Here is a 144,179-nt window from a genome sequence, read left to right as displayed (position 1 = left end):
GGCTGGTCTAAACCCGAGCACGGACTGGCTGCGTCAGGTGGGACTCTGGGAGAGGTCTCCTCTGTCCTGCTGTGGCTGGGTGAGTTCACCAGGATGGTTTTTCCAGACGAGAACACAGTGATCCACACAGAGTTTAAATATGGCTTTATCTGTTTGCCACTGAGGGCACAGAGATCGATTTCTTGGTGAATTTTCCTCGGAAACATTCGTCTTCAGAAAGTGTTTGTTATATCATTGAATTCAAAGATGTAGAAAGCGAGGATTTATAAGACAGATATCAGTGTTTTGGACTTCTGTGGTTCTTTTAGGCCAATGAAACTCAGGACATTTTTTCAGTATTTTTGAAATATCCATGTACACATAAAATGACAGAAATAGTCTGTGAATTCACATGTCTCATGTAAAATAACATTAAAAACCAGAATGAACACAATATTTCCATTTTATTTGGAAAAACTGAAATGTTTTGATGTAAAAAAAAAGACTGATAAATGATAGACTAATAGATGAAACTGTTAAATCCAAGTTTGATCATGTAAACAGTGACAGTTAGCAGAAAAATAAGTGTTGGTTCTGTAGTTTTACATACATTTGTTTGCTAAATGAGAGAATGCTTGGATAATGTATAAATGTTGAATGTGTGGACTCATCAGTGTGTAATATTTATATGCATCAGTAATCTGTCCAATAGTTTTATCACTATATATGTATAATTTACTATTTTATCCATCTATATAATATGTTTTTTCTATATTATTGGTAATTTCCCAGTTTTTACAGATGTACATACCTTTCATTAAACTAAAAATATTTTTTTGCTTTCGTTTTTCGGACCCTCAGCTCCCAAAGTATTACAGTTTTTTGTTTTTTAATTAAAAAAAATTCCTTTTTTTTTAACAGTGTAGTATTGTGGCCATGACTGTAAGAACAATATATGACATGTCTATATATATTGCATAATTTAAAGATGCAAACATTGAGGTTTTATAAGAAGAGTACCAGTGATTTTACACTTACACACGTGGACAAAATTGTTGGTACCCCTCAGTTAAAGAAGGAAAAACCCACAATTCTCACTGAAATCACTTGAAACTCACAAAAGTAACAATAAATAAAAATTTATTGAAAATTAAATAATCAAAATCAGCCATCACTTTTGAATTGTTGATTAACATAATTATTTAAAAAAACAAACTAATGAAATAGGGCTGGACAAAAATGATGGTACCCATAACTTAATATTTTGTTGCACAACCTTTTGAGGCAATCACTGCAATTAAACGATTTCTGTATTTGTCAATGAGCGTTCTGCAGCTGTCTACAGGTATTTTGGCCCACTCCTCATGAGCAAACAGCTCCAGTTGTCTCAGGTTTGATGGGTGTCTTCTCCAAATGGCATGTTTCAGCTCCTTCCACATATGTTCAATGGGATTCAGATCTGGGCTCATAGAAGGCCACTTTAGAATAGTCCAACGCTTTTCTCTCAGCCATTCTTGGGTGTTTTTGGCTGTGTGTTTTGGATCGTTGTCCTGTTGGAAGACCCATGACCTGCGACTGAGACCAAGCTTTCTGACACTAGGCAGCACATTTCTCTCCAGAATGCCTTGATAGTCTTCAGATTTCATCGTACCTTGCACACTTTCAAGACACCCTGTGCCAGATGCAGCAAAGCAGCCCCAAAACATTACTGAGCCTCCTCCATGTTTCACCGTAGGGACAGTGTTCTTTTCTTCGTATGCTTGGTTTTTGAGTCTATGAACATAGAGTTGATGTGCCTTACCAAAAAGCTCCAGTTTGGTCTCATCTGTCCAAAGGACATTCTCCCAGAAGCTTTGTGGCTTGTCAACATGCATTTTTGCAAATTCCAGTCTGGCTTTTTTATGAGTTTTTTTCAGCAGTGGTGTCCTCCTTGGTCGTCTCCCATGAAGTCCACTTTGGCTCAAACAACGACGAATGGTGCGATCTGACACTGATGTACCTTGGCCTTGGAGTTCACCTTTAATTTCTTTGGAGGTTGCTCTGGGCTCTTTGGATACAATTCCAACGATCCGTCTCTTCAATTTGTCATCAATTTTCCTCTTGCGGCCACGTCCAGGGAGGTTGGCTACTGTCCCGTGGGTCTTGAACTTCTGAATAATATGAGCCACTGTTGTCACAGGAACTTCAAGCTGTTTAGAGATGGTCTTATAGCCTTTACCTTTAAGATGTTTGTCTATAATTTTTTTTCGGATGTCCTGGGACAATTCTCTCCTTCGCTTTCTGTTGTCCATGTTCAGTGTGGTACACACCTTTTCACCAAACAGCAGGGTGACTACTTGTCTCCCTTTAAATAGGCAGACTGACTGATTATGAGTTTGGAAACACCTGTGATGTCAATTAAATGACACACCTGAGTTAATCATGTCACTCTGGTCAAATAGTTTTCAATCTTTTACAGAGGTACCATCATTTTTGTCCAGGCCTGTTTCATTAGTTTGTTTTTTTTAAATAATTATGTTAATCAACAATTCAAAAGTAATGGCTGTTTTTGATTATTTAATTTTCAATACATTTTTATTTATTGTTACTTTTGTGAGTTTCAAGTGATTTCAGTGAGAATTGTGGGTTTTTCCTTCTTTAACTGAGGGGTACCAACAATTTTGTCCACGTGTGTATGTGACCATTAAAAGCCAGTAAAAATGAAGAAATATATAAATACATGGACAATTTTAAGAACTGACAAAGTAGGAGAAGAGAATAATCCTTTAGATCAATTTGAAATGAATCATCAAAGAAGCTGAGTTTTCTTTTACTGAATGTTCAAACCTGATCAAAATGGTCTAGCATTAGTGCAGGCTTGTTTGAAACTAATAACTCCTAGAGTCATGTAGGTCTCATCGTTCAGAAATGTGTTGCAGGATCACCTTTCATTTTCAGAGGAAGACCTTCAAGTGGTTCCTGGGAATCCCTAGATTGCATAATATTTACCTTCCTGGATGCTCGCCCAGCATGAACAGTTATAGAGCACAGATTCCACAGGAAGTTTTACTTTACACTGTGTGGTTATCAGTGCTTTGCTGGAAACTTAGACACTTGAAGAGTTCATTTGCAAAAACAGATAACTCCGTTTTGATAAATTTTCAGAAAACTTTTTTTTTTATTGTTTACTTGAGATAATATCAATCAAAGTGAAGTTGAGTGGATTTGACTCAGTAGAAAAGTACATGACAAAATAGAGAAAAATTAAATTATTAGTGTTATTATTATTATTATCTCAAGTAAACAATAAAAAATGAGTTTTCTGAAAACGGAGTTACCTGTTTTTGCAAATGAACTCTTCACTTAGACTCTAGAACACAGACCGGAGAGTCCAAGGTGATTCAATATGAGATCCAACCAGCTACTTTTTAGAGAATCACAGATGGTGGAAACTTCAGGAACATTTAAAACCAACGAACAAGAACCGGTTGGGTTATTGTGCTTTTTTGTCACTTGTGCTTCAGTGAAACCTAAACTCGGTTGGTGTGTACATCTGTTTACTTCTCTCCTGCTCTCTGTGCTCACATGTTCCATATTTTAAAACAGCTGAATTCCCAGTAAAGTTGTTCTGGTTTTCATATTTTCTGCTGTGAATCATTTTTACTGTATTTCTAGCTTAAAAAATAATTGAAAGACATATTCTGGGGACGTGAAACTTTCATTAATTTACTGAAAAAGGCACAATGCAGGACATTTAATGATGAATTATATAAGTGTGAATGACAAAGCATTTCCTCATACAGTTTCTCATCAAAGCAAGCGCTTGTTTTGAGCATGGTTTGTTTTACTGGTAGATGAGGGGTAGATGTTTTTGCAAATTTTCAGAAATTTGGGAATTTTTTGCTGAATTTTTGGATTTTTTTTCAGACAAGGAAACAATATTTTGTGGTGCCTGTAAATGAAGACAACAGGAGGATTACAGAGGCTTCTTCATTTCTAACTGACTGATGGGAAGTTCGACATATTTATTTTCATTCCCAAATCTCACGTCTAATGGCCCATTAACCCGAGTTTCGTGTCCGGAGGTGTGGATGGTTGTTAAACTACCAGTTGATGGACAATTCAGGTTGTTAATGGTGGTCAGGCTGTCTAGGGAAGGTCCTCTAGACTGCATTATAAGTACGTGGTAAATGGTGTCATTCACATATTAACACAGACATACTGACTGAGTCTCTTTTGTTTTGTCCAGGTGATGAGTTGGAATATCTTCGTCCCAACGTTTATCGGAACGTCGCCCGACAGCTGAACATCACAGTAGCTTCAGAGAGCATTGTGTCTGATGCCTTCCTGGCTGTTGCTGCAGACATTTTCTCCACAGGTTGGTCAAAGTCTTTTTCTGTTAACCCTGCTGTTGTCTTCATTTACCAGCACCAGAAAATATTGTTATTTTCTCTGGAAAAAATCCAAGTATTCAGCAAAAAAATAAAACAAAACCCAAATTTATTTTTTTTTAAAAATTGCAAAATCTTCACGAAGAAAATTCTTTAAAAGTTTCATTTAAAGGTTTTATTTTAAAAAAAACAAATTTGGCAAGAAATAAAAATTTAAAAAAAATTGTAAATATTTTTATAAAATGAATAAAAATCTTCCAAAAAAAATCCTAAAATTATCTGAAGTGATTCCATATATATCAGAAGAAGTTCTAATATTTTATTTAAGAACATTTGGGGAAAGAAATTGAAAATTTTGAATATTTTCTGGATGTTCTTAAACATTTTTTGCAGCATTTCTTTTTTTACACCAAAAATGTTCAAAAATTTCCCAAAAATGTTGAAAATGTGGAAGCTTTCTCTGTGAAAACATTGTTTTCCCCCCCACATTTTCACACTTTAAAACAGGTCAATTTGACCTGTGGGAAACACGAGGGTTAAATCAAGCCATGCGTGCAGGTCTGCATCGTGGGAACTAGCTTTCTTATCAGGTCAGACCTGCACAAACTTGAAAACCCACATTCATACAAATTCAAAAATAAAGGAAGATGTTTGTCTCTTTTAAGGAAGTACATTTTTTTTTATCACAGGGAAGGAGGAACTTGAGCTGAGCTTGAGGCAAATACAATAAAGATATTGAAAGTTTGGAGAAGTTGCGCTCCTTCTGTTATTGATTCTTGTTGCTGAATAACTAAAGGGATTCATAACGGTCACTCCCTGAAGCAAACTAACTGAAGCCTACTTTTTCATGTAAAGACCTCCTACGTAGTCTGACCACAGGATTCTCCATTAGTGAGACATTTTGATGCTGCCATTTTCCCCCCCGACAGGAGAGGAACTGCAGGGAAAACATTCGGTCCATATTAGGTGAACATGTTGCCTGAGCGAGTGATTGTTACGGACAGTTTGGTCCCCACCCAAAGAGTTAGTAATGAGTCTCAGCTGGCTCACTCCTCTGGGAACAGAACAAAGCAATCTGCTGCAAAGGTAACCAAAGGTCAGCTGCAAATTACAGGATACAGACCAGTCAGGTCCTCAGTAATGAGCAGAGTTACCGTGAAACATTCCAAAGTAATTCAAACCGAGTGATGTTAAAGTTTCAGAAAAGCTCTTATGGTTATTATAATTAATTCTGGTAATAACATTTAATGGCAGAAGTGGAAACATTTTGTTCGGCCTCAGTCAACTAGTTGAAAATAAAACCATCAGTGACAACAGAGTAAATATGGACAAACACTAAAGCTGACAGTCTGGACGAGTCACTGTGTGAAGAGGAAGTCCTGAGCAAATGCAGATTACAACCTCAAACCTTTCTAATGTGCACGAGCTCAGTCACAAACGTCATGCTGCTTTCCACACTGCAGAGATAAACTACAGCTACGCTATCTTCTGGCTTCCTACATGCAACTCTGACTTTCAGTAATAAGCTCGTCTCATCCAGCGCTCCACACTGTGCTGTACACATGAAATAGTAAGCCATGAAACACAACAGACAAATAAAGCACAATAAAATAAAAAAGGACGACAAGTTAAAGCATAATAAAATATGAAGTTACAATGTCCAACTCTACCTAAATCAAATGCCGACTTAAGAGGTTGGTCTTTAACGGGACTTAAAAGTTTCTGAATTCTGAGCAGTTCTTGCATGAAAAAGTTAACTGTCCCAGAGACTAGATGGAGCCACTGCAAAGGCTTGATTGCATGTATTTTTGTGCTGCCATCTCAGAACATCAATGAGAATTGCAGGAAGTGCAATTTGAAGTGAGACATCTTAACGCAACATGTTACAACTGTTTTAGCTGCTGGATACTTAAAGAAAACTCATTTTCCACGACTTATCTGCAAGAGAAATCTGTCTGACAGAACATCAGTTACTCTGATTTAAGGGTTCTTGGATAAACTGATTTTTTTTTTTACTTTATTTTCAACATACAGACTGAGTTGACTTGTAGATTCCACATGAGAATGAAAAGGGAACAGTCGAGAAACGCTGAAAAAAATGCAGCATCAGTTATAAAACTGAACAATTAAAGAAGTTTAAGTTGTAAATTGTGTCTATTGAAAAACCAATGTTCAGTCACTGAGATGTTTTGAGGACGTTTTTATTGATATTTTGCTTCCTGGAATCCCTGGAATCGTGATTGTCATTTTGGCCATCATGAGGCAGGTCTTGTCAGTTCTATGGAAATATTTTGGCTACAGAAATGATGAAGTTGACCAGAAACAGGCTCTCTGTTATCAGTGTCATGTAACTGTTGGCACCACATGAGGCAAGAATGTGTTTCACCATTTCAATCAGCACCATGAAGCTCTGTATGACCAGTGCAAAGTCAGATCTTAATGTCATCCAAAGCAAAACACTGTGTGTGTGTGTGTGTGTGTGTGTGTGTGTGTGTGTGTGTGTGTGTGTGTGTGTGTGTGTGTGTGTGTATACCGGGCTTTGCAAAAGTTCTGTTACACGGTTTCATGATCTTTAGAGACGTTTACATGTCGGAGTGAAAAATTCCATTAAATAAACTGAAAGTTCTACCTTATAGGCAGGTGTCCTTAATTCAAGTTTTTCTCCGGTGAAGTTGTATCAAGATGGAAGTCAAAAGAGTTGAGATATCTGCTCTCCTTCATGCTGGCCACAACAAGTCTGACAGAGCCAAGCAGCTGAACATCAGCCGGATGACCATCCACAGAGTCACGGAGAGGCTCAAGAATGGTGAAGATCTTTCAGTGATCTTTCAAGAATGGTGAAGACCTGAAAGATCTTCACCATTCTTTAGCCTCTCCGCAACTCTGTGGACGGTCATCCGGCTGATGTTCAGCACAAAGGAGAGCAGATATCTCAACTCTTTTGACTTCCATCTTGATACAACTTCACCGGAGAAAAAACTTGTATTAAGGACACCTGCCTATAAGGTAGAACTTTCAGTTTATTTCATGGAATTTTTCACTCCGACATGTAAACGTCTCTAAAGATCATGAAACCGAGTGTAACAGAACTTTTGCAAAGCCCGGTATATATACATTTTTTCTAATAATATTATGCGGCCCCAGTTTTTTTAGGTCTTAGTGCAGCCCACTTTCCCTGTCAGCAACTTTAAAGATGGATGAACACATTATAAACCTCAGCAGCAGCCAGGCATTTGGCCGCTCGTCTGTCTGTCCCACAGAGAAAAACAACCCAAATGCAGGGCTCGGGACAGCAGGCAGGCAGTCCGCTGCATGAGATTAGTGAGCAGATCATTTTTCCAACTTGGCGTGCGTGTTGAGTGGAGCTTTCTGCTGCCGCACCATTTACAGTCAAAGCTTCAGACTATTTCTGTGCTGTTTATACATCCAACTCATACAAACTGAGCCTCAGCTCCATCCATCTTCTGTAACTGTTGTATGATTGCTTCCTAGAATCTCATAAATGGAGGTCAGGTTTCTCTTTATGGTGGATCTGGAATATGTGGGATACTGCTGCTGCTATATTTAGGGAATTACCAAGATATTATGTACAAATTTACTTTTTAAAAACAGAGTTATACATTTAAATGTCCAAAAAAAAAACAGGGAAAACTTGGCACATCTCTGCCTATTTCTGTCTGTACTGTAGCATGTAATTGTTATCAGCAAGGTGGAGCAAGACGGAGCAAAAAGCAAAGCAACATCTCTCTGCTGGAGCAAAAAGAGATTCAGATTTTTTGAGTGCATATATGGAGATGTGATCACAGTTGGACATATTTTACATGATGGGATGTAAAAATACCATCGGTCAGTCGTTCTCTGTAGGAAACTCACTAAAATACGTGACAATGAAAACAGTGAGAGTGTTTAGTCTTTCTGTAGTATATGCTGTTGCATGAAAAAAATACAGGAAGTTTCAGTAGATGACTTGAATAACTCTATGTTGAAAGAATGAGTCATTCTAGAATGATTGGAGTGATTACAAAGTACTAAATCATTTTAAAAATACAATGGGAAAAAAGCCATTTGGAACCTTTCTCCTATTGTGTAACACTGGCAAAGACATCCAAGCTAGTTCTTTAGCATTTGATGCAGAAACAATAAATCTTTCAGCCCCTTTCTGACTACACAAAATCAGCATTGTTACTCCAGTTTGCTTTGTTGTTTCCACAGAAATCATCAAATAATGATTTAAATGTTAAACCATTTGCATGAATAATAGTGGAGCTTTAAATCCTTGCGTGTCTCTCTGCAGGTGTGACATGGGGAAGGTGGTTTCCTTGTATGCTGTGGCAGGAGCTCTGGCGGTGGACTGCGTTCGCCACGGTCATCCTGCTATGGTCCACACCATTGTGGACTGCATGGGGGAGTTTGTCCGCAAGAGTCTGACCTCCTGGTTAAAGAAGAGAGGAGGCTGGGTAAGAGAAACTTCTTTAGATATAATCACTTGTCTGTGTGGCCGCTCCAGTGAGAGTGTGAGACGCTGATGATGCAACCGTAGGAAACAGAAGTGAAAGTAACAACCAGCATCTATGGGTTTAAGCGGGGGCCAATAAAAGCTAGTGAAATGATACTGAGGAATGTTTACATGCTTTGTAAACGTGTGACATAACATTAAGTACCTCTCCGAGCCTGCCAGTGTTATTGAAAGGCATGTTATTTTTAAAAAGTTACCAAAATGACACAATTTTACAGACAAAATCTGTAAAAAAGTGAAAGAATGCCACATTTATTACTTGATCTTGAACTAATCAAGTGTGATGTGAGGTTCCATCAAGGAAATGAAACAAATCATAGCCTAAAATTGTGATATTTCATCAACATCAAGGCTCAGGCTGGGATTTGAACCGGGGATCTTCTTGCTGCAAGGCAAAAGTGCTAACCACTACTCTGCTGTGCAGCTCAAATATAAAATCTAAATAGTTAAATATGTGTGGTGTGTAAAGGCAACATTTTTCCAGTATTGCTATCATTTTTTGACATTTTGAAAATTGTTGCTTCCAAGCTATTTCCCTTTTTGTAAAATAAAAATTCAAAAAAATGAAACTTTCTTTTTAAATAATTATAGAGTTATAATTTTACCATACTGTTCTCTGTTTTTCTTTCTTTGGTTGCGCTCTTTCCACAGAGGTGTAAGACTTTATATTGTATGAAAACAAATGAGCCCACAGTGAGTAAAAATGTGAGCAAAAAACCCAGAATCTGCTTGTAGATCAGAGCGCTGAGCTGGTAAAAGTGTAGACAAGATCTGTGGTGAAAAAATGTGTGAAGCTCAGAGCTCAAAGTTCCCACACTAGTGTTGGACATGTTTAAAACCACTTTGCTTTAGGCTGTAAAAGCAGGATCAAAATTCAAACATGTGCTTACATGTTCCTTCAGCGTCACTTCTACTTTATGTCTGTACATGAAGGTGTTTGTCTTTTCACTCAGTCGCTGTTAAAACTTGATAGAATTTGTACACATATTGTATTGAGAAACTCCAAAGATTCTTTTATCACCTACAAATCTTTTCTCCACATTTATGTTCATTCCTCACATGTTTACAATAAGCTAAAAACTATGACAGGTTGGGAGAATATCGCTGAAAATTTAACAAGCTCAAAACCTTAAACTCTGATCCCATAAACGGCATATTTGTGCTGGCAGTGCACACCCTGCTGTCCTGGGTGTGGTGGTAATGAAACCCAACCTGTAGTTCATTGCTTTATTTAACAAAAAGTGGAAATAAAAGGCCTTTATCTGAAAGACAGATAAGGACACGTGCTGATCAAAACATTTGTTGGTTGGGTTTGAAATGATCAATAGTTATGCTGGTAATGATATTAAAGTCTCCAGGGAAAGTCACATTTTTTAAGCTTGCTAAGATGTCCATGGTGTTTTTATATGCTGAATATGCAGCCAGGGCCACTGCTGATCATTTCCATCATGTGTGCAGTGTGATGATGACCGTCTCTAAAGCACAGGTTCAGACTTCAAAGAGTTTGTACGTGACAAACCTGAGGAACCAATCGACCAATCACAGCTCCTCCCTAACCCTAACCTGTGACCTTTCGACAATATACCCAGCTGTACAGGAGGAAAACGAGCATGTATTCAGTGATGCAAACTGGACTGGGACGTGACAGCTCTTCAGGGAGATATGTCAGGAAACACTGCAGGCCTCCCTAGCATTGCAGGGCGACTAAAGATGACGACCTCCAGCAGCTCTTTGACCTGACAGGGAGGATGATGGAGAATGACCCAGCTAAACACCTCAGTCTGGAACAGGCCCTCACACATTTATTTTTCTCCTGCTATTATAAGAGGAACAGCAGTAAAAACAGCAGCGGTAGCAAAGAAGACTGAACTCCTGAACCTGTAAACCTCTGACCTGCACCTTCGGTCAGGGCCTGGCTGTCACCATGACATTTATCACAGTACTCAGTACCAGCTGCTACTTCCTGGCTCTCCAGTAGAGGCGAACCTTAGCTGACTCTATCAGTCCACTGCCCCGCTTTGCTGTGTGTTTGTAATGTATTTTTTCTGCTAATCTAGTGAACACAGTGGCCTTTTTCATCCAAACGAACATGCTTGACTTTTTCTCTGAGTTTACTTATCTTGTCTTTGCCAATTTTGCAGTTTCTTTTATTCAACCTGGTCTAAGACTATTTACAGCAGATCTATAAAGCCACTTGTAGTGCCTCTAACAGAGTAGCCATAGGTGAAGTTCATCACATTAATGATAGACGTTTTACACTTAGATTGACAAATAGTTGCGTTTAATGTTATTTTCTGAGGATGAAATGCCAGTTTATCCAACATATTTTAAAATATGAGTCCCATACGTCTGTTGACAGTTTAGCCATCAAAATACGCGTTGGGGTCGCTGTATTGGTTTAAAAGAACAGAAATCACTGGTGCATGCATACACTGCAAAGATGAGACTCCAGCTGGGAACTGAAGAAAAAAATTATCGAAATTGTGATTTATTGTATGATGGTACCCTTATAATATTGTGCAAGTTTAAAAAAATACATTATGTAGCTGATCCCAATTGTGAATCCTACATGAATAAGGGCACCAAAAGATGCTAAGACGTCTTAGCGGACAAAGTTTTTTTATTTAACCCTCTTGTTGTCTTCATTTTCGGGCACCAAAAAATATTGTTTCCTTGTCTGAAAAATATCCAAAAATTCAGCAATAAAATTCCCCAAATTTTGGAAAATTTACAAAACCTCCAGGAAAAAAAAGTCCCCCATATTTGGCAAGAAAATTCTTGTAAATGTTTTCAAAAAAATGAGTAAAAATCTTCCCAAAAATTATTAAAATTGTCTAAAATGATTACATATGTATCAGTAAAATTTCTAATATTTTCCTTAAGAACATTCACAAAAAATTAACCAAAATCCAACAAATTTCGCTGGATTTTGGTTGATCTTTTGTGAATGTTCTTAAGAAACATTTGTTTGTGGACATCAGAAGTTTCACTGTGAAAAGACACCCCCCCCCCCCCCCCCCCCCCCCCCCCCACACACACACACACACACACACAGACAACATTTTCAAACTTTAAAATGGGTCAATTTTGACCCGCAGGACAACATGAGGGTTAAGCTAATCAGGTGTTTCTCCTTAAATTTCTGTTCAGCTGGAGATAAATATCAGCTTTTGCGTTGTCAATGGATCTAAAGTTTTATCTAACTGTACAACAGTTCATGACGTCACTAGCAAAAATGTCTAGGTTGAACAAACAGCCTTAGAATTTAAAGTGTGAGGATGTGATGTTAGTGTGCAGTTTGGTACTTCATGCTGTGTGTCACACAGATTCCTAATCAATGTGAGCAGAAGAACAGATCCAGAACCACAGACTGGTTCCACTTCAAGTAGCAATAAACTGGAGCTTCAGACAAACAGCAGATGATCTTCTGCAGAATCCTTCTATTGAGAAATGCCTGTCTAATGAAGCCCTGCAGAAACCGAGAAGCAAACCTCGGGCAGCAGACAAACGAGGCCTGACAACGTGCTTCTGTCTGCTCTGCAGCACAACAAGTGAATGTACTGGGAAACATGGCACCAAAGCCTGGTTTGTTTTGAAGCTAAGTGGAGTGTGACAAAACGAAGAGCAATGCATTGTGTAATTGACCTCATAAGCACGGATGAGGAGGCTGTTTTTCACTGCTGCAGTCCAAACCCAGATATTTCTACAATGAGGGATGATGTCAACATGTTGGGAACCTAAAGGACACTTTATGATTGGAGGAATGAGGAGGAGGGAGACGTGTTCAGTGTCAGGACTGACACTAAACTGTGCTGTCTGTGGTATTTCAATGTCTATGAAACTTATATACAGTTAAGCCCTGAATTTCCAGCCACAAGAAACTTTCCGCACAAATATAAATTCACTTTGAATCCGCATTTGGTGTGAGTCTGGATCAAGTAGACTGGTGATCATTGTGAGCTTTGCTGGGAATTCAGTCAAGGTTTTGGCTTTGAAATAACATTCCTGTGGGTGAATTTCAGTGCAGATTCTCACAACAGTGAGAATCAAGAACACATGTTGGATTTAGAAGACATTCTTACTGCTGTGAAAAACACACCTGCAGTAGATTTGCTCCAAATGTAGCTTGTTTTATTTCAGAATTTAAACCCATGTGTATTTCATATGTGTCCCCTCACAGGCAGATATGACCAAATGTGTGGTGAACACTGATCCCAGTTTCCGTTCTCACTGGCTGGTGTCTGCTGTCTGTGCCTTTGGACACTACCTGAAGGCCGTCGTGTTGTACCTCCTCAGGGAGAAGTGACAGTCGCACACTGGACCCAGCAGACGGACCTGCACTGCACACCCCCACCACTGAAGCATCCACTGCTTTGGATTATGTTTACACTCATTTGCACTGAGCCTTCTTCCTTGATGAACACCTGTTCATTTCACAGACAACAAACTCTCCTCGCTTCTTTTTCTTCTATTTATTGTTTGATGTGACCATATAAAATCACATTTTAAACATTCATTTACTGCAGAACTGCCCATTTGCTGCCTGGCTGACAGTGATTTGGCTTCCTCTAGTGGTAACTCATGTACTGTACATTTAAAGGTCCCATATTAAAAATCTATTTTTTGTGTGTTTTTTGTGTGTCTTTAAAACCTGGAGGTGTTTAAAAAAGTGAGTTTATGAAAATGCTTCCTGCTGCTGTTCCTCTCACCCCTCCTGCCTCAGTTTGATGACCTCCCAGTTTTACAGTCCGGTTAGAAGGTTACTGAGGTAATTGTAGAAACCAAAAGTCATTGAGCTAAAAATCTGCATAATCCTTCAATTCCTGGCTGCTGCTTCCAGGTGAACCATTCATAATGACCTGCCTCAGTCCACCACAGTGATTTACTTCCTAGAGCTGCTTCTCCTGTCACGAGCAAAACACACCAAATGTTCTGTTTCTGGCTGTACGAGTGAACACAAGAGTCTTCATGCACTCCCAGCATTTTACTAACAGAAGCCCCAGTGGATTACTTTAATTTTTGATAGCAATGTACCCACAACAATAGGAAAATCATGAGTGTTAGCATGTTGTGGTGCTAACGTAGCTAAAGTAGCCATTAGCTTTGATTGTATGTCCACAGATCAGAGCTTTGTGGAAACTTTGAGAGCAATTTGAAACCAATAACAAGGACTGAGATGCTTTCATGGTGCCTGCTGTGGTCCAGTGTATATGTGCTCACATATACTGTATTCTGAAACAGCAGAATTGTTCTCAGTTTTATGTTCAATGAATGAAATGCAGATTATTAAAACCATACGTTAGCCAGCGGTCACTTCAGAGTCAATTACAATCTGCATCACTAAAATACTGACTTCATAACCGTAACGTCATCTGACAAAATCGTCATACATGAGTTCAAAACTGCTGCTGTTCTGTTAATATTCCTTTGTAAATGATCAGACAGAGAGAAAGTTTGAAATGATATAAAGTCCAGTTCTTACACATTCTTTCATGTTGGTGTCGACTTTCATTTGGTCAAATGTTTTGCTCACTTTTGATCAAAAACGCAGAGAGATTCTTCTTCCTGAAGGGGGCATGGACAGCAGCAGTTAAGTCATATTTGAAGCAAGAGACACAGAAACAGTCCATCTGGAACAAGGCTAATACCAGGAGTTATACTGTCATGGTGAAAGAACATTCTTTGCACATTCTGGGAACATGCAAGACTTTTATTAATTTGCTGAAAAGTGGCACAATATGGGACCTTTAAAAGTCAGCTTTGTTCTTCCAAATGAGGATGTGAGGAAGTAAACACCTGTCGCTGTAAGCTCCTCCAGAAGCCTCCTGACTTCTTGTCTCCTTTAGGTCCGTTAAGTTGATTAGAAACTCCTCGTGACTCCAGAGGAGGAGCAATGTTCAGAGGATAGAAGTGGACGCAAGGGAGCACAAATTACCATGATGAGCACCTTTTTTTCCCCCTGGGTGTTATATGGAGCCCAAAAGAGTAAAACATGCAAATTTTCCTCTGACTGTACAAAAACAATTATTTGGTGAGGTTCAAAAGGAGGGAAGGTTTCTGAATCCTTTGTCTGAATATTTCAGGACAACAGTTATAAATACACCCTGTGCCAAATTATTAGGCAAGTAGGTTTTTTGTCCAAAACATGGTCTTAGAAATAAGTCTGGGCCTTCCCACTTTTAAATAGTCTTCTCCTACGCTAACTTTGTATTTGTCAGACATCATTTCAAATTATATTACATTTAAAGCAAGAAAATCACCACATATGTCAAAAGTGCATGTGTCAAATTATTAGGCAAGTTTTAGCTTTCATCAAAATGGGACAAAAAAAAAAGGACTTAACGGCTACAGAAAAGAGCCAAATAGTTCAGTTGCTGTCAGGAAAATTTACTCCCAATAAAACTGCCAAGAAATTGAGAAGAGATACTAGGACCATCAAAAAGTATATCAAAAACAGTCAAGATGGCATAAAAAAGGGAGTTGTAAAGAAAAGCAGAACGTTATCATCAAAGGATCTGAGAAGAATTAAGCGAGAAGCAGCCAGACGACCGCTGGCATCAAGTTCTACCATCTTTAAAAGCTGTGACTTACCTGAAGTTCCTAGAAGTACCAGATGCCGCATCCTAAGAGAGTACGGAACAGTCAAGAAATCACCCAAACAGCCTCCACTCAACAAAAACCACAAAGAAAAACGGTTGGAATGGGCAAAACAACATCTAAAGACCAACTTCTGGGATGGTGCGTTGTCCTGCATCAGAATGACAGCCTTTTTGAAAGAAGCAGGCTTCTTGTTGAACCATTGTTTGAACAAGGTGTTGCTTAGTAGCTCGCAATATGTCTCAGAGTTGGTTTTTACCCCTTCTGGAACTCGAAAGGGACCCACAACTTCATCTTTAATAAGTCCTGCCCAAACCATGACACCACCGCCACCTTGCTGCCGCTGTAAACATTGTGGGGTTTCCAGTCCATTGGCCACCCATCCTCTTGCCCAGCCATCAGGACCATCCAAGGTGACTCATCTCGTCTGTCCATAAAACATGCGTGAAGTTGGTCTTTAGATGTTGTTTTGACCATTCCAACCGTTTTTCTTTGTGGTTTTTGTTGAGTGGAGGCTGTTTGGGTGATTTCTTGACTGTTCCGTACTCTCTTAGGATGCGGCATCTGGTACTTCTAGGAACTTCAGGTAAGTCACAGCTTTTAAAGATGGTAGAACTTGATGCCAGCGGTCGTCTGGCTGCTTCTCACTTAATTCTTCTCAGATCCTTTGATGATAACGTTCTTTTTTTCTTTTCAACTCCCTTTTTTATGCCATCTTGACTGTTTTTGATATACTTTTTGATGGTCCTAGTATCTCTTCCCAATTTCTTGGCAATTTTATTGGGAGTAAGTTTTTCTGACAGCAACTGAACTATTTGGCTCTTTTCTGTAGCCGTTAAGTCCTTTTTTTTGTCCCATTTTGATGAAAGCTAAAACTTGCCTAATAATTTGACACATGCACTTTTGACATATGTGGTGATTTTCTTGTTTTAAATGTAATATAATTTGAAATGATGTCTGACAAATACAAAGTTAGCGTGGGAGAAGACTATTTAAAAGTGGGAAGGCCTGGACTTATTTCTAAGACTATGTTTGGACAAAAAACCTACTTGCCTAATAATTTGGCACAGGGTGTACATGTTTGCAACTTGCCCTACTAATTGGTGAAGTAAAATTATTTTTACTGAAGTTCTGTTAATTGGGATACGAGATCTAATTTATTTATGCTGTTCGTCTTTTAGTTATTATTAGTAGAGAGAGTTGCACTCACTGCTTTATTTTGTGTTGGAAATTAATGGAGAACATTTCAGTGTTCAAGTTCATTGGAAGAAGTTTTGTCAAAAGATTAGGAATAAGCTCCCTTCACTAAACTAATACTTTCTATAGCATCCCTAATGTGTCATTTATCACTCATGTTGTCCTGCAGGTCAAAACTGACCCATTCTAAAGTTTGAAAATGTGGGATTTTTTTTTGTGAATGTTCTTAAAGAAAACACAAGAATTTTTTCTGATATATGTGTAATCATTTTAGATTTTTTGGGGGATTTTTTTGGAAGATTTTACTCATTTTTTGAAAACATTTACAAGACTTTTCTTGCCAAATTTGGGGGATTTTTAAAAATAAAACTTTTAAAGGAAATTTTTAAGGAATTTTTGGAATTTTCTTCCTGAACGTTTTGCAAATTTTCAGGAATTTGAGGAATTTTTTGGTGAATTTTTGGATTTTTTTCAGACAAGGAAACAGTATTTTTTGGTGCCCGTAAATGAGGACAACAGGAGGGTTAATGCAGCTTTTCTCTGCCTTTATTGTTCACTGTGAGACTGTTAAAATGCTGCTCTTTGCAGTGACGCAAGTTGCAGCGTGTTTTCTCTGAGCACTTTAATTACATTTCAGTTTATGGGTAGAATTTATTCCACAAATAATTTCACTTTTATACGGCATGTGGCACTACAAACAAAATGAGTAAATGTTTGTGAGTCATCTGCAATGTAAATATTAATAAATGGTTGTTAAGACAACTTGTCAAGTGTGTGTTTGTTAAAATGAACCAACACAAAACAGGTTTTGGTCTCCAGCTGCTGTCCAGAAGGCAAGATTAGAAAGCAGTGTCCTGTGGCCCATTTGCTGCAAATTAAAACCTGGATTTATATTTGTTTTCAGTGGTTTTATGTGACGTTACTTGTGTTTCATTATGATTTGTACACTGGTGTTCAATTAACAGGCATTTGTTATTAATCTCATATTTCTAAGCCATTTTTCGAGATACCTATAGAGCGTTTCTGGAGTTGTCAGTCAGATCAACCACACACTGGTCACTTAAGGCCTTAAAACAGAGGTCCACAAACCAATGGCAGACGTCACGGTTAATATGTGCATCCTTTATATACATTCTTTATTTACAGTCTGTGGGAGCAGCTGTCATGTTGGTCATCTTTACAAACAGTCTGTAAACACAGCACACACTTTATGATGCCCGTAAAAGTCACATGTATATGAAATCCCCCAGTGAAGCTTTGTAAAACTTTAAATTAATATAAGAAAAGAGCAGCTGAGTACCTAAATGATCACCTTCTCACTATCTGATTCTTCTCGTCACTCTGTTACACCTGAAATGTGGCTACAGAACCTCCCATGTGTGAACTCTGTGTTCCTGACAGATTAAACTAACACTGATGCTCTGTGTTTAATGTGTGAGGAGACCTGAGGGCTTGTGGGTAATTCATGGTCGTCACTGTGTTCATTTAGTTTATTAATTTTCACACAAAAGCTTCCTCCTCAACATATTTCTTCTGCCTCCCTGAGACTTTACTGCAGCACTTCACATTAGCGCAGTTCTGAGGTAGACTCGGTTTACTAACGTGATAAAACACTGATTTATTAAAGCAGAAGCTGTGGTAAGACTTGACTGTGAAGGTATTAGATGAGCTCCATCTTTATCAGCTGCAGCATTAAAGTGATGAACACACGTCAGTCTATGTAATAAATTCTATAATTTAGCTTCTGTTACAAATAAAACCAGCCTCGTTAAAAATTCCTTCCCGAAAAACTCATGAGAAGCTACAAACATTTTAACAAATAGTGTCCCGAAATAATCATATGACGAGTTAGACGGTAAAACTTCCTGTTCTGATGGTGCTGAATCAGGTTTGACTACAGGATAAATTCTGGACCCCTGCTTTCTTTAAACCCTCATAGTTATTGCATAAACGGCAGTGTATTTTGTTTTGTTTCTTGTGTTTTAATTCTGTTTTTCACATATTTCACTATTAATTTTAACTGTATTTTTTACAGTTTTAAGGACATATTAGGAATGTTCTTCACATATTTTAATCTTAGTTTTTTTTTTTGGATACACTGTATTGCCAAAAGTATTTGCTCACCCATCCAAATAATCAGAATCAGCTGTTCCAATCACTTCCATGGCCACAAGTGTATCAAATCAAGCACCTAATCATGCAGACTGCTTTTACAAACATTTGTGAAAGAATGGGTTGCTCTCAGGAGCTCAGTGAATTTCAGCGTGGAACTGTGATAGGATGCCACCTGTTCAACAAATCCAGTCGTGACATTTCCTCGCTCCTAAATATTCCACAGTCAACTGTCAGCTGTATTATAAGAAAGTGGAAGTGTGTGGGAACGACAGCAACTCAGCCACCAAGTAGTCGGCCACGTAAACTGACGGAGCGGGGTCAGCGGATGCTGAGGCGCATAGTGCCAAGAGGTGGCCAACTTTCTGCAGAGTCAATGGCTACAGACCTTCAAACTTCATGTGGTCTTCAGATTAGCTCAAGAACAGTGCACAGAGGGCTTCATGGAATGGGTTTCCATGGCCGAGCAGCTGCATCCAAGCCATACATCACCAAGTGCAATGCAAAGCATGGGATGCAGTGGTGTAAAGCACACTGCCACTGGACTCTAGAGCAGTGGAGACGCCTTCTCTGGAGTGACCAATCACTTCTCCATCTGGCAATCTGATGGACCAGTCTGGGTTTGGCAGCTGCCAGGAGAATGATACTTGTCGTACTGCGTTGTACCAAGTGTAAAGTTTGGTGGAGGGGGGATTATGGTGTGGGGTTGTTTTTCAGGAGCTGGGCTTGGCCCCTTAGTTCCAGTGAAAGGAACTCTGAATGCTTCAGCATACCAAGACATTTTGGACAATTCCATGCTCCCAACTTTGTGGGAACAGTTTGGAGCTGGCCCCTTCCTCTTCCAACATGACTGTGCACCAGTGCACAAAGCAAGGTCCATAAAGACATAGATGACAGAGTCTGGTGTGGATGAACTTAACTGGCCTGCACAGAGTACTGACCTCAACCTGATAGAACACCTTTGGGATGAATCAGAGCAGAGACTGAGAGCCAGGCCTTCTCATCCAACATCAGTGTGTGACCTCACAAATGCGCTTCTGGAAGAATGATCAAAACTTCCCATAAACACACTCCTAAACCTTGTGGACAGCCTTCCCAGAAGAGTTGAAGCTGTTGTAGCTGCAAAGGGTGGACCGACGTCATACTGAACCCTATGGATTAGGAATGGGACGTCACTTACGTTCATATGCGAGTCAAGGCAGGTGAGTAAATACTTTTGGCAATATAGTGTATATTACTAATGTGATGAAACAGTATAACTGTGACATCTGCTGGAGAACCGCTGCTCCTACATCTGTGTGAAAGGATTTAGGTCCTCACAGCTGAATTCCTACTGTTAATTAGTTCAATCACAATTTATATTTGACTGAAAACATGGTAAACACACTCAACAGCTTCTTTGGTATATTATGAGGACATCCAGATGTGAAATGCATGTTTGAGGGTTTAAATTTTAGACTTTTCAAGATTTACATTTAAAAAAATATATAAATTCATTTTGTAATCCTAAAACTTTTCAGCAATTTTACTAATATTTCTCTGAGTTATCATTTAGTTAAAGATACACTGTTTTTAAAAAATATGTTGCTGTTATTATGGTGATGATCATTATTAGCCATATAATGTTCTTTGGTAGTTGGTGTAGTTTTGTTCAGATATTTTGCCAATAGTCCTCACATATTACGTTATTTTCCATTTTCGTTATTCCTATTTTTCAAGTATTGTTAAATATTACCTGGATATATAATGTCTGCTTACAGCAACTTTACAGTGACTTATAAAGCCTTCATTATATGTCTATGCTCTGATTACGACTATTAATACATAAAAATAGCCAGTTTTGAATCCCGTATGAATAATAAATGATAGGACAACTTTATCTGACTGAAAGATTAAAGATTTATGCGGTCAATAAAAAGTGAACACAAAGACAATAAAAAGGGCATTTAATTTAGAAAATTAGAGTTTAATATTCTTGTGTACAAATATGAACCTCACTGTGCTGCTAGAGCAAAAGCCACAGAGCCTCCACAATTATTAGGAATCATAGATTTATAGAAAAAGTTTCTGTTTAGCTTAAACACGCCAGAAATGAAACTCAATACCGCGAGGGTTTCCCAACAACTCGTATATCTGCAGGTTGGAGGGTCAGAGTCTGAGATCAATACTGATCAATCACACATTGATCTGACTGTGTGAACTGGAGTGTGCAGGTTGTCCGGCTGATCTGCAGACAGTTTACAGTAGTTTAAAGCACGGAGTTGGAGCAGAAAAAGCTCAAAGCCAAAAAATACAACAGAGGAAATTTTTAGAAAAAGACTGAAATAATAATAATAATGAAAAGATAGGGAATGTTTGGCCTCATAAGGATCCACGGAAAAGTCAACTCTACCATCCAACACCACATTAAAAAAAACCAACAAAAAAACAGTATTATCCTGCTCTGGTTTCTTGAGCAGCTCTGAGCTTTGGCATTTATTTTCAACGAATACTCGGTCCATTTTTTCAACCTCCAGCAGTCCTTGGTCAGTGCTTTCTCCCCAAAATCGATAATCAGTATCAGCCACTTGAGTCTGATCCATCAGAGGGTGAAGAACAGGACTCATCTGAACAGAAACACAGATAAAAACGATCGGAATAAACTGAAGATTTAAAGTTCCAGCAGCTACAACAAAGTTCAGACGACTGACAGCAGCTCAGATAAAACAACATTCCAGGTTTTACCTCAAACACCACAGACTTGTGGCTATAATGCTGCTATATTACTTTAGACTCTATTAATAATTTCCACATATTTCATTATTTAGTTTTTTGTTTTTTACAGGTTTTAAAAAAATAAACTTTATTAGTATTTGTCACATTCTTTACAGATATTTTATGGATTTTCTTAAAATTTATTCTACAGCTTTTTCACTTATTTTACAAGTTTTTTATATATATGTAACTCATTTAAAAAAATTATTTTACCTATATTTCTCCTTTTTTCCATTTTTAAATTAATTTATTTTGTTGATATTTGTCCCGTATTTCAATCTTTTTTTTAAAAAAAATGTCTGTAACCAACATTTCTCACAAATATTACTAATACTTCTAATAATTTTGCTAATACATATTTTTATTTCACTTTTACCAGTAGACTTCAGATATTTGACTTGTTTTTTCATATACAAAAAAGTTCACTTATTTTTGCTGATAGTCTGTTACGATATTTTAATGTAATTTAAAAAATATTTTATCACATACTTTAGATTAAAATTTTTGCATTATTTCATTACGGGTTTTTTTCATATTATATTGCTCTTCTAAAGATAGATTGTGTCTACTTCACATGTTTCACTTCTATTTTTTTAGGGTTTTAATCATACGTGTTTGTCTGTTTTGCCTGTGACAAAACAAAAAAACAGACTAAATCACTGCAATAGGTGGAAGAGGGGAAAACAAACCTAAAATGTTACATTTGAAAAGCTGAAACTGTAAAATGTCAGTCTATTTGTTTATCCTGTTTATCCTGGCAAGACAGCTGAATCTATAAAATGCATCATATCTTATCAGCTCTTCATATATTTTGTATGTAAAAACCTCAGTTTGTAAAGTAACTACAGCTTTAAACAAAAGTGACACGGCAGGAATTCCAACTTTTCCCTCTGAATTGCAGCAGTGTGGAAGCATAAAGTAGCAGCAAATTTTAAGGTCTCAAAGCTGTAATTCAGTAAATATACTTAGATACATTCCTCCTTGGTAGAATAAAGATGCTAGAAAGCATTTATAGTAAACAACAGTAATAATAAAATTTGACAGCCTAATTAATAATGACCTATATCTGAGCGTAATACTGACAGTTTCCAGCATTTTTTTCTGTGTAAAATTATGTAAAAACAAGATTTTACTTTTTATTTCCCAAAACTGCTTTTGCGTGTTTGTGTAGAAAAACAGGAGATCGTTTGATTTATTGTTGTCTCCCTGCTGTTAAAGTTCAGATCAATCCAGTGTGCCTCTGATTCAGAGCTGTTGTTGACCTCTGACCTGCGGAGGCTGCGAGCTTCGTACAGCGTGTCGTCCTCGTCATTCTCCACCCCCTCCATCTCCACGGAGTCGTCGTAGTTCGACAGCAGGCCGTACTTCTTCCTCTGAGCAGGTTTCTTCAGCCTGACAACAGCATCACGTAACAGGCGGAATCATCACTTACAGGATGTGGCACAGAGCCGAGGCACAGCTGTGACTCTTATTCGTACGAAATACAAAAGACTAAATGTTCAATTATGACATTTATGAATGACGTTTATCCGGACATCCATCCATCTGTTTCAAAGTAAACTGTTGAAACTGTAGTTAATGTGATTGCACAACTCAGAGTCCAACTACTATCTGATGACGGCACATTTTAGACTGACGTACTGACTTATTGACAAACTAAAGGTTGTATTGATAGAAGAGGCTGGTGGAGGTGAATAGGTGACCCATTTCAAAGGATGTCTGGCAAACTAAATCACTATTAAAGTTTATATAAATCAGTTTACACAAGTGGAAATATTAAATTCCTCAATTTACAGATCAAGTTTGGTGTGATGTGAATCAATCTATTGTTACTTTTGAATGAATCTAATCATTTATTAAGTAAACCAACAAAATAATAATCAAAATAAATATTATTACTTTAAGTGTACAGTTTTGAGCACCCCGAGTTCAAGTATTGCCACATTAACTTTTTACCAGCTTATATCTTTCCAGCCCCAGTATGAAGTCACACTTTTAACCAATCTCCATTCGCAGATCCAGTGTTTTTAAGTTGCTCTGCTTCTCAGCACGTTGTAAAAAGTGAGTTGTGTTTATCTTGACACTGGAGGAGTCGCTCTTCACTTCAGCTTCCCTCTGATCTCAGAATATCCAGAATTACTTCCCTTGAGCTGCATGCTGAATTAGAGCCAATAGAATTTAACAAATGGACAAAAACTTGGAAAAAAAAGTATATCTGAACGCGTTACATTTCTAGATTTATGGATGACATTTGGTGTGATGATGAACTGATCTATGACTAGGTTGGGATTAATCTCACTATTGGTCAATTCCACTGATCCACTTCTAGTTTGGTAGCCACCTTTCTGGCATGTAGCTGTGGCAAAAACAACAACAAAAACATTAACTTTATAACAGCTTATACAATGCCAAGCCCCTCCATGTGGTCGCACGGGGTTATAAAGTTTCTCTGCTTCTAAAGAGCTCTAAAAATAGTTGTAAAATTTGAGTTGTTTGTATTTTTGAAGCAGCAGCCTGATCTGTAACTATCTGTAATTATTTTCCTATTTAAGATGTATGAGATACATGCAATAAAACGTAACAAATGGCAAAAGTTTAAATATATATATACAAATATATATGTAAAGCGGCCTATACTAGCCGAAATATTCCATTTCTATATTCACGGATGGAGTTTGCTGTGAGGTCAATAAACCAACAAGCTGTGCCAAACAGCCGACATTGATTTATTATCCTTATATCTGCCAAATTCCTATGTGTGGACACACATTAAATTAAACTCCATTAACAATCCAGCGTTTTAATAGTTCTCAGAAGTTTCAACAATCAGAGCCACTTCTCAGTTCAGTATATAGATCATCTATGAATATTCGTCATTATTTTCCCATTTGGATATGTTAAACGTATGCTGAGTTGGACAGTGGCCACTAAAAGATAACAAAAAGGCTTGTTTGTACTGGCAGGGCGATTAAAATTCCAGATTTGTCTATGAAGTTTGATGTGATGAATTAAATTGTAGTTACTTTCAGATCAATCTGGTATTTTAAACATTATACTAATATACTTTTTCAGTTTTGTATACAACTAATTCAAATGTTTGCTAAAAAAAGTTTATACTAACTGTATGAGCTCCTATCCAGCCCCGCCCCCTGCATGTGAACACATTAAACCAAACCTCACTTACAAATCCAATGTTGTAAAGCTTTCTCTGCTTCTCAGCTTTAGTACAGACGTTGTAAAATGGATTATGTGTATTTTTTTTAAGTTGGGAAAGCAAATCTACCGTCTGATCTGACAACATCTGTAATTATTGTGACATTTTGGACATAAATCGTGGTGTCTTTAAAGTCGTGAGAAGCTCTCACCTCACGGCTCGGATGAGGAAGTAGAGGACTCCGATCATGCTGATGCCGATGAGGACGTACAGAGCCCTCTGGATCATGGAGCTGTCCACGTCGAACGGCGATTTGCGGTCCACCGGCGGCGTGGAGTTCTGCCCGGTGGAGTTGGTCACGGCGGGTTTGTGTCCCGCCGTGGTGCCCACAGCTACGGACACATCATTATTCACCGCGGACACGAACACCCAGCATACCGGGACGAGAACTGCCGAGAAAACTCTGTAAAAAGTCATCTTACTTCTGAACACAGTCGGCTGGAAAGAAAGAAACGCGGAAAGAGGCGAGTTTTGGACCGGTACCGGAGTGGAACTGGGGCTTTCCAGATATACGTAGCGTTAGCTGAAGTCTGCCGCCGCTTTGTTGACAAAAGTAGAATCGAACCAGGAAGTACACAGACACCCACAGCTGACATCAGATAGGAAGTGGGACAGATGCGCCCTCTGATAGGTCGCAGGTAGAGAGCGTCAGCCAATCACAGCGAGCCCCAGCACCTGCAAGACCAGACAGAGGGTTGAGACAACAAAATTAATCTAAAGGTCAGAAAATGCAGGTATGACTAAATGTACAAGCTACTGGTAACACACGATCATTTGTAATATTAGTGATTTTAATGGGTTTATCATTTAATAATTATCATTCATTTATTTTCATTCTGTCTATCTATATATCTATCTATCTATCACTAATATTTTTGTTGGCAAATCAACAACAAAACAACACATTACTACAATATGACCAATAAAAATGAGATAAAAGCACAACCAGCAGATGCAATTTAACCTTAGAGCACTGACAGAAAGAACCAACATCAAAGAGGCATAAAATGCCCCAAATGACTGCAAAGAGACCTAAAAATCTCTCACACACGACTACAGATAGGCACAGAGACACAAAATAACTCAAAATGACTATAATAATCCACAAAACAACCACGGAGATGCAAATAAATACAAACCCCCTTAAAGATGGATGAGGAGACTTGCACAGAGAAGGAAAACACATTTACATCTGGGAGAGCTGTTTCAGGTTTGTGCTAAGATGTGTGTTGTCGTATGATCTGTCCATGCTAATATTAGCACCTAGAAAATCAGTGCTGTCATGTCCTGGAAAAATCAACCTTTAACTGATCAAACGCAAACTAGCATCTAGAGAACTGATATCACACATTCATAATGAATCTAATGTCACGTTCTGTCTGTTAGTTATTTATTCATATAAATATGACATATGTGACAACGTGTGAAAACAAATGCGACTAAAGGAAAGAATAAAAGGATAAAGGACAGAAATACATATTAGAGTGTTCATAGGCATTAAGTGTGAGAGGTTATGCATTGTTTCCTCCAATATTCTACAAAAAATCTCCAACTTGACAGATTGTACTGTGTATTTTAACAACAACAACAATAAAAATAATAATACATTTTATTTAAAGCGCCTTTCAAAGAACTCAAGGACACTTTACAAAGGAATAAAAATCAAAAAATTTTATTGATTTGTTTGGATAGTTTATTAGAGTAATTTACTTTTTTAAAAATCTATTTCACATGTTCCTTTCCAAATTTTATTAGTTATCTAGACTATTTCAGAAAAAATGTAAAAATATTTCACAATTGTTTACTGGAATGTTTAGCATGTATTTTTTCATCTTCTTCTTTTTTGCTGATTTGGTTCTGCATATTTTATTGACTAGTTTGCCAGAAAATTTTACAAATACTTTTCATGTAATTTACATGATATTTAATTGATTTTTGTGTGGAAAGCTTGGTGCAATATTTAAACATATCTTTCACTTATTTCACTGTTTTTTCTCCATATTTTATAGATTTTTTTTGGATAGTTTACTAGAAAATTGAACAAATATTTTTCACGTATCTTACAGATTTGTGACTTATATTGACTTTTTCAGATAATTTATTCAAATATTTTATAAACATTTGAATACATGTTTTGAATGCTTTATTAGAAAACTTAGAAAAAATATGCTTTAATGGTTTTTTCATAGTATTTTTAAGAGTAATTCTTAAGGGCTTTTGTGATTTATTTAATCTAGAACTCACATTTTAGGAAATTCATTATTTGGTTTTTAATGCTTTTCTTATATCAACCATGTCAGATATTATCATTACAAAATGCTTCATAGAAAAGAGCAACTATGAAACATTACAGAAGACAATAACATATTCAGTTAGATAGAATAAAATGTAAGCACAGTAATAATCCTGCAACCATGTGCAAAATTTGCAAATGATATTTAATGGAAAACTTCCTTATTAAAGGTTCCACGAATCATCTGATGTGTTTCTGCTGTTTGATCATGAAGGATGAATCAGGAATTAGTCACATTTATGGGTTATATCTGCTGTAAATTCTGCTGTGATTCTGTGGAGCCAGGCACGTGAGACAGTGTGCAAGTTGCGGGTTTGATTCCCGCAGGATCAAAGCCTCCAGATGTCACGCTAATGTACATTTATGTATTTAGGTTATTTCTGTATTTAGGCTGCTGACAGAGGCTGCGGTGACTGACAGGACGACGGTTTAATAGAGGCACGGCTCCCCTCCTGTGCGGGGCTGTGATTGGGCAGGGAGGTGACAGGGGGCGGGGCTGTGAGATTACAGCAGCATCTCTCTCTCCGCAGATCCAGCGGACATCTGGAGCAGCCCTGCCCGGGAATCAAACCCCCGAGCATCGAGCTCCGACATCCCGCACTGAGCCAGCCCTCCTGCCTCTGTGTGTGCGTGTTTCCCGGTGAAAACGCTCCCTGCGCTCCGGTGTTGTTGTCGTAGCTCCGGATCTCCACCGGGAGGCTGATGCTGCTGAGCTCCGGAGGGACGGACAGTCCGTTTTTGCCGGTAAAAACACGGAAATACTGAGCCTAAAACCCGGGAGGGGGTATGGACTGAAGTGATCGCTCATCTGGGAGGGTTTAGGCCCGATGGAAGCTGCGACACATCTGGAGCTGGTGCGTCTGGATCTCGGTTCCTGCCTCAGTCTGGACTGAAGCGCCTGATTGAAGTGTCTCCGGGGGCTCGGTGTGTTTTCTCTCTGTAGTTTTCTTCTCTCGGTGTTTTGCTCGCAGATAAACGGTCCTGATCGAGAGTTTGAGGGAGCAGGCGGATCCCCCTCCTCCTCCTCCCGCTGGTCTGGATTAGAGCCCATCAGGATCATGAATCATCCCCCCTCTGCGACTCTAATCTGGGTTTTACCGAGCTGGATTTAAATCTGAGATCTGATCTGGATTATTCCGCTCCTGGTTCTGATCGGGTCACATCTGACCCGGTCTGAGCCGGTCCCGGTCCTGCTGTGATCTCGGTCCTCTTCTGCTGTCATCATGCCGACGTCCAGGCCCGGTTCGGAGCCGGTGGAGTTCTGGGTGGACGGGTCGAGGCGAGACGGGACGGTGGAGGACTTCTACACGCTGAGCGCCGAGCTGGGCAGGTCTGGACCGGGTAAAGGGGACCACAGGGGAGGATTCACGGACCCTTCATCGGGCCAAAGTTGTCCACATGAGGGGTCCGTGTGATGCTCAGTCCAGGATTAACTTTGGCAGCACTTTATAATCCAGCCTGAGATTTACAGAAACTGAAGCAGGGACCAAAAAAAACATAAATGATGCATTAAATAGGAGTCAAAAATAATGTCCACAACCATTTTCTCATAACTACAGACTGAATAGGGAGGTAGAGATGTTGCATTACTGAAATTAATGGAACATTTATTTGTCAGATTGATACTGTAAGTCAGTATTATCATACAGAAACATATTTGTAACAGCTGGATGTACAGCTGGAGGCTGAAGATGACACACAACAGTAAAAGAAATTCATACTAATTCTCACAAATATATACATCTATTACAAATGTTTATTATTTCTCAGTATATTTTTTTACACAAAACATTTACATATTTTCTGTATATTAGTTGGGGATATTTGAATATTTTACAGATAGAGAGTTCTGTATGTTTTACTTTTTTAAAAATAGATTTTGGAAGGCATACATCAACATTTTAAATATATTTTTTTGCTGAAATTTTGGAAGATATATTTGAATATTTTTCACATATTTTTATTGACATTCTAGAGGAGATATTTTAATATTTTTTCATATTTTGTTGGTATTTTAGGGGAGATTTTGATCATTTTCACATATTTTTACAAATATTTAATCTTGCTATTTCACACATTTTTGTTTGCTGCTTTTTTCCACAATTCACTTTATTTTCCATTTTATCATAATTGGTTTAGGGGTATTTTATGAATATTTTTCACATATTTTACTGATGCATTTTATGGGATCTTTTAACAACATTTTTATTTATAATTTATTTTTTCATATATATATATATATATATATATATATATATATTGTAAATAAGTTTTTCAACATTTGAATGATTATTTATATAGTAGGTTGCAAATTTCAGTCATTTCACAAACATTTGTAAATTTTTTTAGATATTTCTTGTATATATATATATATATATATATATATATATATATATACACAGACATAGATAGATAGAAATGTTATTATACTGAATGGAGGTTAAACTAATTATATTGGGTTGTAGAGTGGTAAAAGTAACCTTTTTTGGATAATTTGCAGAATTTTTTGACATAGATCACAGTTCTAAACTTTTAGAGATTCCACTATTCTTTGCTTATTTCACTACATCATTTTGAAAATGTTACCAAATTTTTAGATAGTTTTTGAATATTTTTCAAAAAGACTTGTATCTGCCCATTTTATAGATAGATTAAAGTATTTTGCTTCCACATTGTTGGTGGCTTCAATGGACACAGTGTTAGAACCATCAGTCCAGTTCAGCAGCACTGTGTCCTGCAGTCTCATGAAGTATGTTCTCACTGTGGTGCTTTTACCTCTTAAAGGCTCTCAGTAATTCCTCAGTCCATGCGACGTCATCTCCACTGCTCTGGTTGTTTGTTCACAAAAAGTCAATGTAAACATGAAGCAGAGCTAACAGACAGCAGGGACTACAGTGTGTGGTCACTCAGTGTGCGTTAATTCACTGTGTACACTGCAGTGTGCTGTGTGTGTCGTTTGTTGTCGTCTCAGTAAACAACAACAACAACAACACACAGCGGATCTGCAGAAACGGTAAAATGATGTAAGCGGTGAACTTAAACATGTGACCCACCAGCTCTGTTACCAGGTGTCCTGTTGCCATGGAGACCGGCCAGGACTGTGTGTGTGTGTGTGTGTGTGTGTGTGTGTGTGTGTGTGTGTGTGTGGGTGTGTGTGTGGTTACTTTGTGGATGGATCTGTTTCTTCCATCTGTCCCAGCAGAATACCAGATCCCCCGAAACACACACAGATAGTCGTGTTTCCATCACTTCAAAGGACCTTCTCTACCTTAACTTACCTGAACCCAACCTACGAATAACCCAGCCTTAAGTCACCTCAGTCTACCCCAGCCTTAGTCTGCAGCTTTGTTTTACATTTTGAAAGGCCAAAGCTGTGGACTGGCTGTTCTGCTGGTAGTTGGAGGATGATGTTCAGAGGAAATCTGAGACCGACTTGCTTTTCACACATCAGTGAACTAATCTGGTGAATGTTCAGGCTGTTTGCTGTGAAAACACAAACTCAAAAACGGTCCTGCTTTGACTCTTGTGATAAAGTTCATCTAGTGTATGGTGGAAAAACATGTTCATACTCTCAGTATTTTTGTAAATACTGCAGGGTCCAGTACAAGAGAATGAAATTCTGGTATTGTACTGAACCTGCAGTGGTTTGAAGTATTTCAGTTTTCATGTGCTATTTAAAAACTACATAAGACAAAGAAGGGGGGTGTTTATTTCCACCAAAGGTTCCTGGAACACTAGCTCTGTCATGCATCCAAAAGTGAGATATTTTTTCCCCCAGCCTTTGTTATTACTCCCAAACTAGACTTAAAACGTTGGATTTAATTTTTAAAAAAAACAAAAAACTTTTTTTTAAAGGCAGAGTACTACTGGTGTATGACAAAATTTTAACTCATGAACATCATCATGAAACTTCCCCATTAAATTAGTTATATCAGGACGTTTTTTTTTATTCTAAGGATGCAAATAAGGTTTTCTCTAATTACAAATACTCTAATTGAAAAAACTTACAGAAACGAAAACTGAACACGGGATGCAATCATGTTCAAAATTCTTGTATCATTTTGTTGACTTATTAGAGTCAAAGGTTTTTACAGATGGGCTTCTGGGAGTCTCTGTTTTATTCCATATATTATAAAATACTGTCAAGAGCCAGGAGAAAAATCTGTCATAAAACTGATGTCTAAAGTTTCCTCTGAACACACCTACAGTTTGTTTTCTTTCACTTCAGCTACATTTAATAACTAGTAGGAACCAGTTTCATCCTCATTTTATAAAGTGTTCTCTGTAAAATATCATCAGATGTCTGCTGTTGTTGACAGGTAGAGCAGTCGTTTCAGAGCCCCGTGTTGCCTGAAGTAGAGCAAATAGACCCTATATGTGTTTTGGGAAGTTTTCAGGTTTAACACTGTTCGTTTTGTGTTTTCTCTCAGAGGAGCGACGTCTGTCGTGTACCGCTGTGAGGAGAAACAGACCCAGAAACCCTATGCTGTCAAAGTCCTCAAGAAAACGGTGAGTGATGCGGCATGAGGGAGATGTCATCAATAACAACAGATAGCATGAACACAGATGAGCCACAACATTATGAGCACACACATAGAAGCAAATTATGTTGATTAGCTTCTGCCAGCTTCACAAAAGTAGACTTTGACTGTGGTTAAGAATAAACTAATAGTCAGACTTTAGGGGGATGTCTGGACAACAACAAATTAACTCGAAAACATTGTGTTCGAGCTTTTCTGCTGCTTACAGACTTCGTATGTGTTCAGAGAAATGAGTGAGGAAAGGACAGAAACAGCAAAGTGAAGATTTGGTTGCAGAAAGAAACACATTGTCAGTTGTAGGGCTGTGTAAGTAGTGGGACGTTAATCATAATCAGGATTCAGTGAACATGATCAACTGTGAGACTAACTTTTAAAAGCTCCACAGAGAAAACATCATCGAAAACCTCCCATGTAGATAGTCTCATTTAGATTTCCATGTTTTAGTCTTTTCAAAGTCATTTTTGGGTCGTTTAGGAAACATTAGTAAATTGTAGTGTCTGCTGATAAGAAGATGTTCAGAAACAGAGGTGTTTTGGATAGAATTTGTTCTGTATCTTGCCTCCAGGATTGTTTAATTCTTTTTCTGATGTATTTTTGTACATTAACAGCATAGAAGTGTAAAGAAGTGTTGTGTTTATGCAAATATGGAAGTGCAATGAAAATTGTTTGTCTATCAAATCAGTGGACAGTTGTGCGACATAATCTTTGATCTCAATTTTAATCAGAATAATTGTGATTATCATGTTGGCCATAATCGTTCAGGCCGAGTCAGTTGCATCAAACTATTTCGGATGTTGACCAGTTAAAAGACCACAGCACGGGGCAATGTGAATAATTAGTTTGACCATTTAAATCAGGGTAAATTACTCAGATGTAGCTGTTAGAAGTTCTTCCAGTCTTTGTTCTGAACAAGGCTGAGTTCTCATCAGATCCTCGTCTCATTTTACTTCTTCTGCTGCAGATCGACAAGAAAATCGTGCGCACTGAGATTGGTGTCCTGCTGCGTCTTTCCCACCCAAACATTGTGAGTATCCACGTTTCTCTCTGCGTGTTTTTGTGGAGATAAGTGGGCATCAGGTTTACATGAACTAACTATTCTTAGAGGTTGTCCAATGAGTTATTTTAGGGTAAATGCAGATTATTAGTAGTCTACTAGATTGATAACCGCATGTGGAACTGATTTACATTTGGAGTTGAACCTGAAATCTAGGTGTCAAAATTTTGAATAACACAAACTACAAGACAGAATGTCATTGAAATGCTTTTGTTTATTTATGTTTAATTAATAGAGAACTTTTCAACATTTATCCTTTAGGGTTTAGAGGCTGTTAATCACGATGTTTAACCAATCAGATAGTGTGGTGGGCGGGATATTGTTTCTGACCACAGACTGACTACAGACAGAGAAAATCAGAGCCAAAGTAACACATTTTATTCCAATAATAAATTACAATAAAAGCCCCAAACAAACATAAAAATACTCATAACCAATAAAATGCTGCATATTGGATAACGTAATCAGCCGATCACTACTGCTTATCCTTGTACGCATAATTCAATACTAGCGTCTGGCTAACGATAGCTGAGCGTTGAAGACTAGTCCAAGTTTCAACTTTTTAAAAGACTTGTGAGTCTTCAGAGTAGTGTTACCCAAGTTGGGAATAAGGAACCAGAGAAGGTCACATGATGATTCCCAGAAATCAGGAGAGCATATTTTAGCCATAGTTTGTACAAAATGTAAAAATAGTTAAATACCATAAAACCATGCAAGTAAAATTAACCCTCCTGTTGTCAAATTGACCTGCTTTAGAGTTATAAAAATGTGGAAAAAAAATATTTTCACAGTGAAAACTTCCACATTTTCAAAATTGTTTTAGGAAATTTTTTAACATTCTTTGGTGGGAAAAAAAATGTGAAAGAACATTCAGAAAAAAATCAACCAAAATCCAGTGAATTTCGCTGTCAAATTTGGGGATTTTTTTATTTTAAAAAATAAAACTTCTGAGGGAAGCTTTTCAGGAATTTTCTTCATGAAGATTTTGCAAATTTTTATAAATTTGGCGAATTTTTTTCTGAATTTTTGGACTTTTTTCAGAAAAGGCAACAACATTTTTTGGTAAGGACAACACGAGGGTTAAACCCAAAGTTGACCTGCTGTGCTCCAGGTATCGTCCCCACCCATCTAATCAGATGAGTTTATGGTTGAAATGCAAGTAATAAGTAAAAACTCCAATAATGTAAATTTGCACACAACCTGAATGACACAGGAGTCTGCAGCTCGTTGTATACTGTATGTTTACCTAGGACTGCAGTTTATACATGGAGATAAGTTTGACTCACGTATTTTGCTACTAGCCTTTATTAAAGTACAATAAATCCTCCTCCAGGGGTGGAGGCCATGAGTCTCTGCCACTCTTATTTTGAAGAGATCCAGAACCTGTTGTTTAGAGGACTAGACCGGGTCACATCTCACATCTTTAAGAGTGAAGTTTTCTTAAAGGAAATTAGTGATTCATCAAATCATTAAATATGAACGCAAGCGTGCATCGAAGCATCTGTGTCTGTTTTCTGTACGTCACTGGCCCTGGTTTGATTCTAACACGTTCAATCGCAAGGACGATGTTATGATGTAATGTTTGCTAAGGTTCTTGACGTTTCTCTGGGTCGTTTCTGTAGACGAGTCGTTCCTGTTCCTTCATTGTTCACACAGACAGTGTTAGTGAGTCACACTTGGAATAAGTCAATGCCAAAGATTAAGTGTTAGAAAATGCCAACTTGTGGATATGAAACATCCTGAGAAGTAAAATTAACTAATGACTAATGAACTGATTACATCATCTGCATATTAAATCAGTTCAGTTTTATTATATGATTCTCTGCTTGTAATGTGATGTAAGGACAGTTTGGTGTTCATCATGTCTGGCTGTATCATCGTATGCACCAGCTGCTCTCTCACAGAACAAACTGAAATTAGCTGCATGCTTTCTCTATAAAGCTCTATTTGCTTTGCATGCCTGGTTTCTAACATGCTTTTTCAACCTGAGCTACAACGTCTATGATTGGAAGCTTTCCTAGAGAGGTATTGGAATCAGTTGAGGGTCAGGTGTGTATTTATGGGTTTGGACCAGAATTCATCTCCTTAGTAAATGAGCTCTACTGTGTGTTCAGATGTCAATGTTTTTAAAGCAAAAACCAGCTCAGTTTTCACCAGATTCTGGAGGACGAATCCTTTTTATCAAAGTATGCGACTGTTCTCTGTTGTACGTTCATTTCTAGAGTCAGACGTCCTCCATGAGCTGAATCTGGGACATACGACGCCTGGGAACATTTTTATTATCACCTCTACATTTCACTGCTGTCATTTGAAAAGTTCAGACACTTCAGAGGGCTCGCTCTGCAGAGCTATGTTTTAAATATCAAGTGTAGATGCACCAGAGAAGCAGGATCAGTCAAACCACAGGGTTCTGAACTGAACAGCTTCTCTTTTAACACACCTTTGGTTGTTATAAAGCTCGAACTGGTTCAAAATCAGATCAGAACTGTTTTTTATTCTTCAGTCTGCCATAAATTGATTTGGTTGGTGGATGTACACGGTGGCTGTAACTGCTGACCTGGCTGCAAATGAGTTGTTTGGTCAATGAAATTTCATAAAATGTTGATCAGATTTTCAGTTAGCTTTCATACAGGAGGAAAGAACCCAGAAAATATTCACATTTGGTAATATGGAGACTATTAAATTTAAGCTTTATTTGCTTAAAGCAATAATCAAATTGATTAACTGTTGGAACTCCAACTTACAGCATGACAGAGAAACTGTTGGCTAATTTCCACCTATTGTCTCCCGCCTGTTATTAAACCCTGAACATCCATGCCTTTCATTTACCAAAATAGGCTAAAAACCTGGAAGCATTTTGTTCATTGGACTCCTACAGTGAAAACAGTGCGTAGCATGCAGTAATTCATTGTGTCTGTGCCCTTCTAGACAACGAAAAAGCTATAAAACTGCTATTTCACTGTTTAACACTACATTCACTGCAGAATAAGAACCTGCTGTGATGCTGGTAAATTGAAATGGTTTCCACTGCTTGAATCGTTAGGTTTTGTGTTGCCAAATGATGTAGAAGCAGAGCTGATTCCTTTAAAAATAAGCTAAAATTAGATTTAAATGACAGCTTACATATAGGTCATGATGCATAGACACAAACTAAGGCGTGAACCAATTACACACGCTCACGTTATTCAATTATCAACAGCAATCCTATGCCATAAGTTTCATGTTTATGTCTCCAATCTAAAATAACCTGAATCCATATCTGTACTAATGATGTCGTAATTCATCCTCCTCCTCGTGTTTCAGATCCAGCTGAAGGAAATCTTTGAGACGGACACTGACATCGCTCTGGTGCTGGAGCTGGTGACTGGAGGAGAGCTGTTTGACAGGTACATTTACAGCACACCTGTTTGTACTCAGGCCTCACTGACATGATGTATTCCCAGGACTCTAAACCTGGTTCTAACTGGACACCCAGACAAGCCTTTGTGCTAAAAGAATAGATGACATCACACAATCAGAGAACATCCTGCTCTCTGATTGAGGTTATTTGCACAATTTAGAATAAAAATTTAAACCATCAGTCTGGTTTATTCCAGCCTGCTGTATTCTCCATTGATGCGTCTGTTGTATCTTTATCTGTCATGCTGACAAATTGTTCTTTTTTCTTTTCTTTTTCTTTTTTTTACATGATTCGTTTTTTTGTTTTCAGTCTGACTGAGAGGAAGCACATAAACTGGTTGACTGGAATGGGCATTTAGCTAACTGCATTAGTGATCTCCATCCAGGATACTTGCTGTCTGACCTAATCACTGACAAAATTATGCACTACTTTGGTTCCATGTGTAACTTTGTGGAAGCCCAGCCACTAAATGTAATGATGGATCACCAATAAGAGGATGATCACAGGTCATTTCAGTTAGATGGTTAGTTCCTGATAATTAATCTGTCCAAAACGACTCAAAATGGGTCCAAAAATTGCCAAAAATCTGCTCAAAATAACTAAAAAGATGTCACAGGTCATTTCAGTTTGATGGTTGGTTGTTAAAAAAAATGAATCCATCCAAAATAGCTCAAAATTGATCCAAAATACTCAAATGTTGTTCAAAATTTTCAAAACATGTCAAAAATGACTCGAAACTTTAAAAAACAGACATACCGATGCAAATGAGGTTGAAGTAAACCAGATTCATCTTTGAAAATTTACTATCTTTCCCTGATAAATGACCGTACATTGGGGTTTGGTAGTTAGCTTTAAATCAGGATTGAGCTTCACGTCTTGCTGTAGCTGGAGTCATTGAGCAACACTAAACAATTTTCCTGCTACAAACATTTTAAAACTCACAGGAGGATTTGAGACACGTTTCTTCGAGCCACGGATGTGGTAGAGGATACTAAATAAATAATAAGTGCTCTGATTTTCCAGTCACCATGAGATTTACAGGCAGAGAATCCAGGAAGTCACGGCGCCCAGAGAGAAACAGATCCAGCATGTAGCAACAAAGCAGACAGATGTTCATTAGCGAGCTGCAGAGGTGAAGCAAATCAGGCTGCAAGCGCGGAATCTCAGGCGGCATGATGAAGATAAACCCACTGGTGTGAATATTCAAGTGTTGTATTTCTTCGTGTGAAAATGGTGTCATATTCTGACAGTTCCTTTGTTTCCAGGATTGTGGAGCGCGGTTACTACAGCGAGAGAGACGCCGCTCACGTCATCAAACAGATCCTGGAGGCTGTGGCGGTAAGATACTTCATTCGCTGTCTGTTTGCTTAAATAGCTTTTTATTTACACAAGCACTGTCTTCTACAGGCACAAACAGGAACTACAGAACTACGGATACCCAGCTATTGTTTCAGTGTCAACTTTGGTCTAAATTTCCAAGTTCTGATAAATCAGTAGATCCATTTATCCTCTGCTTATTAGATCACTGCTCACCACCATCTGTGATCAGCATCTGGAGCGTCACACCAAACCTCAAGCATAAACTGGGTGTTTTAGATCTGAAAGGTGTCGTGACTTCAGCAGATCGTCATCCTCTCAAAATAAGTCTGGATGTGACATTATCTCATCACTTTCAGAGGTGCTGGAAGGTGGATTGAGGTCAGCAATTTCCAGCTTTACACTTGGCTCAGATAAGCATCTCTGTACTAGATGCATGAAGATAAAACTGATATCCAACTGAAAGAGAAATATTTGACTTTTCATTCACCCAGAAAGCTTATTCACTTCTAACAGAAGTATGTTACCTTTGGTTTGGAGCCAGATTCAGTTTGTTTTCTTATGTAGGAGGGAACCCTCCTCCACCTAATGAATCACATCTTCCTGTTTCTCTGCAGATTTAATCAAAGCTAAAGTGGCACTAAATCATATTTTAAGGTCAGCATGTGACGGTTAATAAAAACTGCGAGGCATTTACTTTAATGCTTATACAACAGTGTGCTGTTCACAGAAACACAGACAGAACTGATTAAAGAAGTCAGTGATAATCATGATAACATGTAATTATTGCCAGCAGGAAATATAAAAAAAAAATAAAGATAGTCGGAAGCTTTTTGTTGCAGCTGCTGTCAGTAGTCATAATAGAAAACACTTAGAGCCTCACAGACGGGCTCAGGACATAAAACAAAGGTCTTTATAAAGAGGTTTGTTGAGATTAACCCCTTAAGCTTCAGTGTACCTCCGGCGGTACACCTACTAATTTGCATAGGAATTTCAAGAATGTCCGACGGCTGCAAACGCGCTTATACAAACACTATACGCTGATGGAAAGCTTAGATTCTCATGAATCCGCTGGTATAAACCACTTTCAGATGCGATTACCTGTCAGGATTCAGCCCTCTGGCTGCCTCTTGCCCCACTTTTCCTCCCTTTTCCTTCCTCCCCTCATTTGAATTTTGACCCTTTGTGGACTCTGTTGTTTTCTGTTTAAGATGTGTGCCTGTTTGTTCCTTCTGTGTTGGTTGCTTGTCTGTGTGCATTGTTGCTGGTGTGTCTTTGTCTCCCTCTGTCTGTGGTCCTTCTCTCCTGTCACTTCTCCTGGCTTGTCACCTGTTTTGATTACGGCATGAGCGTCAGCTGCCACCAATTAGTCAAGTCTAATCACCTGTCTCCTGTTATTTAAGCTCTGCCATTCCCCTCAGTCTTTGCTGGCGCATAGTTAGACAAACATGCATTTTCCTCTGCACTCCCCACAACCCTCCTCCGCTGGATTCTCTGTTGTTGGACTTTGTCATTTTTCATCCCTTCTCTGGATTACCCTCACTGGACTTGTTACTCATTGAGATTTTAGTTTGTTCTTGTGTTAGCTGTTCGTTCTCCTCCTGTAAGTACCTCTAAGTTTAGCCGTTGTCTTTGTCTATTTTAGTTTTTGTCTCCTCTTTTTAGTCTTGCTGTGGTCTTTGTCTAGTTTAGTTTTTTCCCTCCTGAGTTCCCTCCTGAGTTCCCTCCTGAGTTCCCTCCTGAGTTCCCTCCTGAGTTCCCTCCTGAGTTCCCTGTTCTATTAGTTTTGGTCCACCTCGTCTCGTTTTCAGTTGTTAATGGTTTTTGATTAAGTTAATAAATTCTTTAATTATGCCTAACGTTTTGTCGGTGATGTCTGCACCTGGGTTCTCCACAACCACCAATCCTAACATTACCACAGCGGGTGAGGAAAAACACATTTGTCCGACAAAAACGAATATTCATCCATCCGTTCTCTATACACGGCTTCAACGCACACAGCGCGACTCACATTTCCGGGTTCATTATTACACACAGAAAAAAAGATTCCACAAAAAACGACCATAATCCAACTTTTTACATCCAGATGACACAAGCCAGTAAACTATTTTGTCCAAAAAATGTCCTGAAGTCGGTATAAAATCCACGAATCGATCGTTTTCAAGGAAATGCACCTCGCGATGCCCGTCAAATATTCCCCGTATTTTTCGTAATTTTTTTAAATTTAAAAATAGAATATTAGCGATTTTTTTTTTTTTTTTTTTTTTTTTAAATTGAAAACGGCTGGAATTGACTGCAGCTTAAAGGGTTAAATTATATTTATAATGCTGTAGGAACTGTTTGACTAAATCCAGAGACATAATCATCATGCGTAATAAATAACAGTCATAAACATGAATAAAATCAAGTAATTACTGAATGATTATTCCTTTACCATCATGAAAAAGACAATAACAAATTACTAATTTAAATGTAGAATATATTTTATATCTTCTATATATAATGACAAATATAATCTCAATAACATCGGCCTCATATCGAAGTGTCCGGTCTTTTTAGAAGCTCCTGGAGAATGTGGTGTATATTCTCTATACTTTACAATCTAATTAACACACTAATGTAAAAAGTGAAAATAAAATTCCAATCAGGCTTCATGTAGTCAGTCATAAAACTTTTACAAACCATCTGAAGGACCAGCTGGACATCCAGAGAACTGTGTTAAAGTGGTTTGCTCCCTACTTAGCTGACACGTCATTTTCAGGAAGATGACAGCTGCTCATCCTCTTGGTAAATGGTTGTATTTATATAGCGCTTTTATCCAAAGCGCTATATAATGATACGTCACATTCACCCATTCACACTCTGATGGCGTAGGCTGCTATGCAAGGCGCTAACCATGACCCACCAGGAGCAATTAGGGGTTCAGTGTCTTGCTCAGGGAGACCTTGACATGAGCACGACGGGCCGAGGATCAAACCAGCAACCTTCCAGTTACAAGACGGCCACTCTACCCACTGAGCTATGCCGCCTCTTCTGCACCGTTTGTGGAGTACCTCAAGGTTCAATTCTCGTGCCACTTTAATTCTCATTGTACATGTTCCCCTTGGGTTCTTTTCCATAAACATAAGGCATCTTTCCAGTGCTATGCTGATGACACCTACATTGACCTCCCTCTAAGTTGTACCTAACTTGGCCTGTCTCCAGCAGAAGAGGTGGTGGAGGGCAATAACTGTCTACAGCTGAATGACTTTAAGACTATGTTTGGTCACTCTCACAAAACAACAACCAACACCAGCCATTGAGGACCGATAATGGCAAACCTTCAAGCCCTTGTTGGGAATCTTGGTGTCATCTTTGACAAATACATTCATTTCGTAGTGGGAAGATGCTACTTTCAGCCGAGGACTATTTGTAACCTGAAGTCCATCCTCGGTCAAACAGAAATGAAGACTGAAATAACTCTACTAACATCCTTAAGGCTCGATTATTATAATTCACGGTATCAGGGTAGGTCTGTCCTCATTGGCTGATCTGCAGCTGCTGTAGGACTTTTAACTGGTGCCAAAAATATGGAAAGCAATACACCTGTACCTTCATCCCCACACTGGTTCAATACGGACTTGATTTTAATGTTCTTTAATTTGCCTAGAAAGCCATGTATGGGTGGCATCTGTGCACATTTCTGATCTTCACTGGCCCTTAGATCCTGAGAACAGATGCTTTTAACTATTTGAGCCTTTGCAGTATCAGCTCCAAAGCTTTGGAACATCTCTTTCAATAAAATGTTTCTCTTCCATTAATATTTTCAAGAAAAACCTCAAAACACAAATGTTTTTGATAGCTTTCAGCTGCTTTAATAATTTATTTGACTTATATTAAAATGGAGGCTGCATAGTAGCTTGGTGGTTAGCACTGTCACATTGCAGCTAGAAGATCCCTGGTTAGCGTCCTGGTATGGGCCTGGGATCTTTCTGCGTGGATTTTGCATGGTCTCCCTGTGCATGTGTAGGTTTCCTCCCACAGTCCAAAAACATGCTGATGTTAACTGATGATGCTAAATTGCCCGTATGTGTGAATGTGAGAGTGCTTGTTTCACTCTGTTTAGCCCGGTGTACATATGAAATAATGTATTCCTATATTGAGTATATATATACTTAAGTGGCTTCTGTGGTTGGTTTAGTTGCAAGTGTTGCTGTAATCCCAGTTGTTTCTATGTTTAGTTTAGTTGTAGGTGTTGCTTTGATTGTGGGAGTTTCTGTGGTTGATTTAATTGCAGTAGCTGCAGGTGGTGCTGTGGCTGCCGTGTTTCATTGCAGGTGTTACTATAGTGTGGGAGTTGCTGTGGTTGGTTTAGTTGCAGGTGTGGCTGGAAGCAGCATTGTTGCACATGGCAGCAGTGTGCAGCGGTAGCAGGTTTCTTATGTAACAGCAGCTTCCATCCTGCTGCTGAACAGATTAAAACTAGAGAGGATTAACACAGACACGCACACACACACACTGACCACAGCTGACCTACATTTCCCACGCAGAGAAACATACGCCTGTTTATATATGCGTGTTGTGTTTATGTGTGTATTTGAGTGTGTGCGTGTGTTTTTGTGTGTTAATATTTGTGTGTATGTGTGTATTAGGATTACAGTACAGTTGTATTTGTTGTATCAGATGTGAGTGTAGCGTTAATCTGCAGCGCAGAAACATCCTGCAGCCCCTGAACACATCAACATCCGTATACAGCAGTTTCTCAACATCTGTGTCGTGATGCTTTGAACTGTTTCATACATCTGTGATTAGAAATATGTAGAATAGAAAAGTGATAAGTTCAACGTCTGTAACAACAGTGGGACAGTTGAGCTTCAGTTCGTAAAGCGTCTGTAATAACAGCAGGACATTGTATGTCATTACTTTGCACTATATTAATTCACTAACACCTCTATTCAGATGTTTAGTTTGTTGTCGTGTCAGCTGAGTGATGGATTCAGCAGCTCCTTTTGTTTTCCAGTAAGATGATGAGGGAAGAAGCTTTTTACACTCATGTCTTTCTTTGTTTGTGTTTCAGTATTTACATGAGAACGGTGTTGTGCATCGTGACCTCAAACCTGAGAACCTCCTGTACGCTGACCTGTCGCTGGACGCTCCGCTTAAGATAGGTAACAAACCTACGACTGCATCAAATATGATAGAAAACGTTTATTGATCATCAGGTTGCGATCAGATGAAAATAATAACTATGTGTATATATATATATATATATATATATATACATAATGTTCCTCATTTTCACAGAGTTGAATAAACTTTTGAAACCTGCAGCCCCTGACTACATCAGCATTTTTCCACAGCACTTTCTCAACATTAGAAGCATAAATAACTAGAAATACACTAGTGTTTTCTACCAGTGGCCATCAGCCTTTTGTTGGCTCAGTATTTGTCCATTTTTGGAGAAGCCTCTCTGCAGCCAGATGGCCGGCGAGCCCCCGGCTAACACTTACAGATGGAAGGAGCCCACATTCAGCCTCCGCTCTCTTTGAGCGAGACTTCTATCCACCAACACCTTCTTTTAGTTCAGAGACTCTCCTGCAGAGAAACACATTCTCCTCCACCTCCACTCCTCACTGCTTCACCCCCTCGTTTCTATTTAAGTAGAAACAGCAGAAACACATATCAGTGTTTAATAAAATATTTTATCTCCATTCAGTCCTAATGAGGAAATATGCTCCTCTCTTACAGCTGACTTTGGTCTCTCCAAAATCATTGACGATCAGGTGACCATGAAGACTGTATGCGGTACTCCAGGGTACTGTGGTAAGTACACAAACATTCAGGGCAAAAAATACAAGAAAACCGCAGTACTACATGATACCTGTAGCAGGATTAGGCATTGAGGCAGTAATTAGAAATGGAAGTAGGTGCATTTAACAAAATATTAGTAATATTAGAGGATGGTAAAGTTTTAAATATTGTAGTAGTATTAGTAAAAGATGTAGTAATAGTACCCCTACTTCTATAGTAGCCATGGAGAATGTGAGAAGATTATCTTCACTCAACCATTTAATCTAAGAATTAAGTGTTTTTAAACAGATCTGATCATAAAAAGTAGCAGTTGAGCAAAGTAATGGATAATAGTAGAAACAGTCAAAAGGCACACAGAAATGAAATAAAACCAAATTTGGAACCTGGAAGTATGACTAGCAGTTAATACTGTTAGCAAAAATGGTTAGATAAAATTGTAGTTAACAGTTAAAATTGTTAACTAAAAGTATGGCTACGTTTTTGAAGTTTTAAGCTAAAAATGTTAGCTATAATTATGGCTAATACTTTGGCTAATTTTTTTTTTTTGCTAAATATATGGCTAACAGCTGAAATTGTTTCCTAAAACTGAAATAATTAAATTATTTTCTCTAAAAGTTAAATTAGTTAAATAAATTGTCAGCTAAATGCTTGAATAAACTAAATTAAATTGTTAGGTAGTATAAGTATTAAATGGTGTCTTCTCAGTAGAGATGAGTAGTAATACATAGTATCACATAGTATCAGTACCAGGAGGGGCAGTAGCAGTACATGGTGTGTTAGCAGTAGGAGATGAAGCAGTAGTAAATAGCTACATTTCAGTAGTATATGATGTAGTATCAGTAGTTGATAGTGTAGTAGCAGTAGAAGATGGTGCAACAACAGTAGTAGACAGTGAAGTATCAGTTATAGATATGGCAATATCAGTTGTATATGGTGTAGTATCAGTAGCACACAGTGTAGTAACAGTAGTAGATGGTGCAGTGGTATATAGTGTAGAATTAGTAGTATATGGTGTAGTGTCAGTGGTATATGGTGTAGTGTCAGTGGTATATGGTGTAGTATCAGTAGTAGATGGTGTAGTGTCAGTAGTATATGGTGTAGTGTCAGTGGTATATGGTGTAGTGTCAGTAGTAGATGGTGTAGTATCAGTAGTATATGGTGTAGTGTCAGTGGTATATGGTGTAGTGTCAGTAGTAGATGGTGTAGTATCAGTAGTATATGGTGTAGTGTCAGTAGTAGATGGTGTAGTATCAGTAGTAGATGGTGTAGTATCAGTAGTAGATGGTGTAGTGTCAGTAGTAGATGGTGTAGTATCAGTAGTATATGGTGTAGTATCAGTAGTAGATGGTGTAGTGTCAGTAGTAGATGGTGTAGTGTCAGTAGTAGATGGTGTAGTATCAGTAGTATATGGTGTAGTATCAGTAGTAGATGGTGTAGTGTCAGTAGTAGATGGTGTAGTGTCAGTAGTATATGGTGTAGTGTCAGTAGTAGATGGTGTAGTATCAGTAGTATATGGTGTAGTATCAGTAGTAGATGGTGTAGTGTCAGTAGTAGATGGTGTAGTATCAGTAGTATATGGTGTAGTGTCAGTAGTAGATGGTGTAGTATCAGTAGTATATGGTGTAGTATCAGTAGTAGATGGTGTAGTGTCAGTAGTAGATGGTGTAGTATCAGTAGTATATGGTGTAGTATCAGTAGTAGATGGTGTAGTATCAATAGTAGATGGTGTAGTGTCAGTAGTAGATGGTGTAGTATCAGTAGTAGATGGTGTAGTATCAGTAGTAGATGGTGTAGTGTCAGGAGTAGATGTGTTTATTCACCTTTGTTGCTGTGATATTTGGATGAGGGCAGTGATGCGTTCAGGCAGCCACTGCTCTGTGGGATTTCACACAACTCTCAGTTAGAGCTTCTGTCATCCATCTGGCGGCTAACAGACTGCTCTGCCTGCAGCTCCTGAGATCCTGCGGGGAAATGCCTACGGCCCCGAAGTGGACATGTGGTCGGTGGGCGTCATCCTCTACATCCTGTGAGTCCAACACCTCACCACACACACACACACACACACACACACACACACACACACACACACACACACACACACACACACACACACACACACACACACAGGACTGATTCATTACTGACTCATTCTCTCTTTCTTGTCAGTATAGATTTCATATCTGTGTTTTATGGTCTTCCGTTTGTCTCATAAGAGTCATTAAAGGCGCTGACATAATGTGAAACACTGCATCCTGTTTATCTGTTCTTCAAAATTTAATTGGCCGTTAATGGGGCCTTCAGATGGCTTCGATGTAGCAGCAGAGTCGATAGCACACTGCTGTGGTTTCTCTTCTTGATATCATGTGGCATAATTGGCATATTTTGTAGACTCCAAGCCTTTTATCTATTTCTTGCCTTCTTCTACGGGCATTAATAATTAACACTAAGATTGAGATTTTTTTTGCATTATTGATAATCCAGTCATATTTTATATATATATTTTTAAATTACTGGTACTATATGTACATTCTGCTGAATATGTGCGCAGTTTTACGTAATGTCTCAATGCTGGGTGTTATAACACTGCACAGATTGTTTTGTAATGCTTATTTTTGTGACAAATTTCTTTGCCAAAGTGTTTGTCATGAGCTGAAAGGCAGCCATGTTACGAATTCCGGTACCTGTACGTCTAACTGTGAGATGAACTACTGCTTCCTGCTCAACAGACTCTGTGGCTTTGAGCCCTTCTTTGACCCGAGAGGAGATCAGTACATGTACAGCCGCATCCTCAACTGCGACTATGAGTTTGTGTCTCCCTGGTGGGACGAGGTCTCCCTCAATGCCAAGGATCTGGTGAGTTCTTCCAATGCACTGATATTTTGATATTTTTACATTGAACTTGAAGTAAGATGGAACTTTTCACTTGAAGTGGTTTTAGACGTGGCCTGGAATGACTTAATACTTGTGTTGTAGTTTCTTGTGATGACATCAGATTTGTCTTGAATGACTCGAGACCTGACAGCTTGACACCTACGAGGACTTGTATAAAATGACTTGAACATATTTTGGAATAAATTGAGACTCAGTTTGACTCTACTGTGAATGACTTATAGTTGCCTAGAGAACTTGAGACTCAAAGGTGCCATATTGTGCCCCTTTTCAGCAAATTATTAAAAGTCTCACCTGTCCCCAAAATGTGTCTTGGAAGTTTTCAGCTCAAACTACTGCAAAGATGGTTAATTTTACCATGACTGTATATGCGGTATGGATAACATAAGATGGAAGATGTAAAACAGACATCACATGTAGAGTAGCAACGGAAAAACAGCATTTACAAAAATGAAAACTACACTGACAAATAAGAAAATAGCAATTAGCTGTTACATTCTACCAGTTCTGATGTACAGATATTAATCTTGGAACATAAATAATAAAATGTCAAACAAAATCACGGCCGCAGAGATGTGGTTTTACAGACGCATGCTGCGTATATCTTACATGGACGGAATTACCAATGAAGACATTTTAAAAACACTGAACACAAATTATACACGACTGAACAAAATTAGGAAATGGCAAGCGACATTTTTTTGGACACATCTTAAGGAAGGAGACCCTGGAATATATCGTCACAACTGGAAAAAATTAACAGGAAGAGAGGACGAGGCAGACAGAGAATGAAAATGACAGATGGACTTATGTCATCGCTACACATGAAACGGTCAACAGTCACAATTCAGAGAGCAAAAGATCGGAGGAGCTGGAGAGAAATGATCACCTACACTGAATGGCATGGCACTTGATAGATTGATTGTATATGTGGTTTTTACTGTCAACACCTCCTTCAGGAAGAAGACTCTCTCTGCCTCTGTAACTGACAGACTAGAACTAAACAGTTGACCAGCTGACTGAGATGTGAATGAGTGTGTTAGACTAGGGTTTTCTATTACTTCTCACTTTTTCTTTAAGCGATCATTTTAAATGGAAGGTCTGCCAAACTCACAGTGCAGCTATTGTTTATTATTGTTTATAACCTGCACATAGTGAGTTTGTTGGAAAGCGTCATGGTTTAAAAATAAGTGTATTAGCAGAGCAGAGTTTGCAGCTTGGAAATGAAAAAGCTGCTGGTTTACCTGTAGTCCTAATGGGCTGCGTTTCAGTCTAATACTCATTCCATCGTCTGACAGAAACAGAAAAACAGCTTCATTGGGAATTCTGATGAATCAAAATACAGCAGCAACATGAAAACACAGTAACACACCTTGTTGTTGTTTCCAGGTTTTTAATCAGTCTTCAGATTTCCACAATCTCTGAATGTCCCTCAGCTTTACAGTTTCCACGAGCTTTGACCTCTGCACATGCAAACAAAATTACTGATACCATTATCTACGTTAGCAGCAAATTGTGCTAACACTGAGGATCTTTCCTGCTGTGATGGTGACATTTTCATCTAAAATTAAAGTAATCTGCTGGGTCTTCCATTCCTCAGATAGTGGGAGAACATAGAACAGACAACAGAACAACAGAAGCAGCTCTGCAAAGTAAATAAACCAGGAGGACTGTGAGGTAGCTGCTTATTCTGAATGACTCATGTCGGAAGCAGGAGGAGTGAGGGGGCAGGATTATGCAAAATCTTTAGCTTGACTTACTTCAGTAAGTAACTGATGCTTCAGTTTCTACCTAGAAACGGAATAAAATTCTTACGGGCCTGCAAAGTAGAGGGGCTGCAGTTGAGAGGACGCTCAGCCAATAGCAGCAGTAGTCTTCATATTGTCACAGCTTTTATTTTACATCTCCAGGTTTATAAGACACACAATAAAAATGTATTTACACCATATGGGACGTTTAATGTGGGACTTGAAGTTATCTAGAAAGGACGTGAACTTGTACAGACTTGACTTGAATGACTTGAGGAACCTGAGCTGAGTCATGTCCCTGTTGTGCCGTCTGTAGGTCAGTAAGCTGATCGTTCTCGACCCTCACAAGCGTCTCAGTGTGCGGGAGGCCCTGCAGCACCCCTGGGTGCTGGGTAAAGCTGCCCGGTTCTCCCACATGGACACCACCCAGAGAAAGCTGCAGGAGTTCAACGCTCGACGCAAACTTAAGGTTAGGCTTGATGACAGGACAAAAATATCGACAATTCAATACTTTGGTCAGTGATTTTAATTTAGTCTTTCGGGAATTCGCTGGAATTACACAGAGCTTGAACAGATTCAACACAATGATTGGCTTTGGGGATGTCAAAGGTCCCACTACACTTTTAACAAACTAGTTCGTACGACATGTTCAACTACGTCTTATGTGGTTTGTACCTGTTGTTCCACACTGGGAGGCAAGGTGAAGATTCTTCTGTTACAGGAACGAGATGTTCTGATTTGTGCAAACGGAAACAACACATCTTTTCAGACGGTCAGAATTAGTTGTGTGAAAAATGTAGAGAAAGAGCTGAAGTAAAAGAGCAACATTTAGGCTTTTCTCATCCCTAAAATGTAAAAATGACTTTGACCTGAAAACTCAGTTCCATCTGCAGAAAGGGAGTTTTGTAGGTGAAGATGTTGATCTGCTACCTGATTGTCAGAATATTACAAAAGTGTAATTTTGTGTAAAGGTATACTTGAATGTAGCTTGACAAATTCAGCTCGAGGATAAAGGTCCAAGAAAAACATTCATCAATTCAAGTAGATGAAAATAGATATCGTATTCCCTGATTCTTTATCATTTAGTCAGCATATTGGATGATATTTTAAACTTGTTGAAATTACGGGACAGTGTATAAGACAGGGACATTCAGCAGGGCAAAAACTGCAAATAAAACTGCTTTTAAATCCTAGAGAATGTTTCAGATTTTGCCTGAGAGTTATTACATATTTAAGTTTTCTTCAGTATCACAGTAATCCAGTGATAGGTGTATCTACATCAGTGGGTTCATTACAATCAACCGCTGCTGACAGCTAATTCATAGTGTAGTACTAACATTAAAAATCACTCGACCTTCCCTGCGGACATAAATTCTGTCTACATGAAGCCAAAACCCTAGCTACTAATTTGCAGTGGCAGCTAAACCATGTGTTTTCTGGGTTTGTGTCGGCAGGCTGCCATGAAGGCCGTCGTGGCCACCAGTCGGATGCATGAGGGCTCGCGGCGACGCACTGACAGCTGTGAGATTCCAGGTTCAGGGACTTCCCGGCAGAGCAGCATGCAGCAAGACCCCCCTCCGGAGTCCAAAGGCCCCGCTGCTGCTGACAATCAGGATCCGTCCTCAGACCAGCAGGTGCCGCAGGAAGTTGAATCGAAGTCTGCTGACCAAAGTGCCCTCAGTCCCTCCCCTCCACGCAGCCCAAAACCGCCAAGCTCTGATGCCACACCCACAGGCCCCGCCCCCACCAGACCACCGCTGCGTGCTGACGGGATGCGACAGGCGTCCGTCATCCCCAAAAGCATGTTAGTTCAACCGCGGCTGCCGCAGAAGAGCTGCTCTGTTATAGAGGCCACGCCTAGAGTGGAAGCCACGCCCCCAAGTCCCAACAGCCTCAGCAACGGCTTCACAACGGGGGCAGAGCCTGCCAGTAAGGCCGCCCACTGCCAGTGATGGCTGTCTTACTTCCAGACAAGCATCACACATCTGAGCTCTTTACAAACATCTAAACCATCTTATTGGGACCAAATTACACCAGAACCAAAAGCATCCATAACACCCAGCTAACATTTAATCAGTATCCTCTGTTCTGTAGTTCAGCTAACAGACTAACATGCTAACATGCTACTGACTCACTGAGGGTTTCTTGGATGTTTCTGCAGCTTCTGGTTTGGAAGCTGGAAATAAATACAAAGCGTTTGTCTCATATCAGGACTTGCATATCTGTTGATGTGGTGAGGAAAACAACACCGAGATTCCTGTGTGCACATGAAAGTAATGTCTCATTTAGATATAGAAACATAAAAATAACAAGTTTCATCAATCTTTTATCAAATATGAAATTATTTACACATTTTTCAAGACTAGTACAGACACGTTAAAGGGAATTAGCAATATGCTAGCTGAAAGCTTGACATCCAAATTTTCTGCAGAATTATGGCACAAAAAATCTCAGCGTTACATAAACAATTACAGTATGGTTAACAGTTAAAATTGTTAGCTAACAATATGGATTAACAGTTGTAACTGTTAATAATTAAAAGTGAACAAATGGCGAAGTACAGTACAGAGTGGGAGTCAGGATGTTGTTAGCTTAGCTGAGCTAACGAGTATAACTAGACTGAAACAAGGGAAACAGCTAGCATGGCTCTGTCCAAATTTTAAAGGATTTTTAGAGAATTTTGAGTGTTTAGATCGAGGTTTTGTACATGTTAATTCAACGGTGGACAGAAACATGCTTAATGTATTGCTACGGCCGCTGTCACCCATAATATCCTTAGGTTCCAATTTATGCAATGGTTTCCCCGTCATATTTCATACAGTGCTCTGGAATGAATTGTTTGCAGGCCTGTTGTGACTGATGGTTTGGCTTCTCGCTGCACCAAAGGCATCAACAAAGTGAAGCTGAAATCCAGCATTCAGCCAACAACTGCACTCAAATCAAATCAAATCAAGTTTGTTTATTTAAATAGTACATTTTACAGCACCCACAGTTGACCAGAATGTTGGTCATGCTATAAGACAGGCAACAACAAACATAATAATGATGTAATAATAATAATCAAGATTAAAAAAAAAAAACTAAAATATTAAGACTTAAACAGTGTGCTGTTGGTAGAATTGTCTGTGCTGCAGAGCATCAGGACATACAGGCAACACTGATGCTGTAGTTTCATTGGCTGATGAATTACATGAATAAATTGCAAATGAAAAAAGGCAAATAAAAACATCCTGGAGAAAAAAATATCATGAATCAAATATATAAGGATCATAATGCATAGCAGTTTGGGTATCATTAGATAATCTGTAGTTTGTCTGTTTCTGTTCTTTATTTCAAAACAAAAACTAGAAAAACTGTTTAATGAATAAAAAACCAAACACAATTACAGAATATTCAGTGATACCCAGACCAGCAGCCTTTCACAAATGAAAAAATCCTTCCAATATTCTTGTTTCATTTAAGTATAGACAGTTTTTCAGTAAACTTCTATAATTTTTAGGAGAAATGAACAAGTAAAGAGCAGCTCTGTAGCTCACCGGTTGTTTAATTTGTACAAGAACAGAAATATAACAAAAACTTACAGTATTGGTCCGACTGATTGCTGTTCATCAAAAGATAGCTCCTCCATAATCTCGGCTCTGACTTTTGTACATTCTGACAGATGTATTTAGAGCTCCATACTTAACACACAAACATTAGACTGAAATCTGAGTGTTTCTGAACATGGTGAACTTTTCCTTTAAGTTCTGATCTGGGACAAACACAGACTCTGGTCTCCTCTCTGGCTTCTTCTTCTTCCTGTCCTGATACAAAAAGTGAACTTTTCTTCGGACGCTCAGGACGGAGCTGATTGATTGTATTTTGTTAAACTTTGGTGAGGTGGCGCTCGGCTGCGTGGACAGATGTGAAGGACAAGGAGTTTTTTCTGCTTCTTCTTCTGCATCCCTTTTAGTCTTGGCAGCATGTGCGCTTAGACGCTGAAGACTTTAACACTCCGAGAGGAGGAACAGGAGATTTCTGGTTCTCGAGGAGTTTTTTATCCTTTCTACTCTTTACTGTTGACACCCGCTGACTTGATTACGCAGCTGTATGAGTAGATAGCGTAGCTCCAGTCTGTAGCGTTCAGGTAAGTAACTTGTTGTGTTTGTGAGCTTCTAGTAAAACGTTGTGTTGTTTACACTTTATCAGCAGTGATGATGCTCTCCTGTTTGCACTGTACATACAATAGTTTGGTTTTAGACACGTTACTACTGACATCTTTACTGCTCCACTCGACCGGAGACACATTCAGTGTTCAAGCCCCCACAAATACCAAATTTAACCTTAGACCTTATTTGGAAATCAAACCCTTTCATCTGATCCGAAACCACACGTTCTACCTCTTTTTGTACAGGGGCTTCCAAAATGAATTAAAGTGACGCATCTGGAAAGAAATGATGAGACAAGACAAGCAGATGGAGCTGATCCTGGTCAGAAAAACATCATAAATTAGACGTTCATACACAAAGATATGGTGGAAAAGATGTTCCAAACCGGACAGCAGCTTGAGAAAACAGAAGTAAGCGGAGATTTTCATTCAAAATGTTTCCAATTTTAGACTTTATTCAGTCGATGATTACATAGTTGAAAATATACCAATTCTACAACACAAAACTAAATTAAACCAGTTGAAACTTATTGAAACTATTTTCACACTGCAAACAACAAAGCTGGATCACAGAAACATCTGGGATTAAGACTAACACAGCTGGCCTTCACCATTCATAATTTATGATAGAATCGGCATAAATTCAGAGCTCACTGAGCAGCTACAGTAGCATTTAATAAAGTCTAAGTTTTCAATCAACGCATTTTAGGTTTATCATTGGGTTAACTCATAGGCTGAATAAATACAGTCTTTGTATTATCAAAATCATCAGAAAATATTCTCAGCTTGCTGTGCTTTTTGTCCTGTCTTAGCCACCGTATACAATCCTGGATTATGAAGCAAATATTTGTCCTTTAAGGGCTTTTCTTTTTAAAGAGGAACCAAACCTCCAGACCCAGAGAGCTCCCAAAGCCCTGAAAAATCTGCTGTCTTTAAATGTTTGGTGCACAAGAATAAAAAACATCATCTGTCAGGACTAAAGCCTGAATCTGCTGGCCTCCCTTTATCACACTCCTCCTCTATTCGAAATAAACAAAACATGAGCCAACAGGAAATAGCCATACACTGCAACACATCTTGTGTTGTTTTGCATATCTGTTCAAAAATTACTAAAGCACTAAATCCCACTGGCAAAATAATGAATCCTTTTTAATTCCTGCAGATCCAAGTCCAATGACTTCATCAGTTATATCATCAGAAATTATTGTTGTAAACAGCTCGAAATTTAATATAATAACAAGTAATTGTTTATTTTGAACCTGCTGGTTTTCAATCAGACTTTCATAGTTTGGAAAGTGTTAATTAGTCTGGAGGTCCAACACACATTTAAAACTAAACATGTAAATCAACCAAAAAATAGAACAAAAGCAGCAATAAAATAATCAGATGTATGTTTGATTTCTCAGTGACTTCCTGAAATAGAAGTCAGGTAGAACTTCCATACAGAGCAGTTCTTGTAGTATAATTTCGTCATAAAATCAGTCACAGTCGATGCAGCTTGACTCCAGTTAATAGTTTGGTTCCTCTTTAAATCTCCTGGTTAAAACAGATGTGCCACAGCTGGATTTACCTGAGCACAGGTGTTTATATCTTCTTGCCAAATGGAACACACTGGATAACTAGCTGTCATGGTGAAAGCATGTGACTGTACATTTGATTTGCATCTATACTCTTCTGTACAAACATGAATATTTTCTTCTATTTATCTCAGCCTGACAAAGATTTAAGTGTTGAGGTGGGCGGGAATCAACTGTAAATGTTTGTTTTGTGTTTGATGAGTAAACTTGTATCTTTTTTAAATTCTGACAGACGACATATAAAGTGACAGTGTAGCAGTGTGGGCTGTTACACTGTTGTGTATCTTTGCATGTATTATTTAAATTCCTTTGATCATATCGGATTAAAGAAGCAGAGAGTCTGAATCCTGCGGGACTCTGAATCTGGGTTCAGTCTAATTGAACATTTGCTACAGGATGTTTGAAGCAAGACTTTGCATCACATGTTCAGTAAAGAATAGCTGATAGAAACCACTCAGAGCTTCTGGTTTTCTTTCTTCACCTGCAACCTCAGCAGACAGATGCAGAATCAAAATATTTAAGGTCCAGATCAAAACTATTTGGACTTTTTTTGCTCATCATGCTCTGTGCTTCATTAGATTTGAATTAAAATAATCATTCTGCATTATTCCCTCTGTGCAGTGTGCACACTGGTGTGTGAATCCACAGTTTGTTATCATGTGAAGCAAGCTGCTAATTTCCCCCAAACAGTTTTTGGCTCCTGTCACATTTTTACTTACTGTAGGCTCATTTTTCTACACCTCTACGGAAACTACACAACCATGACTAGAATAAAGAGAACTCAAGCATTTCTTCTGTGCCGCATGACAAACTTGTAACGCCATAAATCATAAAAAAGAATAGATTTTACAAAAATCCCAAAGAAAAACAATTACTATCAACATGACCATCATTTTTCCAACAGCCCGTATGCTATTACGATTTGTGCAGCCTTCACCGTGCAAGTTTTAACGAATGTCCCCTCAGAGTACGGCTTGGATGCTAACGCTGTTTTGCTAGTAGTGAGGTAGCTGGCTTTCACTGCAGCATCGCTGACCTCACGGCTCCGGGTGAAAACAGATTGCTGTTTCCTCGAACCTGCCAACAATTCATTTATCTTCTGTCTTCTCAGTTCTCCTTGCAAGCTGTTGTATATTTTCGCCATGCCGAGTCTCATAGTGGCGCCGAAGATTAAATTCCTTGCTTGCATACACACCGAGCACAGGGGTTTGTCAGTCACCTCTGTGAACGAATAGCCCATTCGTCTTGGAAAATCCTACACTGATGTCCATGGTGTGTATGCAAGGAATTTAATCTTTGGCACCACTATGAGACTCGGCATGGCGAAAAAATACAACAGCTTGCAAGGAGAACTGAGAAGACAGAAAATAAATGAATTGTTGGCGGGATTTTTCTAATATACTTGTTCTCCTGTGGAACTAAAACGTCGGAAAAACTTAGACTTATTGTTACTTCTCTGTAATTATGCTATAAGTTTACTGGTCCGGCCCCTTTGAGATCAAATTAGGCCGTATGTGGCCCCTGGACCAAAATGAGTTTGACACCCCTGCTATAGATCATTAGATACTTACATTTTATACATTTTCTAAACATAGCCTGCAGTTACTTTTTATTACATCTATGGTCACAGTTGAGTCACAGTCATTGGCCAAAGGAGTTCATTGTTTTTCTTTTTAAACAGATCTGGCACAGACAGTTTATTTTGGGGAAATTTTAAAATGGTGTTATTTTAGCAATTTTTTGATTCATATACTGTATTTGGTTAAAAACAAAAAAAAATGTATCAAATCAAAGATTACTGCTGAGTGCTTGGTGTGCAGCTATGCATCACTTTATGAACAAAATGTTTACATGTGCCTCAAAGCTGGAAGCTGCTATTTAGATCAAGATGTTGTTTTCTGTAAAGACATGAAATCATTTACATGGTGCAGAAAAACTTTAACAATTCAGGAATTCTCTGCTGGATGTAGTCAAGTATGCTTCCTTCAGCAGTTTTATCTTAGTTAAAAGTTCTTAAAATGATGGTTTCTACCTCATATTAAAGTTCTTGTCTGGAGAATGTTTAGGTTTCAGGAGCGGCTGATTGTCTCACTGGGCTCAAGCCTGCAACCTCCGAGTCACCGCTCAGTCCTGTGAGCAGAGTTTCTTCCTGTACTCTCGTCCTCCTTGGATCGTTCCACACCAGTATGACGACATGGGTCTCCAGTCTGCTGCTGACACCTCCCACACCACGGTGGCGCTGTAGCGTCCCTCAGACTTCATCCATGGCCCCTCAGCGTGCGTTGATGTCACCGGCGTGTCATCAAGCCACCACAGGACTGGCTGCACAGGTGAGTTTAGACCGGTGAGGAGGCAGACCAGGAGGTAAGGAGAGTCAGGATCCTGCAAGACCCGGACTGATGATAAAATCTGAATAGTAGGACCATCAGAGGAGCCTGAGGATGGAGGAGATTTTAGTGTTTTCCCATATTTGAAACTTAACTGGGAGAAACTGCGAAGATTGGAAAAACTGTGAAACTACGGGATGATTTTGACCAATTTCTAAACTTTTTGTAGATAAACTCCTCAAGAATTCAGTGGCAAACAGTTGCTTTGTGGCGTCTCAGGATTTGATCCTTTATAGATAGATAGATAGATAGATAGATAGATCTCCCATTCATCATATGACACACATTTTTAACTATATATAAAGTAGTTCAAACTATCTCCACCTGGAGCAGCTACAGCACTAACATGCTGCTGACACATTAATGTTTCACTGTGAATAATCTAGTGATCTTATGCATCATAATGAATTAGTCAGAGAGACCAAACCAGAATTTTTACTGCAATACTTTAACTACAATTTTCTGCTATGTATTTGACTGAAGTAGGATTTTTCATGCAGGATTTTAACTTGCAATGGAGTACTCTTACTTTGCTATATTGGTACTTTTAGTGAAAACATTTCTTCTGGTTATGAGGTAGATTTAGGATTGATTTTGATTATTTGTTTAGCATTTTTACAGCCTCAATAGGTCTGACTTTGAGCTTAATCTCAGATCTTTTAACCTCATCTATGCCATTCCATTTCTTGAAGTCCACAAAAGTGTGGACTAAAAAACAAACAAGATTAATCTTTTGTAGTTGGAAGTCTTTACTTTGGATCGCCCCTTCTGTGATTTTCTTTACTAAGTGGTCATAGTTTTATGTTGTTGTTGTAATGGTTCTTTTTTTTAAGCCTATTTTAATATGCTATGCTTGTTTCCTGGTTGGAAATGTCTTGTTTTATAGTTCTGTTCTGGAAATGTGCTCTCCAAACAAAGTTTTATTATCATTATTATTAGTCATGTAGCAGATGAAGAAGATGTCATTGAATGCTGTGAAGACATTTGAGTCTGAGCTGATAGTTGACATTTCAGAGGACACTCTACCTGCTGTCCTGTTTTGACGACGATGATATACATCTTCATCACATCCAACTGTTTCTTGATGGACGTCCACCAGCAGATGAGTCCCGGCACTGAAAACCATCGAGAAGGAGACAGACTGTCTTCTGGGTGACGAGGAAACAGTCCAACAGCTACATCAGGAGACACACTGTCATTACTACCAGTGAAGACACAGAATATGCTGATAAATCAGAGTGGTAAAGGAGCCGTTAGCAGTTTCTGTGGAGTCTCACCTCAGGAGGAAGATGAAGGTCACGGCTGTGTCCATACTGAAGACTTCTGTTCCAGACAACCAAGTTAATGTCCTGAAGCCAGATTCTACTTTTAATAAAAGTACCTGTAATAATTTTTTGTAGTCCTCATAATAATGTCAATCTTTATCAGGAGATTAAATAGAAATGTGTCAGCCTACTTTATGTACATTTTAAAATTAAACTGTACATAAAGTTTTTATTGTAATAATAAGTCCTTAAAAATTATACTTTAACGTTGCAAAAAAGTCTTTTGAAAACTTTGAATTAAAGTCAACATTAGCATGTTTGTCAACTTTGAGTTAAAGTAACATTAAGCATTTTAAAATCTTAATTTAAGGTCCTCCTCATGAATATTAATAATCCCAGTTTTTACTCAAATATGAGTAATTATAGGAAGAATTGTAGCCGAAATTTCAAGTTCTGTAAATACAATTTTATCCTAAATACATCCTTTAATTAAAAATCATAATAACTGTGTTATGTCTTATTAAATATAAATACAATTCTTATTTATTGTACCCTTAAAAAAATGCTTAAATAGTACATATTTGTAACTAACTTAAATGACCATTACTTGAGGTTTTGTCCTAAATAAAAGTGCAGATATTGTTGGTTTCCAAACTTAAAATTTATTTTTGCTGGAGGGTTGTTTTTAAAAATGATTTGAAGTTGTTTTTTTTTTTTAAATTTAGTGTTCATCAGTTATTGTAAGGATAGTTTTAACCCAAATAAATGTGTTTCAACATCTCACAGTTATTTTAATTACTGGTCCCCATAGTGATGGCTTTATCTAAAAGAAAAGTCATTTAATTTAGTTTTTAAACCTTAAATAATAATAATGGTTATCATAAATTAAAATCCTTAAGAGAATAGTTTTAGAGCTTTAAATTAGTTTCCTATAACAATGTAAATGTATACTTTTAACTCATTTGAAAGTACTCATAATGATGCTGTTTTACTATAAATAAAGGTCCAATCATGTAGATTTTTCCCTCAAATAAAACGTGTTAGTGACAGTTTTATCTGAAGTAAAACTCCTGGTAAAGACGCTTCTCATAAGATATGCAAAAGTATTTTCTAATGATTTTCTTCTTTTTTTTTTACCTGGGGTCGTCGTGTTCCTGTAGTGTCTCCTGGCAGCTTACAGATCTCCTGTGTGCTAACACTCCTCAGCAGGAAATGTTTTCACTGTCTGGAAAACAGAAACTTGAGAAACTATCAGAGCAGAACGCCAGCAGTCTCCAGAGGAGACACACTGCTCTGGGATCAGACCGACCGTTGCTTCAGTCGGTTGGTGAAGGACAGAAAAACAGGAAATTTTCTTTTTCATGTTGTTGATCCCTGTTAAACTGTCAGATCCTCTTATGTACACAAACATTCTGTTTTTATGTGTAAAGAATCTAAACATTTCCTTGAATATAGAGAATATAAAACATCACATTCCTATACAAAGTCTGATTACTATGTCTATCTTTATTGATCTTTACAAATTCCTAAAATATTCAAAATCATTTCCTTTGTTTAAAGTATTCTGATTTATATTAAAAAATCAGATTTTTTTTGTGAAACTTGTTTATTTTCTCACTTTTGTGCATTAAAAGTGAGCAAGGAATTGTTTTTATGTTTACTATAAACTGTAAGTACACCAGAGAAACTAGAAAAGAGTCATGTTTTGATAGAGTACATTTTGCCTTCAGAACTGCCTTAATTCTTCAAGGCACACTTTCAATAAGGTCCTGGAAACATTCCTCAGAGATTTTGGTTTATATTGACATAATGTCACACACTTGCTGCAGATTTGTTGGCTACACATCCATGATGCCAGTCTGCTGTTCCACGACATCCCAAAGGTTCTACTGGATTGAAATCTGGTGACTGTGGAGGCCGTTGGAGTACGGTGAACTCATTGTCATGTTCAAGAAACTAGTTTGAAATGATGCAAGCTTTGTGACATGGTGCACTATCCTGCTGGTAGTAGCCATCAGAAGATGGGGACACGGTGTTCATAAAGGGATGGACATGGTTAGAAACAATTCTCAGTTAGGCTGTGGTGTTCAAACCATGGTCAGTTGATGCTCAGGGGCCCAAACTGTGCCAAGAAAATATCCCTCACCATTACACTACCACTACCAGCCTGAATTGTTTGTACAAGGCAAGACGGATCCTTGTTTTCATGCTGTTTACACCAAATTCTGACCATCTGAATGTCGCAGCTAAAATGGTGGCTCATCAGACCAGGCAACGTTTTTCCAATCTCCTATTGTTCAGTTTTGGTGAGCCTGTGTGAATTTTGGCCTCAGTTTCCTGTTCTTAGCTGACCGGAGTGTCACCCAGTGTGGTCTTCTGCTGCTGTGTCTTCCTCACACTTGGACGTGTTGTCCATTCAGAGATGGACTTAGATTGGTTGTAACCAGTGGTTGTTTGAGTTACTGACTACGTTTATATGCCATTAATATTCGGGTTAAAGGCAATATTCCGGTTTCTGAAACATTTGGAATAACCCGTTTACATGCCTAAACAGACAGAGTTACTCCTGTTTACATGATCAGCGTAATCAATTGGGATATTCCCATCCAAACCGGGACGCACAGACAACGTCATGACTTTCCAGCCACCTTCTTGTAGATGTCGGTATCTCGATACTTTCTGCCATCAATGAAAGACATTATAGTCATGTCTTTCACAATGCTAATAAAGTAGTCCATTTCCTCCTCGCTCCAAAAATGTGGCACTGTGGTGCCGCGTGTGGGTTTCGCCATGTCTGTTTACCTCTCCTTGTGTATTTCCGGTGGGTCGTGCGCCAGACGCGGCATACAAGTAGTTGCCGTACTCAAAAGACCAAGATTCCTTTCGGATGAAACATGCACAGAACGCAAATTAATGTTTCTTTCTATGGGGATTTTCCGATGCACATTTATATTACGAGATATTTGGATTAGAAAAGGAGTGACCCAGGGGTCTTATTCAGGTTTTTAAAAACCGGAATATGGGCATATTCGGGTTTTTGCGGGTGTTTACATGGCCATACACAACCGGGTTATTGCCAATATTCCGGTTATGAAAGGGTTATTAACTGCATATAAACGTAGTCACTGTTGCCTTTCTATCATCTTCAACCAGTCTGGCCATTCTGCTCTGACCTCTCACATCAACAAAACATTTTCATCCACACAGCTGCTGCTCACTGGATATTTTCTATTTTTCAGATCATTCTTTGTCAACCCTAGAGATAGTTGTGTGTGAAAATCCCAGTAGATTAGTAGTTTCTGAAATACTCAGAGTGGCCCATCTGGCACCAATAACCATGTCACATTCAAAATCACTTAAATCCCCTTTCTACCCCATTTAGATGTTCAGTTTGAACTTAAGCAAGTTGTCTTGACCAGTTTAGCTATTTGCTTTAATAAGCAATTGAACAGGCGTACCTAATAAAGTGGACACTGAGTTTATTGTGTCACAAAGGGTCTCTTGCGTGAGGGAAACAGCGCCCCCTGGACAGTAGCACTTTAACACTATTCAACCTGTACGGTCATACAGGGTATTGCAACAGTCGAGCGAACTGATGGAGTTAATCTGTTGAAGCAGCAGGTGAAAGTGTTTGATGAGGTGCTATTTAACGGCCCAATGCACTGTCTCTGTTTATGTTAGTTTGTCAGAGGACTGAACAAGACCCTAACATTAACCAAGAGGCCGCTTTGAGGCCGAACACAAAAACTGGCTCCAGAGTTAAAAACCGGCGGAGTTTCTGGCGATGCTAATGCTAACAGCTAGCATGTCGTTGGCAAATCACGGAGAATGAACAGGGCGTCCAGAAAACAAGGATGGACTTCAAAAAACGTAAGAATGAGACTTCCTGTGTATATTTATGTCGTGTCTGTCGGTTGAGCGGCCGTCTTGCAACCGGAGGGTTGCCGGTTCGACCCTCGGCCCGTCGTGTCGATGGTGTCCCTGAGCAAGACACCTGACCCCTAATTGCTCCTGGTGGGTCGTCGTTAGCCTTGCAGGGCAGCTTCCGCCACCAGTGTGTGAATGGTGTGATTGTGTGTGTGTGTGTGTGTGTGTGTGTGAATGAGTGCATTTTAAAAAAATGTAAAAAAGAAAAAATATGTAGTGTCTGTCTGTTAGTTGTGTGTTTCTTTACATTCAGACCTCAGTGGTCTTAGTTGCTAATGCTTGAATACTTTGCACAGGCAAGGTGATTTTTTTTTCAGGACGTTATTTCATCAGTGGTGAATCAAAGAGCACAGGACAGTTAAGTGTTTTTAAGGTGACATCTCTAAAATCACATTTTTAACGATTTGGGCAAAAAGTATAAATTTTTACTTAATTCTAAATTAACCTTTAAACAAGTCTCCCAAATTGAGTGTCAGTGTCAGTGTTACAGGTGTAGCAGTTACCGTTTTGACAGCTGGAAACATTGATAAAAATACTTAACATACAGGAATCATCTAGGATGCAACTAACAACTATTTTCTATCATATGGCTCATTTAGCCCGTAAATCAATTAGTCATTTCTCCCCTAGGAAGCAAAATGACCCCTCCATTTAGTAAATTTTACTCTGAAAAAGTGTAAATCATTGAATGTTATTATATAATGCAGTATTAAATATACACAAATGTTTCCATATTGAAGTGCAAAACTGTACAGTTTGACTGGAGACTCCAACTTGGTAGAAGAGATTTTAAAAGGGCCATTATCATTTGGGTTAACAGTGTAACGTAAGTTTCTATTAATACCTTCAACAAAGGGAAGAAATCATTCTGTATAATAGACAGAGTGCAGCATGGACACAGAAGATATTTTACAAATATTGCAAAATTACACAAATTTTTTAATGTAAGTTTGGTAGAAGCTTAGAATTCTATAAAATACTGCAGAATTCACAGCACATTTTTTTAAACTCATTTGTACTGTGACATAGTCAGAGAGCGTGTTGGTTACAAAATAGTGATTTTTGTGTCAGGATTATATGCGAGCACAGAGAGGTGGAAAGAAGTACACAGATGTAAAGTGTCTCCTTTGTGTTTTCTCTTTGGGAGTTTACACATTATCCTGTTGATGTGGTTTGCACTCCACAATCTGCACAGATTGCAAAAACCATGTTTTTGTTCTTAGATCATCTGAAGTCCTCCCAGACTTTCAAAATCTTGTGTCTTTAGAGACTTTTACAATGAACCAAGTTGGTCTTTACTGCAGCCTCAGTTGTCCAAAACTGTAGTGATGAGGACAGCCAACCAGTGATATTCATATTGTGATACTGAAGAAAAACATTTGTTTTAATGAACTGAAGTTTAAAAAATAGTTAAATGCATTTTTATTATCAATGTCATCAATTATGCTGACTAACTGCCACAACTCTGTCTACTCAGTTCATTCTGATGGGCTGAACTTGAAACAACAATCACCAGACAGTGACTGCCAGTAAAAGTGGAAACCCAACAACACGGATGGAAAATAAATCCCTCACTAGCTAATGCTTAGAAGAGTCTATAAAGATTGTGTGAAAAATGATCAGAGCAGTGACAAGAACTGTTAGAGGTTTCAGGTTTCAAGAATTTTCAGGTAAATAACTTTTAGTAAAACCTCTGGCTAGTAATGTGAGTAGATTGTATGTAAAACAAACTGGGACACAAACTGGAGCTTTGAAAAAAATCCAACAGTAACAATACTTACACAGTTTAAAACAAAAATAATGTAGAAAAATGTAAATTTTTATTAAACCACTATATGAACTGACAAAGAGAGTAGAAGAGGTGTCTTTGGCAGCGATTAAAGTTCAACTCTATAGTGACACCCATGAAGAGGTACATTTACCCCAGGGGCAACTTTTGCAATAGCTTATACTGGAGCTTGACTAAAACAACAACAAAAAAGACTTGCTTTTAAAAATATACGCACATTTTGCTGTAATACTTGAACACTGCATGCTGTGTGAAGAGAAGTTTAATTGAAGTAGTGGATTTAGTCATGTATTCAGTTGTAATGAATAAACAGCTGATGTCTAAAACAACAAATTCTTGAACAGCTAAAAATAATGCCTGAATGTGTGAATGAAAATAGCTCAGATTGGTGAATAAATTCTAAAAACAAGTTGCCAAAGAACAAATTAATAGTGAAAAGGCTGAAAGTTGTAGAACCTAATGATTCCAGTTCAACTCAGGTCACAATAAACTTTGAACAAAATTTGTTAAATGAACAAACTTCAGGTACATTTATTGATCTGTGTCATATTATACAGGTGTTTGTAGAGTCACAGTTACATGGTCACTCTTCTATCCTAGTCTGAAATAGAATTGGAAATAAAAATCAGAGGATCTAAACCTACGAGAGAATGAGCCTGAACTGACACCAGTTCAGTGTGGACTAACAGAGCAGCAGCAGACCCAGAGTCTGGCATTATTTCTCCGGGAGGATCTGTGGTGTTGGTTCCTTCTGGTGCTCGTCGCCTTGGCTGATCCCGCAGTAGTAAACCGCTGAGTCGCTCTGCTGGGAGCCTCGCAGCAGCAGTGAGCCGTTGGCTGTAGCCGACACTTTATCAGGACCAACACCGTCGCCGTACCTCACATGAGAGCCATCGGAGGACCTGATGGTCAGAAGCAGCTGTGGCCCCTGTCCTGCTGGCTTCCTGTACCAGCTGAGGGTGGAGCGGGCAGTCGGGGCAGCTGTGGTGCTTTTGGAGGCATTGGAGGCGTTCATCAGGGGGCACTGCAGGATGGCATCCTCACCGACACTCACTTGGACGGTGGAGGTCGGCAGAGTGGCCACATGGTGATGGAAACCTCAAAAACAACAATATAGAGAAAAATGAAAAGTTTATTTTCACCATGAATACACAAAAACGCTGTGCAATACAGGATGACAAATCCAGTCAACAAAACCAGACTGTGGTAACAATGACAAATAGGTAAAATGGTTTTATGTTAGTGGAAATGATGTGATAAATACATTTATTGAAATAGGAAATATTGAGATGGAATGCATTAATTCATGATAGTAAAGACAAAAGTACAAGATAAGAAGTAAAGATTATGAGAATAAAAGTCAAAAAGTAATTCTAAGTGAAAGATCAAATTTATGAGCTAAACGGTTAAACTTTTGAAACCTATGTGGAAGAAAAAATGCAATATTATAACATTAAAATTAAAAATAAAGAGCTAAAAGGCCACAATCATGAGATTAGAGGTCAGAAACTGGAATGTACTAGAGGAAAGGCCAGTTTTATGATCAAAAGTCCAAATTATCAAAAGTCAGTGTAATGATATAAAAAGTTAAATGTCTAAATTATAAAGTGACAATAAAAGGTAATGTTTTTCCATTAGCACAGCCATTTGTAAGGAAATTGCATCTTTAATGTCCTATGCGCTTTTGTCTTTTTTCATTTCTTTCTTGTCAGTCTACTTTTCCCTTTATAGTTTCATGCAGACATTGCTGTTCAAATATTTTAATCCTCCAGACAGGAGACTTTATTTTGAAAGGGCTTCCACCATAAAATCCCTCCAAATTGGCCTGAAATGACAAACGGCTCTTCAGCCTGTTGACAGCTTCCCCATTTAATAATCAGTTTAAACACTGGTCGGTTAGTGAGGTGTGAATTTCAAAGACAGAGCGCAGACTCACCGTGGAGAGCGAGGACGATCACCCAGAGCAGCACAGACTCCATTGTCAACTGACTGAGCGAGCTCATCCCGCTGCTGTTGTTAATGAAACCAGCAGAGCGTTTCAGTCAAAACAACACTAACGGACGTACAACATATGGCCAAAAGTATATGAACACTGCGTCTGTCTTTCCTTATTTGGGCTCCCTATTTCTCATGTATTTTTCAGCTAATTTCCTAGACACTTTCATCTGAAGCTCCTAAAAATTAGCTGCTATACGTCTGTTATACTGGCTCTCAGACTCCTCGCAGTACCAGTTCCGGAAGTACTGCAGGTGGGATGGTGGCTTTCTCTCTTTGTTGCACTTTTTACAAAGGATCACATTCATCTTCTTGACATATTTTCTTGTGACAATGCCAGTGTGCTCCCTTTCCAGTTTCCTCTTCCTATATTGCTGAGTGTTATAAAGAACTGGAGTTGATGGTGGGAAAGCTGGAGGTAGGAAAATCGCCTGTGAGGTTCCAGGTGCAGTCATCTGTGAGGGTCCAGACACTGTAGGATGCTGCAGAAATGGTACAATGAAGGGGAGAGTGGTGGAAGGTGCCGGTGCAATCATAGAAGTGCCTGCTGTAGTGGAGGAGCCTGGGAGATGGCCTGAGGCTGGAGTCTCCCCTTGAGCTTAGCCTCCCCAGCCGTGTTTGGAGGCAGAATGAAGAGGTGAGGCTGAGCTGAACTGCCAGGATACAGAGCTGAGCTTTTCTGCATCGCTGCAGGAAGCCTCTCAGGTCCTGCCATGGGTGCGTCTGGAGCTTTGACACCCTGTTTTAAAATTGCTTGCTCCTGTGACCAGGAACACCTGCTGAACCTGGGACAACATAAAATAACCAACATTAACACACTTTCACTTCAGCAATTGTATACAAAAGGACTGATTATATGATATTTGATCCCAACTATGATGGAGCTGCATGACACAGTAATGGTCAAACAGCTATTGAATATACCCTCTCATGCATGGTCGCAGCATTCACTTCTGGAAGCTGTAATGTGGTCTCATTCATCACCTTTGCATTGGTGATGATGCACTCACGGATATGTTTATAAGTGCGTGCCACCATTGTGAACCGCGACAGTCTCACTCCTTCGCAGCGAACTGCGTTTGGATAGAGTGCACAGAGCCTTGTGAAGATGGCCTCCACCACTCTGTTGCATTCAGGCCACTGTGCAGGACTGTGAGCCCCGAAGAAACACCTCCAAATGACAGAATACATATTATGAATATAAGATTGTCTTCAATGTGATTCTCATTCTGTGAAAATGTAATGTAATGAAAATAGAAATATTTTAGTCAGTCTGTTATTTGTAAAAAAGTTTTTGGACAATTATGAACCTGTGTTAGCTTAATTAAACATACCTTTTGGTGCTCTCTACACCTGGTGACAATCTTTTTGGTGGCCAAAACAGAGAACATGTAATATTAAATGTTTTTTCCTTTGATTTAATTGCTTTTAATGCAATTCATTTCTCTGAACTTTTTTTTCTGTCAAGATTTTAACCCCAACCCCAAAAACAAAACAAACCCTTAAATCACAATGAAAGTACTTCCTTTGTCACAATCATGAGTTAGTCAGTTAAATTCAACTTTATTTGTTTAGCACCTTTCACACAGATGACAAAACTACACAAGCTATGATTACAACTCAAAAACATTTAAAAAATTTTTTTTAACATGGTAATAAAATATGTTATGTTGAGGGGATGGAGGGAGTTTATTGAAGTCTTCTTGGGCTCACACAGTAAATCATTTAAAATAGAAACTTGATATTCAGTCTAAGGAAACTGCAGAGCGACAGAAGAACCAACAATATCTCCTGTTTTCTTTAATTAGTTGACTCTTCTGGTGCTTTCAGGCCAAAGAACTATAGACTCCTCACAACCTACTCAAACTCTTGGTACAGGACCTCACCACACGGGTCAAGAAGGTTTCCTTCTCATTTCTACTCTGAAGCTCACCTTCTCCTGCTCAAACTGCTGACAAATGTTTCTGCTGCTCTGAAGTCTGGTCTCCAGAACTTCCTAAAAACTCTCAAAGTCTCTTCTGCTGCAGGTTGCTTTGGAGAACTGTTACAGAAAACCTCACTAAACCACATGGAGGGGCCTCAAGATAGTCGTCCAAATGAAACCGTACAAAAACCAAACTAGCACAACCCAAACACTAAAGTCTCCTGCAGCCTACCAGAGAACCTATTTTAACAGAGAATCAGGACAGGAACTCTTACCTTCTGGACAACCAACGTTGGTTCACAAACAAGAATACAGAATGTGTCTGATCAAAAACCTCTAAAGACTCACTACAGCCAAAATAAAGACACAACTCAGCTGCACCAAATCCTCTAATCACTGCACACATTAGCACCATGTGCTAACTGTGGCTAACAAACCACATTTACCAAGACAACTATCCAGTACAAAGCCCTAAAACACACCAAGAAACACATTAAAGAGGATTTTACTGCTGGAAGCTGCAAGCCAACGCCTAAAAAACAAACTAAAGCAACAGAGCCAAGCCCGGTTCAGTGGTGAAGAGAAGCAGAGGAAATGTTTGACTGGAGACATAAAGCAGGAAGACACTGAGCAGCTCAGGTGTTCCTGATTACACCAAGCAGCCACCTGGACAGCCAATAGGAACACAGCTTACTGGAAGTCCAGAGGGCTGGCTTAGTGAAGGAAATTTAGTTTAAAGTTGAAGCAGAGAGTTGAAAACCGTCTTCTGATACCTGAAGTCTCTGACTTTTTACACAAACTGTGTTTGTCTTATGTGCTTTCATGTGTCAAGTTTGCATCTGATGCATTTAAGTGAAACTATCAAATACTTTTGTTGTTGCTATTCATGACGTGTCTATCACCACTGTGTGTTGATGGCATTCTATTATTCGGGCCTACCTACAATTACTATATTATCAAAATGGTTATTGGTTCATATTTTGTTTACTGATTAGTTACAGTTGTAGGCTTTTTAGTTTATTTTATAGCTGTAGCAGCTAATTGAAATATAAATAGATTCATCTGCTGATTGGCTGATCTTTTGTTTCACAAAACTGCTTGACAAGGCTATATCAATGCAGCAATGCTGTTGTAGTTCAATATTTTCCTTGTGTCTGAGGTGACATTTTCAAATATCCAGTTCTGTTTGGTTGAAAGTTTAAATCCAAAAGATGATGATTTTCCTGTGATATTGAACAATAGATAGTAACTGTTGAAAGATTTAACACATTTTAGCAACTGTTTTGAAAAGACTTTGACCCGTGTTTCTTTGTTGAAGCCTGGGTAAATCTTGGGTAAAATCTAACTGTTGGCTTTTGGTGTTTGATGAGAGTGTTTTATATATTTATATACCCAGACACTTGGTGTTTGTTGTTCAAAATCTTTACAAATAAGTAGAAAATACTTTTAGCTGTATTGTTATCAAGGCATATTACTGAAAAAAAATATTTTGCAAAGTTAGTATTTAATGAACTTATGTTCTGTTGCGCTTTTGGAGATTATAGGTGTAGAGACTGTGATCTGCCAGCAGGGGGCGTTGTTAGTCATACTGTCTCAGTATTGGTCTGATGCAAGACTTCCATGTGATAGTGAGGCGTTCCAGCCTCATGGGGGCGCTACAGTCAACACAGTCTGCAGCCAAAAAGAACTTATTTAAATCTGCAGATCTGTGCATGAAGTTCTGCACAGAGTTAAAGAGTTGAGCACAGATAAATCATGAGAGCCTCGCTGCTCTGCCACAGACTGTATTTCACTGACTGTTGCAACACTGACATGATGGATTCCTGCGTTAAACTGAACCAGATCATCTCTGTCAGTGATGCACCAGTGTCAGCAATGTTGTAGTAACATTGTGATGAAGAAATGCTCACAACATAAAACTCTGAACCTTAAATAAATGTGATCAATCTGAGAGAAAGTTCTCTGTACGGCTAGTAGTTTGAGAAACTTTCTTTGGTGTTTTCTTCAAATCAAAAACTCCAGATATTTGTTCACTCCGAATCCTTAAATGTGAAGTATTGCTGTCTTTTTTTTTTTTGCCATTATTATCTGAATAATCAAAACATGTTTGGATTCTGAACTTTTGGTTGAACTAAAAAGAAAAACAAAAAAAGTACAGCTATTTCATTTTTATTTATTTATTTTTGCAATTTTCTCACATTTTATAGACACAACACTAAACAGACGTATCCCTCTCCACCGACTGACTGTACATGAAAGTACATGTACAGTAAAGATTTGTTCATTTTGAATCCTAAAATTTTAACAGCTAGCATGTTGTTGGCGGTGAAGAATTTAAAATTTTAATTTAATTAATTTGTATTTTATTATTCAGTCCTTATTTATTGGCACTTACTAGAACCTCATTGAGAGAGAGCCAAAAATTTTGTCATGCAGGAAGAACCCTGCATAATGTTTTGACAAAAAGACTTCCTCAAAGCATACTTTTATTTCAAGCAGCAAAATGCAAATTGTCCAGAGTATCGATTCAACGCAGTAAACAGCTGAGAATCTCCCACGTCAGTGTTAGATTAAGTACCGTCGGTACTGCCAGCTTCTGTCTGGAGATCACTCTGAATGTGGACAAGCAGCTTTCAAGTCTCTATAAGTTACATTAATGGATTATAGTTATTGATGCATTATATGTTTGTCAAATTAACATAGCAGCTGGTAAATCCGATATCGCTACTACATTTGTTGGGTAGCTTGTGAATTTCTACTTATGGATCAAATCTGAACGTATAAAATTCCATTCCAGTTGTTTTTTTTTTGTTTTTTTGTTTTTTTGTTTTTTTTACACAATTTATCAGATCAAAAATATGAAGTAGTACAAAGGTGAGAATACTCAAGTAAAGTACACTAGATTTTAGGGTTAGTTTTGAGTCGGTAGTTGTGATGTAGACATATCTCTGACTCTTGCATCAGGTTTCTCACACAGATTGGTTATTTTGACATCTTATTAATAATTGATAAAGCAAGATAAGACCTCAGAGACACTGAAAGAGATCAGAAAAACAAGTAAATTGCCATTTGAATAAGATGAATAACATAAGTGTAATAAAACTAAGTTGTTGAAATTTCAAATACAACATATACACTGCCCTTAATGTGTAAGTTATTAGAGGAAAAGCACACAGCTTTCATGATTTGGAACTATGGGGTTTAAATAATATTTCCCATGTACACAAACCAACAGTGAACATGTCAGTGGTATATAAGCATCTATGCTATAGGTAGCAGTATATACACACGTGGACAAAATTGTTGGTACCCCTCAGTTAAAGAAGGAAAAACCCACAATTCTCACTGAAATCACTTGAAACTCACAAAAGTAACAATAAATAAAAATTTATTGAAAATTAAATAATCAAAATCAGCCATCACTTTTGAATTGTTGATTAACATAATTATTTAAAAAAACAAACTAATGAAATAGGGCTGGACAAAAATGATGGTACCCATAACTTAATATTTTGTTGCGCAACCTTTTGAGGCAATCACTGCAATTAAACGATTTCTGTATTTGTCAATGAGCGTTCTGCAGCTGTCAACAGGTATTTTGGCCCACTCCTCATGAGCAAACAGCTCCAGTTGTCTCAGGTTTGATGGGTGTCTTCTCCAAATGGCATGTTTCAGCTCCTTCCACATATGTTCAATGGGATTCAGATCTGGGCTCATCGAAGGCCACTTTAGAATAGTCCAACGCTTTTCTCTCAGCCATTCTTGGGTGTTTTTGGCTGTGTGTTTTGGATCGTTGTCCTGTTGGAAGACCCATGACCTGCGACTGAGACCAAGCTTTCTGACACTAGGCAGCACATTTCTCTCCAGAATGCCTTGATAGTCTTCAGATTTCATCGTACCTTGCACACTTTCAAGACACCCTGTGCCAGATGCAGCAAAGCAGCCCCAAAACATTACTGAGCCTCCTCCATGTTTCACCGTAGGGACAGTGTTCTTTTCTTCGTATGCTTGGTTTTTGAGTCTATGAACATAGAGTTGATGTGCCTTACCAAAAAGCTCCAGTTTGGTCTCATCTGTCCAAAGGACATTCTCCCAGAAGCTTTGTGGCTTGTCAACATGCATTTTTGCAAATTCCAGTCTGGCTTTTTTATGAGTTTTTTTCAGCAGTGGTGTCCTCCTTGGTCGTCTCCCACGAAGTCCACTTTGGCTCAAACAACGACGAATGGTGCGATCTGACACTGATGTACCTTGGCCTTGGAGTTCACCTTTAATTTCTTTGGAGGTTGCTCTGGGCTCTTTGGATACAATTCGAACGATCCGTCTCTTCAATTTGTCATCAATTTTCCTCTTGCGGCCACGTCCAGGGAGGTTGGCTACTGTCCTGTGGGTCTTGAACTTCTGAATAATATGAGCCACTGTTGTCACAGGAACTTCAAGCTGTTTAGAGATGGTCTTATAGCCTTTACCTTTAAGATGTTTGTCTATAATTTTTTTTCGGATGTCCTGGGACAATTCTCTCCTTCGCTTTCTGTTGTCCATGTTCAGTGTGGTACACACCTTTTCACCAAACAGCAGGGTGACTACTTGTCTCCCTTTAAATAGGCAGACTGACTGATTATGAGTTTGGAAACACCTGTGATGTCAATTAAATGACACACCTGAGTTAATCATGTCACTCTGGTCAAATAGTTTTCAATCTTTTATAGAGGTACCATCATTTTTGTCCAGGCCTGTTTCATTAGTTTGTTTTTTTAAATAATTATGTTAATCAACAATTCAAAAGTAATGGCTGTTTTTGATTATTTAATTTTCAATAAATTTTTATTTATTGTTACTTTTGTGAGTTTCAAGTGATTTCAGTGAGAATTGTGGGTTTTTCCTTCTTTAACTGAGGGGTACCAACAATTTTGTCCACGTGTGTATCCGTAAAAATCAAGCACTCTGACATAGCAGGAATCAAAGTGAATAATTGTCTGTAATAGTCCTTCCTGTTTCCACTAGATTGTGCTTATTTTGTTGCGTTGATAAATGTTTTTAGTTCGTTAGCTCCTGCTTCTAATGCTTGCATTACAGTTCATATTGTTTCCTACAACGGCGGGACGTCACTACAGCTCACCTCCGACCTCACCTGAACTGACAGCTGTGTTTGGACAGAGGAAGCTGGGTCAGAGGTCTGTCGGCTGTTCGAGCTAAATTCAGCACGTTTAAAAATGGAGGAGTGTTTTCTCTCCTGCTGTTTGATATTTTTAGTTATTTATATCGTCATTGTGCCTGGAGAGTGATAATAAACACTTTCCTGCTGGGTTATGCAGAAGTTTATGAAGGTTTGCAGAAACAGAATGTTCAAGTTAAGAGCCTGAATTACATACAGTGTTTCTGAAGCGTTTTGATTGATGTCGTACACAGCTGAATTCCATCAGAGTTAGTGTATGAATCAGCTTCTCCACTCTTGACTTTATGCCACAGTGCATTCTTCAGCCGGCTAAATTCATAAATGTAAACGTTTCACCCCTAAAAGAATAAAACACGGCTTTTCTCCCCAGAAAATGGAGCTTTGTAGAGATGTTTCAGTATTCTAACTCTCTGGATTTAGACTTCCGCTATTTCTGCCACTTTCTCCTCCTTATTACTGCCTGTGTGTCAAAATCCTACAATTCTACAAGAAACAATAATAACCTCTAAGCAGCTACCTTTATACTAAAATGTTTTAAAAGTTTTACTGAATGTTTGGATCGTGCAATAAGACAGCTCCCATTGTCTTGATTTGTTTTTCTCTTTCATGTGAATTATCCATTTCAGTGACAGTTCTCACCTCACTGCATGCAAAACAATTCCCTCGTAACCAACCAAGAAAACAGCGACTGGTTCAGAGAAATTCTAAGTCAGAATGATAATGAACATGTGAGACAGTCATACCAGTGACAGAAACACTAGGACTGTCGTGTCCAGGTGGAGTGATTGGTCGATATGTTTTTACACCTGAATTGGCCCAATGTAGTGTAGTGACTTATTTAACGTTTATTGCACGTTTTCTTAGAGTCGGCCTTAAATTTACTGATGCCAAATTAAAGGAGTCATTGGTGTGGCTGCATTTTGTTTAAATGGATGTCATCAGATGTTTTAATTTGTCCAACCCCGTGGTGACACTGTGAGCTCAGTGCAGTGCAGCTTGAAACAATGGCATCAGATAAAGATGACCTTTTCATCAATTGGTCCACAAAGGCACAGAATTTTTAAAACTGACTACAAATACAAAATACAGTATTTGTAGTTTGTCTATTTGGATGTGTTTTCTCAACACACAAATATATAACTACAGTGATGTAATGTTTTTTTCTTGACCCATGACTATTTGATTGTGAAAGTGTTTACGAGTAACTTCCTCTCAGTCAGTTTCTCAACAGATTCATTTTTTAGATGAGTGCTTCTTGGTCAGTGACTAAAACTGGTTGAACAGGAAGTTGTACGCTAAAATTTTACAGAGAGACATCAGAATGTCTTCTTCTGTTTGTGATACTTATCTCCCAGATCTTTGTGGACCTGTAACATTACCACCCACGTTTATTGTTTCCAGCTGTGAGTAACTCCTACGTTTGATTTGTGTCCAGCAGGAGCTCACTGAGAAATCAATTGCACTTAGTGTGTTTGCTTTGAGTGAACTTCATTTAGTCCCCCTGCAGTGTAAACACCACAGACTGAAAACAACCTGAGTTTGTTGGGCCGCTTCCCTTTAAGGCTCCGCCCTCAGTTGTCTGGTGCTGGACCAGGGCCCCTAGTTCCTGACAGGAATCATGCATGTTTATATAGATGTTGTTTGGCTGTTTCCAGGACCTGAGCATGCTGTGAGCCAATCAGACGGGGTATCGATGGGTGTGTTCTGTGGGGCGGGGCTTGCTCCTGCCAGCTGTGTGCCAGCAGCTGGCAGGAGGTCAGGAAAGAATAAGAGCTGCTGCTGAGTGAGGCATACTTTGACTTTATGTCTGACTCTCTCCTTCTTTGCTCTGTTTCTGTTTCTCTTTTGTTTCATTCCTTGGCCTGAAACTTGTTTTCAGTGTGAGAGTTCATCGAGGTTCATCGCTGTGAGGCCAGGAAACAGAAACAGAAAGCCTCAGTGTTCCACAAACACACACACACTTACACTCACTCTCTCACACACACAGGCTTTACACATAAACGAAACTTTCCATGTGCGCTCTGTGCATGTTTCTCTCTGATGTTGTGACTTTCCTGGTGATCACTGTGTCCTCTCTGGGCTTGGTAACACCGACATGTAGGGGAGGAGGAGGGTGAGGTTTGGGGTGGGGTGGTGTATAAGGGAGGAGCGGGTGAGTTTGCCGTCCTCCTGTCACCCTGTGAGGGAGCCCCTCCTCTGCCTCGCTGCCTCCCTGCCCAGCCTGAAGGGAAACTCCAGCTCACTTCAACCTGAGAGACTCACCAACAGCAGCCGCTCGCTCCACAGCTCCTCATCCTCTTTTTCATCAACTCCATCCTCCTTCTTCCTCAGGTGTCCCTTCATGGCGGCCTCCCCCAAGTCCTCCCAAACAGCAAAGAACTTGCTGATTGGCGTGCTGGCAATTTGGTCCATCGTCTCGTTAATCGTCATTGTGGTGTGGGCGACGTCTCCGGACCTGAAGGGCTCGGCCCAGTGCCGCGCCGAGCTGCAGGAGGCGACGGAGAAGCTGGAGGGAGCCAAGGTGATGTTCAGCAAGACCAAGGTGGCTCTGGAGGAGATGGTGGAGGAGGAGAGGGAGAAGTATGCCCGTCAGCAAGCTGAGATCCTGGTGCTGCTGGGACACCTCAACGCCACCAACGCTACACTGGAAGAGTGTCGGCAGGAAAACGTGAGTTACAGATAGTGTTTAATTACACACAGTAAAAAATATACAGCATTCACTGTCAGACATTCAAGCTGGGGTGGGGGGACAAGTTTGCTTTTTTAGGAATGTTCCAGAAGTGAGTCAGCATCTCATGACAACATGGGATAATAGATTAAATAGATTAAATTTAGATTTAGTGGAAGATTTCACACACACTTTCAGAAATGTAAGTTTTTTTTCCCAAGAGAAGAAAGTCTCAGCTGGAGCTGTTTGCATTCCTGTGTTTATAGATTTTGCAAGTTTTTCCTTCCTAAAAACTGCACACACAGACAAACACAGACAAACACACACACACACACACACACACACACACACACACACACACACACACACACACACACACACACACACACACACACACACACACACACACACACACACACATGCAGTCACTGGAGTTGAGAAATGTGTCTGGAATTATGACATTCACAAGAATATTTTTCAGTATTCAGCACATTTCATGGTAAAACAGAGGTCTGTAAAATCACTCATATTACAGTCATAGTTACGTAACTTCGTTCAAAAAGACAAAAAAGCAACATTTTAATTCGATAACATAGGGCTCTAATTTAAATTTTTCCACCAGTGGCACTGCTGAAAACTCAGGAGCACCACATAAATCAAAAGGCAACTCAAAACATTAATATGTTTTTCCATCTCAACTATATTACTCATACCTTTATGAACTCATGAAACAAAGTAGTGCTTTAAGACAGAATATGAACTACAAGGGAGTTAGGGGAAGCTGGACTCCTTTGAAAACACGATTTGAGAATTTTTGCCAGTCATTGCAGTTATTCTGAATCTTGGTTATCATGGATTATGTGTCAGATGAGGCTGTTGTTGATGTGAGACTCATGCATGAGGGTGATGAGTCACCAATTCTTAACTTTGAAAGGGTAACAGCATACATGCTGTTTTTGGCCCAATATACTTTAACTCAATGACCAGGTGTGACTGAGTGTTACCATGGAAATGCAGGTCTGAGTTCAGAGTTAGCCTGTGGTTAGTGGTGGCTAACTTTATGGGCCTGAAATAGTCAGTCTTTGTTTTTGGATAATTGTGTTGACGAGCATCAGAGTGATCTAAAAACACATTTTATACTGGTCTGCTGCTGACCAGTTTAACATTCCTTTGTGAAACTCGCCTCACATTTACACCTCATCAAGGCAACCCTGCAAACTGAAAAATATCGTAAACATCACACAGGTCAACGTGTTCTGCTGCAACTGTGATAGCAGCATGAGGAACAAAGCTTCATATCAACGACATTTTAGGACCAATCATTATTTTCGGCGGTTGGAGTAACAGAATACCTGTGAACACCCCATTTCCATAGCTTTGAACTGGCCCAACCTGTAAGTTATTCAATGTCAGCTGAATGTTTAGTCGTTGACTGTATTTTGTTCAAACAATGTTGTAAAAATTGAGCGTAATCTTGACACACAAACAACATGGCAGACAATCTACAAATTTCAGGCTAACTTGTCTGGGTCATTTTCCTCAGTAGCTGTCGTGCTGGGATCAGCAGATGATGTAGTTCTGTTTTCAGAAGTCATACAAACATGGGCAGATATGCACTGGTCAGTGCTGGTTTTATCATTTCAGTATAAAAGAACGAGGTTCAAATGATTAAATATGCTGCCAACAGTAGCTTTTGATATTGATTTTGAATTCATTTAAGCTCATAAGGCTAGCAGGTGGAGTACACTCAGTTCACTGTGGCCCATTAAGTTAATTCTCAGACAGCCCTGATTTTTTTTTTCTTTGTGACTCATCATTTTCTTAAGAGTATGGCTGATTTCAGTTCACCAAGTTTCGTTGGTTGAATACATCCTTTAAAAACAAAATGTGACTTACAAGATGACAAACAGTTGTAGGTGTGAAAGTCAGACTCATCAACCGCTGAGGATTGAACTCATGTTACTACAAAGGGCTCTTTACTGAGTTTTGCTGCTGATGTTAGACGTCTGGGAGCACAAACTTTGGTCTTTCTGTTTACTACTTTTTAAATGGTGGAAAAACTAATGCTATGAACAGCTATTTCCAGTGCTAATTAATTTGTTCATTATTTCCTTGGTTAACTGATTAATTGTTTAATCTATAAAATGTCACAAACATGGTAAAGAAACCTGATCAAGGATCAAGACTAATTCTTAACAATTTGCCTTAAATGTCTTGTTTTTGTTTTCAGACTTCAGGACTTAGAGCTAGGAGCAGCTCTGAGCATAAAATGATGAGCTGAATGAACCTCTGAGAGTTACAGGCACATCGGCAAACTTCCCAGCATGCATTGATAAATTTCAAACTCCCGTCCAAACGGAGCCTAAATGACTCTTTAACACTGATGGTTTGACTCAAATTACAAACTTAATACTAATCTGATGCTGAAAATGGAAACGTTTTCAATCTATCAGGCAAATTCTGACCAAAGCAGCCACACCCATCTCACCAAAACACTAACAGCTTCCATCTGTCCTCAGAAAAAACTTAGTCATGTCAATAAATAACTTGCAGAAAGACACACGGGACAGAGGCCAGGCTTTTAAAAGTTTCGTCCAGAGTGAAGCTGCTGAGCTGAAAGCTCTGGTTTCAGCTCATCAGTGTTTGAGTTACATGGATTTCTCTGAGTGTTAATGAGCTCTGATTTGAACAGAAGTGGACTCTTCTCTGCACTGACCTCCTCCCTCCTCTCCCACCAACTGTTTCCATTTTGGGACACGTTATTTTCCCGCCTGTACAAAGACTGAGTAGATGCTCCCTCCCAGCAGACCGAGTGTTTCAACTGTAAGGAGATGTTGAGCAGTTTAAGTCCTCCCAACATTTCCAACTTTACATTCTGAGAGTAGTTGGTTGGAAAAAGTGAGTGTTTGCCTTCACTCTCCCTCAGAGATCTGTCCCTCCTCCTGTGGTTCGTCCTGAGCCACTCCTCCTTTTCCTCGCCTTCACCTCTGCCCCAGCCCTCCCTCCTGCTCTGCTTCCTTACTTTTTCCTCTCCTCATGACGACTCATCCAGTAAAAATCTCAGGATTCATGTGCTGCAGGGAATCCCTGGCCTCATCACTGTGGATTTAGTTTTTATTCATAGTAACAGTAAATGTGAAAAGACAAAAAGCATTTCTTAGAAGAATCCCGTTTTCCTACTAACAGAGATTTAACAAGCTGCTTGTTAGCTTCCACTACAATACCCAGAATTCACTGTGAACACTGGACTCTGCCATCGGTGAGAAATTAATGCTCATTCTCAGACTGTGTTTGCGTCACTAATCAAGTGGTGTCCCAGTTCCATATTTAGATATGAACACTACAAGTGACCTTTCAGTCAGTGGCCTTGGTAGAAAAATCTGATCTCAGCAGTTCTTTGGCCCTGAGGTCTCTGCAGAATCCAAAACACAAGATAAACTTTTAGAGCTATAGCTAATGACCGTTGTCTATCTATTCATTACTTTACCAATGACTGAAGCCCAAAACTTTTGATGCTGTGTTGGCTTAAAATATTGATGTCAACACATTTTCATTATCGTCATTGATTGCACCAACTAATAGCGTCAAGCTTACTAGACTATATATAAAAGATGGCCGTTGCCTTCAGGTCTGAAAAGTGCCGTAAACCTGCAGGGGGCCGACTCCTGTGGTTGCTAAAAGGAGAATATAGATCTCTACAAGAACATGAGGCTACTTCTGACTTGATTTCTTACCTCTGTAGATGTTTTCCTAATGAGTTTTTGGTCTCAACTGCTAGTTTCATGTTTCCTTCATTGCAGCATGATGTATTTCAACTGCAGGTGACAAATCCTCACCATTTGTGCTAATATGTTCAACCTGTTGTCAAATAAGGACATCATCCCATTTAAAAGTGTCAGTACATACCTGTGTAGTTTCTCATGGTTAAATTATATAGTTTAGTTTGCTGTAAATTATGTTTTCTCTCGTTTTCAATAGACCCAGCTGTAAGCAACAAGACAGCACAGATCAACATGATGATTATTTTTTAGAACTGTCTTTGTGTCCACCTGCATTCGTAATCTTGTAGCTCTGTTTTTGGTCTCCACCAGCTATTCAGGGAAATATCAGCTCTTAAGCTGTTAAATGCAGCACTGTACTCTCCAGCTTGTCTCTGACTGTTTTTGTCTGCTGTTAGCTACTGATTGGTTGTATACAGAAGCTTTCTACAGGTTTCCTCTGAACATAGGTGTTTCATTTGGCTGAAAACGATACCAGGGCATTAAAAGTGAAACTTGATGATTAACTGTAGCTCTGCACATTGTGAGATAACAGGTTCTGCAGCCTGAATAGGTATTTCAGTTAAACTGTGTAAATGCATTCATAATCCCTTAACCCATTTTGTCTTTTTATTTAATTTATTTTGATAGTATTTAGGTATTAATTGCAAAATTTAGTAGTTGTGTACAAAATGTGGAACTGTCAGAAGCACAATGAAAAGGCTAAAGTGTCAACTAAGTATAGTCTGGTAAAGCATTACTGCTGTTTATTTCTAATTCTCAGATGAGCTCATAGATTTTAGAGGTGATCACAGAAAATGAACATTGAAAGATATATCAATATCAGATTGTTTTTAAGTGTCAAAACTCCTGCATCAGTCTTACAGTAATTATGTTAAGCTATAGCGAGAAAAACAGGAAACAGAAGTGTAGCCGTTGTATCAGAGATTGAAAGACTGCTGATGAATCCATAAAAATACATGACTACAACTCTCACATTGAAATGTTTCCTAGAGTAACAAAAAGTGAACATCCACAGTTCACTTTCTGAACAACAGGATATTCGTTCATATCACGCAGGAGACGTTCCGGAAAACACCAAAGACACAAAGTTAGTTTCTTCCTCCTACCAGCTTCCTGTGTTGAACTTCAAGCTGCTGGAACCATTTCTTCATATCATTTAACCCCTTCAGGTCATCACAAAGTTCAGCTTTACTATTTACTCTCATCTGTCTATGCGCAGGGCTGCACAGTGGAGTAGTGGTTGAAATCCCAGCCTGGGCCTGGGATCTTTCTGCATGGAGTTTGCATGTTCTCCCTGTGCATGCGTGGGTTTTCTCCGGGCACTCCGGCTTCCTCCCACAGTCAAAACATGCTGAGGTTAATTGATAACTCTAAATGTATATGTAGCCCTGCGACAGACTGGTGACCTGTCCAGGGTGTCCCCTGCCTTCGCCCGAGTCAGCTGGGATAGGCTCCAGCACCCCCTGCAACCCTAGTGAGGATAAAGCGGTGTATAGAGGATGGATGGATGTCTATGCGCAGAGATGTGACCACTCCTACAAAATAAAAGCTGTAACTGAGAACAGCTTCCACCTGCAGCTCTGAGAACATATTTCACCTTATATTTCTAAGTTTTATCTTTAATGTTAATTAGCTGCGAAAGTCTCAGTGGATCTGTTTGCTTTTCTTGCTTTTATGTTCTGTCTGGGTAACTTTTTTCCTTAGACTGTATGTTTTCCATATGATGTCAGTTGTGATTTAATTTTATAATTTGACCCCTCCCAACTGCAAGCAGTTTATGGGTAGTTTTTGCTCCTGTCACATTTTTTACTGCAATATAAAGTCCTACAAATCTGTGGAAACAGCACAACTATGGCTAGAAGTCGAGAAAATTCAGAAATGTCCTCTTTGCAATATAGTACAGTCATAATGCCATGAACCATAAAAAGAAAAAAATAATTTGTGCAATTATTTATTTGACAAAAATTGAAAAACTAAAAAATTCAGTGTGTTTCAGAGTTTTCAATGTGCTCACGAGTGTTACCAATGCTATTTACATTTTTACAACCTTTACAAACTCAGACATTTTACACTACTCTGCACATTAACTCCAGTGACATATTCCAACTCTCTGAAAGTGTCTTTCCCACAACTTGCTGCTCTATTTCTGGTTCTTCAGCCATGCTACAGTCTCAGAAACCACTAGTGTCAGTATTAAGCTGTTCAGTCAGGTCTAGGGTTCTGCGTGAAGATCAGAAACCACCGAGTGTGTCAGTGAGCGGGAATAGCTACAGCTGTAGTTTGATTTTTCTCAACGGCTACTGTATGTAAATCCTGAGCATGAAATAACTCTTCCTCTACATCACATCCTGTTGAGCAGCTCCAGGTGTTCAGATTGTTTTTAGTCCTTCAGTAGGCTTTGGATTTCCCTTATAGCAAGATTTTTCAGGTTTTCTTTTAGAAGATTGTAGAGAACGCAGCAGAGGTTCCAGGAGTAGAAGTAAAAGAAGACACGCAACATTATGAGCTGTTTCTACATTAGCCTAAAAAGCTAACCTTTGTGAGCTTTGTGTGTGGAGCGTTACTCTTTGTGATGACATGCTGTTGATATAAAGTAACAGCTGAAACTCTCTCAGCATGAATTATGTATTAAGATTTGGATGTTTGTCTTTGAGCTGCTTGGATTTCTTTGAGCCTCCTTTAAATGCTCTGACACTTGTTTGTATTCTGGCTGCTGGTTGTCTTTAACTCTTTCCTGATGAAATATCTCCCTTTGTGACTCCTGCAGTGTTCTTGTTGCTGCATCTGCACATGTTGTGGTTACTGTCCAGAACCTGCTGCATCTACGCTTACTTAACTACCTGCAGGACCAGAGAAACTCAAGTACCCACAAGATCTCAGCAGTTTGACACTGACTTGGTACCTAAAGTATCCGTTAGCATAATGACCACATCTCCACTGTACAGCATCAGTAATATGATTAGCACTGTCCACTTCATGTTGTTCTGTTATCAAAAGCCTTTCAGGATGGAGATGTTTGCTTGAACAGCTCCTTTAAGTGCTGATCTAACTATAACTGCTGCGTTCGATGAAAGGAATGTTTCGAAAAGCTGTTCCCAGCGTCGAGTGGACAGACAGTGCTGCCCTGCTTTCAGTCACCACCTCAGCTCTGAGAACACAATCTGGTTCAGCTGACCGCCTCTCTGAGTCCGTCAACAGTCCACGAGTTCTGAGTTTGTCTCAAGGAAAGAACAGATAAAGTTCAGTTATGTCTTCACTCTTGACAAAAATAACTGATAAACCAGGAATGATACGTGGAAACGACTATTTATTACGAGCTCTGATTTAAAATACAAAACGTAGAAGGTCATCCTAACACAAATGACACCGATGCATTGAAAACACTGCAAATAGCATTTTTATACTGACACATTCCTGCATTCACAGTCCAACTAAGGTTACAGAACAATATTTATGTGGATTTGGACTGCAATGTACTTCTTACTGCAAAAAACTAGATCTTCAACTAACTGTTGTTTTGATTATTGATTAGTCTTCAGATTATTTTATCAGTTTGTGCAGTAGAGCTTGTGGAAAACAGCATTCACTATGTCTTTGCAGCGCGTCATTTGTGGTAATCAATCAGTTTGAGAATCAGCTTTATTTGCCACTTTATGACAATGAAATCATTGGTTTGTAAACAAAACAAGACATCAGAAGACATCATCCCGGCCTTTGGGAAACATTTATGGATATTTTTCACCATTTTGTGACATTTTATCGATCAAACAATTACTTGATTAAGAAAGCAATTGAAAAATTAATTGACAGTGACAAAAATCATTAGTTGCAGCCCTATAAGGACATCAAAAACATTACAGTTTTAAGAAATCTTTAGTTTTTTTATTATTGTAATTGTTACATTTCATGTATTTTTTGAAATGACTAGAATAAATAATTATCAAAACCATAATTTTTCTAGAAGATTATTCCACCACTAATGGACTGATTACTGCAGTTCTAAAAATAGTAACAGAAAAAACTTAAACTCGATTTAAGACCATCTCTGGTTCTGCTCCCAGTGCCGTAGTGATGCACGTGTGCTGCAGTACACTGTGACATCACAGCTGGGCGTGGCTACAGGTGAAACACACCTGAAACTTTAAACCAATGAGGACAGATGAACCTCGGCTTGGTCCTCAGCAGGACAGACCAGAACAGAAAGAAAATGAATCAATGCTCAAAACATGCCTCAGAATTGTCCTGTTTTTAAGTTTTCTTTAGAATCACAGTCATCATGAAGCACTGCAAACACGAGCTGCTAACAGAGAATTCTGCTTTTAATACCAGAATAAAATGACACAATAGCACCAATTTGACAACATCTGAGGCTCAGAGAGAACAGCAGGACGGCAGCTCTCCTGACATCTTTGATGTGTTCCATCTTATTGGTTTCCAAATGGACCTGTACGCTGCTGTTAACATGTTTTCGTCACTTCTTCCATTTTCACACTGAAGCAGAATTTCACACTGAGCTGATAGAATGCTAGAGATGGAAAAAGCTCCGAGATTGGCTTAAAATGACAGGGACAGGATTTAAATGACAGGATAGACACAGTGAAAATTAGGAGGTTGTTTTTAGTTATTACTGTGGAGGGGGCTGAAAATGAGTCAGATAAAATCACTTTTCAGGACAGGTAGTACTAGAATGAAGTCACCTCTCTGAGAAAATAAATACCTTTTGAATAAGACTAAAATAGTTATATAAGTTTGGACTGTATTTGCGTTTTATCCTATGAACCCCAAAACCTGTCTGAGTTGATAAGCAGATATTCACCAAGTTAGGAGTTTTCGGCACAGTTATATTTGTATTTAGCTGCTCTGAATGCAGGAGAAGATTATTTTCTTATGTTAATACAGATTTGTACATTAGCAGGAATGTAGCAGAGTGTGGAGGGGAAATCCATGTGAAAATGCAATTCTATATTTTTTCTAAATGAGTTATCAATGAATAACGATGAATCTAAAGCTCAAACTTCACTGCTGGCTTTAATACTTCATTTCAGGTCATTTTAAACACATGTTGCACACTTATTTATTTTGTGCTTGACAGTAAACAGCACAGAAGTCTCTTCTTAGTGATGCAGCATCTCAATGAATGCCTTCATTCTTTAGAAATAAAAACCAGAAATGTGATTTAATGCAGCTCTTTTTGTTTTCAGTGCTGTATTGAAAACATACAGATCCGTGAATTTTGTGTACTGTTGGGTTGCTACTAGTTAGAGATCTTGCAGCATTAGGATTTGGTCATTTCAGTGTAGTTTCAGTCCAGATCTGTTGTTAAAAACCAGCAAATGTGGAGAAGGGAGAATAACAGAGTGTGAAAGTACAACTTTCAAACACTCAGGAGATCCTTTCCTTTAACCACTCAGCGTGTTTTCCTTCAGGATCTTAGTAACACGTGTTTTTTCCGGGGGTGTGTGTTTGTTTTGTGCTACAGGTCATCCTGAACGGGAACATCACCGTCCTGCAGGAGGACATCGAGCAGCTGCGTCAGAAGGAGGCAAACCTCACGGCTCAAATCAGCCTGCAGGAAGGTAGGAAAAACTCCATCACTGCCATGAAAGGAGACTTTCTCAGTGAGCCACCAGTGGTATTCTTAGCTGCATTTTCCCCCACCTGTTACCATGACGACCCGTGAGTCAGTAAATAAATACACGCGATTGGTCGGTAAGAAAAAAAAGAGCGAGTTTTGCTCTGAGAAAGACGAGCAGCAATGAGTCAGAAACACAAATGTAAAACAATGTGTTACACAAGAACAAAAATGAACTGTACTTAGAAATCTCTAGAACTGCAGAGTCTTATGATTTCACATCTGTTTACAGAATAAAATCAGTAATGAAGAAAGAAGTAAAAAAAAAAAAGACAGTGAAATCTTAGAAGAAAATAATCCTGTTCACACCGATTACATTTTACATGAATGACATCAGACAGGAAAAGACTTAAGAAACAGAAATGATAAAAAAGACAATAAATAATTTTTGAAGAAGGCAACAAAAGAAACAAGGAATTAAACACGGTATAGAAGAAATAAATGAGGAAAAAGATTGAGAAAGGAAGATAGAAGGATAGTAAGTTGAAAGAAAAGGAAGGGAAGAAGGTTGACCTTGTTGTCTATGATCTTGGGAGGTGCTTTGAGTTTGTTCTTGCAACCAAACTTTGCGTTGAGTTCATGGTGGTTTGCATCTGATGCATTAAGATGAAACTATCAAACATTCTAGTTTCTACTGATTAAGTGTCTATCACGGGAACTTTCTGCCATCGTTTTATCATCCAGCTCGAGTCCTGCTGTGTTGGTACTTTGTTGTTAGCAGGAGATGTGTTCAGGATCACAATGTATCCTTCACTGTTGGTCACCACTGGAGGTGAAGGACGTTGCAGGACAATCCACATATTCATAGACTCAGAGTTACATCCAGTGGCAGTAGACACTATTTACATTAGCCAGCAAAGCTAGCTGTATTAGGTGAAACTGAACTCACCTGAATGGTACCAGCTAATGTGGATTGTTATCTAAGCAACGCTGGGATGTTGTCTTAAGGAGGCCATGTCCTGCTGCTTTGGCTCCTCCTCATCTACAGTGTGTCACATAGCTGCTTTTTGGTCGTTTAAAGTCCAGGCTTTTCTTCTGTTTCTTGTTTGCATCACCATGTAACTGATTTGCATACCATCTTCCTAGCAGAAAGTTTGACCCTTTAAGAAAGAATAAGCAGCACAGTCCACCTTGATCCACTAACTAGAGCCTCTTTCATCAGGTCAGCTGACCAATCAGAGCAGACTGGGCTTTCAGTATGAGGCCTTAAAGAGACAGAAGCTTGAATATCAGTGAGAAGAGATGCTTTAGCGAAGTATGAGAAAAATATACCGTCTATTAGATTTAGATCTCATTCTATGCACAAACAATCACACAGTCAGAATCAGTTGTCTGCAGCACAAACACAAACAATCTGTGCACTTCCATAGCTACAGCCAGTCATCGTGTGTGATGTCATTTACACTGTAAACACCGAACCCCGAGCACACCTGATACCTACACAGGTCTGGTTACTACGTTTAAACCTCATTGCTGTGGTTGTTGCCTCGTCGCTGGTCTTATTGCAGCTCCGTTACAGTCATCCCTGTGGAATGTGGGTTTCCTTGTACTGAAGTCAGATCACAGCGCTACGCTAACAGCTCAGAGGGAGGAACTTCACAGCTCTGCTCAACATCTCAAACAGCACCACCAACTCGGGGAACATTTGTACAACCCTTAATTTGGCAGGTTCACGTACTGTACCTTTTCTTGGTGCAGTCATCATATTAATCCTGATAAGTAATTATCACGAGACCAATAACCCATATTCAGAGCTACAGAATGACAATACTTGTGTCTACATTCTCAGTTCTGTGAATATTATAGAAAAACGTGATAGCACAGAAGAGACTGACTATAAAGGAGTTGTGTGCCGCCACAGAGGCCAGGGTGGTTAGTTAAGTGCACATTTATCTAGTTAATCAGTTATTCAATCAAATTTGGACTTCGTCTTCCAAAACTGAAAACTGCTGTAAAAACATTTGTGCCATGGTAAGTTGTGAAGTTTTTCTGGAGTTTCTAAAGATATCAAATGATAGCTAGGTAGGTAAGTAGCCTTGATGCAAATATTCAGGATCTCAGAACATATCATGACTCTACCAGGATGCATTGCATGGATGCTTACAGGCAATGAGAGATCTTGTGGGCATGGACTGTAAGTGATGGTCTAAACTAAAAGCAGGGGAACTGAGACAGCTGATGAAGCTACAGTCCTTTTTTATTGAATTACTCAAAGTTATTATGTGATTTTTTTCAGAAGTTTAGTGATACTGGATGAATTTAATTGTCAAATGTGTAGACAGCTGTCATTCTGTTGCTGTTTCTATTTAGGAGGAAACTGTTTGTTTCTCTCTCTACAATGTTTCGCTGCTCTGTCTCTCTCTTGTATGTTTTTACCTTTAACTGCAAAGTCGACACACGGAAGCTTTTACAGACATTTTAGGGTTGGGCACAATGTTAAAATCCTTAAACTGGCCACTGTTAGTAACAACTGACAACTGCCAAAACTATTCAAAAAAGAAGTCTCATGGCGTTAGATCAGTGTTTCCTATACATAGATTTGTTTGTGGCAACCTGCTGTTCTAACACTGAGCACCACATGATCCTGATTTTCTATTTCCTTCTGTTTAAAATGGGTTAATCTCATTCTGATTCTCACAAACACATTGACAGCAGGCTACAAAGCCTGCTCGCCATCACACTCTTAACTTAAACATGTGCAAATAACTTTTCATGCAGAACAGACTGAGTTTGGAGTTCATGAATGGTTGGTGTCAGAAACACCTCCGAACAAATATCCAAAACTAACACACTCAAGATAATTCTGATAAATTAGCCTGTCTGTTCCAGCTGACCCAACTCTTTAGGTATTAAAAGCATGTAAGGAACTGTGCCACCTTTCCAGACTTGCAGCTTGTTGCTATGGTATGGAGACCTCTGGCTTTAAGTTTCTGTACTCGAGCCTGGCTTCTAGCTGCTAACTAGTCTTTACTGTCCAAAGCAGCTGCAGTGATGAGGAGTAAACACGACTTTTAAAGAACTGTTCAGCTGTAATTTGGGTCCATATAGAGCAACAGAATCACTTCTGTTAGTATCAGCAAATGACAATGGACTTAGTTGCCGATATTTTTGTCCAGTCACTCAAAATTTGCTGTTAATTGAGAGACATTTGTCAAGGCTGATGTGTAGCAGCTGATGTGTATTTTCCTTCAGTAGAGTGCAGAATAGCAGAGGACAGAGACCTTGTGAGTCCAGTTATTGGACAGTTACAATTGTTTCACATTTTAATAAAACAAAAATAGTCTTCCAGTGTTTCGCTTTTCCTGAAATTGCCTGTGATTTAATGTTTCACACAAACTCACTCAAAAACAGTCAAACCAGATTAAAACAGGAACATTTCTACCAGTAAGTTCTATGAGTACAACAATCTGTTATTTAGTTGCCATCTGTTTAAGTAATCACCAGCTACTGTGTTAATCAGTGAATTGATTTGGATCATTTTTATAGAAAAAACATCAAAATTCCCTGCCTATAAAATTTGGATATTTTCTTGTTTCTTTCCTCCTCTGTGATAAACTAAATCTTTAAGTTGTACGTTTAAGTGTACCTTTAAGTTGTCCACAGCTTAAAGATACACCATATTAGTCTTTGGGAAACACTCAACATTTGTTTTACTATTTTGTGACTTTTTATAGACCAAAAAAGTAATCAACTAATCCAGAAAACAATGGTTTTATTAATAAACAATCAAAGCAATTTAGTGCAGCACTTTCCATCTCCAGTTGGACTCTGTGTTTGTAAGAACCTGCTTATTTTTCCCTCTTTATAGCAGTTATTTTCATTTGCAGTTAATCTGCTATTTAAAATAAAAAAATTCTGATTTTATGCTGTAAAATGTAATAAGATTGTACAGCATAATGAAAATACTGATCGCAAAATCTTAAAGCCAAAGGTGGCACCTTTAAAAGGTTAATAAACCACCAGTCTTGAACTCAGTGAATCAATCACCAACTATTTGGACAAACAATTCATTCAGTGTTTGGATCGAGCAGCCCACGAAAAACAAATGTCAGACACGGATTTAATAGACATTTATGTTAGTAGAAGAGTCAGGTCAGTAAAAAAGGACATCAAGCTCATTTTAAAGAATATTCTTAAAGCTAAATATGAGTTGTTCTTTTTTCAGTGCACAATTAGATAGGAAAATAGCTATTTTCCCTGACTAAAAGTTTCCAGCAGCAGTGGGGCAAATACCGTGGCCTGATGGGAAACGGGGAAAGACTTTAATGAAGGTGACTTCCTGCTGGAGCAGTCGGAGGAAACGATAAATTCCTGTATGAATGAGATATGAAAAGAGCATTGTGTTAGTGGGGAGCCGCCTGCTCTGATAAACATCAGTCACTGTTTCATGTGAAAACGTCAGCTGTAGAGAAACATCTGACAGCAACACGGCAGAAAACATCCAGCCAGGCAGCTCGTATTAAGAACTTCCTGCAAATTAGTGTTTTATACAATCAGGTCCATAAATATTTGGACATTGACACAATTTTTCGCATTATGGCTCTGTACAACACCACAGTGGATTTAAAACCAAACTATGAAGTGCAGACTTTCAGCTTTAGTTTGAGGGTATTTACATTCAAATCAGGTAAATGGTGGAGGAATTCTAATGCATTTTAAGGGACCAAAAGTAATTGGAAAAACTAACATAATACCTGACTGTAGATGAAAAATAGCACAGCACCATAATCCAGAAAAACTAATTGACCCTTTGCTAAGGGTCAATTAGTTTCTGGTTAGTTTCTTGGTTACTGTTGCTACGCCTGTCAAGCTTTCCCTCCTAGCATGAAATATGGAGTTTTTAGCAGTACCGATGAGTGATATTTCTCAGGAGATATGTGCAAATTTCTGGACATATTCTACAGCGATATCAGAGAGAAGCAGACAGAAGGGTCTCCAATATGCTTTTGAGAACTACATTCACCAAATTAAATGTTGGCGGAGTGCAAATGAAGAGAACATTAAAATAGAGGGAAAAACGCACTGATCTCAGTGTAAGCGCCAAACACCCCATGTATTGTCACTTCACATCAAAAATAATCATATACAAGAACAACAATGTTCTTGTACAGCAGGGTAAGCCGATATGTATTATATACATTTAAATTAATGTTATGTCAACTGTCATCATCATGTGTCTGCCCATCTCTTGCTAAGCTAAATTTGTGTTTGTTTACAGCGCGCCAGGATATTGCTCACATATAGTGGGGCTGATCTATACACTTGATCCCATTAAGGCACAGCAAAGCCCAGCAATGCAATACCAATCTCATCTGTTGTTGTCGTCAAAGCCAGACGTGAGCGTAGGCGGAGAGCCGTAGATTGCTAGTATATATATGCTATACCAGTATGTCAGAAGTTGTCTCTATATATCACCAGTATTTATTTTGCTCAAATAATACACAGTAGCTCAAGTTTTAAGACAAGTAACCTTCCATTGAGACGTCTTTCTTTGCTAATGTTATCTGACCTAACACACAGAGCTACAGTTAGCTAATGTTAGCTAGAAACTTACCTTAGAACAGACGTAGGTGTTCTTATTGATTTTGGAGGGATTCAGCTGATCATGCCGTCTCCTTGCCTGGGGACCAGACAGCCTTTATATTGTGTATTACAAATACACATAAAGTCAGGCTGGAACTGCTCCATTGAACCAAATCTAGCCCAGAGGCGGGACTACCGATCACAGCTGGAATTGGAGAGAGCCAATCAGCGTAACACATGTGTGACACAATCACTAAGCGACCTAGCAATTGCCTTTCTGCCATGATGTTTTGTAGTTTTAACAGCTTCCTTCGCCGTACAGGGGTCCTGAGGAAAATCTAAGCTCTCCCTTTCAACAGTGGAGGGCAGCATTACGCATTCTATCGTACAGCCTGCCGGAATTAAAAATACATCCTTTTTAAAAAGAAAAGCTTTAAGAGCTGCTTCTTGTTGAGGTTTTAAGGACAAATTCAGCCCGTGCAAAACAGAGGAAAGCGCACGAGAGAAACCTCGCTCTGTTGCGGTCGCCAACTCGGCCCTGAAGATGACGCATCGTTAACTCCCGCCTCTGGTGCTCTGATTGGTTCGGTCTGATCTGCTCGGAGCTTGAAAACCTGTCAAAATGTGTCAATGGAGGAGGGCTAGACCGTATTCCCGTATATCCCTTATAACGGGAATACAGTCTAGCTAAGCTAGGCTAGCCGTCTCCCACACTGCTTAATCCACACGCGGCACCTTTCTTCTTGTGTCTTTGGCTTGGGGAATGCAAAAAAATCAACACCACCCTCCAAGCTTTGCGGATAACGAGTGTCAGACTTGCAAGTACTGTACGCACACCGCTTCGGCTCTCCTGCTGAAAGCTTGACAGATCTCTCGTGCCTAGTTACAGTTGCTAAGGTAGGATTGGACAGTAGCCATTTGTGGGAGGGACTTAGCGAAAGGTCAGTTCTGCATCTAATCATTTTTTGTTGATTTTTGTGTTGAATATTTTTTGGATTCTTCAATTAATTTGGCCTTTAAATTGTCAGGAAATGGTGAAAAATGTCGGATCAGTGTTTCCCAAAGCCCAAGATGATGTCCTAAAATGTCTTGTTTTGACCACAACTTAAATATAAGTAAGAAAAAAGACTTTTTTTTTCTGTCAAATAATCACAGCTGGCAGTTATTTTATAGATGGCAACAAATCAATTAATTGATAAAGCATTGCACCTCCATTCCAGCTACTAAAAGAAGCTGATTTTCATTTGAAACATACTGAAATATTTGTACTGCTTCCTAAAAATTGAACCTTCAGCATTCAAGATGTTTTTAGGATGAATAATGGCAAATAAAACACAAATCAGGAACAAGCTGCTGGTAACTGTCGGTTTAAACGGGTGAAACAACGTCACAGCGTTTGAATCAGATCAGGTTGTAGGACTCAGTAACTGGTCCAGTGATCTCAGAGAATCTGAATCTGATCCAGAATCTGTACACAAACAAACCAGAGTACAGAAAACATGGCAGCGTGTGACTTTGCTGTGTGATAAGACTGCATGTTACCTAATAAGTTAATGCAGCAGCAGGCCTGTGCCAAGCCCTATAAATGAACAGAACAGCAGCAGTACAGGGAAAACAGAGTCAGGATCAGCTGGTTACTGTTGCTGTGTTGGACGACTCCCAGTAAACAGTGCAGCCAGAACTACTTAAAGACTAACTGGCTCAAACCTCCTGTTGTCTTCATATACGGGCTCCAAAAATATTGTTTTTGTGTCTGAAAAAAATCCAGAAATGCAGCAAAAAAAATCCCCAAATTTCTGAAAATTTGCAAAACCTTTAGGAAGAAAATTCCAATAATTCCTTTAAAGTTTCAATTAATTTTTTTTAAAAATCCCCCAAATTTGGCAAGAAAATTCCTGCAAATATTTTCAAAAAATGAATAAAAATCTTCCAAAAAAATCCTAAAAATATCTAAAGTGATTACATATATATCAGTAAAACTTCTGATATTTTCTTTAAGAACCTTCACACAAAAATCAACCAAAATCCAGCAAATTTTGCTGGATTTTGGTTGATTTTTTTGTGAATGTTCTTAAGAAAAGGTTTTTTTTTTTGGCATTTCTTCTTTCCACCAAAAATGTTTTTAAAAATCCCCAAACTGTTGAAAATGTGGACATGAGAAGTTTCACTGTGAAAATATATATTTTTCCACATTTTCAAACTTTAAAACAGGTCAATTTTGACCGGCAGGACGGCATGAGGGTTAAACTGAGACCTGCTGCAGAGTGAGGCCTGCATTTTCTAAAATATATACCAGAATCCAATTAGAAGAAGGGTCTTTGATAATGGTCTGGGCGTGGTCGACACAAATACAGATCGTTAATAAAAAGGATGGATAAACTCTTGGTGCTGGTCACTTCACTTGCATTCTCAGGGATCCAGACCAACTTTTCCACTGGTAGTACTGGTGCTGCCCACTTTCACAACTGTTCGCCACAGCACATAATTTAGTTCAACGAGGTATGAATCAATCTGGCTTGCCGTTGAACGGTTGATGAATAGTTGATGTGATTACATTAGTTTTATATTGTTGTAAAGACTGGAAGTGACTCAAGACTTGATATTTGCAAAAAAAAAATATTGAAGTGCAAATACATTTATTTATCACCAATCTGTTCCTGGAAGTCATCTGACACCACTCCTAGAAACTGCTCACAGGCTAAACTTTTCACCTGCTAAACATCTGCATGTCCATAAACGCTGCAATTTCCACGTTTCCGAAACACCTCACATGTAGGCTTCGGTAAAAGCTAGCTAGTTTGAAAAGAATGAACTCAGGAGTCCTCTGTCAGCTTTACCTGAAGCCAGGTGATTGGATTTGATCTACCTGGGCTGTTTCATATCACACTCATTTAATTGTGAGAAACTCAAACTGTGATTAATGTTTGTTAATCTGCCAAGGACCGTGGTGGAGTTATGTGATGATTGGCATATGTTTGTCCGTCTGTTTGTCTGTTAGCAACACTACTCAAAAACAGAACAATGAATTTGGATGAAGTTTTCAGGTAAGGTCTGAAATGGCACAAGGACCAAGTGATTAGATTTTCTCAGTTTTGTGGCTTATAGTCTGGATCCATGGATTTGTTAAAGATTTCTGTATCACTGTGAGATAACAGCATGGCGTCACTGTAACTATGACAAGTGAACACTACATCAGCTGCCTGCTGATGATCACATGATTGTGATCCTACTATAAATCCACCGCTGCAGACTTATCAGGACTTATCCGTCGGAAATCATACAAGGAACAACTGATTAAATTGTGGGGGTGTTTCTGAGTCCCGTCAATTCCCACCGCCCACTACATATTTAGGCCACATGATTTGGTATCCATACATAATGTACACACGCATAACACAACTGTCGAAAATGATACAAGGACTGAGCAATCTTGGCAGAATACTGTGCTGTCGGAGTGCTTTTCTTGTTTGATTTTGCAGCACTAATACTGCAGAAGCCTTTGTGATTAAGAGCAGTGCTTTTCTTCACTGGGTCAGTCGGTGTCTCCCTGCTGTCACTTGGAATCTCCTCATCAAGTGTTTGTGAGTCAGGGCTTGCTCTCCTCCTGCCACCTCCTCTCTTTTTTCATTTAGTTTTATCAAATAATCAGCTATGACTGCTTCATCTCCGGAACATGACGGCTTAATGGATTGTTTCAGTTTTCTGGCAGGACTGACTGAGACAGTGAAAAAGAAAAAGAAGACTTTTATTTTAACTAGTAACTCAGTTGGTACCTGAGCCGGCCGGAGGGGCACAAAAACAACCTGATGATCATCAAGCATTCACATAAATGGAAACACGTGAAATTCTCTTCTAAAATGGTTGCATATGTGAATCAGTCGGTCTGAATCAGTCTGGAGCACTGAAGCCAGTTAGTATGATGTTAATTTCACAATAAAGTCGTGTTAAGTAATGGATGGGTTCTCTCCACTGAAACAAAACAGGCTTTTCATTTGAATCGTTACAGGGAGTGATGAGTTTGTATTCATAGTGCAATGCAGTAACTTTAACAGGTCAAGTAGAAGCACAATAAAACAAGGCTTTATACTGAAATATGACAATACAAACATTTACAGATCAGAGAGAATTACAAATTAAGGCCTTGCAGTAAACTTTACACATAATTCCTTATCTGTGCATTCTCTCAGAGTCTCCGTGCATTTACCAGTGATTAGTATTTTTACAGTCTTGTGTTGCTGCTGGTCAGAAGGCAGCAGAGAGCGCTGTCTGAACATGTGAACCTCTGCAGAGTTGCACCACTGGGCTGCCCCTCACACCAAATATGACTGTGTTCATCTCACAGCCTCTTTGATTTAAGATCTTGTTAGATATGCAGGTTAAACAAGAACAAAACACTATTAGTTTTGCCCAGCAGACACACGAGCACCTGCATTTTTCTGAAAGACTGCCTATGTTTAAATCTAATTTCTGGATTTGACACCAGATTTGTTTTCACTTGATCCTTATAATGAAGGTCAGAAACTTAAACTTTGATCAGACAGAAGTTGAACTGAAGAACATGAAGGTTCTTTGGTTCAGACCACAGAGACACAGACCTCTCTGGAACTGCAGCTAACAGTTATTTTCATCACCAGTCTGCTGATTTTTTTTTAGATTCGTTGTTTTATTTATGTTATTAATAACTTGCGGCAGTTAGTACGGCATGTTCAGTGAAATATGGCAAAGAAAGTAGCAGATCTTCTTTAGAGACACTGAAATCTGCAAAATCTCTTAAATTTTACCAACTGGCACTAATTATTTTAACTAATTACTGTGGATTATTTACTGGATTAGTTGTTTGCTCATTGAAATAAAGTGGTGATAAGTTTTATCAGTATTTTCCAAAGCCAAGATAACACATTGTTTTATCTACAACTCAGAGATATTCAGTTCACTTCCACAGATGAGGAAAGAATCTGAAAATATTCACATTTAGACTGACCTTTTCACTCCGCCAAGAAACGCGGTGGAGCTATGTGGCGTAACTCCACCGCAGCGTACGTTTGCCCGTGAATCTGTCTGTCTGTCTGTGTGCAACATCACTCAAAAACGGACCAATGGACTTGGATGAAACTTTCAGGGAACGTGAGACATGACACAAGGACCAAGTGATTAGATTTTGGCAGTCATGCAGCTTGTAATCTGAATCCACAGATTTGTTAAGTATTTCCCATTGCGAGGTAGCGGTCGGCACGGCTTCACTGTAACCATGACAACTGAACGCTGCATCAGCTGCCTGAAGACGATCACATGATTGCGATCCTGCTACTGACTTATCTAAATGACACGACACAATTGGCTAAATTGTGGGGTGTTTCTGACCTTTCCTTCCATCCTTGCATGAATTTTCGGACTTCTTGGCAGCTTCTTCTTCATGTCAAGAAGCTGCTTCTTAGATAAACACTTCCTGTGCCGCGGGAATGCTGTCAAAATAAAAGCCCATAACATCAATAAATACGCCTTCAAAATATAAGCATGGAGGGAACGGTTATTTTAACACTAGCAAAACAAAGCCTTGCAAAAAGTGATGAACTGATCAGCAGACCTTTATAAGATCAATTTACACATGTGTAGGTCAAGCAATTGAGTATCTGTACATAACGTACACATGTATAACACACACCTGTGCTCAGGTCATTTTCTTTGTGGGCACATCTATATTAAATATCCACATTCTATGTTGCCATGACTTCTGGTCATCATTAACAAGCAATGATAATAAAATGCTGCATTTCTATGCTGTATTTCTGACAAAGCCATATGGGAGAATGCACAGCCTTGGCGGAGTATTGCGCTCTCCAAGTGCTTTTCTTGTTTAAAATATATAGAACTACTCAAACTGATTAATTGACCATCAGAATAATTTGAAAATGATGTACTAGTTGGTGACTGATTCATTAATCCTTGTAGCTCTGGTCAGTCCAGCTGTTTGTGTTGGTCCTCGTGTTGACTGATGTTTCCGTCTCGTCCTCAGAGCACATCGATGCTCTGGAGCACAACGTGACTCAGGCCGTCCATCAGACCGAGTCCTGCTTCAGCCTGAAGGCAGCAGCTCACAGCCAGATGGTGGCAGCTCAGACTCAGACCAAAGCCTGCGAGTCCAACCAGCAGTATCTGCAGAAGCAGCTGTGAGTCCACACTGAGCTTCAGTCAGCGTTTGGACGAGTTATTGATTTTCTGATGGAGGCTGCAGCTCTGATTGTGTTTCTGTGTTTACAGTCAGAAGTGTAAAACTGCTGAATCTGAAGCTCCTCAGCAGACACAGCAGCAGGCCTCCACTCCACCCGACTCGGCTGCCTCCCCCCTCATCGGTATTCCTGCGCTGACGCTGCTCATCTGCAGCTCTCTGCATCTGATAACCTGTAAGTAGCAGCGACGCCTGCATGCCTGTCCCAACACTGATAATCAGTCACACATGATGCTCAATCATCTCACTGGTATCAACAGGGAAAGCCATAATTTCAGTCTTAAAGAAATTAAAATGTCTTTATTTAACATATTATCCACTCTGCTGATGTTGCTCCTAAAATACATTTATTATAGCAAAAACAAAAACCTGTCAGTTCAGACCTCTGATGTTCTTTAAAATTCACATGTGGATCTTTGAAAAACTTCTTTTTCAAATGTCTGTTTATTCATTTCTCCACATCCTGCAGATTTTCCAGATCCAGGTCATGCTCATTTATTAAAACTATGAGGAGTTACTGTTATTTAGTGCTGGCAAGTGCTGACAGAAATGAGATTTAAATATTAATGCAGTAAATTATTGGTCACATTGTTCCTGCTATTGTATTGATATCTTTCATATTTTGGTAATGCTTTGAACCTGCAGTAGGTGAGTAAAATGATCACCAACAAAATTAAATTAATGTGATGGATGTGTGGGTGAATCTAAAGTTTAACACCTTCTGAGATCTTTAATCGAAAAAAATAATCAGTTTAGTGTTTTTCTTTTTTTAAACTTTATTAATCTTTTTAATGCAGTAGGTGTGTAAGTAGACAAAGACCGCAGTATCTCTCTTTAACATGTAAATAAAGTAGCAAATCTCCTGCTCAGCTCTGAAATGCAGCACAAATATGTTAAAATGTCTGATTTTTCTGCTTCCGTGTCGACTCCTGCAGTGACATGTTGCTTATATTTAACCAAAACAAACTACTTTCCACAGCAGGGTACTCGATATCGGTACAATCAGTCTTATCAATACACAATGTTGATGCAAACATAAAGATGACAACCACTATAGCAAATGTATAGTGTAGTTGTAATGCCTTGATTGAAAGTACTGCAAACTAATGCACCTGAAATCCATCAAAAGTTGCTTAAAGACACAACTGATCTGTTGTGTTAGTCACTGATTTCTGATAAGTAACAATTTTAGGAGATCTCAGATGTAGAACCAACATGAGAAGCTGGTTCATCAGGATGTTTCTTGTCCCCGTCTAATGAAAACAGGCAGAGAATAAGCAGAGCTCCACCTGCTGGTTAGAGCTGCTCACTGCAGCGATAAAATGGAAAATTCACAGCCGGAAACGTTGAGAGTTTCACTTCCTGTTTGTGGAAATACCCAAATTTTTCATAAAGCACAGGAAGTTGTGACATAAATGAGTTAATAAATGTAATGTTTATAGGACAAAATAGTTCAAAGACTAAAAATCAAAGTTTGTGATAAGAGACTTTTGATTTAGGACGTTTCAGATGCTTGTGATCGTGTGAGAAAGGTGAGAGGAAAACAGTTTCAAAAGCTTTCATAACTTATAAGACACAATCTACAAATACACACTGAGGGATTTCTACCTGTGAATCTGTACTTGTATCATTCAAACTAATTAGTGACTCGTATATCAATATTTGTTTGTCAATTCAGCATTTTACAACCTAAAAACGTTTGTGAATGTCCCCTTGATGTTTGTAGAATTTCTGTTTGTCACAAAATTCACAAATGCAGGCAGACCAGATTTCTTCCAGTAGGTAGCAGTAAAGCATCATTTAGGACGCCGGCTCTGTGTTGTGCTGCTAAGATCAGAGAGACAGAGTTGAACATGTCATTAACAGAAAAATAACATGCTGCTTATTTAGTCTCATCTGTGCTGAGGCTAACTCACGTACACAAGGGTTTGTATGAAATTTGTGACCAAGTGGATTGTACAGTCACCAGGAAAACAAACAAGGCTTTAAACAAATTGTTATGAGTCTCTACAATATATTCTCCAAACTTTCAGTATTCATCATTAAAACTGTTGTAATTGAAGAAGTCTCTGCAGGACTTTGGAGCTGCTTTGATTTGTACATCTTTTCTATTGACGGAGCTCAGCCACAGCGGGGGAGTTCTCCAGAAATTCTTGAAAAATCCTCTGAATTTCTCCATCTGCCCACTGAGCTGAACACCTCAGAAATAATCGCTGTGATGATGCTGTAGTCTAACCTGTAACCAGCTGCTACATCGTGTAAAAAGAGCTTTCAGAAATACCTACAGCAGGACAGTGTGTGTTTTCATGTTCCATATGAACAATAATGTGACTGTCAGCAGCAGACGGATTTTAGTATGAATAGAACTACTTATGAATCTACTGTCTCTTTTCAAAGTCCACATGGGTTAAAAAAAATAAAAAAAATTCAAAAAGCTTCATTACCATAAAAGAAATCTGTGGTTGCAGTTGTTGGAATCATAGTCTGAGAGCTGACCTGCTGCAGAGCAACAGCTCACTGAGTTATTCAGTCAAGGAGCTTTTGGTCATTAAACCTGAAAATGTTTCTGTAAAAAATCTGCTAAAATTACTAGAATGTGATCACAACTTGTTCTCAGTGTCTCTCCATCATCCTTGTCATATCACCTGATGAAAGCACCCAAACAGCTTAAAATCAGAATCTATCATTGATTCTGAGAATGAAGCCAAACATCTGTTAGCTTTTGGGATCATGTCTTCCTGAATGGAAATAATACACACTATGAAGGAGGGATAAAAATGTTCTGAAAAGCTTGTGCACGAAAGCTAATTTACCACAGAAAGTTATTATGAGATTAACCAGCCAAGAGGCTTCTAACTAAGCGGCTGTAATACCACAAAGCTTGATTAATATTCCTGCACTGAATCTGCGCTGTTGAGAGAATTTATATTTGCATGCTGGTGTCTGTTGGTCTGCAGTTACACCTCCAGAGTCTTTGTCCAGTTGTAGTTGTTGTGAAGAGCAGATCACGAGTTAGAGCTAATAAATGCTGAATAACCATGTGACCTTTGAAAACCAGAAAACAACGTGTGGATACACTGACACAATAGCAGCTTTAACTATTATCAAACCAGATACAGGTATAGTCCATTACATACTACAATTTGTTCATTAAATGTATTAGGCTACAACCATGTGGCCCAATCACAGCTACAGTCTGCATCGCTGCAGCATGTAGTTACATTCCTGAGAAGGAGCAGGCCATGCTGCAGTGTAGGACACATCAACTACACACACTGTAACTTAAGGTTCTGATGGTGCATCACACACAGTACAGATTCAGTGCAAAACTATAAAACAGGCTCAGCTGCGACCACAGATGCCTTTCGTTTGAAGGAGGTTTTCTGTCTTAATATGCAGCAGGTTAGTTTGACGTTACAGATATCCAGCTCTGACCTCCTGGATCAGGACACACCTCCAGCTTAGAACCACTCTGTAAAGAATCATTAAGGTTCCCCGATGGATTCATGTCGATAAGTTCTGACTATAGTTTTATTCTCAGTTAAACTGCTCAGTTGTTGTTACTTGATTAGCAGGTAAACGACACACATTGTGTGTTTTGTAACAATCACCTTAATTTAGCAAATGCAGCTACAAAACTCCACTATTGTTAAAGTATCTAAAGTAAAAAACAGAACGAGATCAGCATTGCTGCAGTTACTTTATCCAGCTCCATTTCTGCTGCTAACATTGATTCATGACAAACTGATTCATGTAACTGCTGTGAAAAATGCAGGAGGATACTGTATTATTATGTAATGAGGGACACCAAACATAACACACAGACTCAGTAACTGTTCTATGTATCAAGGCTCATTACAGAATTTTTACTGACTAAAGTAACTTTACAGTCATGACAGCAACACTTTACATTGCCACACTGAGTGCAGCAGTGTTTTAGTAATCACACACCAGAGACTCGGTTCACAGCAAATCCACTGGTGTAGATCCCTGTGCTCCTTAAAGGGGACGTGCAGTCATACTGTTGCTGCGTAAGCTATGCTAATTCATGCAGCTGTCAATTGCATACTTTAATAAACAGGAAGGACAGTCGTAGAGGTATTCATATCTTTTACTTCACTTAAAGTACTAATACCACACAGTACTAGTCCTGCATCAAAATGTTGACCTGACAGCTGTGGATGTGTGTGTTGTGTTTCAGGAGCTCGGTGTGGCGGACGGTGGCACCGACAGCGAGCACTGTGGTCCAGGAGGGGGCGGAGCCTGGACCCACATAAGGACTGCTGTACAAACTTCCCGCAACAAACAAGCAGGTCGCCATGGAGACACGTCACGCTGTCGTATGATGAATGATTGGACACGAACTTTGCTTAAACTGCACAGCTGAGACGTTTACTGACCGCTGGACTCCTCACGCTTGACAGACACAAAGCTTTGCTGCTGCTTTTTCACTTTTTAGGCCAAAAGGAAAATTCTTAAACAGTTTCCTTGAACTAAAATAAGCTTAAAATCCCAAACTGCTCCTGATCAGGTTTCTACTCAGCTGTAATCAGTGTGTGAATGGACTTCAAGTACATTGTTCTTGTTTTGTTTGTTTTTTTTTTAAAATTGCATTTGCTTGTTTTTGTGCTTTTTAAAGTCAAACTCAGCCTGCAGCTTCTGTCACTGCAGTGGACAAACGACTCGACTCTTAGAAGCTTTTATTGAATTTTATCAGATGCTGGTTTGAGGCTGGGGGTTCAGGGTGGATGTTTTTAACTGAATAAACCTGAGGAGTTTCTCAAACTGCAACGTTTCCTTTGTCCTTAGTTGAACTAATCACCTCAGCACTTTTTATTTGAGGTTATGAAACTTTAAGGATTGTTCCCGTCTATTTCAGCCTGTTGGATCTCCAAATGCTGTGTCTGTAGTGTCTCTGCTGGTCGTGGTTACTTTGACACTCTCCACCTCCCTTTAGGGGGATTTAGGGAAACAAAACAAAAAAGTATTCTAACTGAAAAGCACAAGCACCCTGCAGCTTAAAAAAAACAACTTTTAGATAAACTGTTTATAGTCTGACTGAAAGGTAACAGAAATTAACTGCTTGGTTAGTAAGTTAAATGTCCAAAATGAGGGGGGAAAAAATTCTACTGTCTGTGACACAATGTTGTCCAAAATGACTCAATTTATCAAAAACAAACAAAAAAAAGACTTGTCAACAATGATCCACTTATTGTCCAAAATGGCTCAACAAGTCTTGGAAATGACAAAAACGTTTCCACACACTCGTCTGTATTGAACACCTGAAACATTACAGGTGCAGGAAAACAGCCATTGGATGGAGAGAGAAAAAAAGATTGGAGACCACGTTTAGTACATCCCAAATTTATCCCCCACTGCACACAAACAGTGCTGTCATTCACACTAATTCAAGTATTCAAACAGAAGTCAGGTACAGGTTGTAATTCAGGGATGACCAAACATAGTAACTGTGTTTTATCTTTGTACTAAAGAACAGCGGTCTGACTTTACTGGTTTTATCAGTAATTTACTTACAGTAACCATCGATGCCTGTAGGGACAGAAAGATTAGTGACTGCTTTAGTTTTAGTACAACTGCAGCAAAAGTTCATCAGGATAAATCTTTTACTTTATAACTAGTGACTCATTTTAGTCAACTGTGAGCCTGCTGCCAGAACATTACCATATTTTCAGAACAAGATTGGGTTTTAATTGGTGAAGAATCTCTAAGTTTTCTAATTTCTACTGTAATACAAAAGTATCTGAAGCAGTGTTTGTGTAACTGGCAGCGAGATGTTTGGAACTTAAGACTGATTATAAAATAAAAACACAGGCGAGTGGAGTTTTTAAAAACCAGCTTTTATTTTGTGCTTTCCAACAGAAGGATGTTTGTGTTTGAGTTTTACACACACTTGAGGACATTAAAGTCACAGACGGTTCCTCTGGGACATCCACACAGCTTCCCGATCCTCGAAGCTTTACGCACCGCACACTGCTCACCTGCATCACACTGACACACAACACACAAAAGTGAGTTTCCTTACACATCCAGTACGGCTCTCTAATAGTAGATATGCTGATGGAACGCGTTTCTGAAACACCCGCTACAGTTACTGAATCTGACACGTCTTCATTCAAACACTGAATGTCCTGATTGAAAAATACTTTGACAGATGTGTCTGTTATTTAAAAATTATAGAAACACAAACCAACACAATGAGATGACCAGAGAGAGAAAACAACTACAGGATGCAAAACTATCAGACAGAAAATGACCAAGAAGAGACACAGAACGACAACATGGGACAGAAAACACAGACTATAAGAGCTCAAAATGACCAAAAAGAGACACAAAAGCATCACACAGAGATGCAAAACAAGGCACACAAAACGATGACAAGTGATGGAGAACAACCATAAAAAGACACAAAATGACCACAGACACAAAATCACAAGACACAAAACGAGCACGAAAGACATAAAATGACAACAAAGACACTGAAAATAACACAAAGATTTGTAAAAACAGACTATAAAGGTTTGTGCCACTCTCTGTGTCCAGAGGCCTACTGCCTCCATGATTTTCTCCTGTTAGTGTGACTTGCTCTTTGTGTTTTCCTCTTGTTGCCAGTGTGTTCATGCAGGCACAGCTGTGTAACAAGTGTGTGTATTTAATCTGACTTTGTGTGTGTCTCCTGACATATTTGTTGTCTGAACATGAAGATGTGGGAAAACCCCTGAGAGTCTTAGTCACTGTGGTCGAAGCAGAAATCTGCAGAATAAAACCTAACCTGAGCAGACGGACACCTCAGGAGGACAAAAGGACAAAACACATGGACACACTTACAGCAGGAAGCCAGCCCAGTTTCTTCTCTGATGACGGCAGCTGTTTGTTCTTCAGTTTCTCCAGAACTTCCTGCAGAGCTTCAATCTGAGCAGAAAACAGATGTCAACGTCTGACTCAAGATTCAGAGAAATTCCAACTAATGTAAACATCCTGGAGGAGCATTTGTTATCAGGTTAAATCTATGTATTAATACCTTAGTAATGTGCATCTGACATTCATATCAGTGAAGCCTTTAATGAATTAAATGGATAGAGATGTCACTTTGCAGCTGCAGCCAAAATGTTTTTACCTCCTTTTATTACTATTGTTGTGAATAAGCCACCATGACTCTCACAACATCACAAAACAAAGACTAGTGACAAGTAGCTAGGTAAACTTCTCTATAGCTATAGAAAGGTAGAATATGTCCAGGATTTTCTCAGTGATGTACAAGAGTAACTGCTTATTTACAGTATGACAGTGAACACAACACTCCTTTTTACAGTGGTACAAGTTTAACTGATGGAAATCCTCTGATCATATCAGAAACTCTAAATCTACATAAAGTATTTTGACAAATTCCTTCAGACTGAAACTCCATTTCTCATAAAGGCCCAAAGTCTCCATTTCTATTTCCCGTGTCGCACTACTCAAAGCAGCAGTCAGTCCTAACCTTTATGTATAAAAACACTGTGCCTGTTTGAAAATGAATAAACATAACTGATAGATTACAAATGTAAGTAAATACCCTGTGTGCTTACAGCTGCATTTGCTTTCATAGCATCATCTAAATATGTATCTTCTGCCATAAACTGATGAAACAAGACTCACCAGTTCTTTCTCCTCTTGTGTCTCGATGCCGTCGTACTCGATCGATCGCTCCTCTTTCGCGTTCTCACAGCTCCCCACAACAACCAGCAGCCAGCAGGAGGCGATGAGGAGCAGCATCCTGCTGCTGACCATGGCGCTGAACAACTTGGACCTGGTGAAGAACGCTGAAGAGGCTGAAGGATGCTGAAGAGGCTGAAGGATGCTGGGTAGTGGATGTCAGCCTGCCCTCTGGATGCTGAGGCTCAGTGTCAGACCTTCAGGTTTTTATGCGAGCAGCTCCGACGTCACTCAGACAATATTTATTCACCAATAATGAGACAATCAGCCGGCTCACCTCTGAGGTCACTGGAGAGAAGAACCTCTGCTCCGGCAAACAGGACGTGACGGCAGAACTTTCCTTTTTTGAAAATGTGAGTTTAATCTCAGTTTGAGCCGGATTTCAAATCAATTCAAACTTTCCTGCAGCAAAATGACACCGTGACATGTCTGCTGTCAGCAATAAACTTTTCCAAATCACTTATTACTCTATAAACTCCAAGTAGTTCCTATTTTTTTTACTCATTTTTCACTGCAACATAAAGTCCTGCACTTCTATGGAAACAGCACAACCACGTCTTTGGTGCAGTACGATGTAGTTAAAATGCCATAAATGAAATAATTCCTTTGATTATTTCACAAAAAAGGGAGAAAAAACTGCAATCAACATATTTTCCCAACTGCCTAGTGCCTACAGGTGTTACCAACTAGGAAGAAAAGCCGTATACTATAGACATTTTACCATGTACATTTTTACCTCTACAAGCTCAGGATTTTAATGAGTCTGTACATCAACTCTAGAAAGACTTGCACCCCGATGAATCCATCTTCCAACAACTTTCTGAAAACTTGCTCCTCTGTAAGCCGCTTTTTACTAAGCTGTGTTTATTTCAGTGATTCAGCTCGTGATATTTTTCTCTCAGTCTCTTATTGTCCCCTCTCTGCTTTGTGGAAACACGGCCTGCAGTTCATCTAAAAAAACGCACAATATTGCCTCAGGACTGTTCGTCTCAGCTGGGTCAGTCATGGCTTCTTAACTGAAAAGGAGCACTGAATTGTTTGTTTTCTAAAGGTGCAATGGGTTTTTATTTGGAGAATTTTTAGATTTTTTTTAAGCTTGGATTTTGTTAATTTTCCAGACGAAGCTGAAAGTCACACATCATATGGTTTCTGGCTGATAAATCGTGTCTTTTTGGTCATTTTTAAAAAGACAACATGTACTTTAAACCCACTGGTTGGTTCTGGATCAGAGCCTGAATGCTTTTTAGTCCCACAAAATTAAACAATGTAAGTAAATTTACTTTAAGATCTAAATTTTGAACTCAGAGTATCTCTGTACATAGCTTATTACAACTTGTTGAATTCATCACAGAATAACTCAATGTATTTCACCTTTAACATTAATACTAGCACTTTGGCCACATACAGGTACAACCTCATACACTGTCCATGCTGAGGCTGGACCTATGTGTCCTTTTACTGAGTCTGCTCCTGGTTTGCAACATACTGGAGATCTCAGGTTTACATGAACACAGAAATTAGGTTCTACGTATCCTCTTACAAATGATCAATACCAGCATCTCAAATTCATTCTGGTATCTGACTGATCAAACATTTTCTGGACTTTATGTGCGTTGAAAGCAGAGGCTGCTGTAACATAACTGCAGTGTTTTCAGGGGAACGTTCCTTTAAGAAAACATCCTCAGGCTGACAGGAAGATGTGCGACTCTTCAGGGTCTCAGAGTCACCGTTTACGTCAAAGCACATCAGAAGCTTTAATATCTGACGGACAGAGTCAACGTGCCAAACACAAGCAGCTGAGGGGTCACAATAAAGTTCAGTACCATGGAGCGAATCTGATAACCTCCTGGGGAAAAAACAAAACAAAAACAGAACTACCTGTAGGTTCATACATCTTATCAGCTTATTTACAAAGAGGGAGTTGAAGCTCAAGGAGAAGTTATCCATCTTTGTTTAATAACAAAATACTCCTCATTTCATTGTCTAACAGTGTTCAGTGAAACACCAACGCCACTGAAACTCTCAGCAGAACCAAACATTTCCATTGCAAACTCTCTGAACACAAACTGAAAAACACAAAACACTTCCTGCACTATTTCCAAGTACCAGAGCTTTTCCTCGAGAACCATCAACTAAGAACAAATAAGACAATTCTAAAAATTTACAACATAAATGTAAACTGTTGATGAAAATGACTCCCAGTCTGCGTCTTGTCCCATAACTCTCTGTGGCTCTGAAGCAGAAAGCACAAAGAACAGAACTAAATAAACATAGAAAACAGATGGGCTCCTGAAGTTTTCTGATTCTGGAAACACTTAAAGAAGTTATTGTTTGTGTACTTCAGACATTCATTCATGTAACTGAATATCAGTCAAACTTGTACTTTGCTTTGAGCGAGCCTGCAGTAACAGCTTATCACACAAACAACTGGAAAAACTGCTGGTGTTATTACGAATGGTTTCTAATCTGCTGTCTAACTGTGTGGAGGAGACACTCAAACTCAGTAAATTGTCATCACTACAGCAGCAACCTTCGATGATCAATGCATTACTTTTGGCAGCAGGTGGAACAGAATACCTGTGAACACCTCAAAGCTCACAGGTGAACGAGCACCAAAGTAACAGATTGCTCGGTTTAGGTAATTCAATGTTTAATGTCCAAAACATCATCAGTGTGGCTGCTTTATTTTAAAAATCACAGCCAAAAAGCAGAGAGTAAACAGCTGTTTGCATATCACAGCTTTAAAACCAACAGGGCAGATTATCACTAACAGTTGTCCGAGTTGCATTCATTAGTAGCTGTTGTACTGCGATCACCAGCTGATATCGTTTTATCTCCAGAAATCATTAGAACATTGTTGTGTACGCTGCTCTGGTCTGTTGTCATTTCAATAATTTTGTTTATCCACAAATAAACTCCTCATGTTTTTTCCCTGCGATCATTTGGGACGATGTCTGCCCACTAAGATTTTCTTTTGTGTACTAAACCCACTAAACTGTTAAATACAGAGATGTTCAGGTACTCTCAGAGTTTAGTTTGCAAGACAGTGATATTTACGCTCCATCCATCTCATCCAAAAAAATACCCACAATGCTACTGGATGGTGTCTTTTTGCAAAGCCTCACTATCTGATAAATAGTTTGCAAACTCCACACCTGCAGACTGTAGGTTTTTCTCAGTAGAAGAGTACGCTAAGGCTACAGTAGGGCTGAACAGTTGATTCATTTAACAACAAAATCACAAGTTAAACCAATGCAATTAGTAAATCACCAAGCATGCAGTTACAATAAACATTCTGCAGCGAGTCTGACTGAAGGGATAAAGTGCTGTGTGTTTTACAGTTTCATACTGCCCTCCCTGTGCAGATTTCTGGCAGCATCTCGTGTGACTTTAGGAAGCAAAAACCATAATAATCAAAATTAGATCATTTCTTTAGATTACTGAGCCCTGGGCTGCATTTACAGAAACAGGTTTTCATTTTCAAATGTACAACTCCTGCTATATTTATACCGAGCATCCACACAACTCCAGGGTTTCAAGGTCCTTCAATTGGAGCTGGTCTGAATAGCAATTTCTGGACTCCAGATATTTGGCTCCAATTAATGATGAATATCCGAATGTGCAGAAGGGGGTGGGTGTGATTTGAATATTTGGATCTCAAATTAACATTCAGATACCACCATACCACCACTGAATATTCAGATATCTGGGTCCAGCCCTACCTTCAACTCTTTAGCAGACGCTTTTCTCCAAAACATCGTACATCTGAGAGTAGATACAACACAAACGGGAACTTGTGAACACAATAATGCAAACACACACATTTGTTTCCTGTGTTGCACACTAACTTGTTCTACTGCTATCACCACCTCTTCTCATGAACCTTTCCAGTAGAAAATAAAGGCATCACTAACCAGTGAAATAACCAGTGGTTATTTCAACTTTGATAATGAAATAGACGAGTGGCTCACCTTGTTGTCTACACTTACAGCTTTTGTGCAGTAACATTTTCTACTTTATGCTGCTGCTGCCTACATGAGCTATTCAAGCAACTTTGAGTGACTAGTCAAGTGATGTGCATTTTTAGGTGCATTAGTACAGAAAAACTGCTAAAGTTAGATAGGTTCATTTTTCAAATACCATTTTATTCTAAAATGAAACCTTGTCTGTGTGGACACAAACTAAACCCAACTGTTCACTTCGATTGAACCCTAAACTGTGGCCAGATTGCAGGGGATGTGAGGACACCGAGTCCTGATAAAACGGAAAGAGTAAGGATTCTTCATTTTATCTAGGCTCAGCTGAAAGCAGATTTTAACCCTTTAAGCTTCAGTCATTTCCAGCCGTTTTCAGTACAAAAAAATCGCTAATATTCTATTTTTAAATAAAAAAATTACGAAAAATACGGGGAATATTGGACGTGCATCGGGAGGTGCATTTCCTTGAAAACGACCGATTCGGGGATTTTATACCGACTTCAGGACATGTTTTGGACAAAATAGTTTACTGGCTTGTGTCGTCTGGATGTAAAAGGTTGGATTATGGCCGTTTTTTGTGGAATCTTTTTTTTTGTGTGTAATAATAAACCCGGAAATGTGAGTCGCGCTGTGTGCGTTGAAGCCGTGTATAGAGAACGGATGGATGAATATTTGTTTTTGTCGGACAAATGTGTTTTTCTCACCCGCTGTGGTAATCGCATCTGAAAGTGGTTTATACCGGCGGATTCATGAGAATCTAAGCTTTCCATCGGTGTATAGTGTTTGTATAATCGCGTTTGCACCCGTCGGACATTCTTGAAATTCCTATGCAAATTAGTAGGTGTACTGCCGGCGGTACACTGAAGCTTAAAGGGTTAATGTGAACAGACCTCAGCTTCATGACTCAAAGTCCTCAAATTAGACACCTCTAGTCTGATAACATCAACACACTACAGATGATGGTCGAAATGTTTTCACAGGCCAAAGACCAACAAAGGTACGCACGTATTTTAATCCACTGACGTTCATATTTGTGACACCGTTTCTGTTTAAATAAAGTCGGTACCTGTTTTCCTGTGTGCATAGTTTGTGTGTGATTCTGGGCATAAGTGTTTGCTTTGTGATCTTACCTCAGTCTTTGGATGTTGACCTGAACTGTTGCTGAGCCTGAAACACATTTACACACACATCAGTACAAGCACACAAGCTTCACATTCTTACAAAGTTTTCTTCAACAAGACAGCTAGTAAATATACTGAAATAATCAAACTCCTGGTGGACTCGACACATTGTCAGCTTCTTTTTAGATTGGTGGTACAATTGATCACCTTCTCAGTGTTACTGAGTCCTCCTTTTTCATTTGGTTTCCAACCAAAATATGTCAAAGCAACCATTTCCATGACATCAATATCAACAGATGACCATCGAAATGCAGTTGGCAGAATGTCAGAAGTTGAGCTCCTCAAGATAAACAGCTGGTGCTATTAAACCAAGGCCAAAAAAAAGGAATGTCATGCAAACGGCATTGTGGAAGCAGCAACTGAAATATGCGTCTTCATTTAGCTGTTTTCTACAGGTAAATGGAAACAACTTTGAAAAATGATCCCAGTCAGCTCAAACAACAGTGGCAGGTCTGCATGGTAAACACAAAAGAAGCAGCTGTTTATGCTTTGGATCTTTCATTTTAGAGTAAATCATGAGGGCAGAGCCCAACAAAGACTACAGCAGCAAAGCCTGACTGTTCACAACAAGTCAGTTAAGTTTGTAAACATCTTTTTCTCTCTGGCTCAACATCTATTCTGACTACAGCTTGGTGTTTCAGTGTGCAAACAGACTTTATGCAATAATCAGAAATGTTACCCAAGCGATGGTCAGCATACTGGAAATGTGTATACATTTTGTAAATAATGTAAAGGACACCATTACATTACATCTTTGAATAATAGTTCATAGATTTTTGCTGCTGTATTATTTTATTTACCCTGTATATAGCACCTGTAAATACCACCTTCAGTTATGTTCATTTTGGTAAAAAGTGTCACGATTGCACAACACCGCTGGCTGCACACTGTCCAGGAGGGATCCATACTGCAGACTCAGACAGCAAAAGCTTCTTAAATATTAGGACTTTGTGATAGTGAACTAAATATGTTTGGGTGACACCTGACAACGTCACCTTGGCGAGTAGTCAACTACAAAGGGCCTTTGAGACTGACTGAGACTAAGACATGTTACTGACCAGGTAGCTGCCGGTGTGGAAGCCACACATGTACCACAGCATCATTATACTGGAGGTGGCGTCGATGGGCGAAGGGGTGCCGGACTCTTTCCCACCAAACATCCAGGCAGGAAGAGGAGGAGGGAAAAGAGGGAGGAAGGGCAAGGGGTCCTGGAGAGGGAAAGACAAACCCTTTGAGGCACCAGCAGATGAGATGACATCAGAAATGTTCAATTAAACACAAACCTGGTCCACATTAAAGAAGAAAATAATAAATGTATTTCTGTAGAATAACTATTATTTTTGCGTTATAGTAAAACCAATGGTATTTTTTAAAATGTACTTCTCACAGACTGGCCACACTGTGGCAGAAATAAGTGTGTCTTGTTGTCAGATATACCCCTGAGCTTGAATGAAAAGGAGGAGGAGGAGGGAAAGGAGGGAAGAAAGGGAAGCTGTGATTGGTCGGTTTCTCTGCTCCATCTCTCTGCTGGTTTCCTCTCCTCCTCTCGTCCGCTTCCTTCTCCACTTTGCTCTGATTACCAGGTCTCTCTTTAACCTGCAAACACACAAACGTCACAATATCACAAGTATAAGATGAATCTGACAAAAAATAACGTCCGTGGCAACAAAATTTCTCAATCATAGATGAAAGCTCACAGAGGAAGAATAAAATCTTTATCAGTAACTCTTTGGACAGGTTGGCTTTAATGAGTTTCTACAGGTCAACTGCATTAACAGTGATACCACCAAAGAGGTGAGCCTTTATTTCACACTACTATGTAACTGACACAAAGTTCACACACAGGAGTTCTGTTTCTTCAACAGTGCTTATGGAGACTCACCCAGGAAGAGTTCTGCTGATCATCTCTCCATGCTGGCCGTCTCTCTCCTCCCCGCTCTCCCTGGTTCTCCTCCCTCCTCCTCCTCCTAAAGTCAAAATTAGTGCTGGTTGCAATGGACTTCCTGCCGCCCTACAGGACCGACAAATATGTCCGTTTTCCTTTGACACATTTGTAAATGCTGCCTTAACATCATACTTACACCTCAAAACCTGAGCTACATCCAATCTTTCCAACATGTTGACCACAGCTATGTTCTGTATCCAAGAGAGCTGAGACTTAGGAATCGGGGATTTGACTATCACTGATTAAACCAGGCTGACAAATATTAACTTTCCTGCATATCTGGACATGAAACTATCAGATATTGATTGGACAAGAAGTCATCAATGTTACATTTTCCAGTCAGTCCTTACACATCTTAGATGTTACACCCAGCTCTTGGTCCTGGTCCAGGTGTTTACCTTGGCTCTGCTAGGTCCGTAGAGCTCGTCGGGGTTCAGTAGGCCACTGACGTCCTGCTCTTCCTCATTGTTGTACTCGTCGAAGCGAATGCGGCAGCGCTGCCCTTTGACCCATAGAACCACAGCAGGATAAACCAGACCGTCCTCTGAAAACACTGCCCGGCACCGAGAGCCAGGCTTCCAGTCCTGAAACGCAAATTGCAGTTTAACAATTATTTATTAATATACAGTTGGCATTTTAAGGTGTGAAGAAACACAGCTGTTTATTGTCCAACAACTGGATGTTGTTCCCAAAGCTTCCAACTTTGTCACATTTTTCAGTTTTCTCACCAGATCAATCGCTCTAGAAAATAAATGCTACTTGCTTCCACAACATTGATTTTTTATTTTTACGTAATCTATTTGTTGTGGTGCCTCAAAAATGTTTGACAATACTTAAATGTCCCATCACAATTATTCTGGCCCTAAAAAATTCAACTAAGTGCCATAAAAGAAATCCAGCAAATATCCAATGTCATATTTTGACATTATTGCTTGAAAAAACTCAATTATCAAAAAAAAAGTGGCTGGAAAATATTTGTTCAGTTACTGATTAAAAAAATCTTATTTCAACAAAGTCAAACAAATAGCATATAAGCACTCCATGAACTTGAAGAACTTTTTTAACATTGTTTACACCCAAAAAGACAACAACTCTGAATTCAATATAATTTTCTATTGGTGATGAATGATGAACCTGTGAGCTCAGTGGTTGCGGTTCAGCATCAGAAGTCTTGAGTGCGCTCACTTCCATGTCTTCCTCATTGCCGTAGCCAATGAAACGAACTCTGCGGCGTTCACCGTCTACAGACACCACCACTGCCGGATACACCTGCCCGTCCTCTGACCACACCACCCGACACTCAGCTCCCACCGCCCACTGAGAGAGAAAGAACTAGCCTGATGAGACCTGACAATTTATTTACTGCTGAGATCACTGGTCAGGTGACAGGAATTCTACTGACAGCTAAATGGGACAGAAAGCAGAAAGCCTGGCAAAGGATTGCATCTGCAGATGTTATTTATTGTTTAGCTTTGGTGACAGTGATTTAAAGACTAAAGTGACCAGCCTACAGTAATAAAATAAATACATTACCGTACTAGCCTTCTGTTTTAAAGACTGTGGTCTGGCATTTAACACTCTGAACCCTAAAACTCATTGCCTGATATTTTTACAAAAAAAACAAAACAAAACACACACATCAAAACTACACCATTTATCAGCCAGAAACTCAGAAAACAGCAATCCGTTTGATTTTTACATTTTCGAAGTCCTTAAATTAATTGTGTGCCGCAACATGCCAGCAGGAAAATGATCAAAATACATGCTAACTGTGATATTTTAATCAAAATTACTTAATTGTGTCTCCTGACAACATCTCAGGATGAGTACTGAGGGACTGTGCACATCAACTCTCCGAGGTACTAACAGACATCTTCAACACCTCACTTCAGGTAGCATCCATTCCTGCTTGCCTGAAGGCTGCCACTATCATACCGGTCCCCAAGTCTTCCAAAGTGACGGGCTTGAATGACTATCGGCCTGTAGCCCTCACACCGATAGTCGTGCTTTGAGAGGCTAGTGATGGCCCACATCAAAAGTTCCATCGACACCACTTTGGACCCCCACCAGTACGCCTACAAGAGGGAGAGCAGGAACGCATGTGTCCGTGTGCTCTTCCTAGACTTCTCCTCCACCCCAGAGCTGTGTGTTGAGGCCCCTCCTGTTCACCCTGCTCACGTATGACTGCTCTGCAAAACATCCGAGCTGCCATATAGTGAAGTTCGCGGACGACGGCAGTGGTGGGATGCATCACTAACAACGATGAGTCCCACTACAGAGAGGAGGTAGAATTGCTGGTTGCCTGGTGCAGAGACAACAACCTCTGCATCAGTGTTAAGAAGACCAAAGAGATGGTGGTGGATTTCCACAGAGCCAGACGTCCCCCCCGTCCCCTGAACATCGACGGCGCTGACGTGGAGGTGGTCTCCACCTACAGATACCTGGGAGTACACCTGTCTGAGGACCTCACCTGGAGCCACAACACCTCCCAGATGATTAAGGCGGCCCACCAGCGCCTCTACTTCCTCAGGAAGCTGCGGCGTGCCGGTCTGGGAGGCCCAGTCCTGAAGAGCTTCTACCGAGGGGCGGTGGAGAGCATCCTCAACACTGGCATCACTGTGTGGCATGGCAGCTGCACGGCCGCAGAAAGGAAGGCTCTGCAGAGGGTGTTGAAAGCGGCTCAGAGGACTGCAGGAGGCAGTCTACCCACCACCACTGACATTTACACCAACAGATGCAGGAGGAGGGCCACCTCCATCCTGAAGGACTTCACCCACCCTGCACACAAACACTTCAACCTTCTCCCTTCAGGGAGAAGGTTGCACAGCATTCAGACTAGAACTGCAAGACTAAGAAACAGCTTCTTCCCCGAAGCCGTCAGGCTGTTAAACAGGTCTCTGTAGACTCTGTTTTCATATCATCACCACCACTCCCCGCAAATACACATGAATGCACACATCCCAACATACACACACCATCATACACACGCACACATGCAAACAGGCACATTAGTGTGTCTCTTTATACTTATATTGTCTTTTATGAAAGTGTTTTTATATTGTCTTATGGCTGAAACCGGGACCAGGGTCCAATTTCGTATGGTTTCATGCGCAAATATGGAATGTTATGACAATAAAGAACCTTTTGACCTGTTTTTAAAAAAAAAAAAAAATTATGCTCAAATTAAGCATATGCACTAGAGCCTGTAAAAAATATAAATAAAAAACTGTGGGCACCTCAGGACCACTGAGAGGCCATGACTGATTCAGCTGTGACAAAAAAATAAAAAATTCCCGACTTTTCAGTTTAACTGCAGAAAACACACTGGATCACTAAATGCAGCATGGCTAATAAACAGTATGCTGAGGAAAAGGTTGTCGGCCGGTTTTTGGACAATACATTTGGCATTGTGAAATATCTGTTAGAGTTGATGTGCAGCGTATTGTACAAAACACTGCATTTATTGAAGTTATAAAATGTAAACAGTTAAATATCTCCAGCATATGGAGCCACCATTTGTTGTCCATTATTGGGAACACCAGTGGGTCCTTGGAAAAATGTTGATTCAGGGTATTTTTAATTTTGTTTAATGAATAATCAAAGACATTCTACCTTTTCATATACTTTGTGATTGAAAGTGTTATTACTGTTTCAGACTGCACAGGCCACATTCTGTTCTCTTGCTGCATTTATAGAGGAGCAGAACTTGAATTACTTTTACTCTGCAGCGAAAAATTAACCCATAGTGGAAAAATTGTGACAGGAGGAGAAAATGCCAAACCAACTGTTGATGGTCAGAGTTAGCTGACTGTTTTCTTTTAGCCTCCCTGCTGCTGTAATCCCTGCAGTCTGCCTGCAGAGGGCAGCAAAGCCAAAGTCAATCTGCATGACACCAGAACAGCTCTGCATGAAACTTTCTGACCAACACTGCTTGTAAATGGTATTATTTAAAGTTTGAGTTCAGCTAATAAATAACTTCATATGGTTATAATTTAATGCAATAAACTGTATTTTATGGCTTATAATTAAACTTGATAAATAAGTTAAAAAATAATTTATGGAATTGTACAATAAGTTAAAAACAGCGAAAAGGGTTAAGTTTGCATTTAGGAACAAAGGTTGCATGTTTTGGTTCCGCTACGGATTTGAGTGTTGGACAGCATAGACGGGAGAACAGGTTCGCTTCCTGAGCTGACTTAGACATGTCTGAGAGACTTTTCATGGACTTCAAATAACTTTCAGTAAGAAACTCTTTCATGACAGCAGGACATCAAGGTATTGTGTATTTGTGTATATTCTTCACGTCTGAACAGTTATCGCCATTGTAAATTCTGTTCTTAAAATATTCCTGTTATATTCCTGTTCATGCACACTGCAGTTCTCATCGTGTGAGCTTGGCGTTAAGCTAGTTTGTCGTGTCCAGGAGGTCCGTGCAGCTCTGTGCGGACAAATTATGTCATTTTAGCGGCCACGTCCCCTCAAGCAGCTGTTCTCACGCGGAAAATTTCCGCGTCGTGTACGTCCACGTTTTTCTGACTACGCGGACGGAGCTGTGCGGAAAAACATGGCAGAGGACCAAGACCTACTTGTAGCTGAAGTCTAGAAATACGGCTACTTATATGATTCATCACACAGAGATCACTGTGACAACCAGGTTTTGAACAATTCATGGTGTGAAATTAAAACTAACTGCTGAAATGCAACTAATCAGTAAAATGTCATACTGTAAGTGGTGTAAACAATGGCCAACTTCTTCTACTCTAAGTTAGTACTAGGTAGATGTGTGTTTGTCATACACTGCCCTGCAGTTTGGGAGCAGACGCCACACAGAGTATAAAGTCACACGGTCTCTCGCGCGGATTGCCGTGCAGCTCGTTGATGCGGAAAGCATAACCCAGCTTTTAGCCTGGTGTGTGTGTGTACAGATGAAGTCACTCCAAAGGTTGTGAAGAATAAATGCCCGTTTCAGAAGAACTACCTCACAGTGGGCTGGGACCTGGAAATCTAGAAAATTTGACCCCCTCCAAATTGCTTTTATTTTTGTTTTTCTTATAGTAGAATAAAAATCCAGTTCAACAAAAAAAAAAAAAAAAATCAAGTCAAACGGTCTATTCTTTAAAAAGTTAGGCCAGTTTGAATCTAAGGTTGAAAAAGGCGGCAATTTCAAATGTCTGTAAAAAAATGATATTTGAGCTTTTCATTCTATTTCTTTTTGAGAAATTAATATTTTTTACCTGAGACTTTAACAATATTCAGGTTTACCTGCTCCAAATTTTCTTAATTGCTTAAATTTAGAAGATTTCTGCAAAGTTTGAAAAAATATAGAAAATTTTCACTTTTTTTTCTGAGACTATTTTCATGTACCACCCAGAATATTTTCACTTGCCAAAAGCCAGATATGGGAAAGTATATATTTTCTGAAAGAATATGATGTCAGGTGTTGAAAAATAGTGTCAGAAAATCTGGCTTATGGCAACTCTCACAGATCAAATTTTACTGAAGAAGATCTAAGTTCCCCTGTGTGGACCTTGGGCGATTGATGTTAACACGTATGTATCGAAATTGTAAGTAGTACTTCTAATATACACATACTTTGCAGTATAAAAGACTTCTAGATGTCTTTAAGTGTAACAACTGCCTTCAAATTTTGAAAATGGTCATTTAAGGCATCAATTTAGGGCAGATTTCATTAAAAATTCTTGAACTTTGGTAGATTTTTCCAGTTTTTTGTCACAATTTTTCCTTTTAAGGATTCACATTTTTGTATCATGTCTCAATATCAAGTCTCGCCTTTCAAATTTACGTTTAATCACCAAATTCCATCGGTGGAACCCTACACTTATGTCTAGAAAAATCTCCCTGCAGCCTTAACTTTTTAATATAATTTAAAGATATCTTTTTAGATGTATTCCCAAGTATACTGCGGTTGAAATGAGCCCTCAATCACTACCAGGGGATGATTTTTAGCCAAGATATTACATTTTTTCCAAAAAATAAGCCGAGCAGCCCACTGTGTACCTGCATCTGTGGTCATGAAGAGAGTTACACTGTCCATGCAGACCTGCCCTGTTTGTGCTGTCATTACCTCTGGCTCAGTACTGGAGGAGCCAGCTGCAGGTGGACAAGCCGACTGTCCATTTCCATTCTGCAACTTCTCTCCGACATCTCTCTCCTCTTTGACTTCACCTTCTGTCAGCTTGACATCCTGCACACAAACATCCTTGTTTAGAAAAACAGAATCATTTGGTTACTTACAGTCCTGTCAGTCTGTTCAAAGCCCTGCCAAGTCCACATGTGTTCCTGTGATGTAAACCCAGCACAACAAGGTTTACACCATGATGAAGAATTGCTTCAAAAGATCTTCAAATCAGCTGTAATAAATCCACCATGTACAGGTCTCTCCTGTTTCATTTGTAATGCAGAAAGTGGCTTATGCGGCTGTCAGAGCAAATATTTCTTACCTTATACTGTAATTTGTCATCTACCAGCCATATCAAAGAGGTGTAAATAGAGTCTTTGTCACTTCACATGTATAAGTGACTATAGTTAAAAAGATTTTAATTTATTAGAGCTTTAAATAGAGACTGAAGATCTGTTCTTGCTTAACCGTTGCTTTGCATAAGGTTTTCTAGTAACATACTAAAAAACACACCACCAGTCAAAAGTTTTGTAAACATCTTCTCATTCAATGCTTTTTATTCATTTGTATTATTGTCTACATTGTAGATTTATACTGAAGATTAACACTTTTTTGTTTACAACATAATTCCATATGTATTTTTTTATATAGTTTTCATGTCTTTAGTATTAATCTGCAATGTACAAAAATTAAATAAAAACCACAGAATGAGAAGGTGTGTCCAGACTTGACTAGTAGTGCATTTGTAGAAACATTTTTTCAGAGATTATTCATTTTCAGTCAAACTAAAACACAACACATAACTTAAGTGAGCTAATGTGAAATTGTCAGAACTTGTGTATGAGTTTGAAGAACTGCTGAGTGAAAACGGAGACAATCCAAGTCTCGCTGTTGATAAAGATCTGAGAAATGGAACAGGAAAATTACTGGGGACAATTGAAAAAGATGTATGTAATATCTGCGACAAAACTAGAACATATAAAAATGAACGAAATTGTCCTGCAGTTGCGGCATCTGGTACAAAAATACAAAATACTTTTGAATGCCAGTTGGTTGCAAATTCACTTAATGAAACGTCCAAGTTACCATGAAAGGCGGGTTAACGGCTTCTTTCTTCTGGTAGTATCTCAGCACACTGTAAATATGTAAAAACAGAAAATAACCTGTGGTACTTCCAGCGCGGTGTCAAACACTTCTTCCAGAGCATCCTCGTCTTTCACAGCCGCCGCGACAAAATCCTCCTGCGAAGAGCGATGCACAGACCGTTAGCGGCGTTAGCAACGACGCTAAATGTCAAATTAGCACAGTTAGCCTAATTCCGGACGCTCCAACAGCGTCGACCGTTACGTCGGTGAATAATTAACTAACTCACTCACTAGCGTGATTCAGCGAACGCTAGCGGTCGACTTTCAGGTATTAGTCGGTACCGCTGTGTCCATTTTCTTCATGAGTACCAGTAATTATCGGTTAACACTCACCGACTCCGAAGCTCTGTCGGGAATACCGTTTTCTGCCAGCTCAGTCATGGCTATCACCGGTCACACGAACAAACTTTTCCCGAAGCCGTAAAATTTACCCGCGACAGCACCTGTGTCAAGTTACACTGATCTGAACAGGAGCTTCCGGTGTGGCTTTTCAAAACAAAAGCCCAACAAGTTAACGATTAGGACACGTTAAAATTACAATTTTTTCGATCGCTAACACGCATTGGTCGAAACTGAAGTCCCATGTTCAAAACTCTTAACTCAGTCTGCAAGACAGCAGTCTATGTGGCCCAAACTGTGAATCATTTTCCATTGCTTTCACACAAAATGCATTCAGTGACCACAGGCACTAAAATTCATGAACTCTTCTCTCAGTTACTAGTTCACCACATGCAAAACACTGGACTTTTACAGCATATTTTTCAAATGCTAACACACTCTGTTCAAAACAGTTAAAAACACAATCAAAACAGAATGATGGGGGAAAAACACGGGGAATTTCTGCTGCAGCCACATTGAAATCTATGGAAAATCATATCGAAATATTGACAATAAAAATAAATGAAAAGATTCTGTAATTCCAAACACAGCTGAGTGTAGTTGTCAGCTGAAAATCGATTCAGGTGATCTGTGTTTGGCCTCATCAGAAACCATAAAAAGGAGACACTCAAAAAGGTTCTACCCACAATGCATCTCCAGAGAAGACATCAGATGTAATGGATGGAAACATGAGGCCAAATGCAGACGACAGGGTGTGAATGTTACAGTATACACGTGTTGTTGGTTTTTGAAAATTTTCTCTTGATTTCTATTCTGCCCCCTGAATTCTGAGATTCTGCTTTTTTTTTCTTTACAGTAAACTTTTTATTTTGTGTAAGGTCCCAGAGTTTTATGCAAAGGCACAGAGAAAATACATAAATGTTGTTGAAGTAAACTGCTGTATTCTTGATTCATTCTTGTTGCAATATATCACAATAGTTTAGAAAACTCAAAGTGCAAAGATCTTATTTTATAATAAAATACTAATTTATCTAAAAAGAAATCATTATAATTTGAAAGATCACAATTAATTTCATGTAATGTTCTCTGTTGTTAGTATTTTGTAGTTCAGTGTGCTAAGAGTGACAGTGTTTGTTTCCAATGTGAGAGTATTTTCTAGTGTTGTGGTTGAATGAGCTTATTTTGAAACATGAATGAAGTGTTTTGTTGGTGAGAAACAGTTTTGGGGATGAGATTAACTGTTTAGCTGAGATGCATGATGGAAATGCAGACTGTGTTAAGAGTTTTGAACATGTGACTGCAGTTTGGACCAATGCTTGTTAGTAATTTTAGAGCATCTTTGAAGCATAACATTTTTTTTGTTTTAAATAGAACATTATTTATGTAAAACGTTAAAGATTAGATTGTCTTTATGAAGGTAAACTGTAGGACATAATATGAGTACAAAGTAAAATTTTAACACATCTTTTAAGTATGAAGATCAATTGATATCTTTTAAATATTCAGTAAAAATAGTTTTTTACACCTTTCAGATAGTTACATTCAGAACATCAGATAGGAATAAAATTACATTTTAGGATGTATTTTGGTCTTCATTTATGTATGTGATTAAATTCTTTGATGTGTTTATGTAAAAAAAATTGACATAATTTAGATATTAAATGAATAAAAAGGATGTCTAAATTTAAATATGAAATAAAATTTTTGCCATCTTTTAAGTACAATTCAAATTTCAGGTTGTTTTGAAAGGGTTTTTTGACGTCTTATGGATATCAAGTTTAATTTTAGGATGTTTGAATGACTTTGGTATAAAGTTACATTTCAAGGTGTCTTTAAGTATGAAGTTAAAGTTTTGAATGCCATTAAGCTAAAATGTTTAATGACATCTTCTAAGCATGAAGTGAAACTATGTGTGTCTTTTAGCTCTAAAGTTACACCTAAAGCAGCCCAGCAACGTATTTCCCCCCTTGGTGACCCACTGAAGCTGAAAAGCAAGAAACAAGCAGCGGAAGTCTATAAGTTTTTTTGAATTTTCTGTAAGTGAAAGTTTGCATTAATGATCTTTTACTGTTTGTTATTTCACACTGCTGAAGTTCAAACAACAAATGTGACGTTCAGCACATGAGGAGGAGGCTCAACAGACACACATGAGCTCTGTGGAGAATTGTGTATTCAGAGAGACCATTTAGTGTCTCCTTTAAATGATCCCCAGACTGACGAGGATAAATTAGTGGTTTAAAGGACGTGTCGGATGGAAATGAACTGAATGGAGGCTGAGAGCTGCAGGAAAACCTGCAGACTGAAGAACGGCAGGAGAATTCACACTCAAAATTAAAGGTGACATCAATTAGTTTGTGGATTCTGAACCTCAGCTGAATAGTCTATACTTTAACCCATAAGAAGCCACGGTGACACCAGTGTAACAAGCACTTTGAGTGCCCCAGTCTCTTCCTTCTAAAGCTTTATGTCTGACCTTAACTCATTTAGTCCTTTAAGGGAAAATGGATCTGGGTTCTTATGGGTTAAAATATCACATTAAACAAAAAAAAGTATAAAATTTGCCATAAAGTTTTACTTGGACTTAAAAGGTGTCATAAAACACATAAATAGTTTAGATACCTTCATACATTTAAAATGAAACTTTTAAAGTCACTTTGAATTTTATTGATTTCTAATATGACCGTATTGCTCCCTCAATCATTTATGTGATTAGTTTCATTTTTACACTTCAGCTAAATGTCAGTTTATAAAGTAAAATACAAAATACTTTTTAATTTTAAGATTTTAAGATCCAGCAGAAACATTTTTTAAAATGCTGCAGAGATACTTTCTGATTTTAAAACCCTTTAGTATTGATTTTATGTCTAAAAATTCAAAAATGAACTTTAAAAAAAAAAAAAAATAAGTAAAAAAAAGTGCACTGGACAACCACACTCCAAATTTTAAATTCACCCTAACACTAGGTTAATCTAATTCTAAATCTAAATTTAAAACTTCAGTGGCACACATTTAAAGTCAATTAAACCTACATTTTAATCTTAAAAACATCTTGAAATTTAACATTTTTGACCCATTGAACATAATTTCACACATGAATTGTTCTTTTGGAGAATTTAATTCTATGCTTAATGGTCATTTCTGTGGTGCTGAATTTTTATTTTACATTTTAAGAACTCAATCCTGAATTATGTCACTTAAAAACACTTATTCTGTGTGACTAAATTTTAGACATCTTAGTCTGTTTAATTTCACTTGTAAACATAAAGCCCTGATGAAGGTTTTGATGTGTAATCACAAATTGATTGGTTGATTGATTGATTTCATCTTCAGAGTGGTGACCAATTGTTTTATCTTTGATTGACTGAAAGCAAATCTCATCAGGCTGATTTTAATCCTATAAGTATTAATCAATCGGCTTTTCCCCCTTAACCCATAAGAACCCAGACCCATTTTCCCTTAAAGGACTAAATGAGTTAAGGTCAGACATAAAGCTTTACAAGGAAGAGACTGGGGCACTCAAAGTGCTTGTTACACTGGTGTCAGCGTGGCTTCTTATGGGTTAAGGGAAGGCAAATAAAATGTAACAAACACTTAAAAAAACTAAGGAAAGAAAACAACAATAATAGGAATAAAACAAATAAAAACAGCAAAAATACATTAAATAGAATGGAGCAAGAAACTGAAAAATAGCCAAACATATTAGATTTTTTAAAAAAGTATTTTAAAAATCAAACTCTAATGTAGGGAATATAAGAAAAGACATTAGAAAACAGTCATGTCAACACAAAGTAAATAGTAAATATTACAGATGAATCTTCAGATGAAACCAGCAGGTGGAGCAGCGAGACCACAAAAGCTTAAATCCTGCTGAAACTATTATTTTCTTGTAAAATATTCTTGAAGCCAATTAATGCTAACTTGAAAACAGTTATATAAATAAATTCAAAATATTTTTAAAAGTTTATTGCTGCTGTTTAAGCCTAAAAACTATCTGAGAAACTAAGGAACATTTTCAGAATATTGCATTTGTAGCTGCAGCTCCAAAAGAAAAAAAAAAATCTTTTATGTGCAATTTGTATGATTTGATGATTCAACCTGCTTGTTAAACTGTGATGTGATTAGTGTTCCTATGTCTGCACTAAATTTAATCACTGAATCCTGATTACTTGTCAAGAGCCCACCAACACTTTACTGATAACACCAGCTATCAGCAGTTTCACTTTAAGAAAGAGCCCTGATTTTCTTTTATCTTAAAAAAAACTCTGTCGTTCTAACTTTACATTTTCTTATTTCAAATACTGAGAGTAATTTTAAAAAGATTCTGCTGCTGAAAAACTCCATAAATGTGTGCATTTGTATGTAAACTTGCCATAAATCTTTAATTTTATACCTAAACTGAATGAAATGTTGCACATTTAAAGCTCCTTACACTTTACTTGCATGCATTTGAGGAACTAAATTTCTGCTTGAGCTCTTTGTCACTTTATGCTAAGGTCAAGTGTTGTTTCTTTCACAAAATAAAGGGGTTTTATTTGTCCAGTGTTTAGGTGGGTTGATTTAAGATGGAATTAAGGCAGCGTGGATGTGCTTAATGTTGCTTCTCAGAAATAAATCAGTGCAATTTAAAGTAAAGTCTGCACAGACTGAACTTGCAGTTTATTTCTGGATTATTTTCAGTTTCATTTCTGCAACACAGGTCCAGCAGAGACCCCGGAAACCCCCTTAATAGCTTTGTAGCCTTTAGATCCCCCCAAATCTCCCGTTTTGCTTAGTAAAACCCTGAAACATTACCAAGCAGCAGGATTCCCCCTCGTTTTGCATGTTGCACAGTTTAGGGAACCGGTTTTGAAGAGAGTCCCAGAGTTGCTGCTGTTTGTTTCACTGCTGCAGGGCCACCCTGAGGCCGCTGGGGAGCGTCCCAAACCTGGTTTCACCCTGCACACAGCCAGAGCAGGCCTCCAGGACATGATCAGACTTCTGTAGTTTCAGCACAGACTGTGTGGGTACAAGCAGACACATGAAGCGTGCATGTGACAGGAGCAGCAACGTTGCATCCATACATGTATATTATGATTAGAATTGCTATTTTGATAGTTTTTTCATGCATGTCTTGTTCTGCATGCTGTGTCTGCTCCAGTCTGCAGCAGGTAAACAGCTCTCTCAGTCAGGGTATTTTTAGCGCAGATGGAGGCATCCAGAAGCGGCAGTGCAGGATTTGAAGCTTCCAGAAAGTGTCCTGCAGCAGTCCTCAAACTTACTGCAAGAAAAACACAAACCTCCACATATGAAATATCAGAGATACTAAACTGAAGCTCTGCTGTTCACCAGCGCTTTTTTTTCCCCATTGTAAGTCTCTCCTTGCACAACCTGCAGCCGTTACACAATGCAGTCTGCAGGCGCGTGCTCAGACACGGGGCCGGTCACCTGCTCCAGCTTCATTTCTGTTTCTGCAACAACCAGACTCTGTTTTAAAAACAGCTAATTCATTAGTGTGCGGCTGTATTCGTGTGTTTGTGCACAGATGTGGTGTGGAGACGGTGTTGGGGTGAAACTGTCTCATTCGGGTGGACTCTGCAGGAGCAGTTCCTGGGAACAGGGAGGGAGAAGATCTGGAAATTCCTCCACTCCGAAAGAAAAACCTCCCGGTAAACAGACTGAGAGAAGGGAGGAGGAAGAGGAAAGAGGAGGGAGAGAGCGGGGGATTCTCCGAAACCTCCCACGTGGGTTCACCGGCGTCTGCTGCGGACTTAGCCAATGGGCGCAGAGTCCGGGGGAGCTGTGGACCAATCAGAGAGTAAGACGCCAGTGTGGTGACGCCCACTGCAGGCAGCGGACATATAACGGGAGAGTTTCGGCTCTCAGAGGCAGACAGCTCACTTCTTATTCACGGACGCACAAGTCACGGACCTATCTTTGAGTTTCACTGTTAACGGACCCTGGAAGGATCTTTGTGCCGATCTGGATTACCTCTTGTTGGGACTTTATTACGGGATTTTAAGAGAACAGCCGCCTCTCTGCGCTGCGGATATTTGTTCTTATCCTGGATCTTGTGGATTATTTTACTGACTTCAACATGACTCTTGAGGAGGTTGTTGGATCCAACAGCACCGAGAAAAAGTAAGTTTGTGCTGCGCTTAGCTGGTGCGTAATTGCGCACTGGCACGAGGTTGCACGATCACGTTAGACCAGGTTTTAATGCAATTTATAGTCCCGAATCACATTTTTAAGGCTTAATTCTCAAGCTTAACTGTCATGTGTAGATTTTTAGCACTTTTATCCACAGTTATGTGTATCTTTGTGCGCTCACTGTGCCAGTTTCGGTCACGTTTCTAACCGCCTCGTGTCTTTGCAGGATGGAGACGGTGAGTCAGGCTCTGGAGGAGTTGCTGGTCGCGGCTCAGCGGCAGGACTGCCTCACTGTGGGAGTCTACGAGTCCGCCAAACTCATGAATGTGTAAGTAGGAGTTTTTATTCCGCACAGAAGAGACTGAACACACCAACTGTTTTATCTTCTAATGTGGGAGTAATGCGGTGGCACTAACCATCTCTTTCCTCCTTCTGTTCCGCCTGCAGAGATCCGGACAGCGTGGTTCTGTGCGTCCTCGCCACCGATGAGGAGGACGAGGATGATATCGCGCTGCAGATCCACTTCACGCTGCTGCAAGCTTTCTGCTGCGACAACGACATCAACATTCTGCGGGTGTCCGGCATGAGGCGGCTGGGTCAGCTGCTGGAGGAGGACACCAAGGACAACAACGGCAACGAGCCCCGGGACCTGCACTGCATCCTGGTCACTGTAAGTCCAAACTCCCCCTTCTGTTGCATTGATATATACGACGTTGAACTGCTTCTCGGTGTATATTTGAGAGGAAGCGAACATGCAACTTGATCATTAGATGTAAATACGAACGTGATGTTACATAATAAATAAATACATGGATGTTTCCGGGTGTCTCACCGTGCGTCTCTGTTGTGTCTTTACAGAACCCTCCTGTGCAGCCGCTGCAGTGCCAGGCCCTGCAGGACGTGGGCAGCTTCTGCGAAGAGAGCCGCTGCAGGAACCAGTGGGTTCCTTGCCTGGAGCTGCAGGACCGCTGAGTCGAGCAGAACTGAACCGAACCGAATCAGACCGCTACGGAGCGGTGAGAAGTGGAATGGAAACAGTCCAAACAGCCAACCCTCGTACAGACGAGGAATCTAACGGCGTTTGAGTGACGGAACGTGACCGGACCGAACCGGGAGCCTTCCTGCTGCCTGAATGGTTTGGCCTCGGGATGCACTTATGATGTCAGTACCGGCACTGAAAGTGGAACCGGACTGGGTGGGGATACTGGGTGTGAGGAAGCTGCAGAGATTTTTTTACTGAAATGTTAAGACCTGGGTGACAGCAGCTGGATGTCACGTGACTGAACTGATGAATGAATGAACTGTAGAGCTGCACGTGAAGCTCTGGACTACCTGAGCTGCAGGTGTTGCAGATGTTCTGCTGACCTGCTCACTCACAGAACTTTTGATTTCATGCTTTCATGTTGCACACTGAAGTGACTCGTGTTTATTAAACTGACCAGATTGATATATGAAAAGTGAATCCAATGTTGATGAATTCTGTTTGATGAATAAATTGTTGACGACAAGAACTGAATGATTTCTGAGTATTTCATCTGGGAGGGGTGTATATGGGGCATTAAGACTTGGTTGTGGGGTTTGTTGTTTTGTCACTGAGCGTCCCAGACTCTCAGTTAATCACTTAGTTTGATTTTAAGTTATCTAATCATTTTACTTTGTGTTAAGCAACTAACATGACACAAGATCATATTATGATATCTCTGGAGTGGCTCCAAATAAACTGGGTTTGATTCATTAAATAGTGAAATATTATATTTTAACCTGAGAAACAAAGAAATTAAGCTTACCTTCACAGAAAACTATGATTTACAACATGATCATAATCGGGTTGCTGGAATTAGATGATTTTAAGATTTTCTGTTTAAAAATGACTCGAACAACATAAAAAATTTTGCCAATGTTACCACAAATTGGTCAGCAAAGTGATTATTTTGCAGATTATTTTAGCTGTAGAGCACAAGGGGCATTCAAGGTGCCTGGAGAAAAACAAAGCTCACATGTGCAGTGGGGTAACGACAGCTAATTTTTGCCCTGAGACACGTCAGGAGGTTATTCTGGTGGTGCTGAAGTGTGGACATCAAATTATGTGGTTTTCAGAGAGTTCCTGTGGGACTTTATCTATTTTCAGTTGAGTGTTCTTAGTCATGAAAGAGACAATGCTGCCTTTCCATGGCAAGCCATTTCAACAATTAGTACCCAAGTTTGACTATCCACAATGAGCATTACAGATATCAACAACCACCAATGTGACTGGACTGGACATGTTTTAAATTCAATTCTATTTAATGTTAAAATGGCTATCCATTTCATTGCATTTACCTCAGAAGTAGTAGCTGGAATTGACGTCACACCAAGATGACCATGTTTCAGTGGAGCTGGAAAACCAAGACAGAGCCTTTTTCATAGTAGACACAACTAACAATACCATTTGATAAAAATATAATACCTTTTTATTTTATGCAAACATCATAGCAACACATCCACACACAGTTGTGAGAATGACTGATTTATTGAGTCACAAATAAGACCCAAGTGCCAGAAAATAAAACATCACTACAGCTTTCACTACTGTACATTACAGGCTGCATTTCAGTCTGCCTGGAAAATTAGAAGTTCTGAATTCCCAGTTAGCGTATCACAAATGTCCGAAATGCAATTTGAAAGATGTGGCTGTTTTCTACGCAAGAAGCCACTAATGAAAGAGTCATCCAGGTGCATTATGAGAAATATAGAATGCAGTGTTTGTTTTGGCACTAAAGGTCAGAATATTTACACCTCTGGTATTCATTATTGTGATTATCTTCATGATAATTAATCTATAAAATAAAAAAATGAACTCATAGTGACATTTTCAGAATCTTGATTTTAGCCCCTCAAGAGTGCAAAACACCAAAAATGTTTTACTGACTCTCATTTATGATAAAATTCTTCACATTCAAAGAAACCAACCAAACAAACACATTTGAGATTAAAACTATTGCAGGATGTTGCTCAGTTATTAAAATATTTGCAAGTTAATTATTGTAATTATCTAATCAATGAGTTGTCTCTTGCCATGGTGACTGGTTTCTGTAATTTCACTGAAAACAAATCAGTGTAAGTAGTAAAGTGTTATTTAACAGCTGTAACTTCTTCTATGAAGAGAAAATGAAGGAAACTACAGTGAAGAACAGCAATGATAATATCAACCATGTTCTTATAGGAGGCACGAAGCATTAATACTTTAAATGGCCTTAGTATTTCCAATTATATAATTTGATAAGTATGTTAAAGAGATTTTTTGTATTATGAAAGCCTTCCAGCTGGGTGGGAATGCTTCTCCTTGTCTGCACTGCAATACTTCAAAATCAACATTTTCATACGTACATGTGTAAAAATCTACAGTATTTCTTCAATTCTTTTGGAACAGTTTTAGAGTTTCAAACAAACTATGTGGTTATTATACATTTAAATCAGATTAAAATGCAAAATTATGCTTTAGGGACAGGTTAAACAATGCCGAGTTAACAGCACATTGATGATCACTATATCGATGCAATATCCGGCTGTCCACATACTTTTGGACATGTAATGAATTCTTATTTCAGTTTTGGTCTTGACTGCAACTCTGCAGGATAAAAATGGACAAAAGCTCGGAGGAGTGCGTTGGTGGACATCTTCACACCATCTCAGTTACCATGACGATGCCTGGACAGTGTCTGGTTGTGTGTGGGAGTTCAACCTGCAGCATTGTAGCTGCCTTGCTTGGGAAGGATTTGCAGCTTGTTTCATTGAAACTGAACTTGATTTCAAATCTTTGCTACTTCATCTGCTTTGTTATAACACTGTAGATTACAAATTCTACCTTCATACCCATAGAATCTGAGAAAAAAACATCAATATGCAATTTATATTTTCAAAGTAATTTATTTTATTACATAACAACAAAACTTTAGATTACAAGGGAACATAACAAAATTACTAAATCTACCTTTACCAGTACTGAAGGAGGTAATCGATCCAGTTAAATAGCTTTCTTGCCATTTAGTAGTTTGTTCATCAGTGTAGATTTACTCCAAGTTAATCTATGAGCAAGTTCATGTTTTTTACAGTTCTTGTTCTCTACAATCATAATTCTTTAGTTCAGTGTGGCCACAACTAACCATTTAGCTAACTGTTACTTCTTTGACTTTGTTAGCTTTAAGTTAGCTTCTCATGTTAGGTTTTAGGACATGCTTATTTAGGCTTTCCTCCTCAAACCCGTCAGCCTTTAGGTCCTACTGGCTCATAGTTAGCCTTTAGTTTCTGTTGGTGTAAAGTTCCCTTTCTAATAGTTACCTTAGTCCTCGTAAGTTTCTAGTTTTCTTCTCTGACTTGTTAGCTTGTAGGTAGTTTATTGGTCTCCTTAGCTTGTTGTTTTGTCTGGGTTGTGTTAGCTTAGTTATTTTCTCAGTCCCCTTAGCTTGTAGTTAGCTTTTAGGTAATGCTAGCTTACAGTTAGCTTCCCAGACCTACTAGCATATAGTTTGCTTCCTGATCTTGTAGTTTTATATACTAAGTACTGTTAAAGTTAGCCTTTGTCCTGGATCTTATAGTTAGTATTTATGTCCTGTTGCTGTTGGTCTGGAGTTAATTTCTTTGACCTCTTTGCTTATTGTAATCTTTAAGGTTTTGTCAACTCATCACTGGTTTCCCAGTTTAATTGGCTTAGAGTTAGCTAATTGCTTGTATCTACTCTCAAGTGTACACTTTTAATTGCCCCCTGGGGACAAATAAAGTTTTCTGAATCTGAATCGCTTTGGATAAGAGCATCTGCTAAACATAGCTAACTGTAAAATTGCCATTGGCCTCATTACTCTATAGTTATATTCTAGATTGTGTTTATTGTCAAAAAAACAAAACAAAACAATAACATTCACAACAACAACAAATAAACTAATTGCTGTTTTAATGCAAAGTGTACTGTTTAATCACTTTACCTCCCAATCAAAGTTTCCTCCATGGACCAAAGTTTCTCTTGTTCAGCAGATTTATCATTTTAACTCATTGATGGGCTGGTTACTGAGAAGCTCTTTACATTCAGTAATCTAAGATGACAGGCAGTAATGTTATTAGGCAGTTCTTTAAAGTAAAGAGACTTACGAATTAAACTTATTTGCAGGCTACATTGAGAAGCAGCCACAAAGAAGTTGAGACAAATTACGGAGTGAGTCACTTTAGGATTAATGACAGTGCTCCATCCAAAGTAATATCGCTGTGCTCATGTTTTCCATGTTAACGCAGACAGAAAAAAAAAAAAACAGAAAACAGGACTTTGCTCAACAAGTGATTTAATCCCTCTCTTGGTAAAAGCTGTGAATGCTAATGATGAAATGCTAATGAGCAAGATGGACAAAGAGAGCAGTTCAGAGCTTGGAAATGATTTTGACTGGATTAACTGAGGAGAGATCGTCTGTCATATTCCTGCAGAGAAGGGGGACATGGACACTGAACCACAGACCAGAATAACTCTTGTAATCATGGTAACACTAAACAAAGATGGAGGCAATAGTTGCTTCAAAGTTCTGGATGACATAAGAATTAAAAATGCATGTTTTTTTTTTTTACCTAAATGTTATAGAGGAAAGCTTAGACTAAAGTGGTTTTAGGTTTTGTAGGTAAAAGTAATAAATGAAGAGTTCATTTGCAAAAACAGATAACTCAGTTTCCATAAATTTTCAGAAAACATTTTTTTATTGTTTACTTGAGATATCAATCAAACTGAAGTTCAGTGTATTTGACTCAGTAGTAAAATACATGACAAAATAGAGAAACAATAAATTATTATTATTGTTATTATTATTATCTCAAGTAAACAATAAAAAAATGAGTTTTCTGAAAACGGAGTTACCTGTTTTTGCAAATGAACTCTTCAAATAAACAAATCTGGTGACTAAAACTGAATCAAAATCAGGTGCCAAAACTACCATTGCTTGGTCCTGTTGGGTTACAGTGTGCAACTCTTTTAGCCTGCATGAAGCTACTCAGTCCCATTAGTTTAGAGTTAGGTCCTGTTATATGTTTAGTTTTTAGGTTTGGGCTAGTTCTAACTATCTGGCTAACATGGAACAATGTGTTCAGGATTTTTATGGCAGGATTTCAGGCATGGTTATAAAGAATTAAAAAGGCACAGAACAGCACGTTACTGGTTCCCTCCGAGCATTTCTCAAGTTCCTGACCTTTGAAGGTTATTTTGTGCTCTTGAAGTTCTTCTGTGAGAGTTGTGGGAGTAAAATATCCCTGTAAACCCAGAGAACACTGAGTTCTTCCAGCTGTGTGTTTGTGTGAAACCTGCTGGGCTGTGAACTGAAGCTCAGTCTGCAGCCAGCTCTGCCAGTGATGTCACATCCTGATGTCACATCCTGTTGTAACCCTCCACCTCTGGAGGTGACGAGGACTCGACCGCTTCTCTGACGCCACACTCCTGTTTGTATTGGCAGCCGGCCCTTTTGCTTGATGGGGCCCTTGCAGGTTGGATGGGCCTCTGACAGTACAGCAAACAGCAGCTGTTACAGACACGGTACAGCCAGTCAGCTGAAATGACCATGTTCCTGCTGGAGGCAAAGGTCATAATAACAACACTGACCAGAGAAATTTAGAAATATTCGAATTATCAGATAAAGTATTGATGCAGCAATGCAAAAATATACAAATCAAGATATTGCATTCAAAGCCTACAGTTAGCTTCCAGACCCTGTCAGCTCATAGTTAGCTTCATGTTAGCTTACAGGTACATTCTAGATCTTGTCACCTCATAGTTTGCTTCATGCTAGCTTACAGGTACATTGTAGATCCTGTCATCTTATAGTTAGTTTGAAATTCAGTGAGCACATAGGTAGCTTTGCGATGCTGCTAGCCTCATGTAATCCTCCTGTTAGCTTCTAGATCCTGTTAACTTGTATTTAGCTTCCAAGTAGCTAATCAGCATGTACATATAATAGGCAATTCCATTCCAAACACAGCCTTATTTTCTTGGTCTCCGTTAGCTCAGAATTAGCTTCTCAGTCCTTTTGACTTATTGGTAGCTTCTCTGTCTTGTTATATTGCATTTATTTTGGTCATGCTAGCTTGTAGTTAGTTTAGAGGTTCTGTTAGCTTATAGTTCGCTTTTCTATCTTGCAACCTTAAAATTAGCTTCTCAGTCATACTAGTTTACACTTAGTAAGGTCTTGTAGGTTAGTTTACAGTTAGTTTTATTTTCAGTTAGCTTATATCAAATACACCCAAAGGCCTTGGGAAAATTTGGTTTCAACATCACATAAAATTTTAGAACAAATTTACATTTGATAAATAAAATGCTAAATAATTGCTTGAAATCATTTAACATCATACAATATTTAGCTGCAAGACTAAAATATGCATCAATCTCATAAAATGTTGACAACCCTTTTGTGGAGTTAAACAATGAGAATAAATGCAGACAGATTAAAGAAAAAAATAACATCATTTAGCATTAACTAGAGCTGTCACATGGAAGCAGTGAAGCCAAAATTGAAATCTCACACATTTATGCTGACATTTTTCCCACACTGAGACGTATTTTTCACCCCGTCTCACCATCATGGAGACTTTGTGATGAGATGTCTTTCACACATCGAGTTCGTCAGATTTCTGGTTTGGAGTCATTTGTGATGGTTTCCACACGTCACATGTTGAGTGTTAATTTTACTTTCATAAGTTTAATATGAACCCTTTGCTCTATATTGCTAAGCTTTCACTCTCTTTCTTTACAGATCTTTTGCAGCAAGTTTGTCTTTTAGAAATAATGTTTACTTGCAGCTAATTAGTAACAAAGGAATCCTAAAGGTAATGGTTACAGGAGTTTTACCTACATACCGATAAAATAACAAGAAAACAATTTAGTGATAATAACAGTAATTAACAGTAAAAATAGACACCAAACAAAACATATAATTAATAAATTAGGAGAGACTACCCTTAGAAGATCATCAGTGATGGAAAAACAGCATGCAACCAACTTTACCTCATGAAGGACCATTTCCACCCTTCTGCAGCTGTGACCAGGTAAAATGTTGCATTTGTAAACATTTCTAGCAGGAATTTTGGATTCATTTTGCTTGAAACATGTGCATGTGCAAAAGCATTCGTTGACACAACAGATGCATGCACTGAAAAGTAATAAAGTTATCTGTGAGTCGCTGACCTTGTTTGCATTGGAGGTGCGTGCCATCCGGCTAAAGTTTGTAAATCACGGTTGTCACGGTTACACAAATAAACATCAGTAATGAGTGTGAGGATCTAGATGTCCTGTTACGGACTAGCAGTTCACACCCTGGGTGCACCTGAACTACATGCACAAACTGTATCTGACATTAGTGACAGACACGTCAGTGACAGCAGAGCAGAGGTCATGTGACTTTAATCTGAGGAGACACGGTGTCTCTGATGTAAAGGAAGGAATGTACCAGGCTGAGTTAATCACTTCACACACCCACAATGAGTTGTGTATGTGCGCAGAAAGGCGAAACAGGGAGTGTAAAGACCTCACAGAAACCATGTGTGCCTTTCTGGAGGATCAGAATGAAGGACTTTCATTTTATAACTTTGCTTCAGTTTATTGCAGTGTCCACATTTTGAGACCCACTGCTGCACTATTGCTGCAATTATCTGATGGTCTTACATGGCATATTTATATTTGATATATTTAAGAAGAGATAATTATGGCTTTTAATGTGAGAAAAAGGCAAAAACACATTTATTTCACCCTAATGATTTGTTGTATTATTATTGGTCTTGTACAGAAGATTACATGATTCTGGAATTGGTAGTCTTGGCTTGGTACTTGATTTGAAACTTGTGGGTTTAGATTCAGAACTTGGTTTGGCCTTGACTTGAGGACTTGATCTGAGACTTGTCGATCTTGATTTGGGAGGTTACTGAGCCTTGAACAGTTGGTTTGGATGCATAGATGGGAATTAATGACAAAACTAAACGCAGAAAAAACCTCGAATGTATCTTTACTCTGGTCTTGTACTATCAGCATAGACCTGAACCCATAACTCTGGATGGACTCTGAAGTCGAGTGTCTATCACTCTAAATAATTCTGTTGCCTCCTGACCGAAGCCTCACCACAGAAATGGCAGATCTGAAAACACTGATATGAGTTACATGAGTCATTCTGGTGGAAGCTGACAAACACTCCGATTCCCTGTACACTCATCTTTGTCCACGTCCTCTCTGTATAGCGTTTGATGACAAGATACGAGCTCTCTCCTCGTTGAAGGCAATGACCCCCTGAGTGTTTTTATCAGATCACTGAATCTCAGGAATATTTTTAGAGGCCTTAAATGCAGCTCAGTGTGTCACTCCAGGAGCTATTTCTGTTCAGTGGCAGCATCCACAAACAGCGAGGAGGCTCCATGCTCTCCCTGCGTCACGTCGTCGTGGAAACAGATGGAGCCCGCTGATTGGACTGCTGAGCGGGCCGAAGCAGCCGCTGAGAGCCTGGAGTCGTTGTCTTTATTTGATAATGAGACGCGCTGAGCGGCACGTCGACGTGTTACGTAGGGAGATCCTGCTGCTGCATCACTGACCATGTAAGGCTTCTTCAGAGATGTGAGTCACAGAGAGGAGGCACCACGGATGAAGAACCACTGAGGAGGTGAACACAGAGGAGGATCCATAGAGGAGGAGAACATAGAGGAGGAGAACATAAAGGAGGTGGACACAGAGTGAGAACATAGAGGAGGTGGACACAGAGGAGAAGAGGCACAGCAGAATGATGAGTCTTTGAGAGGCAGAGATTGCTGCAGCATCAAAACACTGACAGCAGAGCAAAGCTGCAGAAAAAGAGGAAAAGGATGCAATTTTTAGATTTCTGACCCTGAGGTCAGGCCAATGAAGCCAACACAAGCATGATGCGGCCCCTTAAATCTGGCACCTGTCTGCTTACTGAGAAGTTTTTTTTATTTTTATTTTTTACATGTCAGATAACCTGGAGATTTTACTTGGCTGTAGTTGTAGTTGTGCATGATTAGGCTACGGTCTGACTCTCAGTGTTTTTTCCTTGTGATGGAGCTGCAACCTGTCCAAGGTGTATCCTGTCTTTCAGCCCAAAGTCAATCTCCAGCTCCCGACAACCCTCTGCAGGATGAATCTGGGATAGCAAATAGACGAATGGATGGAAACCTGTCACTTCACTCTAATTAAAAAACACAGAAGTCATGAAATCAAAGTCCTACACAACTGTGGACAGATTATGACAACAGACCCCTAAAACATACACATGTAAAAGGCCCTAATCCTGTTTCAGCAGGGACACTGATAGAGACATAAAATATACAGTTAATTTTGTGTTAATTTTGTGGTTGCTCTTTGCCTCTTTGTGGTCATTTTGTGTCTCCTTGTGGTCATTTTGTGGGTTTTTGTGGTCCTTTTGTGGTTGTTTTGTGTCTCTTTGTGATCAATTTGTGTTCATTGTGTGGGATTTTGTAGTCAGTTTGTGGTCATTTTCTGTGTCCTTGTAGTCACTTTGTGTCTCGTGATCCTTTTGGGCCTCTTTGTGAACTTTCTGAATCAATTTACAAACCCGTGACTGACTTTCTAACAAGAGAGTGCAGCCTCTCACTTCATGCAAAGCCACAGAGGAGAGCCCAGTGACCAGTTAGGTCCCTGATCCTATATCCTGTTGTCCTTTACAGTGATTTGTCAATGCATTAGTTGCTGGGATGACATGAATTGCTTTGCTCTAGCTAAAGAAGTCTCCTCTTTTCATCATTTTTTTGTCTTTAAATTGACTCTGTGGAGAAACATGTCCCCTCTAAAACTCTGCCACATCTCTCTGGTTCCTGACTATTCTCATTATTGGGAAATTAAACCTGCATGATAAAATTGTAGTTCCATTTACTGATGTAATACTAGTTCAGAAACATTGTAATCAGACTATTGAACATTCTCCATATGAATTTGTATCTGTGCACATTCCCCATATCCCCAGCGGTAGCTCCAGTCCTGCTGTGGTTGTGTGTCTGTTTCTAGCTTCAGTCAGCTCTATGAGCAGCTGTTTGACTGATGAAGCATGCTGGAGCTCTGCCTGTGATCATGAATCAGTGATTTCACCCGTTTTGTTTTTCTTCTTCCACATGAAACAGACCTCAGGATGAGTGCACAAAGCTACGCTGTCACATATCTTAGCAACAGTTGTTTGTAAATGGACGGCATGTTTGTTGTGTTTTGGATTGTGAACATAGACTTTTATTTAATTCTCTGTAGAGAAAACCTGTCAGCTGTGGTGCGTTCAAGAGCAGCTTCTAACAGAAGGCATGAAGAGATGCTCAGTATTTAATCATTCTTGTGAAGTATTTCAGCCTTTCTGATGTGTTGTCATCATACTGAGGAGCTGAAGATGAGACACAAAATCACAAGCCAGTAGCAGCTCTGACTGACTGTTTCTCTCTTTCAGGAGTGCCAGGAATGTAACTCCACATGCTTTCTCTATGCGTTGGTTAACTTTATTCTTTTTAATAACCTTCATTTGTATTTTGTGTCACTTTGTGGTTGTTTTGTGTGTGTTTTTGTGGTCATTTTTTCTCTTTGTAGTTATTTCTTTATCTCTTTTTTTTATCTTTTTAGTCCTATGTTGTGTTGTTCTTATCTCATTTTGGTCATTTTGTATCTCTAACTTGCACGTGTCTTCTTCCTTTATTAAACCTTGTTGTTCTTTCATTCATTGATTCGAAATAAGCTGCCGGATGTTTTAAAACATGCACTCAGAAAACAGGTACATGTTTTTCACTCTACACTGACCTTCACCTCCCGCAGTCCCATTGGCTGTTGCCATGTGATGTCATCACAGAGACGCGCTGTCTGACGCAGCAGGAAGCTACAGATGCTAATCAGTGCTGATTGAACTTTGACTTCTGACCTCAGTACCGGAGCAGGTCCGACTGTGACCTGGTCTGATGCAGCAGTTGAGACACAAACACGTGCTGTCCTGCGTAGTTTTAAATAAAGGTAACGATCACGTGATGTTTGTGACATGCTGAACATTTATGGGTTCATCATTCTGTGACCTCTGTGTTCTCAGCACCTCCTGACTGGCAGCAACATGAACACTAACCATTAACTGCACACACGCATACACACACAGGAAGTATTTGTCTGTGTGAGTGTGTTTGTGCACATTTACATAGCTATGTCTGTGAGGACCAGCATGAGTTTGACACATTTTGTCACTTGGGTGCAGGCCTTCTACGAAATGTTCAAGACTTCAGGGTAAAATCCATTGAATGCATTATGCAAATGATGTTCCTAACAAGGATAGAGGTGTGCACTCGTGTATAGTGTGTGTGTGTGCGTCGTGTCAGGACAGTGCTGCAGGAATCCTGGCACCCATTATGCAAATGAGTCCTCACAAGGATAGAAGAATAGATGTACAGACGTGTGTTCGGGGGGCGTGTGTGTCTGTGGGGGGATTTACTGGCAGTCAAACCAGAAGTTCACTTTCTCTTTCCCCTTACAGTAAAATGTTTCCTGTGTGTGTTTATTATCACACTGATAAGTTTCCATTTTAGACATTACAGCTTTGTCTTCTAGCTCTGAGTTCGAGTGAACCTTATCACCACAGCGAACACTGATATCAGTGTGTAAAAACACATGACATTAAGAGGCAATGTTGAGACATAAATCTTTCAACACTTCTTTAATGGATGGTTCATGCATTCTGTTCCCTTCTAGATGATCTATAATAACCTACACTCTGTCTGTAAGTGACCACATGCATGGCTGCAGAATCAAAAATGTTCTCCTGGATTTGCCAGTAAACCCGTGCCCTGGTATGTGTTTATCTACATTTGGTAATTCAAATCCTGATCTTCAATTTGGAGAAATCAAAGAGCAGAGGTTGGATTTCCTACTTTCTAACTTGGTTAAGGTTTCTCAACCTTGACTTTTGCATATCATGTAATTTCTCAAAACAGCAGTCTGCACAGTCTGTACATAAATACAGCCTCTTTACTCTGAATGAGATTAATGCCTAAATCTCAAAAACATCAGACATTTTGTGTCTTTTTTGCTCTTCTGTTTCTTCAGTAATGTGATCTGCATGTCAGTTGATGAGCATTTGTTGCTTATAGAAAAGAAACTAAGCAAATCTGAAGGCAGCCATTGATTGCTTCTCACTTTGTACTTCAAATGTGCAGAAAATTAGGTCACGCTGAGGCACTTAAAATGCATGGTCAAACTGATGTCAGAAAAACAAGAGGATTGTTTGTGATTGTTTGTGCCAGAAATCAGTTTGTCAAGAAAATTTTCCCTTGAAAACAACCCTGAAAGATTCTACAAGCAAAGTTCCTGTGGTCTGAACAGGCATTATGGTTCACGCTGCCTGACAACTGTCCTTATATTCTTGCGATGGAGAACAGCCTAGTGGCACATCAAGGTAGAAAGAAGTCCTTTTTAATCGACTGATTTTGACTACTCCGTTTGTCGTTATAAGGGAAGACATGTAGAAAGTCCTGTCATTTTTGTGACCATTACACAAAATCCTTTCATGTAAACAAAGGGCCTGTGTTCATTCAGCACTAAAAACTGTTCCAGAACATCTCCACTCAGGAAGGAGTTTCCCCAAACCTCTGTTTTCAGTAAATAAAACTGTGTTTAAATAAGGTGATTGGTCTCATTAGAAGTAGTAGAATTCCACATTAGCAGCTTCTATTCTCAGCATATTACAGATGTTCAGATAGCTATCACTAGAAATCACTGATACTGAAGGAAGCTTGAAAACAGACAGATTTTCCAGGATCACCTCTCACCAACTACCACCTGTAATATTTACTTAGCTTGGACGTACGACCAGTTGCACACAGATCAGATCACGTTTACAGCCTCGTCATCACAAAAAGATCCAGCAGCCAATCAGAATTTACTGTTTCTTTCTGGTTTCTGTCTGACAGACACACACTCTGCAGAGAGAAAGTCAGCAATCACAAAGCTATATCTGTTCCCGAAATGCAGGTGTGTCTTCACGCTCAGGTCATAAAGATCCTGCTGTGTTAGTTGTTACCATGGCAGTGGGATGGCAGAGGCACTTAGTGCATTCCAGTATCTGCACTACCATACAAAAAAAAAAGGAAAAAGAAAGAAACAGGGCATTAATTGATCAGTTTTTACTTTTTATATTATTTACTGTTTATGGACTTTCTCTGTTTTGTTAAATTATATATAATAGCTAGTAAAATCACACGAACAAATGTACATGTTAACTACTAAAATACAAGCCTAAGCTGTAAATAACATCAACAAAAATTTGTATTGTTTTCATTTTCAAGTGAAATTGTGTACATTAAGAAGTAAAAGTGGTAAATATTTTCCTCACTGTCATTATTGCAAGTCACTATATCTTTACAAATTGTGAGTCTTTTTTAAACATTTGACTGTAAAATTACATGATTTTTACTGTATTTAATATGCACTAAAACATTGTTATTACAGATATTTGCCATTATTTGCTATATTTTTTGTTTGTTTTTTAATAGTTTTTGAACTTTAAAGTATTCAGTATTGTTTCCTAACATCCTTGAATCCAGATTTTTACCTGTTTTTTGTTTTTGTTTTTTTACAGAGTTTTTAAAGTGTATTATGCTAGAAAAAGTTTTTGTGTGTCCCAATATGGAAGCCAAAAGCACCAGGATGTCCTGCTACATTCTCTTTCATTTTGCAGTTTTGTAGTTCACTCCTCTGGTTGTTATGACACACATTTGTGCAGCTATGTCTCATGTCTCATACATCACTGTGTCTTGTTCGAAAATAAACACACTTGGTCTGCCAAACGTGAACTGATGGATGACAGCTTAATTTGCACGACACATTGTGACAGAAACATGAGGAAGGTGCAATCTCATGATTATTATATGAATGCTGAATGAAACAGACTGTGAAGGCAACTGTAGTATGTAAAGAAAATAAAAAGACCAAGTATGGAATTTGGAATGCAATCTGTTTGATATTTGTCCATTTTTACACTGTAATAATGTGTTTTTATTCCAACAAGGAACGTGGTGGAGTTGTGTGACGATGGGCATACTTTTTTCGTCTCTCTGTCTGTTTGTTGGTTCGCAACATTACTCTAAAAACAGACCAACGGATTTGAATGAAATTATCAAAGAAAGTCAGAAATGACACAAGGACCAACTGATTAGATTTTGGCAGTGGTGCGGCTTATAGTCTGGATCCGCGGATTTGTTAAAGATTTCTGTATCATTGCAAGATAGCGGTAACTATGACAACAAGTGAACACTATGTCAGCTGCCTGCTGAAGATCACATGATTGTGATCCTATTACAAATCGACTGTTGCACATTTGTTCCTCAGAAATCACACAAGGAACACTTATCAAGAAACAATTATCTTCTCTCAGTGGACTTAGTCTTCACATTAAACATGACTTCTAGACAAACAGAGCTTTACTGCAGCTGTACTCTGGGAGACATGAAACTTAAGTTGGCAAAAACAGTCAGTATTGATGCAAATTTATATTCCTAAATACTTACAGAATTTGGTCAAATTGCCTACAACCCAAAGCAGTTAAAGTTTAGAATTCATGAATGTAAAAAATGAAGCTAATATAACTAATACGTAGTGCTCATGTTTCCATGTGTAGAAGCAGCTGGGTGGAGAGTGAGGCCGCCTGAGTTCAGGGAGCTTTTTCTTCTCTGCAGCTCCAACTGCCTGAACTATAAATATCTCTACTGGACACCGACAGTTATTTTTATCCCAGCTGAGGCTAAATTTACCAAGCCGGGTGTCGCCCCACCCGTCCCGCCACAGAATAACCCCCACCCCCTCCCTGCTCGAGTCTCCACTGTGTTCAGATGCCAAACCAGAAGGCTGAGGTCAGTGAGTCTGAGCGAGGCTGAAAAAGAGCTCAGACTAAATGGGTCAGACAGAAGGAGAGTCAGTCCAGCAGAAGTCTGAGCTCAAATGTCTGAATTCCACTGCAAAGGTCTCCAGTTTATGGATTTTTTTTTCTGTCTTGAAATGTTTAAGTGTCCTCAGACTGAGATGTTGTTTCACTGATTTGAGCCCATAAACACTGAAAGGCCCTGTATCTTAAAGTCTTTGAATGCTTAAAAAGAATCATGTTTTGGTAGAAAATAACCAGATTTTTTTTTGAAAAAGTGTATGAAAAACATGATCTTTCTTTAAAAGAAAGTCGTCAGTGTCAGTCTTCATTAGTCCCTCAGTAAATAATCCTGAAGTTTAACATCTTTAGGGATGCTGCAGTCTTTTAGACATGTATGGACTACAAAAATCAAGCATTCGAGCTTTTAAAGAAAGATGGTATATTTCACTCACTTTGGGAAAAATCTGTTTATTTTTTATTCATCTGTTTATGTAAGTCACTGAATCAAGTTTCAAGTAAAACAGCGTGTCTGTGCAGTGAAAATCACGTTATTTCAGCCAAATGCTTATTTGTTTTTTTATTATAAGTTGTAAACATAATTAGATGACTGAATGTGTGGGAAAATATTAAAGAAAACCTCATCATAGCTTTTAATTGATTGAAAATATTCATTCATTCATTCATTCATTCTTCAGATATTTGAGGATATATACATTGTTATTATTCTTGTTGTCATTAAATTGTTTGTGTTAATTTGCAGCCCACAGATCCACAAGCACACAGCGTAGAAATTTAAACTGTAATGTCATTTTTAATTACCGTAAACAGAAAAGCACAGCATTTTTATTAAATATGCAGGTTGCATGTAAGCCAATCAGTGGTTCCAGCTGATTACTTTAAGGTAAAAGTGTCATGCCCTTATGGGTCTGTGGTTCTGAGGATGAGGAAGAGATCTTCAAAATCATGTTTTTTCCTATGGAATTTGGTCTGACTTGCTCGAGTTCAACTTACTTAAACTGTAGTTATTAACTTTAAATGATCCTCTGTGTGTTTGAATAAGGTTTCAGTTTCCAAAGAACAGAAGCTGCTGATTCAACATCAAAGTAAAAACTAACTTCTTTCTCTGTCTTTAACCACTCAGAGCCCATCAGCATCTTCGTCTAAACACCATCACAGAGCCTCCTTTCTCTGTGTCCACGAGCCCACAATTACAGGCCGTGTGCTGAGGTAACCCCCACCCGCCCACCGCCACTCTAACCCCACCCACCCAAACCTCACTTTGATCTGAAACCAAGCGTCCCCTCCCTCCAAGTGCTGCTGTTTTCTCCTCCAAGACCACAAACCAGAGGGACTCCGAACGCAGTCCTGCATTTACTGGAACTCTGCATGTGCCATATTTATTCTATTTCTTAATGATGGATTTAGCTGGACTTCAAGGAACATTGGAGTGACAAATGTTCTTGTATCTATCCCCTAACTTATGCCCCTCAATGAACTATTCTCTGAGTGTTCTTTTGTCTTCATGATGGGGTTATATCCAGGAGTAATGATTCACCAGTGACTGGACCTTCCACATTAAGGTGTTTTTAAACTGCAGTTCCTTGGAGCACATTCATTGCACTCAGATGATCTCCATTTCACTAATTATGTGACTTCTAGCACCAACTGGCTGCACTTGTGTTGATAAGTCACTTTAAAGGGGTGATCACTTGGGAAACCTCTTAGTTTACACTTTATAGTTTTAATTAATTGGCATTACTTCATAGACATCTGTTTCCACCTTGACATAAAAGAGTCTTTTGTTGTGAATGCCTATCAAAAGAGCCAAGATAAATTGATTATGATTCGTTGTTGAAAAGCACAAACAGGGGAAACCGTCCAAGGAAATGCACTGTTAAACTGAGAAATAAGAAGCTTCATTCAGTTTGTGTTAAAGTAGCTGGTGTAGATTTTCCTCATTCAGCAAAACTGTTTCAGCTGCCTCAAAACAATTTATAAAGAGTCTAAATATTCCTCATGTGACAGATTATCAGAGAGTGAAGACATAGTTCAGGTGCTAGATAAACTCTCAGGTGTTTGTTTCAGTTGTTGAATCTCGGGATCAGTTTCCCTCTCATTATTCAAATTTCAGTTGCAGTGACAACAACCTGAAACCCCCCCTCCCACCTGAACCCTGCAGCTGTTTGAAGGCATTATGCAAATGAGACTCTGGTGCAGCCAATCAGCAGCTGAGAGCCTCCAGAGGAGAAACTTTCTTATCAGCTGAACTCAGTATGTTCAGCAGTTACAACAGTAAAAAGCTGCTTCCACAGTGCATCAGCAACAACAATCTAATCAGTTACAATATAATGTTCTAGAGATGTTGTCTGGGGTTATCTGCATTATATGCAAATCGGGAAAAACATTTCATGTTAGGGCTGCACAGTGGTGTAAGTGGTTAGGACTTTCACCCTGCAGCAAGAAGATCCCCAGTTCAAATCCTGGCCTGGGCCTGGGACATACAAACTTACCAAGTTTGATTCTTCCTTCACCTTAAGGAAGAAGGGCACTCATTTCAGGACACCAATGTTCAGATTTTTGGATAGGAAGGACAGACGGTTTGAGAGAGGAGTGTAACAAGCCATCCATGTCAAAGTAGAGAAGCCATCTCTGAACGAGGGGGTGGTCTGCGACATCATCTTTTGCCAATTTACAATCAGGTCCTTTCAAAACTCCCCAAAAGAACTACTCAGCAGACTCCTGCTAATGACCACCATTAGCTCAGGAGGGCTCAGTGACGCATTTCAACGACCATCGTCAGACGAGTTTTGGTGTTGGTCATTGGAATAATAGCCCTGGACACACCTCACCTTGATTAAATTGCCTGTAGGTGTGAATGTGAGTGTGATTGTTTGTCTGTATATCTAGCCCTGTGACAGACTGGCGACCTGTCAAGGGTGTCCTCTGCCTTCGCCCAAGTCAGCTGAGATAGGCTCCAGCACCCCCCGCGACCCTAGTGAGGATAAAGCGGTGTATAGAGAATGGATGGATGGATATTTCATGTCATATTCTCTTTGTGTTGCAACTTGATTAAGATGTTTTTAGTGCCACAGCTGTGCAGTCATGAGTATTACAGTCATGAAGTCATTTTTTTAGAAGTCTCAGTCATCTATCTATCTATCTATAGTACACAGTATAGTATATTTAACATTTTTGTTGTGAAAATGTCTGCAAAGACACAACATATCTTTAATTTAAATAAAACTAATCAATGTAAAATTACAGAACCGATAAATTTTATAAATGCTGCTACTTATATCTAAGTTTGGAATATATTTAGAGTATTAACTGTTTCACTTATCAAGTAAAAAAATCCCAATAAAATTTATGAATGTTTTTATTTTTCTATATCTTTTTAGATGAAAAAAGCATTTTCTTTAAAATAAAACCATTTTTTATAGTTTTTCACAGCTGCAGGTTCATTTAAGTTACTTTGCATTCAATATGTAAATACACTGTTTTTATTCTAATTTTGTAATTTTATGACATTTTTGTGTATTTCAAAAAATACAAAAATTCACTGTAACAAAGAAAGTCATCTTATTTTATTTTTTTACGGCCACTGTAACATCTCATAGTGGGTCACCTACCAAACCCAGCAATCTCTAATCATGTCCTGTGTTCGTCTTTTGCAGCCTGGTCGCTGCACAAAGCTACACCGTTGTGACTCCATCAGCTTGTTGTAGCTGTGGCTCCTGCAGCAGAAGGTTTTCCAGAAAAGTTTGTTACAGTTTCTGGCCTCACAAGTTGCACATTTGTCCCCGAAAACTACTGGTGTGTTGATGACCGCTCAGGGAATTACAGATTTATCTGTATGTTTACATCTGAATGTTTTTGTCATCTTCATGCTCTGGTTCTGCTTTGAAATGAGCTCATTGATGAAGGGCACTGAAACAATGTCATGCTCC

General features: G+C 39.0%; 7 protein-coding genes across 12 annotated transcripts in view; 4 read left to right on the top strand and 3 right to left on the bottom strand.

Moving 5' to 3' along the window:
* Positions 1-14,353, top strand: part of boka (BCL2 family apoptosis regulator BOK a) — a 14,902-nt gene extending 549 nt beyond the window's left edge. Inside the window, exons 1-4 of the mRNA XM_051947359.1 lie at positions 1-79; positions 4,208-4,340; positions 8,644-8,806; positions 13,046-14,353. The exon at positions 1-79 is cut by the window's left edge and continues 549 nt beyond it. Coding sequence (XP_051803319.1) covers positions 1-79; positions 4,208-4,340; positions 8,644-8,806; positions 13,046-13,171 — 501 coding nt within the window. The 3' untranslated portion in view covers positions 13,172-14,353. The remainder of the gene's footprint in view (positions 80-4,207; positions 4,341-8,643; positions 8,807-13,045) is intronic.
* Positions 14,354-20,700: 6,347 nt separating this feature from the next.
* On the bottom strand, positions 20,701-25,466 carry fam174c (family with sequence similarity 174 member C). The gene is made up of 3 exons (XM_022191992.2): positions 24,891-25,466; positions 22,795-22,917; positions 20,701-21,377 (listed from the first exon to the last, which is right to left on the bottom strand). Exons 1-3 carry the CDS (start codon positions 25,154-25,156, stop codon positions 21,374-21,376), a joined length of 393 nt encoding a protein of 130 aa, XP_022047684.1. The 5' UTR covers positions 25,157-25,466; the 3' UTR covers positions 20,701-21,373.
* A 2,765-nt stretch (positions 25,467-28,231) lies between these two features.
* On the top strand, positions 28,232-53,948 carry si:ch73-60h1.1 (calcium/calmodulin-dependent protein kinase type IV). The gene is made up of 11 exons (XM_022191991.2): positions 28,232-28,362; positions 31,463-31,541; positions 32,535-32,597; positions 35,931-36,013; positions 37,293-37,365; positions 42,401-42,491; positions 43,072-43,146; positions 45,085-45,160; positions 45,861-45,987; positions 48,088-48,240; positions 49,226-53,948. Exons 1-11 carry the CDS (start codon positions 28,256-28,258, stop codon positions 49,721-49,723), a joined length of 1,425 nt encoding a protein of 474 aa, XP_022047683.1. The 5' UTR covers positions 28,232-28,255; the 3' UTR covers positions 49,724-53,948.
* Positions 53,949-62,872: 8,924 nt separating this feature from the next.
* sid1 (secreted immunoglobulin domain 1) lies at positions 62,873-70,179 on the bottom strand. Its single transcript, XM_051947358.1, has 2 exons — positions 64,800-70,179; positions 62,873-63,961 (listed from the first exon to the last, which is right to left on the bottom strand). The coding sequence occupies exons 1-2, from the start codon at positions 64,864-64,866 to the stop codon at positions 63,579-63,581; spliced, it is 450 nt and encodes a 149-aa protein (XP_051803318.1). The 5' UTR covers positions 64,867-70,179; the 3' UTR covers positions 62,873-63,578.
* A 3,893-nt stretch (positions 70,180-74,072) lies between these two features.
* si:ch211-1a19.3 (uncharacterized) lies at positions 74,073-100,571 on the top strand. Its single transcript, XM_022191990.2, has 5 exons — positions 74,073-74,623; positions 83,885-83,981; positions 95,574-95,727; positions 95,819-95,961; positions 99,988-100,571. Coding segments are annotated over exons 1-5 (723 nt in total). The 5' UTR covers positions 74,073-74,296; the 3' UTR covers positions 99,990-100,571.
* Positions 100,572-103,583: 3,012 nt separating this feature from the next.
* LOC110949762 (survival motor neuron protein-like) lies at positions 103,584-123,938 on the bottom strand. 6 transcript variants are annotated; one of them, XM_022191982.2, is made up of 11 exons: positions 118,220-119,186; positions 117,905-117,982; positions 116,688-116,807; positions 111,737-111,919; positions 111,001-111,186; positions 110,540-110,668; positions 110,095-110,253; positions 109,716-109,865; positions 108,607-108,643; positions 107,222-107,264; positions 105,433-105,732 (listed from the first exon to the last, which is right to left on the bottom strand). In XM_022191982.2, the coding sequence occupies exons 1-9, from the start codon at positions 118,265-118,267 to the stop codon at positions 108,608-108,610; spliced, it is 1,089 nt and encodes a 362-aa protein (XP_022047674.1). In that variant the 5' UTR covers positions 118,268-119,186; the 3' UTR covers positions 105,433-105,732; positions 107,222-107,264; position 108,607. The 6 variants fall into 6 exon arrangements, with proteins under 6 accessions (XP_051803311.1, XP_022047674.1, XP_022047675.1 ...); XM_051947351.1 differs by lacking the exons at positions 105,433-105,732; positions 107,222-107,264 and adding an exon at positions 103,584-103,839 and having other exon boundaries at positions 118,220-119,187; XM_022191983.2 differs by lacking the exons at positions 107,222-107,264; positions 118,220-119,186 and adding an exon at positions 123,017-123,938.
* Positions 123,939-124,102: 164 nt separating this feature from the next.
* On the top strand, positions 124,103-125,862 carry LOC110949764 (growth arrest and DNA damage-inducible protein GADD45 beta). The gene is made up of 4 exons (XM_022191987.2): positions 124,103-124,342; positions 124,578-124,679; positions 124,799-125,021; positions 125,210-125,862. The coding sequence occupies exons 1-4, from the start codon at positions 124,299-124,301 to the stop codon at positions 125,321-125,323; spliced, it is 483 nt and encodes a 160-aa protein (XP_022047679.1). The 5' UTR covers positions 124,103-124,298; the 3' UTR covers positions 125,324-125,862.
* Positions 125,863-144,179: the final 18,317 nt, after the last annotated feature.

The sequence above is a fragment of the Acanthochromis polyacanthus genome, chromosome 4, assembly GCF_021347895.1.
Source record: "Acanthochromis polyacanthus isolate Apoly-LR-REF ecotype Palm Island chromosome 4, KAUST_Apoly_ChrSc, whole genome shotgun sequence".
NCBI classification, from domain to species: Eukaryota; Metazoa; Chordata; class Actinopteri; family Pomacentridae; genus Acanthochromis; species Acanthochromis polyacanthus.
The sequence above is the reverse complement of the archived record's forward strand: the minus strand, read 5'-3'. Positions and strand labels throughout refer to the sequence as shown.

Excerpts from the sequence above, each read along its gene's own strand:
- fam174c (XM_022191992.2), bottom strand. The coding sequence starts at position 25,156 with ATGACTTTTTACAGAGTTTTCTCGGCAGTTCTCGTCCCGGTATGCTGG. Across the intron at positions 22,918-24,890 it reads TTCCTCATCCGAGCCGTGAG|GCTGAAGAAACCTGCTCAGA; the intron begins GTGAGAGCTTCT and ends TGCTGTTGTCAG.
- si:ch73-60h1.1 (XM_022191991.2), top strand. The coding sequence starts at position 28,256 with ATGCCGACGTCCAGGCCCGGTTCGGAGCCGGTGGAGTTCTGGGTGGAC. Across the intron at positions 32,598-35,930 it reads GTCTTTCCCACCCAAACATT|ATCCAGCTGAAGGAAATCTT; the intron begins GTGAGTATCCAC and ends CTCGTGTTTCAG. Across the intron at positions 36,014-37,292 it reads GGAGGAGAGCTGTTTGACAG|GATTGTGGAGCGCGGTTACT; the intron begins GTACATTTACAG and ends CTTTGTTTCCAG.
- sid1 (XM_051947358.1), bottom strand. The coding sequence starts at position 64,866 with ATGAGCTCGCTCAGTCAGTTGACAATGGAGTCTGTGCTGCTCTGGGTG. Across the intron at positions 63,962-64,799 it reads GATCGTCCTCGCTCTCCACG|GTTTCCATCACCATGTGGCC; the intron begins GTGAGTCTGCGC and ends GTTGTTTTTGAG.
- LOC110949764 (XM_022191987.2), top strand. The coding sequence starts at position 124,299 with ATGACTCTTGAGGAGGTTGTTGGATCCAACAGCACCGAGAAAAA. Across the intron at positions 124,680-124,798 it reads TCCGCCAAACTCATGAATGT|AGATCCGGACAGCGTGGTTC; the intron begins GTAAGTAGGAGT and ends TTCCGCCTGCAG. Across the intron at positions 125,022-125,209 it reads TGCACTGCATCCTGGTCACT|AACCCTCCTGTGCAGCCGCT; the intron begins GTAAGTCCAAAC and ends GTGTCTTTACAG.
- LOC110949762 (XM_051947351.1), bottom strand. The coding sequence starts at position 118,267 with ATGACTGAGCTGGCAGAAAACGGTATTCCCGACAGAGCTTCGGAGTCG. Across the intron at positions 111,187-111,736 it reads CGCAACCACTGAGCTCACAG|GACTGGAAGCCTGGCTCTCG; the intron begins GTTCATCATTCA and ends TTTGCGTTTCAG. Across the intron at positions 109,866-110,094 it reads CTTTTCATTCAAGCTCAGGG|GACCCCTTGCCCTTCCTCCC; the intron begins GTATATCTGACA and ends TTCCCTCTCCAG.
- si:ch211-1a19.3 (XM_022191990.2), top strand. The coding sequence starts at position 74,297 with ATGGCGGCCTCCCCCAAGTCCTCCCAAACAGCAAAGAACTTGCTGATT. Across the intron at positions 74,624-83,884 it reads AAGAGTGTCGGCAGGAAAAC|GTCATCCTGAACGGGAACAT; the intron begins GTGAGTTACAGA and ends TTTGTGCTACAG. Across the intron at positions 83,982-95,573 it reads TCAAATCAGCCTGCAGGAAG|AGCACATCGATGCTCTGGAG; the intron begins GTAGGAAAAACT and ends TCTCGTCCTCAG.